This window comes from Netta rufina (assembly GCF_964035555.1).
Source record: "Netta rufina genome assembly, chromosome: 8".
Lineage (NCBI taxonomy): Eukaryota > Metazoa > Chordata > Aves > Anseriformes > Anatidae > Netta > Netta rufina.
The window spans coordinates 26,034,526-26,178,704 of NC_140131.1; the positions used below are offsets into that span (position 1 = coordinate 26,034,526).

At 39.9% G+C, this 144,179-nt stretch overlaps 1 protein-coding gene across 1 annotated transcript; it reads left to right on the top strand.

Annotated features, from left to right (window-relative positions):
* The first annotated feature begins 21,937 nt into the window (after positions 1 to 21,937).
* NR5A2 (nuclear receptor subfamily 5 group A member 2) lies at positions 21,938 to 102,407 on the top strand. Its single transcript, XM_084290735.1, has 7 exons — positions 21,938 to 22,265; positions 23,681 to 23,799; positions 25,070 to 25,211; positions 27,899 to 28,545; positions 63,657 to 63,776; positions 76,120 to 76,267; positions 99,188 to 102,407. The coding sequence occupies exons 1-7, from the start codon at positions 22,184 to 22,186 to the stop codon at positions 99,433 to 99,435; spliced, it is 1,506 nt and encodes a 501-aa protein (XP_084146861.1). The 5' UTR covers positions 21,938 to 22,183; the 3' UTR covers positions 99,436 to 102,407.
* Positions 102,408 to 144,179: the final 41,772 nt, after the last annotated feature.

Consider the following 144,179-nt stretch of genomic DNA (forward strand, 5'->3'; position numbering starts at 1 on the left):
AATATAGGTCAAGCAGCACAATAGTTACAACTGCTGAGAGGGAAGGTACATAAAGACACAGTAAGCAGTTCAGGACCTTATTACAACATGTCTATCAAATGCAGGGGTACAAACAATGTGCCTGATTCATCAGAAAGATAACTTCTGCTGACAGTACACACTGTTCCCTGGAGTCTCTTGCGCATGGCTCAAAAATTAAAATTGGAAGTGTAGTTTACACAGACACATTCTTGCAAATTCGAGTGTTTCAGCACAGTGAGCATTTCTATGCAAAACACCAGATACAGGCAGTGGGATGAATTCAGCTCTCCTTTGCATCACTGAGCACTGAAGAAACTCAGCAAGAGAGTAACTTTACTCTGCACTTTCTCTCATGTAACCAAGGGAAGAATTTGTCCCAGCAGGCCCAAGGACACACATTTTTCACTGTGGGATGCACATACATAATGCCTGAAATAGGAATTACCTTATGCTTTATTCAAGAATATTCAAAAGGACAGACCTCTATGCCTCAGAAAGTTACTATTTCATGAATACTGTCAGTAGGTACTTTTTCCAAAGGTAATAGCACCCTAAAGCTTCACAACATGGATCACTTCTACCCAGTGCCAGTCATTCACTACTTGCCAGTTCAAATGCATGCCATTCCCATTCTGCCTCCCAAGCTCCGTGACCAAAGTTTCCAAATTCAAGTGAATTACTAGATACTGGATAGAGTTGAATTAAGCATTTGTATTGCAAACACAGAACTGACACCAAAACCTAGAAGTCACTGCAAAATCCAGCGTGCATAAGACTTTGTTTCAGACTTCTGTGTTTTTTTCATCAGTAAAAATCAAAGACAGTTTTCATCTGTTTATCTCATTGATATTTTGCATTTCTGTGGTACCTGTTATCTCGTATTTTGATGTTTTATGAACCTTGGACTAGATCTTCAGCAAGCACGAATCAACTCAATACTGACTTAACAAAACTCTTGAATTGCACTACCTGAAGCAATTAACTGGCATTGCACAACCACCTTATGGACAGATTGGACATGGAACAGCCTCATCTGACAGCGGAACACTGATCTCAGGTGTGATGTTTTTGTCTCAAAATATGAGTAGCGTTCTGTGTAATAAGACTTTGAAACGTTGGTTAAAGCTCACCAACAGCATTCTAACCACCTTAAGATAGACAAAGGATTGCGTTGCTTTGTGCATGTTATACATATCTCATCCGAGGTGTTTTTTCCGAGTAAAACAAATCACATCACATAATCAAACACATTTTTGACACTTCAAATGAGTTTCAGTGCATGTTATTTATGCTACATAACAACTCAAATAGACTACTCGGTCTTCTCATTGTATTTATATTGGTAGGGCGGCCCATCAAGACAGCTCGGATAAGATGGCTTGCATCAACACAAATACCAGCATGATAAAGGGATTTTTGTGCATTTATCTAGACATTTTTTCTACTCCATATTACAGGTCCTCTCTAATAGCTTCATATGTTGCACTTTCCTCACTAGGATGAGATGTGCTCCACTTTAGCACAGATGTACAGGAAACTCTACTACAGTATAGTTCCTCCCTATTAACAGAGCTAAATGCTTTTTCTACAGACTGCTGATATTAATGCCCGCAGCATTGCCTCACACTGTTTTTTTCTGAACATCAGTGAAGATCTGATTTCATTTGATTACTACAAATAATAGAAGGTGAACTAAAGTAACAAAAACAAACTGACTACAGAATATGAAGAATAAGAAACTTAAGAGTCCACAGAACACGATGCAATTGCCTGTAAGAACACATGCGCCTCCTGTCTTCTTCCTAAAACGGATAATTAATGGCTTGTACAGACAGTGGGAGGAAGGCTGCTTCCTTAGGTACTCAAGGGATATCTCTGCCCAGTCATTCAAGAAGCATGAGGTAGTGGCGCTCTACTGATGTTCAGATTGCTAAGGTAAGAAGCAAAAGGCTTTCTCCTCACCACCGTTTTGCTCTAACATGTTGTCTGCTGAATTTCAGCTAATGACACTTCGTCCCATTTAAAATGGAGGGAAAAGCCGAGCACTTCAGCCCAGCAGAAACGTAATCAGCCAAACTAGTTCTATTAGTCTCTTTTAAAAATGTTGTTCTGATCCCAAAGATGTGTGTTATAGTTCAGTGAATTTCCCCTTCTGTTGTTATGGTTGTCCTGTTTAAACAGTTACAGGATGGATAAAACTAAAGCTGTGATGATGATAAAGCACTTAGGTAAACGTCGATAAGTCAGTACAACTCAGCATTCAAACGTACTTCCATTGTGTCAGCCAGAATGATAACAATTCACCTTGTTTCTACTAAAATGTCAATAGAAATACATCTGCCAATAATGCTACCATGAATTAACATCATGCCTTCGTGCAAATTTTTGTGAAGACTATTAGGCCATAATAAAACCAATAATGTATCTAGTAAAACCTAGCTCCTTCCTAGCACATCTGTGTTCCCAGTTACGAAGCAGGTGGATGACCCTGGAAATTACACTTGCTGTGAAGGAATGTATACTATTAGTGGTGCCTGATCTAAAGATAGGCTCACACTGTACAGGAGTAACAAGCAGGCTTCATCGCTAAGTTAGGTGGTTGTTAAGGATTTTCTTCTTGCATGGCATGCTTTAAACATGTGATGAACCACTCACAAAACAGCAAGTAGCAAACTCTCCTTTACTACTCTTCAGGAAGCTGGTAGGACAATAGGGCCTTTGTGCTTTGGAGTGACTCTAGGACTGAGTCCTATCATCACAGTGATTCAAAATTCTCTAAATGGCTTCTCAGAACAATGGTATAAGAGCAATTGAGGCTTAAGGAGAAGTACAAAGTACCACACGTTGCAGACAGCTTTCAACACTGTGGGTAACAAAATCAAATAAGATAAATCCACCTGGATGCAATCCTGTGCAATGAGATCTAGGTGACCCTGCTTGGCAGAGGGGTTGGACTAGATGATCTGCAGAAGTCCCTTCCAACCTCAACCATTCTGTGATTCTGCTAAGTGAGGATCATCTCATTTACTATCCAGCCACCTGGGCCTGTCTGCTTTAAAGCTAGTTCTTTCCACTTTCTATAAGGAGAAAGCTGCAGGCTTACAGGTACAACCTGGGGAACTGACAGCTCTCTGAGTTCCCCCGTGCACACAGAGGTCTTGCATCAAAGACTCAGGTTTCATCTCAACATTTTAACTTGCATGTTCTAGTCATCTAAACTCAAAGATGGTTTGGCAGAATCAGACGTGGAAATTCTAGGATGCTTACATTTTGAGTGGGATGGTCATACTGAAGTGGTATCAGTTATTTTTATAGCAATCAAGGTGTAGAAGATGCTTCACATAAGAAATAATACCCTCTCAAAGATCTTTCTTATGGAATTCAACACAACAAATCCCTTCCAAGTACCAAAAATTTGTATTCACTTCTGATGTTACCAAGTTACCTCACATGTACAAGGCAGTCAGACATATTGACATGGCTGCTTGAACTAAAGCTTTTCCTCAAACAATCTTTTGCAACAGGATCAGGATTAGTTTAAAATCCCATAAGAATCTATGATAAAGCAAAGCTTGAGCTTTTTCGTTAGTTTGTTTTGTTTTTCAAACTAGAACAGGGCCTCTATATGTGCGAGAACCACTGAGTTTAGAGCTTCGTGAACTGTTCTGCTCACAGAACCGTTCTCCCTGCAAGATGACCTTCCCTCACGTGGCTGTTTTCAGCATGGAACAGAGCAGGAATGGGGTCCAGGCAGCCCCCAGCATCTCATGTTAGAGGGACTTGGTGACTGAAGCAATACTATGGGTTGCAACCTTCCAGCAGAACAAAACCATGGGAATCCAACCACCAGGCTGCAATTGAGGAAAAGAACACTATCAAAGGCAGTGAAGAAATACCGTGCAAGCTCAAAAGTTAGAATCAATCCTTATTCTTCCAAAGAAGATGATGCAAAGGAGTACAGCTTTAGGCTGTTGTTTTAGTACTGTATATGAAGAATATTTACTGTACCCCATTTTTTATACAAAGGAAGCATTTCTAGCCACAGCAGCACTGCTATTACTGCAAGCAATACAAAGGCCTAACATGGGAAAACGCTAAACAACCTCAACAACTGTATTTCACAAGGTGCTCAGTGTGGGTGCCAAAATAAGATTTCAAAGATATAGGGAAGCTGCAGCCAGAGGAAATATGTCCACAACAGAAGACTGCAGAGGACCAGGCAAAAAGAGAAAAATGGTATCTGAAGCCAAAAGGGAGGAAGGGAATAAGATCAGACAGTAACAGAACAAAGAAGCGAGAGATAAATACATCTGTGTTTGAAGTAACAAAACGTACTTTTATTCTTGTTGTGGAAACATTTTGAGCTACAATTCCAGTTGAATTTTTCTAGTTTAAGTCTAATGATACTATAGGAGACGTGATACAGAAATGTTTGACTTCCTTCCAGAATCCTAGTCTGCTGCAAAATTAGTGTATTCCCCAAACTTTTGAAAGTTCAAAACAATGTCTCAGCTCTTTTCCATTCCCAATATTTTATACAACTAAAATGTCAGTGAGCTCCCTAAAGCAGCTCTCAACAGGGTAAGTTGGGAAAGGATTCTAGTTTATTGTGGTTTTGTTTTTTGTTTTTTAATAAAGAAAGTGATAAAGCTTGTTTGATTTCCACCAGCTGAAGCCAATGCCTCTCTTCATTTGCCTGAACACTGATATGGAGTCAGAAAACTTCCACCCCATTCCATCTCTCTTCTGTCATTCAGTGTTTGTCATTTGTCTCAGTATGCTTTGGGTAAATAATTGATCTAATGCATTTATTTATTTTAAGCTTAATGGATGTTTGCTTCAGGACTGAAATTCATTGCAAATTTTTGTGCGTTTTATAGATTGTGAAACTTTGATGCCTTAATAAGAGAATTCCATACAATTTCTGAACATAAGAAATATAAGGTTGCAGGTAGAAAAAGATGACACTTCATTTACAGCAAAACAGGAATGCCAACAGTGGCATGCTAGCCTCACTAACAGATTCAGAAGTTTCCACACCGTTAATATGAAATGAAAAATCAATAATTATTGTTCAGTCATTACCTCCCATGAACTGATGTACAGGTGCCAAACATGGCAGTAAGTTAATGGTAACCCAAGTTACAGCAGTTATTTTTCAGGAACAGGCTTCAACTGCCCATTTTACATATCCAGACCTTCTCTAACCTCTTACCCAGAGAGGTTCTCTCCCCACCTTCCAGGTGAAGCCTGGAAGTGCTTGCTTCCAGGCAAGCAGCTAAAAAGGCTCACATTGCAACCAGCTGGTGCAAGCTTTTCACAAGAAGGATCTTGAGAAGGTCAGTGGGATTCTGTCCAGATGCCACAGAAGGAAAAGCTACCATTCACCATGAGCTATGAGAGCAAAAGTAGCTTTTTAATTTTACTACGAGGGAAGCAAAACTATACATCAAAAGGCAGAATCCCAAGAGAGACCATCTGACTGCTATTTGAAAAGCCTTCACATTTCAAGTGAAAAGCACACACAAGTCCCACCAAGCTCTAAAAAAGCACAATTCCATGTGTTTCGTTATAGGCAGTTATATGTGTATATGTTATATGTCCACTCCACAAAGGGATGAGGAGAGCTCCTACAAAAGATCTGTGGCAGGAAGAACAGAATGCGGAATAATGAATGCAATCACTGCTGACTTTATTCACAAGACTTATCTGACTGACGTAAAAAAAAAATATATATATATATATATATATATAGAGAGAGAGAGAGAGAGAGAGAGAGAGGGAGAGAGAGAGAGAGTGTAAAGGCCTCTCCAATATGTGAGAGAACTCCATCTGCTGCATAAAAGTAAGATCAATCCTCAGGATGAAGAATGGCTGCACTGATATGATAAAGTTGATAGATAATCTAGAAATTCAAGAAGATACATTTATCTAATATATAGCACTTGCTTCACTGACTTAAGTTCAGCCCTAAACACTGAAACTTTCCCTTAGGGTTTGTGGTTTTTTTTTGTTTGGTTGGTTGTTTTCTCCTTCCTTTCTAAACCAGAACTCCTATTGGGCATTACAGGGAAAGAACAGTAGGGTAGACATTTCTTGCATAAACCGCTATGTTTTTCAACTGGTGAGTCTTAGATAAACTTGAGACAGTAATTTCATGGTACAAAAGCTATCAGGGAGCAACAAAGGACAGCTGCACCCTAAGCAACAGCAAACTAAGCCAAAGGCAGCCACAATATAGACTGGGTAGAGAACTCACCAACAGAGTGCAGTCCCACAGCACAGGAGCTGGTTGAGCAGAGCAGTGGCAAGTCCTACAGAGTCTCCAGCAGTCATCAGATCAAAGCAGAGTAGAATAAGGCAAGGTCTGCAGTCAAAACAGAAAAATACAAATAACTCAGGAACAGGTCCACATCCAGCACAGCTCAGGAAAGATTCTGAGGCCCCAGGCAAGGGCTTAATGGACCTATGGCCCACAAGTGGGGACCCAGGTGAGGCTCATCACAATCTAGGTGAGGGTCATTATGGCCTACTAGTGCACTCCAGGCTCTGACAAAATCTTATTTTTAATCATCCTTCCACTATTATGCTACTATTTTTTTCCTACTGTGTATATAGGTATATATATTTGTTTGTAATACAGTATTTTTCAGAGGTCATGATCAGGTCTCCAACTTATTGTGCATGCTTTTGTCTGCCCCACAGGAAAATACTTCAGTCTAGAGGGAGGATATGCAATGGTAACTAAAGGAAAGCATGAACAACAGTGGTAGCATGAGATTAACGTGAATTTACAGTTTTTAAGGGTGTGGTAGAAGTACCAAGAAGACCCGGGTTAAGATGAAGAATTTGGTCTGAGCATTGTGCAATCAGAGTGACTGAAGAGATTTACATGTATCGTGGCAGCTGCGCTAATGGCCTGAGTTAGAGCTACTCTCTGAAAGGCAGGGCTCCTCAGAAATCCCACCTGCTCCTGTTCTCCCCAGAAACGTAGACACCTACATTCCAGAGTCATTTGCATTTTGTATTGTCATCTAAGCTTCTAAAATAAAATAAGTATAATGTCTAACAAACTCTGGGCACCTTCTATAAAAAGATATAAAAGTATTAATTAATATGTTATACTAATCTATTCTTCAAGTAATTGCACTAGGTCGACTATGTCCTTGAAGGAATGAAGTATTTCTCAGATCCTAAGTCTATTTTTTATGTTTTTCAGGAACTGCTGTATTTATCAAAGTGGTACCTAGATGACTTGGAAGACAATGAAAAAGCTGTGTTTCTGCAGTGCTATATATGCTTGTGAAATATATCTGCTGGACGGAATAGATAGGGTATTTTACTATGAAGCTTACATCTAAAGTAGTTACTGGTGCTCACATTTCAGCATATGCCTCCAGAAAACAACTACCTTAAATTTTCAATTGTCAAGAGAAAGACTAGTGTGCTGTTTAATTATTAGTGCCATAAACCAGAGCAATATTTACCTGGCTATAACAGGGCTTAGGAAAATCCACTTATCTCTCTTGCCAGGTGCTACATTTCTCATAGTTATTAATAAAATGATCAGAAATCGTTACTTCTCAATGGCCTTTGCCCCAGTTTGTTTCTCCTGTCCAGCATACTTCACAATGAAAGTCAGCTTTGAAAATGGAACAACTTCTTCTGCATTTGCTTGTTGGGAAGATAGAAAGAAGTGAGAGCTCTCATCTGCACCCGATCCACACCATCATGCCAGCACCAAGCCCTGATTCCTCCTCCCTCCAGAGCGAGGCTGGCCCATCCAGCATGTGTTAGCATCAGCCCCCAGACATCCTCCAGCTCCTGGTTTCGGCAGGAGACCACCCTCTGCTTAGGCACAAAATGCCACTGACTGGCTAGCTTTTGCTGTCTTTCACTTTCCATTTGCATTCAGCTCAGGCGCACTCCACAGCCCCAAGCAATGCCAGTCAGTGTGAGGTGTAGCACACGTGCAGCTCCTTTCAGAGGTAGAAACCGGTGAGATGCATCAGAGCATTCAGGGTCTGTAGTCACCTGAAGCAAGACTTAAAACTCCCATCCTTCCTCAAGTGAAGATGTTGGGGGTTGTTTTTTTCTGGGGGTGGTGGGGAGGTGAGTTTTGTTTGTTTGTTTGTTTGTTTGTTTGTTTGGGGGAAGGGAACTGTGTCATCCCCACACATATGTACATTATCTTGAAAAAACAGAGAATTTAGATACCAAATTCAAAAGGTTTTAAGTACCACTTGACATCCAGTTTAAGACTTTTCCTCCTCTCCTCCTTCCAAAATAATATATTCCTGATATATTATTAATAATGCTCTAAAGACAAACTGCTTTCTGCTCCTGATTGCTGTGATGGATGTGTTCACAACACCTGTTACTGGTCAGTACATGGAAGTCATTTCCCCCTGCCTGTTTCACAGAAATCTGTTCTTTTCTCACAAAGTCAAATACTCTGCTCCTATTTCTAGTAAATATCTCCTAGATAAGCTTTGAAAAGGTTCTGTAACTAATTAATATCTTTTTTCTTTGTATGCCAATAAGTTAGATTATTGAAGAAAAGGAGGTGGGCAAGAAATTAAAATTGAAGCTGCCTACATAGACAGACAGGCAGACAGACAGATAATACTTGTCTGGATAGCTCTTCTCACACTAAGTAAAAGTTTGATTTTCTCTGATGCAGAGAGCCAGCACTAAATCTGTGCCCCACCGAAACACTAATCCTTCAGTTAAGGCCACAGGAGGACTGCTGTGACCCACAACTGTATGGTTCCTTCTGCACAGAACAGAGTTTTCTTCCCAAGCACTCCTGAAGGCTTCTGGATTGCTCATTTGCACTAAGAAAGTACTTTAAAATGTCTGCATTTACCTCCTCCTCTGGATATTATTTTATTAGCAGAAATATTCACTGAAATAACTTGCTGTAAGTAATTAGCAAGGAAAAATCAGAGGAAGTAATTTTATAATTTCTACAGTTTATTATTCCTCTCTAAATACGGTTTCTACTGCTTTGTGTTCATCCAAGCAGAGAACAGAAGCATATAAGAGACTAAAACATTCAAAGAGATGTAATCAAGGAAAACCCACAAAGAACTTACCATGCTTCTGCTCACCAGAGTTGAATTTGAATATGCTGAAAATCACGCATAGGGTGTAGCACATAGCAAAATGTATTTTAATGCCATTCCATTCTGTTATTGAGGTGATAAGCATAACAGCATTTATATAGAGAGGATAGTATAAGAAATATACTATATTTATATACTACATATAAGAAATGTATATTTATAGTATAGTATAGGAAAATGAAAGAAGCAAGACATTGAATAGTGTAGTCATACCATACAACCAAAGAGTAACCGAGACTCAGTTGGTGGAAATGATTTAATAAATGAGAACTTTTACACTTCAGTACTATAATTAATTCACTGAAAACCCCAGAAGGTGAAGAACAACAGATAGATCAGATTCTCTTAATTTCTTTTACAGAACTACTGGGGAAAAGACATAAGACTATTTTCAATGCCACAGTTTTGCACATGTAAAATAAAATAAAATTCATGAAGGTGGAGAAAATACACTGAAGCATCCAAAATAACTTGGAATGTGATAGATGTGGAAGACTATCAGAATGACTGAAATGAAGAAAAGTTTTTTTGCAGAGCAATAGAATAGTTTGTAAATCCCTTTCCACCTAACCAAAGCTCCAGCTGAAACCAACTGGCCTACTCTCAGGAGCGGATAATGACTGGGGCCTGTAGGCACCGTGCCAGGGTCAATGCCATGTTTTCCCTGGACCTTTACAAGGATTCTGTCCCTCGTTTGATGTGTGCTGTGCTGAAAGTTTAGCTTTGCTGAAAAGTACTGATAATAAAGTTGACAATACTTTGAGGTGCCATAGAAAGGCAAAGAGGAATATACTGGATTCAGAAAAACTACATCCAAAATGTCAAGGAAAGCTGACAGACCTCACCAAACTGACACCAACATGGACAAGCCAGGGATTAACGCTCTTTGAAAAGGTCTCTGTTCATTTGTCAAGCCACTTCCAGAGCTTGTTTCTTGCCATCCTCACATGCCCAGATTAAATGCTATTTATGAAAATGTCCATGAGAGGAGAAATTCCTTCTAATTCCACTTTTGTTGTAAATGGTTGCAAAACAATTTGATGTGCAAGAGTCAAAGGAGGGATTGTTGCCAAGCTTTTGAAATCAGGTACATTTTCTTTGAGGGACATTTGTCTGAGGGACAAACAAGGGACAATTTCATCATACAAGAACAGGCAAAAAAAAAAAAAAAAAAAAAAAAAGACAGTAAATGGTTTTCAATTACCTATCTTCATGAAAAAAACAGAGACACAAAAGCACATGTGAAATAATAACACTACCTTCCAAAAGCCTTGTTTCATCCTTTCCAGATGAAAATAAAAATAGAATAGAATAATTAAAAGTAAGTAATTAAAATGAAATAATTAAAATGAAATACCTGAAAAACACAGATATAAAATGAGTTCATGATGTTGCAGCCCCAGTTAGGAAAAGCTGATCCCAGTAAGACCAGTGGCTTTTTACCAGAGACTTCCACATGAAAAGGCTACAGTTCTCGATTACTGAGCAAGCAAAGTATTCAGCCATAAGCACGAGTACTTTATTTCAGTGCAACAAATATGCCTCATTACATGCATCCTTTTTCAGCTGGAGCCCAAACATATCACTGCTAAATATACATGTACAGAGGTGCTGGATCAGGGGCTGATACAGATTGTCCTGGAGTTTTCCTGTGAGTTTATTTTCCACCACTGGACTAGGTACACAGAGAGGCAAAGAAAGTCTGCCTGGTTGTGCACCTGGCATACACATTCTTCTGTCCATGGAGACAAAGTATCAGAAAGGAAAAAAGGAACGTTTTTAAGTGACCCTGACATTTGATACTGATGCAAGAAAGGAAAGGAATGACAGAATTTGAAGCCAAAAGCATGAAGTTTCTTTATATTTCCTATGATTTAGTATCTTTCTCCCCCACATACGGCAGATTCCTTTATAGAAGCCCTTGTACATGGGCCAGCAGTGCTCCAGCAATGTCTCTGATGCCACAGTAGAAAGTTTCTAGCCTCAGTATCACTTGCAGCTCTGCCTTTCTATTTTATCTCCCATCCTGGAAGACACATGGTTTTGATTGTTTGTTTGTTTCTGATGGAATAAATCATTGTTCGTGTTTTTTATGAATAGGATTTTAAACCTATTTGATGATCAAATGAAATAGAATAGACAGAGAGACAGATTCCTTAGGTTTGTATCAAAGCTGTTGTAAAAGCTGGCTTCCAGCTTTCAGTCAATCTAATTAGATAAAATTATCAGTGACCCTGAAAAAACACTCATAGTATCTGTTTCACCTGATTTGCAATTTATTTTTTCCTGTAATAAATAGGAAGATACACAAGCATTGCATGCTTCTGCTTTTAAAGCATTTCATAAACATTACAAGTCAATAATTCACAGCATTGTTGAGAGGCAGTTGGGTACAGTTTGCTCACTTTACAACTGTAAAAAGGAGGAAGAGAAACCTGACTTCTGGAAGTTTTTGGTGCATAGGTCTGTATGATTTCACTTGCTGCATGTACCATAAACAGTGAATATTTATGACTGGCACTCATTTGAGTGAACAAGTGTGTGAGTAGTACACTCTGGCATGGTAAATAAAGCATACGAAACTCAGGTGCAGTTGTTCAGTAAGAATTTGGAAAATGAGGCCTTCCCTCCACAGCCTGCCACCCTCACCGGGGGGCTATAGAGAGGGCCAGCACTGCACGGACAGACCGCTGGTACTTCAGGGCTCCAGGCCATAATGCCCAAGCTCTGGGGTTTGCCACTTCAACCCCATTATGAGGCCTGCTCAGGCCTAACTGGGAGAAGCCTGAGAGGGTGCTCAGTGTGAGCCCTCAGTAACCCACCTGCCACTTTATCATCAAAGTGTAACCATTGCGAGAAAGCATATGAAAGAGCATATGCTGCTTCGCAGCCCTCCACAAGTTTCAAGAAAAAAAAATCTGCAGATTTCAAGAGGCTTCAGATCCAGCCCACGGTGGGATAACTTCTCTCTTTTTCAACAGACCTGAAATATCTGTTGATATTCGTCTGAGCACTCAGGCACACGCCTGCTCTCGGGAAGTGCCCACAGACTCCAGACTCCAGGCTGCAGCGACCGCTGCGGGCACCACGATGGACCCAGGAGGGGCCCCATGGCCGCGGGGAGCCCCGGAGGGTTGGGGTGCCCCCACAGATCACCTTCCCCTGCGGCCCGGCATGGCCACAGCCGAGCTGAGAACCCAGCGCAGCCGCCCGCCGCTCGCAGAGCAGCCCTTGGCAGCCCTCTGACGTGCTGGGAGTGCGCTTCGTACCTCAGCAGCCTCAGAGGTGAGCACAGTGCTGTCTGTGTATCTTAATCCTGGGGTCTCGGTGTTTAGCCACGCCGTAAAGCTCCTGCTTCGCTGAGAGAACAGCACACGCCTTCAGCTGAACGGCCACAACCTGGGGCTTGTCCCCAGCCCGAGGACGGGGGCAATAAAGTGATTGTGTCTGACAAAGCCGCCAGCAGAGGCTCACGCCTGCTGTCAGTCAGGGCGCTGAATCCCAGGCACATTCTCAAGCCTCCTTTAAGGAATTAATGCTTGCTTGCTTTGCCATCCAAAGAGTGTTTACAGAAGCCAAACCGACCGTGCTTGCTGTCCACTGTGCAAAGAGGTGATGACATCAGGAAGACGGGTCACAAGTCTGAGTTTATAGTCATTACACTTACATTGGTATGGCTTTTCATCCACTCAGTATGATCTTATGACCCTACAACTTTACAACCTTCCACTCTCTGGGCTTCATAGCACCTCTCCATTCCAGGTTAATCATTTCTCTGCCATTATCTGCCAAGAGTTCTTATCTCTTTTGCTGTCACTTTATAACAGGGTCCTCTTATCAAGCTGTACAAAATCACGTGACAGGGCCAAACCTATCACAAGTTCCAATTCTTCTGATTAGAGACTATCATGAAATGGGATACATGGTTTACAGCAGGTCACTAATGCTGGAAAAAGTACAGAGTCCACCGAAAGACACGCTTGTTACTTTCTGAATTCTTGGATAATTTTTTTGTTGTTGTTCATCACGCCGACTTTCACTGAAGGTTATTATAGCCTGGGTCTCAAGGCCAGCAAAGTTTACAGGCTGCACCTCTTCCGTACTCAATGCTGTACACCTTGCACCCAAGGGTACCGTATATTTACACTTAATAATGTCTTCTAGTTCTCACACGGCCATCATACAGGAATCTATAAAACATGGACTTACATCAGTCGGTAAGTAACAGTTTTCTGTTTTGATGACTCTGCGTACATATATTAAACTTGAGGCTGCCCAAACTGAAAAAAAAATCATTATGATTGGGCAAGGAAACAAAACTGACTAATTTACACGTGGTTTTAGGCTAATGAGAACTTTATGATGCAATGTAAAAACGTAAGAAAGCAGCTGATGACTGGGTGAATGATTTTTTTCTCCAGAGATGTGATTATCAAATATATCATTGGATAATAGGTAGCATTTTTAATATATTACAATTGCCAATAACTATGAAATCGTGCGTGTGTGTAAACATTTGTGAAAAGCACAAATTTATCAACAGATTTAAACTGCTCCTTTCCTGACTGTTCTTGTTGAATAAAACCTCAGGAATGCTTTCATGCTTTTTTCTGTAAGCAATACAGATGTTAAATGCAGATGCCTTTTAATATCTAAACCCGCAGGTATATATTCATGCAGTGGGGGTGGGCTGGATAGTGAAAGCTGGTTAATGCTTTAGTGCAGAGAAGAAGCCAATGCTTTCAGCAGCACATGGAAGAGCACCCGCTCTCCGTTGGGAAAGCAGGCGGGTGCGGGTTGCTCCGGTTGCCGGCACGAGGAGCGTTGCACCCCGGGCTGCCAGGGCTGCAGCGGCTGCAGCTGAGCCCCAGCGGCACCGGAGGTGGCGTGCCAAAGGAGACGGCTCCTGCACAGAGCAGGGGGCTCCTCAGCCTGTACAAGCCCGCCCAGCCATGCTGCAGGTCCCATCGCCCGTGGTTTTGCAAGGCTGTGCCTGGCACAGTGGTTTATGGCAAGGATGAAAGAAGGGAGCTTTGGCCCGGGTGTGGGCACCTGGGCTCGCTCTCCTCCTCTTACCCCCGTAGTGCGTCATTGCATGCAGGCGAGGCACTCACCCTGATGCTGGGTGTGATATGGGCACCTCGCCATCAAGGGAGGCTCTGGGGCTGTGGGGATGGAGGGCGCAGCAACAGCTGCAGGAAATAGCCTCAAAGCTAGCTGGAACCAGGTCTTGATCTCCTGGGTGGAGCTGCTGCTTATCCCAAGGAAGGGGAGGGTGTTTGTGGAAGGGCTCCTACCTGGGACCTGGCTGTGCCCCAGACAGCCAGACCCCAGGACCTCCCTTCTCATTCCCTCCTCCTGCCCCACACCTCCTGCACAAGGATTATGCCCAACGCCACAGCGAGCTTTGCTGGGCTGCAACTGAATGGCAGGAGAATAACACCCCATGGACTGCACCACCAGGCCCACAGCCACCCGCCCTCTGGCTGGCAGTGTGCTGGGGTGGGATCCCAGTGCCTCTCCTCGTAGGGAGCCACGTGGTCCCGCTGGCAGTGCCCTCGGGTATCCCATCCACAACACCTGGAGAGGGGAAAATAGGACACTCCTCTCCATCATATTTGACCAGCTAAATGTCATCTTCATAGTCTTCAAAAGACCGGCAGGCCTGGGTTCTCTAAACCATGTGGATGTGAGGGGCAGATTGGTAGAAGACATAAATTATCAGAGCACTGTTGTCATCATACCTCCAAAACACGCTCACACGTGTGCTGTATTGCAGAAATACCAGATCAGGTTCATTAAGCATGGCTCAAGAAAAGCAGGTCTAAAGCCTGTGAAACTCTGGAATTGTGTGTCCTGGGCCTGGGGAGGGTCATGAGGTCATGGTGGCATCCCTGATATCACCCAACTCGGCGTGTGTAACCTGGCCACCACGTACTGCTCAGGGTTAAACGTGACCGGCACCACTCTGTGGGCTTCTACTTGAGGGTAGGGGGACCAGGTAGGAAGGAGCTGGATCCTACTCTTATTTGCTCTTGGAGAGTAAGAAGCTGTCCTCTCAGGGTGTAAGCACAATCTGCACCAGGGCCAGGTGTTCTTAAGGGTAAATCCCACCTCAGACTTTCACTTTTGTCCAGTCCTTCCCAACTCCTCCCTTGTTTTTTCCCCTCCAAGCCGAGGCAGCTCAGGAGGGGCCCTGGCAAGACCTCCATGGCCCCAGCCCCTCGTGGCCAGGCTGGAAGGTGCCTTGGTGGGGGCACCCACAACACCAGCGTGGGGCCGGTGGGTGCACCCAGCTGGCATGACTTGGTGTGCGGTATGAATGAGTGAATGAATGAATCCAGCCCCTGTGAATGCAAACAGGGCTCCTCCACTGAGTAAAACGGGGCTGGAGCTGCCCCTCAGAGAGCAAACACAGCCAGCCCGGAGCTGGAGTGTGAGTGGGCACTAAGCTTTGCCCACACTTGCTTGTAGATTTAGGGTCAAATAGCCAAAAAGGCATCTGGAATCCACACTATCTTAGCAGTACATCCTATCTGCCAGATGTTGATCATCATAGGGACTTATGAAAATGTTGATGGAAGTGCCATGGTTTTTTCCTCTACCAGTTTCCTAGGCAATACAAAGCTACTCGGCTAGTTTTATTTCTCCTCTAATCAGCCTGCTCTTTCAGTGGCTTTAGGGATCCTATGCAACTTTTATAAGCATTAGCTATGATTATTTAACAGAAATAACTGTTTCATCAACTTGAAAAAAAAATAGTTATAGAGCAGGAAAAATAATCTACTTGCAGTTTCTTACTGTGAGGCTTTTCATCTTGTATAATACTTACTGCCATCTTAATTTTAATGTATGTCCTCAGGCAGTTTACAGTATTATGATATAATTAATGCTCTTGAGTTTGGCAAGGTTTATTTTTCTGTATTATTATTACTAGAGTGCATATATAATGCAGTTTCTTATGACTAACAAAGACAGCAAAGATTTCCTTTAAAAGTTTGGATGAGGATTTTGGCCAGCAATGGTGTGGGCAAAGCTTCCCCAGGAGTGATCAGTTTGGGGCTGCCCATGTGAGGGCTGCAAGACCCAGGTCACAGGCAGTTTATGACAGGGACATTTTGATTCTAGTTTTGACTTTTAGGCAATTTTCTTCTCCTTAAACACTTCTCCCATTGTTATACTGCAAACGAGCGATTTACAGAATTTGCAGTATTTACACCCATTTTTTTCCAGTTAGTCTAAATACCCAAATGCATGAGGCATAATATCAAGGATGATGCCTGTGGTCTCCAGAGGAAAACCTCCAATGCTGCCAAAACGCCTCCAGCCACTCGTCCGTGCGGGTAATTTAAAGGTCAGCTCTCAGGCTGCCTTTATATAGGGTGAAAGGGAAGAATTATCTGCAGCAAGAGTTGTGCTCAGCTGCAGTGTGGAGAAAAACATTACGGCTTCCCATGCCACGTGATTATTAATGCACAGAGTTTACTCATATACTATCTGAGTACATGATAGATATTGCATAGTTAATGCATGCAGCATTAGATATTAATATATATTAATAAATTCTTATACATACTGAACAGACGTGCTTACGTGCACAATCCTTATCAAGATTCTCAGTATAAACTATGCTATTTTATCTTTCCATGGTTTGTTTCATGGTTATACACTCATGAGTGGAGAAATCGTGTGATATATATCTATGAGCTGAGATACGTTGTGTGATACATATATATACGAGCCGAGATATGTTCATGATGAAGATCAGCTACTAAATTACTTTTTTTTTTAAATAAAGTTTTCCAAGTTTCAAACCACAATTAATATTTGTGAGAGCGGGGGAAGAAGCAGCCCTAAACATTTTTTTTTCTTTTTTCCACCGGCAGATCAAGGTCAGTTGCCTGAGCAAAAAAAAAAAAAAAAAAAAAAAAAAAATTTCATTTTTAAGCCTGCCTGCGCAGGACAGAAATCAATTATCTCTCCAGGCAGCGGCTGGTGGGGACGCAGCGCAGCGCAGGGGCCGCTCGGGAGGGCAGCGCTGCTCCTCCACCGCCCCGCACCGCCCCGCACCGCCCCGCACCGGGGCTGCGGCTCGGCTCCGGGCGGGTGGGACCCGGCGTGGGTCCCCTGCGAGGTTTTCCCCCCCGCACCGCCAGCGGCAACAGGTCCAGGCAGCGCTGCGCTAGGACGCGCGTTGCCTACGGTGGCAGGCGTGCGGTGGTCGTTAAAAAAAAAGCCAAAATCTGGCAGGCTGTGAATCCCGGGGTGCTTCCTGCCTAAAGGCCGCCGCGTGGCGAAGGCTGCCGGGGCTGCCGGCCCGGGGAAGCCTCCGGCCTCCCTCCGCTGCCCCCCGGCCCCGGGGCAGGCTCCGGGCAGGAGCAAGCAGCGGGGCAGCGGCGGCAGGACGCGGGGAGGGCTCACGCCACCTTCCACCACCTCGGCGGTGAGTCACTGAGCAATAAAAGCAGGGCAATCACGGAGATGCTTTACCACCCACTTGGCCCGACACGCTCCTCGCTCTGGAGTATCCCCGAGCTTTGCATCACCCCTCGGTGCCAGGTGTTTATAAGGCAGCGGCGCATTCCAGCGTGCGGCGGTAAGCTCGGCCGGGCTTTAAAAATAGCTGCTCAGTCAATAATTGACTGTTTGGAAATGTTCTCTGCTCCGGACCAGGGAGGATCGACTTCTCCGTAAGGCAGCAGAGAATGATTCGCAGCAGAAAAAAATTGCAACAGGCTTTGGAAAGTGATCCTCTGTGGTGTGCGTTTTACTACAGAAAGTATTTCAGCCCGAAGCACCCACTCCGTTTCGCTGACAGCGGATCAAAAACATTGCAGAAAAATAAAGTATGTTTTTGTGGGATGTTTTTTCCAGTTCTCTAGAAGGGACAGATTATTTTCTGAAGCCTGAGTCGGAGGCACTAACAACCTCCACCCAAATGAATCCCTAGGAATTAAACACAACATTTCCTCGGCAAAGTCAGGAGAAGTGCCCGTTGGCTATGCGATTTGGAAGGGTTCAAGGAACCCTCCCCTTTGTAGCGCAGGGGTGATCTGTTTGTGACAAGGAAGCAAGGGAGGGTGAAGACACGGGGAGAGAGAGAAATGAGAGAAGAGAAGAGAAGAGGAAGAGAAGAGAAGAGAAGAGAAGAGAAGAGAAGAGAAGAGAAGAGAAGAGAAGAGAAGAGAAGAGAAGAGAAGAGAAGAGAAGAGAAGAGAAGAGAAGAGAAGAGAAGAGAGAGAAGAGAAGAGAAGAGAAGAGAAGAGAAGAGAAGAGAAGAGAGAAGGAAAAAGAAAAGAAAAGAAAAGAAAAGAAAGAAAAGAAAAGAAAAGAAAAGAAAAGAAAAGAAAAGAAAAGAAAAGAAAAGAAAAGAAAAGAAAAGAAAAGAAAAGAAAAGAAAAGAAAAGAAAAGAAAAGAAAAGAAAAGAAAAGCTGAGCTTGTGATAAATGCATATTCCCTGGTACAAACAGTCTCGTAAAGTTGGGCGGAGGGGTGTGTGAGATGCTGCGCACACGCATTACAAACGCCGCAGCTGCAGAGGGCTCCTGCGCACGCCGCCCGCTGTCCCCCGCTGCCTGCTCCGGGGCATTTCCCCGGGGCTGGGCCGGTGTTTGGGGCTGTGTGTGGGGCCGTGGTGTTTGGGGCGGTGTGTGGGGCCGTGTGTGGGGCGGGCGGTGTGCCGGGACAGGTTGGCTGAAGCCACTGGTTTCAGGGAGCGATTGCGCAGCTTGACTCTGGGGCTGCACATGTGAGCGCTCAGTGGGAGAGGACGGGGGAGAGGATGCGGATTTCTCTCCTTAAAGACTTCCCCGTGAGTCTTTTTGATTGGCGTCGCATTTAGACTTCCCAGCAGAAACTTTCCAGTCTTTCATTAATTTCTCTCATTTGTTTCTGCGAAGTTTGTCTTGAACACTCCCGCCAAAAAGCTCTCGCTGGAGTTTGCTTGCTGGGGAGGTAAATGAAACCTTCGGGGCACTTCCCTGCGCGGAGGTAGAAGGGAGCGTGCTGTTTGGTGCTCATCGAGCAGATCCTCAGAGATGGAAATGTCCCCGCTTAGGGGAAAAATTGCCCGGGTTCTGTGGCCTCTTTGAAGCTGTAAGAAATAGGAGCCCGCCTTCAAATAGCATCACACAGAGCCCTCCGCCTTGAAAACAGAGAGGTGGAAGAAGCTTCAGATTATTTAAAATTAGACGGCGTTTTTTTAATGTAAATGTACATACATTTAAATAGGGAAGTATAAAATATTCCAGGTCTTGATCCTTGTACTAATCAAGGCTGCTGGAGGCTCCCCGAGCCATCATCTTTTATAATTATAATTACACGCGTCAATCAAGACCTTCAGGCAAAGTCAGAACAAGGCAGGCAAACTCAGGAGAGAAATCACATTTAAAAAAAAAAAAAAAAAAGTTTGGAGAACTTAGTAAGGAATGGAGAAGAGATTAGAAGAAAGGGTAATTAAGGTTGCTCAAGGCAATCGTGAGAGCTGGAACTCCATGTTAAATTAAATGTAGCCACAAGGGACCAGGTATCATTTATAATGTGTACTGCCCTAAACTGTTACTTCGGAGAAACGTGGATGTGTAATAACCACTCCAAAGTATTTTCATCTATGGCGATAGCTCGCGGAGCAGCTTTGCAATGTACACTTTGAACGGGCTCCAAAGCCTTCCCGGAGGAATGACACTGAGCCCACGGGGGGGAGCGAAGCGCTCGGGGACGGGGGCTAGGGCCGGACCCGAGGGGGTGGCCAGGGAGAGCCCCTCCGCCGGGGCACAGGCGGCCGTCCCGTCCCCTCCCGTCCCGTCCCGTCCCACCCCGGCGGCTCCCTCCTGCCCTGTCCGGGCTCGGGGTTTTCTTCTCCCCCGGCTTTCTCCCGAAACGCGGGTGCCGTTCCCGGAGCAGAAGTCCCGGGGCGCCTCCCCGCAGCGGGGCCGGCAGGGAAAGCAGCTCCTGGTTCCCCGACGGCTCCCCACCGCTGCGCGGCACCCAGGCGTGCCGAGGCCTGCCGGCGAGCCCGCGGGGCCGTGCTCCGACGGCTGCTCTCCCTTGGGGACCCTCAGCCCCCCGGGCTGCCGGGAGTGGGCGCGGGCGGTGCGGCGAGAGCGGGGGTCGCAGCCCGCACAGCCAGGGCCCAGGCGGGGGCTCAGCCCCACCTGCTTCGGCCCGGAGGCGCGGACATCCCCGCTCTCCCTGCGGGCGGCTTGCGGCCTCAGCCCTCAGCCGGCCGGGCCCGCAGCTCGCCACGTCCCCCCGCTAAAACTCGTTGGAGGCGAAAACCGCTAGGATGTGAAATTGTAAGCGGAGAAACAGCCTCGGTACAGAGCGAGGCTGCCCGGCACCGAGGGGAACGGGAGAAGGGAAGGAGCCCGAGAGGTCCCAGCCTCTCTGCGCGTTGGGTCCGTCCCCGAACTGCTAAACCCTGCGCGGAGAGGGAAAAGAATGAGAGAAAATCGATTTCAGCGCTGCCGGGGCAGGGCTGGCTCGGGATGTGCGCTGCTTTAGACGAAGAGCTCTTCTCCCGCTCGGTGGCTGCGGGAGGTTCAAAGCGTGAGGACCGCGGCGCGCCCGGGCCCGTGGCCGCAGGTGGCCGGTCCCCCCCCGCGCCCCATCTTTCGATCGCCCCCGGCGCTCAGCAAGTCCGCACCGGGGGCAGCTTTTACCCAATCCGCCCCAATCGATAGGAAACGAGGCACCCGCGCTGCGGGCAGTGCCGCGCCTCGCCTTGGGTCGGAAGCACCTCTCACCGCCAAAGGTTTTCACCTCGGAGCGCGCACAACGGCGCTGAGCGCACGGAAGCAGCGCGGGCGGCAGAAGGGGCAGGAGCCGCTCAGCCCGCCCCGCTGGGCCCCGGCGGGGGCGGGCGGGGGGTCCGGCCGGGGTCACCGGGCAGCCCGGACCCCCGGCCCCCGCCGTGCCGCGGGGCCCCCCCGGCTCTCACCGCCCAGGCACGAAACGAGCGGTTCGGGACAGCTCTGCAGGCAGTGCCGGCCGGGGAAGGGAGGCACGGCTCCGCCAGGGCACTGGGTTTTGCGCAAACGGTGCAGCGGCACGTTTCGCAAGAAGTTTTAGGGAAGGGAGCCCCGAAAAGCCAGACTAGGTAGGGTGAGCTCAAGCGCGGCTCCTGCCCGCTTATTCCAGGTTCCCGCTGCCCCTCGCCCGCAGGGAAGGCGAGCGCCGGGGGTCCCGCTGCCGCCGCCGGCCCCGGGGAGCCGCCGAGGGGCTGCCCGGTGCAGGGAGGCGCAGCCGGGCTGGTGCCCGGGGGGGGCTCCGCTGGGACTAGGGGGGGGTGACCGCAGCCCCGACCCAACCAGCGGGCGGGGGGCGAGTGGGCTCTGCTCGTGTGTGTGTGTGTGCGCGTGTGAGGGTGTTGCTCATCGCGGCCCTGCCTTCCTGGCTGCGAGGGCGGTGTCAGTGCCCCCCTCCGCCGGAGCCCCCCGCGCCCCGCAGCCCCCGGGCTCTGGGAGCGCCTCCCCGCGGGCCAGGGGCTGGAGGTCCTGACTCGGCACCTCCGCACTTGTGGCGGGGGAAAAGGGGGGGGGGGGAAGAAGGAGGAGGAGGAGGGAGGAAGGGAGGAGGGGGACGGGGGTGGGAACCCTGTCCAGCAGCACCAGCGGCGGCAGAGCGCTCCCGTGCACTGTGCCGCTCCGCATGGATCGGGGCGCCGGGCTGCCGCCGCGCTGAGCCCCGGGCGGAGCCGCTGCGGGCTCCCGGGGTCGCCCCTTCCTCTCCTGCGCTCCCCGACCTTCCTCCTCCTCCTCCTCTCCTCTCCGCCCCCGCCGCCTGCAGCCCGACCACCGCAGCCGCGGGCACCCGGCGGCGCTTCCCGGCGGCCGGGGCCGCTCGGTGCTCCCGCGGCAGCAGGGCAAGGGCTGGCGTGGAGCAGAGGGAGGAAAGAGGAGGAGGAGGAAGAGGAGGAGGAAGAGGCAGCGGCCGCCGAGCGCCCCTTGGTCCAGCTAAATCTGTGCTGCCGTGTCCAGGTGCTGGTGTCGCGGACGGTCACGGAGCCCCCAGCCCGGCCCGCAGCCGCCTTGTCATGCTGCCCAAAGTGGAGACGGAGGCCCTGGGACTCGCCCGGTCGAATGGGGAACAGGGGCAGATGCCGGAAAACATGCAAGGTAAGGGGGGACAGGCACGGCGCTCCCCCTCCGCTCACGCTCGGCTCCCACCCCTCTGGCGAGGCGCCCCTTCGTCCTGCCAAAAAGTTTGGGGCCGCCGGCTCCCGGCGCTGGCCGGGGGGAGCCTTCTCCGGGCCGCCGTGCTCGGGTCCGCCCGGCCAGCGGGGGCTCAGCCCCGGGCCGCCCCAAAAACTCTCGCCAAGTTGGCGGCGGCGGAGCTGCGGGGGGGTCCTGCAGAGGACACCCCGTGAGCCGCCCCCGGGGCCCCGAGCGGCACCGGGCTGTCCCCCGGGCGCAGCGCAGGTGGCGGCGGTGCCAAACTTCGGGGGTGGCAGCGGGATGCCCGGGCTGGGAATGCCACCGGGGGGCAGCGGAGCCCCCGTCCGAGGGCTGCCCCGGGAGGGGGCGGCTGCTCGGTGCCCGGACCCTGCCCGCTCCGCCCTCCCCCGCGGTGGAAACTCCGGTCCCGGCCGCTCTTTCGAAATTCTGCCCTCTCCTCCCGGGACCTGCTGGGAAGCCGGGGCGGGGTGGGCTGGGGGCCGCGGAGGTGCTGGGGGCGGCCAGCCCAGCCCAGCCCTCTCCTCTCCTTCCCTCCCCTCGCCCTCGGAGGAGGCTCGGTGCCAGGGCGCGGCGCTCGGAAACCCCCTGCTTTCCCACTCGGGTTTTCCTGCGAGGAGGGGAACTCGCTCCCAGCGCTCGGGAGCAGAGGGGGGGAACCGTGCCGGGCACTCCTCCTCCGAGTCCTCCCCAGGCTCTGGCAGGCGGCGGGTCGGGCCGGACTGCGGCCGCTCCCCTGCCCCGAGCCGCGCCGCGCCGGAGGCAGCAGCCCGGGGGTGCCGCTCGCCTCGCTCGGGAGCCCCCCGCCGCTGCCGTCCTTGCCCAGCAGGACCCCCAGGGGCGAGCTGCCCCCAGCCCAGCTCGCCCCGAGCTCGCCGCTTCGGCGAGTGGGTACGCGGCGGGGCTGCGGGACGCGCTGGGGCTCAGCAAATATTTGCGGGCTGGCGCTGCGAGAAAAGTCGAAAGGAAACGACCGCGGTTACTGCCCGCCGGCGGCACTTCCAGCTTCGCGTCCCGCCTTTTTAAAGCCCGTCCTCGGCTACTTTCGGATTTGGATGAATTCAGACAGTCGGGGATGCCGCAAGCACGGCGCTGGGTCGCGGGCGCTCGGGAAGTGTGAATATTTAGAGCAGGAAGGCGAGGAGCCGGCGGGGTTGTGTCCCACCTGCCAAGTATCACGCGGGTTTGCAGTTGGGGAAAAGTTGCGCGTTCCCGTGCAAGCTCCGCTTTTAAAAATAAAACTTTTTGCAGTTCGCAGCGGCGTGCTTAAAGAACTTTCCCTCTAGACGAAAACAGTTGCAGAAAAAGTGAGCTATTCACGTAACTCTAATTGAATGTGCTATCTCTCCTTTTCCCAGTGTCTCAGTTTAAAATGGTGAATTACTCTTATGATGAAGACCTTGAGGAACTGTGTCCAGTCTGTGGAGACAAAGTGTCTGGGTACCATTACGGACTTCTCACCTGTGAAAGCTGCAAGGTTCTGTACCAATTTCTTCATACAAACAGAAGTACAGCCCAAAAAAGTTCCAAACAATCAGGAAAAAACAGATCATTTAAAAATATAGATGTGTAATAATTTGGCTTACTTCTGATGTGTTTCTTGTTAGTCACATGAAAAATTAACCACCAAAGCATTTGAGATCTCACCAATCATATTTGTACAGATGGAAAGAAACAACTTGGACTGGTTTGGATTGGAGCTTTATCACTGCTTTTAAGTGTTTTGCTGTTGTAAAATGATGTAGCTAAAAGAACACCTTTCCTTCCTAACTGTCCTAAACATTGATTTTAGTTGATTTATATACATTTAGAGCATTGCTGTTCCCGGAGGATAAAGTGAAAAAGTATCCTCAATACAGAGCAGTTTTGCAAAGTCTAATGCATCTTTCTTAAGATTTTCCATCCTTCAACATTATCATGTAAATTTCTGGGATTGTGATGACCTTGCACTTTTTTATACAAACTATATACTCTCAGAGCTCACTTGACACAGAGTCGAGTAGCTATTGTATAATTAAATTACTAATTCTGAGAATAAAATATTTGTTAATTTGTCTTCAAACATGAGTTGCATTTATCTGAATTATTCTATTATACAAAAGAGTTTAAACAGTTACGAATTTATAGCATGACAAATTTGTCATGTAAAAATGTTTTAAGTTCTTTGCAATTTTTTAAGTAATGCCCTGTAAAGGAACCTCCTTTGCCAGAACAATGCAATTTAAGATATTTAGTGGCATGGGAAAATTAACTTAGCACATTATATTTTCATTAAAAAAAAAAATCAATGAGAAGTGAATAACAAGCACTTATGCCTTTAGCATGCACCATTGGGATGTACATTAGCAGGAGGTATTCTGTATTTCTGTTATCTTTGCCATAGTGTTCCTACTTATTTCATATAGAATTACTTTCCAGGGAACACTTCAGTCATTTTACAATTATTAAGAAATACAAAAAGAGCTGGTCAACCTCTCTACTGCTGCTACCACTGCTAGGGGCACAGGAGACTATAGCCAGTCTTGTTAAGCTTTGACGTAAGTGTATAAAACATAGCCCTAATACAGGAAAACCTCTAGACTCTGGTGGTTTTCTCCTGGGTACGGCTCTCTGTAATTTAAAGTAAACCATAGAACTTCAGAAGTTCTCAAGTGGTGTATGAAAAATACACTACAGTGATTTCTGTAAAATAAAATGCTGAAACACTGTTCAAGCAACAGAGGCTAACTTTTGTGTCTATCATACAGGGATTCTTTAAGCGAACAGTCCAGAATAACAAAAGGTACACATGTATAGAAAATCAGAATTGCCAGATTGACAAAACACAGAGAAAACGATGTCCTTACTGTCGATTTCAAAAATGCCTAAGTGTTGGAATGAAATTGGAAGGTAAGCCCTATAAGTTTTGCTCATATTGTCAACTATAGATTAATTCCTGAAAAATAAGGACTACATATGATACATACTGGTTTATAAAAAATATGCTATGTATTTATCATGTTTTTGAAGTTACAGTAAAAGGTAACTTTGCGAGTTCAATGAAATTGTTGCTCTCTAAAGGAAATCTAATGAGTAAATGGAAAGTCACTAAAGCCTAGTCAAAACCATAAACTCAAATTTCATATACATATATGTTTTGATATTTCAGTACTTTTGAGCTTTTGAATGAAGGGATCTAGATAGTATGGAAATTAGTTTTGCAGCTTTATTTAATGTTTAACCTAAATTTAGTTTTTTTTTTTTTTATAAGAGTCCAGATTTTAAAAAGTCATTGTTACAGACAGTGATCCAATTTTATTTCTATTTTGTCTGTTTTTTTGTTTTTGTTCTTTTTTTTAATAATATCTTCTAATAATGTGGCATAAGTGAGAGAGAAAATGAGTACTTCTCACACTGACCTGCTTTGGGATTAAAGAACAAAATCTCTTAAATTACATCCTATATTTTTTGTGTTGCTACACCTGAGATGTTAGTACTTAAGAAAGAGTAAGAATTTTGAAGTATATTTTTTGACTTCATTTGGCTCTCTCAGGTACAGAGAAGAATTAGTACAATACCCTTTGAGATAATGCAATGCACAATTATCATTCTGATTAAAATGTGAGACTCATATACACAACTTTAACTTTGATATATAGAATACTAAAATTCAGATTTCACAGCAAATGAATGGAATTTCTGCTTGACCAAGGACAAGCTTATAAAATCCTTATTTTTAAAATCATACTGAAATCACATTCACCTGACACTTAAAGGAAGAATCAGACCAGTAAGGGTTACAATAAACCTTTAAAAGAACCATATAGCATAAGCCCCTGTCACCTGAGTTTGGCAACGGAAATCTGTTGATATAACTGAAGATCAACAGAATACTCAGCCTCCTGCAGTCTGATGAATTCAGCACTACTCTAATCGCCCACGAGACTCAGCTAGCACTGATACTGCACTAAACGTTCTGAATCCCACAGTCTTCCAAATTCAAACAGTAAAATAGGACATTTGGAATCCTTTTCTCATTGTTGACATAAAGAATGAGGACAAAATACCTGTAACTACTGCTACTTCTAACACCTCTCAATTGCTGGCAATGATATGGGACCAAATTTTGTGCTTCTGCAATTACAAGCAATACACCCTAATATCTGTAGGAGTTACATGAGAGTATGTGCTAATAGAATTTGGCTTACAGTTGTTAATTCTAGAATACTTGGAAGGATACTGTATATACATATTTAAAGTTAATTACATCTAGCAGCATGGTGATTTAATTATTTTAAATTCCTGCATTCCACTCAATATCAACATTCAGCAGCAATAGTAGAAGCATTTTTACTACAAATGTAAGTAAAGTACATGTATTTTTAAAGATACTTTTAAAATGTACTTTAACTTCCTTAGCTGTACACACACAACTTTTCCTCTATTTAGAAGATCAGAAGAATGTGTACTTCCATAATTGTAAATGTTTGTGACATTTATGTGTATTTCCCTGATAGTGATATATATAGCCTTAAAGTCTAGTTCATAAATTACCATGGACAAAAAAAAAATCATTAAACGTTAAAGTCCTTATGATAATGTACAGTATTATGCGTATCTAGCATTCATAATAAATTTTTAATGTTCTACTAATCCCTAAGATAAAAAGCTCAAGAACTTAACCTCCAGCAATCTCAGCAGTCTCAACATGTCACCAGGTTGTCAAAGGTTCCTCTTTCAATCTAATTGCCGTTGGGCAAGGTGGGCTTGGTGGGAGCTCCTCGCTAGACCGTTACATATATACCATGGTGACAGACACTGCTGTGACAGAGACCACCAGTATGATTCCCAAGGCAGCTGTTGAAGTGGATTTGTTTTAATTATTCCTAATTCCGGAGATATTACAAGCCAGAGCAGCACCAATAGTTTGTGTCACTTCCACCTTCCACATGGAAGGCAGTGAGCTGACAGCTTTCTCTCTGCACATTCCAACGGCAGCTAAACATTTCTGTAAAGCTGTTCAGATATCTAGATTTTTTTTTCCAAGTTCTACACCAATTTGAACAGAATCCTCAAAAGAAAATATTTCCTTTTTTGCCAAGAAAAACATTCCCCTTTGTGACTACTGAACATTTCACAATTTACGTTTCAGATGTTTTGCTGCAGTGGAAGGCAGTAATAGAATGATTATAATGAGACAATGGGGTCCACTGGATACATCTCAGACAAATTTTGGACATCAGCCCTTGTTTCTTAATGGCATAGTAGCTTGACGAAATCAAATATACATTGAGATCTCCACATGATCCTATAGCAGGTGTGAAATTCCTGTAGCCAACCGTTGTGTTTGTCCCTGTCTCCTAATCAATGTAAAGAGCAGTTCTTTCATGTTAGCGACATGCGTGGTATATTTAAATTACCTGAAAAAAGTGACATTTAATAATTTTTTTTTATCTTTAGGAATAAAAGTGCTACTTTGAAATTGAAAAAAAAAAATCATGCAGTTACATTTTTACATTTCTGCTCTGTCTTACTATGTTTCTTTAAAGAATGTTGATTTCAAGTTTTCGTTACGATGTACATCTCTCCCCTGACAGCTGTGCGAGCTGACCGAATGCGTGGCGGTAGAAACAAGTTTGGACCAATGTACAAGAGAGACAGGGCACTGAAGCAGCAGAAGAAAGCTCTTATCCGAGCAAATGGACTTAAACTGGAAGCCATGACTCAGGTGATCCAAGCAATGCCAACTGACCTGACAATATCCTCTGCGATCCAGAACATCCATTCTGCCTCCAAAGGCCTACCTCTGAACCACACTGCCTTGCCTCCTACAGACTATGACAGAAGTCCCTTTGTAACCTCTCCAATTAGTATGACAATGCCACCCCACGGCAGCTTGCAAGGTTACCAAACATATGGCCATTTTCCAAGCCGTGCTATCAAGTCTGAGTACCCTGACCCTTACACTAGCTCACCAGAGTCAATAATGGGATACTCATACATGGATAGTTACCAAACAAGCTCACCAGCAAGTATTCCACATCTGATATTGGAACTCCTCAAATGTGAGCCAGATGAGCCACAAGTCCAAGCTAAGATCATGGCATATCTGCAGCAGGAGCAAGCCAACAGAAGCAAACACGAGAAGCTCAACACATTTGGGCTTATGTGTAAAATGGCTGACCAAACCCTCTTCTCCATTGTCGAGTGGGCGAGGAGTAGCATCTTTTTTAGAGAACTTAAGGTAGGTAACAATCTTATATTCAATTAAGAACAAAAGATAATTTTTACAATGTTGTACTTTGAGCAAGAGAGTATGGTTTGTCTTCTTTTTTCCCTCCAAGCATCTCTAATTTATTTGGCTTTAAGTAGACAGTTTATTATGAGGAGAAATTTGTACCTGTCTTCCACCTGAGCCTGTAATAAGCTGTATCAAAGAAATTCACATTTTAGTTCCTCTCTTCTGTATTTTACTACTTATCACAACTGTTATTAACCTCCATAGGGACTAGCACGAATTTTACTCCTTGTCATCCTTTCTCTCTGACTTGTATTCCGAGCTGTAATCATACCTGTTACACCATTCTACACTCATTTACAAACTTACCATCTCATTTAACACAGAATGGAACCCTATTTCTGCCATCTACGTGGCAGAAATGTGTATGTCCATATTGGAATATTAACTTTCTCACTGGGATATTAGTGTGTGTGCGCGTAGTTAGCCATGAAGGCTAAGTCCTAAGCAGGGTACACACAGAACAGAAAGCAAGGAGGAAGAAAATTACCTTAAGGACTTCTTTTGGTTCTCGTCACTACTGGTACATCGGAGATTCCTGTAATCTACACTAGCTGCAATGACCTTTAGGCTCTTATTTTTATTGGTGCACTAGCAAGTGGGACTACCCAATAAATGCTTATGCACAGCTCTCTGGTGGCCAGAAATTCCCCCATATACATTCAAGATTATTCATTAAGGCAATTTGGTGGTTTGTGGTCAGCTCTGACACAGAAATATTAAGCCAAAAATTTGGAATCAGACAATAGAGATAAACTAGTTTTTAACCACTCTCTCAATGAGGAAGTTAGCTCTAGAATGAATAAAAGATCCACCTAAAAAAAAATCATCACAAATGTAAATTACATCTGAATTTCCCTATTACATTTCCAGTCACTGAATATCCTCCTGCAACAGGGAGATGTTTTTTGCCACAACTATTTGCTGCCGAACTCTGTAAATTTGTGTTTAGTTACTCTTGTGTAACGAAGGGAAAATAATACAATATCCAAATATAAGAGTTACTGTAGAAGTTCACTGAGAAGTGAATCTATACTTATCGAGCACAGAGGGGATCTCATTAAAAATCTGCAGTCAGGATGCTTGCCAAAACAGAATCTCCATCATAACCATAATGACGCAGAGATGAAATAAAGCCCATCATTGCAAGAAAAGCAAGCTGTGTATGTTGTATATACAATGCCAGCTTCTCTCAGACTTTTCCATACAAATAGTTGCAGGAACCATTATAAGCTCAGCATAAATAAAGAGAAACAAGGGACAAAGCTTCCTCAGAAGGGAAAGAGAAGTTGGATTAAAAAGGGGAGAAAGCTGTCACATCTTAGTTTGCTATTTGCTTTTCGTAATTTTTTAGTAAGCTAAGCTGCTCATTTTAAGTAATTTAACAATTAGAATTACAACACATTTCCAAGAGACTATGTCCTAAAAATCAGGGACCAGATCTTTCAACCCATACAGTACTTTAGTCTGGAGTAACCATTTTAAAGATTACCGAGATTTGCAGAAGATACTATTCAGCGTAAGAATTTTTAAGTTAAGATCTGCCTTAAAAATCACAGGTATGATACAAGTGATAATATGAAAAGATACTTAAGCAACATTTACTTTTTATGGTTCTATTGCTTAATCTGTAGGCAGATTTCATATGCATTCAACGTGCTATGCTGGTAACAGTTCTAGAGATGGTCTTTACCTCCAAGCTCAGGCTGGTTGATATTCTTCAACCAATGTGTGCTTACTACTACGGACATAAAAGACACAGAAATGTTTTTCATGAAAGTTTTGATCAACTGCTCCTAACTCCGGTAGAACATGTATACTACCACATAAATACAGACTTCTAGAAATACGTAGGTTCTAGAAATTCACTACACACAAAAATGGCCAGTGAACTTTTTCCACATATTTATGGGAAGCATCAGTTTCATCATATATCCATACCCTTATATATATATATATATATACACACACACACGATTTTTAATTGGACGAGCTCTACTAAACTGCACAGCATTCCAGAACAATGTCAACATATTTGGAAATCCATCATTTAGGGACCAGATAACACAACACTAGGAACCTTAAACTTCTCAACTTCAAAAACATGAGGTTCTCAAAACACATTTAGATTAGACTCTACATTGTTAACAGCACCAGGTAACACCATCTCTTAGCAGCAGAGAATCAGAATTAAACAATTTCCAAACCTTTCTTGAATATGGCCCTCTTCTGTCCATCCATGCTGTCAGCTCCTTCTGATCAATGTAGAAAAAGCAGCTATTTCAGATTGCTCTGGAGGACATGAATACCTGTGGAAATGAAAAAAAAAAATAAATAAACTAAGTAAATGACAGATTTTAAATGAAGAAGGAAGGGAAGAGGCAGTTGTGAGGAAGAAACAGCTAGATTTTCAAATCAGCTAACTTTGTTCCCTACCTACACATGGCTAAGAAGTATGTATTCACTTGAGAAGACACTTTCCTGTTCTTACTTGTCTATACAAAGACTACATCTTCAGATGTCTTCCAGATAAGATAGGTGCATTAGCAGATCTGACACTAAATTTTTAAATGACACAAATAATGAAAGAATAAAAAGGTATACGAAGGTAGGTCATATGAAATTTAGAATGATTTTGTAGTGGCAAATTATTTCCTTGCACAACTGGCTGCGAGTTACCGAACAGTACGTACACAATTCTCTTCTGTATCCTTTCACTTCATTCTGAAGAAAGAAATGTGTAAGACTAGCTTTAATTCATATAAAAGCGCAAACACTTTCCTTTCTCCTAGACACTTAGGCATTTGTAGCTAGCAGAGTTCAGGAGGTATAGAAAGGGATGAGTACATGATGAAAAAATGCTGTCCCAGACTATCAGTGGTTTAAGCCATATTTAGCCTAGATATAACCTAAAAACAAAAAAACAGTGAATTACGGTTTTAAAGCTTTTTCTTTTCTTTCCATTTTTCTGAAAAATGATTTTTTATTATTTTTTAATCTCAAGTGATACTAGATGTTTTAAAACAACTTTGTTTCATGAAGCTTTTATCAGCCTCTGTTTATCACAGTTTTCACACCTGTTGCTCTACAAATTGTCAACACGTCTTTTGGAATGTGTTAGGCATATAGCATGTACAAAGTCAAAATATTTATCAGCCAGAACTAGCTGCAAAGTACTTTTAAAAAAGTACATAATGTAATGCTTATACTTGCTAAAGAGCAGATCCTTCTATATTCATATTGGATATCAGAAATCACCAGAAGTATTAGTGAAGTAAACTAGTGAGAATGAGTACCAATGCCAGAACAAGATCCGAAGCAGACAGCTGCAATCTAGTAACTTTGACTTGAACACCTGCTAAAATCTCAAACATACATCTATCTTGTGAAATCAGGGTGCTCTGTCATTAGAAATCACATGAAAAATTCTCTTTTGACATCACATAATGCTTACTTACTCATCAAGAGAAATGTTTCTGTATAGATCTTTAGACACAGATGAAATAAGAATATAGAAGCAACATGCCAGTAAGATAGCGAAGAAGGCCTTTGTTGGCTATTTTCTGGAGTTGCTGAAAGCTCAGTAAATATAAAAGAAAGATATATCCATCTTATCCTTAGCTATGAAAACTCAGGAATGCCCTGGGGATGCTAGATTTGTGGCCAGCTGTCTTAGTCAGGTGAAAGGTCTTTGTACAAAGCTAAAAAGAAAATATTGCAAGAGTTTCTAGAGTCCAAAGGTTACCTGGCCCCAAGAAAGGATGCAGACAGTTCCAGTGAACTGGTCTTTCCTCATCAGCTCACATCAGGGAAAATTCAACAACTACTTCCAAAGTATTCCTCAACCCATAAAAGAAAGCTGTCTTTGCTTGGTGCAGAAGAAAACAGAACCTGCACTGGAGAACAGTCCTCAGAACATTTTCTTGTGGCAGAGGATCAGAAAATTCACTAAACATTGATAATTACAAAAAAAGGGGCTTAAAGAATCTGCAACTCACCAAAAAGAAAAAATCTACCTTGACTTATTTGGCTATTTTAGTGAGGATGTCATAGGTCAAAGTACTAGGTGAGCACAAGCCCAATTAGTGAATGATTGCAGGAAGAGCCAGCATACTTCACATTGAAGAAGTTCATCCTAAAACTATTCACTGAGTTTGCAAATTGATTCAGGCCATTCACTGATGTCAGACTATCAGTTCTGGGATAGACTCCTTGCAATAAGTACAAATTTGTCTGTGCTTGCATTAGCTGTAAACGTGGCCTTCAAAGAAACAATGGTTTAACCACATATCTCAAAAGAATCCCATCTTGCAGGACTTCTAGTGTACTATGGAAACAGATGTTTTGGCAGCTAAAAAGCAAACACATGCCTAGTTTTGTATTACATATCCCTTGTACGTACAACTACATTAGCAGAGTTTCAAATTGTTACTTAAAGCAGTACAAACTTAATGTGAATAGGGTCAGCAGAACTACTGGTGTCTCTCTCATATGCCTTTAGATATGCCTTTATATAGCTACAGTAATTATAGTCAATACATCACGGTTAATTTCAAACTTCAGTCTTCTTGGAATGAAATGGCAAGAAATGCACAGAAAAAAAAATAAAAATTTACAGGAGAGAAATTGAATTATTAAATCAAATGAATACAGATTAGGGGAAAAAATAGGTGGGTTTTTTTTGTTTTTTGTTTTTTTTTTTTTGAGAACAAGTATCAGTAGTGGAATACCTTAAAAGTTCTTTTTCAGGGTGATGAAAGGTTGATACATTATTTAGACTTAAGTAATCAAAGGCAATTTGATAACTTCAAGTGCTTTTGGACTTTGTAACACACATTTATCAGGACAGGAAGTGTAACTAACGTAGCTGATGAAATAAAACTGTAGTGTTCTTTTAGTCAGGGAAGCAGCCAGAAATTGAGGTTCAAGATTGCCCTTTGTGTCAGTAGTCAGACTAGTGAATATGCTGTCATAAGTAGTTACTGATTTTTGGTCTGGTTTGAATGCGTTTGGATCTGAAAAAAAATATCACCATTTTCTTCAAACATTAAAAAAATGTCGGGGTAAATGGAAAAGTATTCCTCTCACACAGTTAATGTTCTTTGCATTAGAATCATTAATTTAACTAAATATTCTTGGATTGTGAAAGACAAGCATTCATAACAAGTACGTTTTGTCTGAAATGTGGAAAGTAGTTGTAAAACAATCGCTATGGAAAGATGCCTCAGCACAAAAAAACAGTGTTTAATGAAGCACGGGATTATACCTGCCACCCTACTGAACCTTGTAGGGGAACACTCTGGTAGAAGTTAACTTCATGATCATCTTCTTGATCTCTTCTGAACAAAGGATGTGACTAAATGCAGTATTTCAGCATACAGGCATGCCATTTTGTAGCCTGTCTAAACAGCTTGTTCACTGCTAAGCCTCTGGCACTTTTTCTAGGGGCAAGAAGAAAGACAACATTCTCCTATGTCCATTCATGTCAAAGCTATGTACTTTCCTGCTACCGGAGGTGACAACGTGGTGGAGTTAGATTGAATTCAGCCACCCTGGATTTAGTCACTTTTCCATCTGATGTTCAGCATTGGGCTGAGACTATGCAGTCATGCTTCACGCAGGCGTTTTGTTTGTTTGTTTGTTTTAAGACCTACAATTGAGTGGATTTGCCATTACAAGTTACTTTTTTCCCTTCAAAAGTGTAAGTTCCCAATTAGAAGCACAAGACAGCGGTGAGCTGCGCCAGTAGAAAGATTAACTGGGTACACTACCAAATGCATATCGCATTTTTGTAGGGCAGTATGAAGACAATGCTGTTCAGAGCTCACACGCTGTGGTTAGTTCAAGATAATACTAAATTCTAATAATGAAAGTTGTACTGATGTTACTATAGCCTATTGTATTCTCAGAACACTACTTTAAACTGTTATTTTCTGCTATGATGATTTGATATTTTTGCTAAATGCTAGAGAGAATGTTACACATTACAAGCAAAGAAAAAATAACTCCTCTTGGAGTTTCTCTTGGAAAATAATGATGTATTTCAAATTTTGCTCCATACTGTCAGTTTTATTGGTAAAATGACAGACTTTCATTTGCAACGAACTCTTTACCATGTTTCTGCCACAAAAATAATGCTATTTGCATCACCACAACCCCCCTTGAAAATTAAGGCATTTCTTAGAACCAGGCAATAAGTCTTACTGTGGAAAGAACGTGACTCTACTCTGTGGAAGTTGTTCATTCACATCCAATGATTTTGTATGATACATGTATCGCTCTGATACAGCACATGTGTATATTACTCTTATAATATTTCTGAAGGTTTGCCTCTATACCAAGGCTGTTTAGATTTAAGAACATTCGTCTGCTAACCTGTAGACTTCAGGATCACCTGCAGAAAGGATGAAATCCCAGCCATAATGTTGTCACTTACAGACTTCCTATCAATCCTTCTAAAAGCCTATAATATAAAATCATGTTATTTTATAATTTCATGTGTAAAGATAAGCTGCTCCACATCAAGGGATGATCACCTTTATATATACAGTACTGTGGAGTCAATAGCTTTACATAATCCACTCAGCTCTAGGCCTGAAAAATACTGACAAAGTGATAACAAGAGTTGAAAGAAGGGTGATTTATGAAGAAAGATTAAGAGATTCAAGTTTCCACAACTTGATGAAACAACAAATACAGCCATATAACAACCATGTAGAAGCACAACACCTGAACAAAACGGACTTCAGCCAGTGAGGAGCTGCGCTTTACTGGTTGTAGCACTAACAAGATGGCTTCCGCCATATCCAGTCAGACTCATTACTGGAGAAAAGGCCTAAAGCTGAGAGCTATCAGGTTGTACTTTCAGGCTGAATGCACTCCACAACCTTATAGTCACAGAAGCATAATAAACCACTTAACTCTTTTCAATTTCTGATATTAAAATTATTATGAAATTATTGCTTTACAGCTACATATTGAAGCAGTAAAAGTCAAGCCATAGACTGCACTAAGACTTCTTAGTCTGGTATTTCTCAGCTCCAGACTTCATCCAGTGTGCATTAACATGTAGATTTTCAGCTACCTAAAACAGAATAGACTGCTTCCTTCCAAGGAAGTATGTCATTTTATGGTACCCAAAAACATGGCCGTAGAGTTTTTGTTTGGTTGGTTTTGGTCATGTATCAAGCTATTGCAGTTTGCTCAATTTCATAGCCTCAAGTTACAAGTATTTGAATCCATGCCAGACTGCTTTTAAAAGGAAGTAAAGATTAATTTCATGCTCTGCAAATAAAATGTAGTTGCTTATTTTCTTCACTACAAGCAAAGATAGAAAAAAATCAGCCTCAAAAAGGGTGGGTTTTGGTACAGGAGGAAAGCATATTTCAACAATTAATTTAAATCTGAGAGCAATTCAGGAGATAGCCAACTGAATAATAAACCTTTGGCTTGAACATCATTACAGACAATCCAAAGGTAATGACTATGCCCAAAATCTGGTACTCTATTAAACGTGTACAGTACAAAAATTTTATTAAAGTGACATACAAAGCACCTATCTATTTCTGTGCTCCCACTTTTCCCCACAGTTGGATGGGAAGATCAGTTAAAAGAAAACTGAAACATAATATCGTTATCTTTAGAACAGCTTTTAGTAGTCTTCTGTTTGTTTTTTCTTCTAATAAGAATCTTACAAATTACCACATTTCCAACCATTTCAGCACACTAACAGAAAGCAGCTTTATTCAGACTAATTCACAACACACGGCATTTACACTCTATCTTACCCCATCAAAAAATTGACATGAAGCATTTGCATTTTTGCCCGGCGGTGCCAGTGCCATTTTAATACACTAAGCCTGGTACCTACCACATACTTCAAACTGCTGGCTCTCTCCTCCAGGTCTTCAGCTTGGATGAGGGCAGGGGGAAGGCACCACTCTCCACACATGGAAGGCAGCAGGCACTGCCCCTCACAGCCGCTGAGCATGAGCCTGCTGCCCCACGTGCCAACCAGCACAGGCCTCAGAGGGCTGCAAGGTCAAGGGATGAGCCAAAACAAGGAAGCAACTGAAGGAGCACTTAAGGGAAAAACCCCACAAGACAGCCTAAAGGAGAACATGGCCTCGAGTGGAGCTTAAACGGTGCCACAGATTGGGGCCAGGTGGGGCCGTTAGGGCCTGAGGGCCCTCTTGCACCAGGCCGGGGAGCCTGCCCCACCTGCTGGGCATCAGCACCTAACGCCAGGTGCATAAACCTAAAAATACTGTGAGATTAAGGGTCAAAACTCAGCCTCTTCCATACAGCTGTTTTCTCTGCTCTGAGACTCTGTGCCATGTTCCTTTTTTTTTTTTTTTTTTTTCCTCTGAAATGGTTTTTATTTGCTGTTTTGAATTAAGGACTGAAAGTTGTAGCTACTGCCATTACTATAAACATGTTTGTGGAGCAACTACAGCAAATAAAAGGGCAGATTTAAGAGGGTGTTGAGGAAAACTTGGAGAGATAAAGCATGGTTCCAGTAGGAAGATGAAGCTATAATTTCATATGAACACCCTCGATGTCTTTTTTCCATTTCTGTAGATGGTAGATGTTCAGTTCCAGGTGGTTAGGTAAACACCAGGGCAGTCCAGGTAGATAAATATTCAGTATTGTCCTTTGGAAACACCACAGTCATTAAAGCAACCATTACAGACACAAAAATAAATAAATAAATAAACTCAGATACAAAATAATCATATTGCCATGAAAAAAGAAAGAAATTTCATTTAATCTAATTCTGGAATTGTCTGTCATACACATCACTTAGAGATGGAAAGAAACTAAAATCTGTTTTCAGAAATTCAGAAATAGAAAAATGCTTTTTTATATCTAAATACAGCTCTTCATTTGTTGAAAGAAAAGTTACTTTGATATTTGTTGCTAAATAAAATCTTGGATCAAGTAATTTTAATTTAAAAAATTAGTTAAGGCAACAATAAACACAGGAAATATACATGAATAAAGTGTTCTAAAAGTCAGGCAACTCTTTTAAGACTATAAATATAACCTAAGCAAGGCCACTATAATTAGCAAAGGGTGAACAAAAGAAGACATCCAGAAATAGATGGGGAGGGGGGAGGTTGGGAGGGTGAAATGTCTTGGTTAACCTTATTCAAGTGTTCTTTCCACAGCATAGGAAATGGTTCCAGCTAGCTCATGAGTTCTGTTCGTATTAACTGATTTTTAAAAGGACATTTCCATGTTGTCTGTATGCCAAGGAAATTCTTTTACTGGCATGTTTGCTGAATACAGGAAACATCATCCTGACTAAGTGACACTGGATGTGACGAAGAATTGTGTCTTTATTCTGGTGTAATAGTCAGCACCCTCTGTTTGTCTCATCTGGATACCTTTCAGTATTTATTGGGGAATACTTACTGCAGTCTTGCAGTTTGTCCTGAGCAATGAGCAACGTCAGTGACTGGTGGTGCTGAGTCATAATCCCTTGCCACTCTAGAAGTAAGTTGTTGCAGTGCCTTACAGGAGGTAGTGCCTGGGCTGTCCAGTCAGCCCCGAATCCATTTCATCCATCTTAAAAGTGTGGGGAGAGGTGAGTAACAGAGTGCTGGGAACCACATTCCTCTCCACACGGTGCCCAGAATTCCCTGTGCACCTACAATCACTCTCTCTCCTAAACAGAGCTAAGAAGTCAGTCCTGCATATAGTGATTTTCAGCATAAGTCAAGTTGTGTGTATGGGTCCTGTATTGTTTATCGGAAGAAAACTTTACTGCAGATGATGAGAAATTTTTCCAAAGAAGGAGTGCAAATTAAGATATTGAATAGCGTATTTCCAGTTTCACTTACAGCAACTGCAAGTTTCCTGTTTTCTTCTGTAGAGCTGCCTGGGTCAAGTGTTTAAGTTTCATTTGCTACGTGCTATTTCTAAATCCTCTTTTTCTTCTTTATTGTCTCTTCTTTTCCTTTCTCTTTCTTGGGAATTATATTAGTATCACAGTCACTATGCTGGCAGCAGTAACTGCAGTTATTTGTGGCCATGGGCTGCACTGACCCATGGTGAGATCTTCACCAACACTTGGTGTGCTTCAGTGACACTCCCTAGAACTCCTTGTGCATACTTTTAGGAAACTGATCTTTTTTGAGATGAGAGTTCAGAGTAGATAGTTCAGAAAGGCCTGCAGTCTCTGATCCATCTTGCTTTATAGCTCAATAAAAATCACCCCAAAAAAGGCCACAACAGTAGCTAATCCAAACTGTCCTTCAGGTAGCAGTGAAATAATCCAGGGAAAGTAACAAGAGACAATTGCCCAAAGTCTCCAGTTCTGCTCCCACTTGTCTTTGTAGATTTAGGGCATAACAACCATGACATTTGAGAGAATTGCAGGAGATGGTAGGGATGCAGTAGAAAGGCTGCTGGGAGGCATGAAACTAAATTAGGTGGTGGTACAAATTGCCTAGTGTGCAAGTGGAAGCCAAGACTAATGTCGTAGCTGATGCCCATGTCACCCTGGTCTAAAATAGTTTCAGTTTCTTTTGTTACCACTCCACAATCCCTGATGTTCTTTCTGCCTATGCATGGACAGAAAAGGAGGAGACAGAAAGACTCTCAAACAAATACTATTGCAGTATTGTTTTGATTGGTACATATGTACTGATATTACACTTATGAAAAGCAAGATCAGGCAGTTTTCTGCCTGAGACCTAGAATTTCCCAACAGTGTTTTGCATATTGGCCACATTGTTAAGATTCTACACAGACTTCCTAGTCTTTGAAAAATCCAAAATTGCTATAAGGAATAGCATCAAAAAAACTATTTTTCTGATGCAGGACTTGGACTGTTTATAACAAAGGGTAAGTAACAACTGCAACAATAACAACAACAATAACTTTAAGTAGATATATGGATGTGGCAATTATTTTACTTTGTTGAGACCTGCCATTCTTAAGACACATAGGTTCTTATTCTGCAGGTATGGTCAAGGACAAAGCTCCCTTCAGACTAAGAATGAATTTTCAGTGAGAGCATTTGCATCAGGAAGTGTTAGAACTCAAAATGAGTGTTTATATGGCTAGCTCATATGAGGACATTGAAAAGCATTTATTTTTCATTTGCATCCCTCTCCTTTAAGGCACAGTCTTCTCTTCACCAGCGGGAGTTCCACATGTTTTGCCTTTGATTCCCCTGCATGCTAGCCACTCTAATTAATATAAATTTTGGTGGAGTTTCTCTCTTCCTCTTTTTCTGGAAAAGAGAATCCTTTTCAGCACCTTTTTTCTGCACTGGCTGATGTACTTACAGATCAGATGTGAGAGCATTATCAAACTGGCACTTACCACCTATCAGGAGTATATCTTCATTTCTTCTCTGTCCCTGCCAAAGCTGAACTTTCCTCCAAACCGAATAACAATTGTTGACATAACCATGAAAAACATGGCATTGATCATTCTAACAAAGCCACCTCAATTTTGGAAAAAAAAAAATAAAATGCTTAGGTCTTTGTATTTTGCTTTATTTTAACAGTAATAGCTTTAGCTAGCTAACACAGTCTTTCTCTATAAGTTGCTATCATAGTACCTTGGTGGAATAAATGTGAATTAGAAAAGATCAGTTCTTTCTTCAAGACCAACAGTCCCTAGAGCTGCGTTGTGCAACCCATACTAAACCTCAGCCTGCTCTGCCTGAAGTAACCATGCTTTGGATTTCAGGGTACTTCGTATAGGGACACAGACTACCTATTGAGCAAGACTGGCAGAATCTGGTACTTTGTTTGCCCTGCTGCTTGTTTTATTAAAAACAAACATTTGACATTTTGATCTCAGACTTGCATATCTGCATATACTGAGGGATGCAATGAACAGGAGCCACTTTTCTCCTTCTTCGTAAGAACTATCCCATGTGGGTTTCTGTGCTAACATAACCCTCCTTCCAATATTTCAAAAGATATAGAACTTCCCAGCATGATGATAAAGTTTTCCTGTGTTCCAATAATAAAAGTTGAACGTACCAGTAATTTCCAGTTCCTCTGTGGTCGGGCAGCCTGTGAAGACTAACTCAGAAGTACCCAACCTGCAATATCAGTGTGGGAGTCGGAAACAGATGTTCACTGGACAATACAATTTGTTGTCACTGTCGATACTATATGGCACTTTTCCCAACAGAAATTGTTTGTAGCTGGAAAAGAATGTAAGGAATGATTCATGCCCCAAATTACTATGATTATTTTTAAATGTTAAATAGCTCTTGTTTTCTTTTGTTTTAAATGACTAAATGAGGGAGGCATAAGGACTCAAAAATATAATTAGTTGGATTTGTAGAATCTGCGTAGTATTTCAACCAATTAATTTAAGTCTTTTTCATCGGCACGGAACTATTATATTATCAACAAGAACCAGCTTTTCTCCTTTAGATTGAAGGTGCTGTAACCTTCTAAAGTATTTGATGCTCAGTACTTAATTACATAAAAAGCACATGGCAGCAGGTAAATGGGACAATACATTTTATGTGTATCTGAGAATGTTTATTTATAAAGGTTATAATTTATTACATTAATATAATATTTTTCTAAATATAATAACATCTTTAAGTAGCTTCTTTATACCCTGGAAATTCTAGTAGGCCATTTGGGCATTCAGAACTGATCAAACACTCAAATGAGAAAAAACCTCTCAGAGTAAAATATAATGCCTAGTCTTGATTTCCAAATTCATGAATATTACAAAAGTAGATGCACTAGATCATACTCACTGTTAAAGGCAATGGATTAGGCTAGGTGCTCTTTAAATTAAATATTAATTTTTCAGGGATACATCAAATATATGTTATAAAAAAAAGGATGTAGAAGTGAAAATTTGTAAGTGAAAATTTCATAAGTGAAATCAGGCCTCAATACAAATGAATATATTCAGTAGGAGTCTCAATGAGAGCTAAAGATCTGACTGCCAGAACCCTTGGATACATCACCTATATTTTACATCAAAAAGTAACGCTCCAGGTATTTTCAAAAATGAAGACATCTGGGATCTGAATTGGAGTTCACTGAAAGGAGTGGCAGAACTTGCATATAGTTGCTGACTCTTGTATCACTGGCAGGCTTCCTTTAGAGACACAAAAAAATGAAAAGTTGTGCGTAATTACAGGACTCAAATGATTTTAGCACTGCAAAATCAAACAACTGCCTTATTTTTACAAAAAACATGTGGTAACACTTCACAGTAATCTTTTTATAATAATAATTTTACATTTACTATGTTTACTGTTGCAGTGTTCTGCAACAGAGAAGTTTAATGCTCTATATCAGGCTTATGTCAATGACATTTTCAGCAGTACGTTTCTTTTTAACTACTGTAGTGATTTAGCCTCAAGTCCCAGCCATAGTTCAAGTTTTTCATGCCTTTAGATTTAGTGAATTGTGAAATGCTTTAATAGTGGAACCCTATCCCTTCAGATGATTTTACTTGAATTCTATGAAATTTTTCAAAGTCAGCGTGTGATAAGACAATGAAATTAGCTGATCGGGTAGTGTGTAGCACGTGTAAGTACTGTGCTGAATGTTTGTTTGCGCTTGCATATGTGTATTTTTATATATATTCATGGATTAAACTGAGTTTTTCATCAACTAGGTGTTGGCAAGTGACAAAGTGATTTAGGATTAAGATGGGATTTAGGCTGACCTAGCTACAGTTGTATTTCTCATTTCATCATCATGCCTGGGACACTGTGACAGTTGTGTGGTTTTCTTTTAATTTATGAAATAGACAAAATTAAATGTCCATACCAGACATACCATTAGGTTTTGGGGAGTTGAAAGAGAAATACTGCATTAGGTCTTCTTCTTTTGTCTGCACCCAGCAGAGAAGTCCTGAATGTAGAAAACAGCTGGGAAACTTCCTATACAGTACACAGCTTGAAAAATGACTTCAAGATTGAAAAAAAAAAAAAAACAATCTGATTAGGCTTTATTTCAAATGACTGCTATTCTGGTTCTGTAGTATGTCTCTTGGTAAAATATGAATCAATACAGATGTTGTGTTATCTAGGTGCATTACATCATTTTAAATACTAACTCGACTTACATTGTATCTGGCATGACAGTTGAATCCCAGTAAATGGTTTAGACTTCGAAGGCTTCTTATTGCAATACCAGGGAGAGAATGTGCTCATACAAGGTTTTATTACTACTTAGCATTTAAAAACTTACTAGCTTAAAACAGTCCCTTTTGCAAAGGGGACTCACCATTTTTGATGTTACTGATTGCTACATGTTCATTTCGATCTGCTGAATGAATTTTGCTGTCTGCTGTCAATTTACATCTAGCTATCGTTTTGGAAAAGAGCAGCTTCGTGAGGAAACAGATTTTGACGTTTGTGTTGAAGGGAAGATTTGAGTAGAGAGGAGAGCAAACGCGATGGGTTCAATTAGCAGGAGCACGGCCCACCCTCTCGCAGGCAGAGCAGGCAGCGCTGGGAAGGCAGGCGTGCCTGGGCCGCCGCTGCCTGCACCAGAGTTAGTTAGAGCGCTCTGAATCTCATCTTTTGATCTCGGGCGATATTTTTCTCTGTTATGTCACAGAGGTCACCTGGCTCATGTGTGACAAACTGCCTGCATAAGTCACAGTGCCAGTGGCAGAGATTTGTAACCATGTCCCTGGTCCATTGCCTTTGAATTATTTCACAGGCCCTCTGCTTTACATTTACACTCTGTCGGAAGATGAACAGGGGAAGGGAGTAAAATCAAGGGCAGGGTCTCATCCTGAAGGACAAGGGGAAACAGGTGGAAGGTTAATGGCCCTGGAGCGTATCCACAAGCCTCTCAGGCTTGATATATGGGCCTCAGGCCTAAAACGGGCATTGGCTTTCAAAGATATATTATTTCATTTGAGGAGAGACATTCTGGAGTTCCTGCATTTGTCTGCTGATAGATGATCCTCTGTCCACAATTGGTTATGGCGTGTGAGTTTTCCTTGGGCCTGCTCCCGTACATAAAAATTTTGCTGAGCTCTCCAACCTTTCACATGCCTTTAAGAATGGGACGTGTGCAGGCCTTTTGGCAGGCTGCTGGATTTTTGTTGCTGCTATTTTCGTAGTTCCTTTTGAACCACGAGGCAAGTGGGGGATGAAAGACACTTCTGTTCATTCATACATAGCTGGACAGGGGTGGCCTCGCGGGGAGAGCGTGGGGGAGAAGAAGATGTCAGGAATCAATTATGCATACGTGTGTCTACAGCCCAGACGGAAGCCAGCCTGTCTAATCTGCTCTTTTACACTGACACATGCCCATGTAAAGATAAAAGCAGGAAAATCATGTATGTGGTTTTTACAGCCTCTCTTACTATATCTTGTTTTCACAAGGGTTTTCACATGCTTGAGCTCATAGGAAAGAACAAGAGTAGTGATCCCATGCACTTTTATCAAGGTCCTCAACACAGTGGTTACATTAGGCACCCCCAAAAAATTAAATGCTACTGGCTGCTTCATAGCCAAGCTGCTGAGGGCCCAGGGCCAGATAATGCCTTCTCACACACTGAAAATCTGTAACAGGCTGAGACGAGGAAGGTTAGGTGCATAGGTCTGATGCTGCTGGCTGCAGTAGGGCTGTGCTCAGCGCAGGGCGTAACTGGCAGGGATGCGGCACCAGCACGATGTGCCATGCATGGTTCGAGCAGGCAGCCAAGCGTGAGTGGAGCAGCCTGGTGGCAAAGGCCCGGTTCAGAGAGGGAGAGAGTTCTGCATGCACCACCCAGCTGGCATTCCCACAGCATCCTCAGTCCCAGCACAACCACAAGGTGTCACAGAAAATCTGGTTAAAAAAAAAAAAAAAAAAAAAAAACAGAGTTTAAAAAAGAATTAGAAACACTTAACGTACTTTATGGTTTAATGTACCCTACTTAACAGTTTGTTAACCAAGTTGTTCCTTTGATTTTATAAATATACTTGTAATAACTGTTATAGGATTGCATTTCTAAGACCCATTACTTGATGACAGCATGATTTAAGGAAAGTGGGGTGTATATTTTTACTACATATTCATTTAGATTTGTTTTAATAACAAGTAACTGTTCAGTTTCAGTGGATATATTTTGCTTGAAAGAATTCAAGATGAATTATATTTAAATATCTCCTGGTTTTACCTTTTTTATTTTTCCTATAGGCATACCACTAAAAAAAAAAAAAAAAAAAAAAAACAAAGAAAGCACAGTGTAACAAGATTCAATATAGTGTGCTTTGCTTTTCTCATTGTAGAATTTGCACTTACATAAATAAATTGTGTTAGTGGATTTAAATTTAAGCCTACCTCATGTCTCAGTCTGAAATTGTAATTGAAGTGTTGTTTCACTAGCATGTTATTTGAGTAATTAGGTTTTGCTGTCATTGAACCCAACTGCTAAACCCACAGTACCTCAGTGCGAGCAGAATCAGGAGCATGCTGCATTTCAGTCAGTCCCTGTAGAAAATGTCCTGTTGTAATGCAATTATTCTCTCTTCCCTTAGTGTCCTGTGGAGTTTAAGTTAGACAAGTGAGCTAAAGACTTGAGAGACATATTTAGTGTCTACTGCAGCAGTAGGAAGGAAATCTGAGGACTTGTTAAAAGGAAAGATTTAGAAGCAGAAATTCTACTGAGAGAACTGAACAGAGTGTTAGCAGTCAGGAGGATCTGCTTTTCCACTTGTTGCTTTGATAACGGATAAAAGGCTGTCATGAACTGCAGGCTACCAGCTGGGAGCAGATAGAGTAATCCCGGCAGAGGGCTGGCCCCGAACTACACAGGCATTCCTTTAAATCTTAGAGACCGTAGGAAAGTTGTTTTTTTCTCCCTACCAACATCGTCATTATTCATGATGATGTTTTCCATCCCAGTTTAACACTTTGGTCAAGTAAATCTACTTTACAATATTCTCATGATTGAAATATAAGCAAATATCACATAGTCAAAGATATTTCAGCTATTTCACTCAACTGCCTAGAGATAAATTCCAGAGAACTAGATCAGGCATAAAATAGCACTGCTGTAAGAAACTCTGCTGTTTGACTATAAAGGTGTATTGCACCCAACAGGCAGACAATCATGGGGATGATCTGTAGCGTGTCTTCCCTGTAATCAGTTGCTTTCTGTAATAACCACACTTGATAAATGCAATCTAGAGGATGTTACTTGAATAGGAACAGAATGTCACTTGCTAGGAAGTGAGGCAGCATGCCCTCTGCGCGGTACGAACATGCAAACACAGCAACGGGCAGAACCCAGCAAAGCCACGCACGCCTCACTTTACTGGTGTGCACTGGGCCACCAAGGTCATGTTACTGACACGCTGCACATGCAGGATTGGGCTAGTAGCATTTGCTAGTATGTATACAGATGCTTGACTAGAGCCGTGTTGTTTCAGCTTGCATTATTCTAGCAAAGGGGGAAAAATAAACAGAAAGAGTGCTTAAAGCTCTGTTTGTCATTCTATACTGTTCACTTCAATGATACATTGAGGGCCCTAGCTTACTTTGTATTCTTATGTGTAATTACCCGTATCAAAAAAAAAAAAAAAAAAAGGAAAAAAAAAAAAAAAAACACAACACTCATTAGTGTTCTGTTCCACTGACTTAATTATACCCCTTAATTAAATTTTGACTAACTGGGGGTCACTGCAGTGTCAGTGGGATTTGTCACTGTTTGTCAGCAGGTGTCTGGTCACATCTATTTCTGGTTTCCCTGTTGCTGTATTCTGTTTAAGAGTGTGGTCTTTTCTACTTGCAAAGAACAATTATGCATTACCTTATTGTGTTCAGTGCCTCGCAAATTAAATGAAACACTAGTGAATCTGTTCTGTAATACTAGCACCCAGTCTTTACAGGCAGGAGATGGGGAATCAAGCAAATATAAACCTTTTCTAAATAGAGTTTATTACTTCACTTGTGCTCCTTTTCAAAGGCTTATTCTTCCAGCACACAGAGGCCATGGTATTATTAATTTATCAGATAATCTTGTGTTCAACAGGCGTAAAAATATATCGCAAATAGCAATCCAGGGATACTTCTCCTTTCCCCTACCTCCTAAACATGAAATGAATTTGAAACATGACCAGCAAGAACGAGCTAAATCAATATTACATGCATAACAAATACAACGTGGCATGTGCTGCTACTGCCGTGCTGCGCAGAGTGAGAAGACCGAGGCTCCCGGTTCAGTGTTCCCTGAATAATTCAGTGGGAGGTCTGCATGTGCAATAAGGGCATAACAGTGCCAATTCCTTCTATTTCAAATTTGCATGTTTTGGGTTCATTATTTTAGAAAGTTACTTAGGGGAAATATAATTCCCATGTTTACACATATAATAGGCACCTAATGTTCATCTGAATAATTGATTAGTCAAGTCAGGCTTTCATAATTAGTTGTTGGCTTTTCAGTACAAGCCCACAAAACACTTGTCAATCTACAGACATTTTTAATTTATTAATATATATGTTATCAACAGAGCTGCAGTCGTTACCTGGAAAGCATTTATTATTTATTCTGTGGGGGCAAAAGAAGCATTTCCATTCTAGGCATGTATTTTCAATCTATTGTACTTACCCAGAAGATCATCTTTTTTTTTCTTAAAGTTTCATGAATGTTCTCTGCTTGTAGGCACTTGCTTACAGTGGAAATCAGAAAGTGGGGTTTTAAAAAAATCCATTCCTGTGTTACATAGACATATGAGTGAGAAGTTTCATTGATTATAAAATAATGTGTATCACTTATTTGTACACAGATGAAATAACAGCCACCAAAATACATGACACTAACAAGCATCCCTAGTGCAGCCATATATTCCTTCACCAGACACATGCATCTGTTGATAACACATGTGCAGGGGTATTGCAGTTATGAGTTGGGGAGCTATGAGGTAAATGGCAAAACTCTAAGATAAACTGTATTTATCATCAACTTCATGACCTTATTTGAACTCTACCACCAATATATATTTTTATTCTTTATATTCCTGACCAGTTTCATGTAGTTGCCATTAAAGGGTAAAAGCACCCTTCTTACTCCAGAAATGTTATATTTTGTGCCCATGATAAAAAAATCATAAAACAAAATCTTTGATTGTGAAGTCCAGAAAAAACTCATTCATTTGTTACTAGTAGTTAAAAACCTATCTGTCTCATAAAATAACAGGACTAGAAATTGTGTTATTTTACTGGGAAACAAACCACTTTTCCACTGGGATGCAGCATTTACTTCTAGCACTTCTGAGTGTAAGACTGAGTGTTATAAATATATTATTTATGGAAAAAGTATTTTAGTTCTGCGTATGCTATAAGTTTACTTTCCTTTGCTCCTATTCAGAAGAATCACCTTCACTTTAGTGAAAATACGTAAACTTCTACTTCTTATCAGTAAGATCACAACAAATGATTCAAGAAACATGGAAAGTGCTTTCCTCAATCAAATGCCTCCTGAGGCTTGTTCTATTGGATGTGTATTAAGTTCTTTGCTTTACAAGTGGAAAGATGCAAATATAGTACCTGAATTCTAAAAAAAACTTTTAAATCCAAAGCATGTCTAGAATATCCCTTAGTTTATTTGGTGAAAAAAATGATGCAAAAATCCCACCACAGCAGTAGAAAAAATGGTATGCTTATTTTGGTGGTGTGATTTATTTAATTGTGGTTCACCACTGAATTATGTGGTCTTACAAAATTCACACAACAAAGTTCTTGAGCAATACTACAGCATCTTGTATAATATATGCATTAATGTAGTATGCATATACCCTTTCTCAGTGTCTACTTAAAGATGGAAGAAATAGCAGAATCTCTTCAAAGGAATTCAGTTACATGCCTCCCATGGAAGAATGCAAATATATTTCTAAGGGTGGCATTATAAAGTTCCTCCTCTGCAATACATATATCTTGTTCTAATATACATTTTTATTATCTATTTTTACATCTGTTACAAAGTAATCGAAAATGAAACACTATACTGTAAAGAACACAATAAACGTATAGGATTCCAAGCTAAGTTTGCAACTACTGTTTTAATTTTCAGTACAACATTTTGTGTACTGTTAGAATTTCAATCACAGCATTATATTAATAGAAGGATTTTCTACCGGGATATTTTTAAGCACAGTGGTTGCTACCTGGAAAGTATTTATAATTTAGGCTAGTGGGCTAATTAGGGAATCGAGCCATGTGAACAGTTTAATGTCCGCATTCTCACTATTAGTGTAGAAAGTTCTCACCAGTTCCCCTGTCTATTAATCTAAGAGTTCAGAAACATTTCCCATTGGTATTGTATGGCTATCTCGGTTCTTCCATTTAGACATTGAAAGAGCATTGTTTCAAGAAATGTTTTACAATTGGAAATAGATGTATCTGCTAAAGAGATTCATATTTCCATGATTAGACAGGTGATCTGATCACAAGGCGGAAAAGAGTTCATATAAATAAACAATGAATTAGAAACCTGAATAGGATTGCTAAATCTGTTTTTCTAGGTTACAGTTAAATGAGAAGCATTATGTGGGCTTTCAGATAAACTCACAAAGCTCTTATCTATACAAACCTGATAGATCTGCCATTATTCTTAGTGAATAACAGAAGTTATATCATTCAGTTTCATTAAAAATACATTAATCCTTTTTTAGTAACCTTCTTCTAATTCATTGATTCAATTATACATTGTACAATAAAAATGTTCGGTATAATAAAAATACAGTATTAAAATGTGCTTTATACATAAATATTTCATTGCAATGAGATTATTCAGGGCTTTAAAATTATTAACAATATAAATGTCATGTTCTGAGACAGCAAAGTGTAGTTTTGTTCAGCATCTCTGAAACTGTATATCAGAAAGATTAGTCTATATAACAGGATGGCCTGGCATAGTTGCTTAGAGTATTACGTGCAGTCATTTCACGCAGAGACGTCCTGTAAAATTAGTGACACTTACCAGCATGGGTCAATTAAGGGACAGGATGGTGTTGTAGGATGTACACAGGCCTTGTGAAGACAGGTAGAATTCCACCCTCACCTGAGAGATACCTCATGGCATTAGGGCTCCAGTGTAGCTCTGGATCTGGCAGTTCAGCAGTTCAGGTAAACCAGCTATGTAGTCCCAAAGCTGAGGGAAAAAAAAAATAAATAAAAGGAGAAGTTGAAGAAAATAGGGAGGACTGTAGCTTGTGTAGTCTCTCTATAGCTTGTATAGTCTTTTAGCTGAGAAAATAAGGAAACAGAGAGACTCTGTGTGCTTATTGGCACGGCGCACCAGGCACAAACCTACGGACAACAGCTAGAGTAACACACCAAAGACTTGAATCAATTTAGACACAGCTAATGCTTCTTAGGGTTTTGTGTTCAATTTATTATTTTTTTTCGTGGCAGGAGAGCAAGGTGTCAGTGGCTGTATTTCACATGATTTTAAACCAACTGATTTTAGCACAGCACAGTTGAGCAGTTTCTGTGCCAGACAGTTGATGCTGATGGTAGCTGTGAAAAGCTGGCATGATTTCTGCAAGCATTCCAAGACTAGAGAAGAAAGCCCTTCGTATTTTCATTAGTCATCCCTTTTCAGATTTACTTTTAATTCTTTCAGCAAAGCAGATTATTAAAAGCAATGACCTGAGGTCTTCATTCAGATATCAGACTTGCAATCCTGTATAATGCGTGCTGCAGGGCAGAGGTCACACTGACGAGTCTGTTAATGCAGTCACTGTGGGATAAGATCAATCTCCATACTTCACCATATTGATCTAATAACTCATTGGCACTTCCCTCTTTGAATTGATTAGCTCATGTGTGAAAAGAGATTGATGGGTTTCTGACCCTGAGGAGCCCGTCAGGGCACACCCATGGCAGGGGAAGTGGATGTTTTCACTGCTTCATTTGGGTGGCTCATTATGTGGATGACTCACGGGGAATAAGGGTCATAACATTGTTTTATGAATTATTTACAACAAAATATCAGGTTTTCATTTCATTTGATGCTCTACCTGTACTGAATCCTTTATAAACAGAGCATGAAGAAAGAGACATGAACGACGAGTTAAGTGCCAAATATTTGCGTAAAGGGAACTAGCGCATATAAGTGACCTTAAAATACAATTTTACTAATATGAGGTAATCGTAATAGATATGAGGGTAGGAATAGACTTCATGGGTCATCTAGTCCATTCCCCTTATACTATGACAGAATATTGATGATATCTAGAAATGAATTACATTTTAATTGCATATACTGGAGAAGTACTCACAGTGAATCTAGTTCGGACACCTCAGGGAACTTCATATGCGCATTGCACTGGAGAAAGGGGCAATGTGCATGCAACATGTGAGCTAAAAATAAACTACGAACATTTTAGAAGTAACCTAAAAAAAAAAAAAAAAAAAAAAAAAAAAAAAAGGATTCAACTCCATTTATCAAATAGTCATATATTTACAAAATGCATATATTTGACACAGTAGATTGGACTTTGGTGGTGTGTTTGCTCATGCAAGAGGGAATATAAAAGGAGCTGTCGCCAGAAGCTGAATTTGGCTCATGTTAGGTTCTACTTAAAAAAATACATTATCAGTCTTCATAGATATAAAGCAATACAAACTAAGGACCTGCTCCTCGAGTCTTCTATTGAAGCACAGGCATTTTTGTACTTCTATCTGCATATGAATTGTTGAATTAGTCTTAAAGATGTTTATAATAAAATATTTTTTTATATACCATCCAATCTCAGGGTGGTATATGATACCATACCTAGGATGGTGTTGCATAGGGTGTCAGGTTTTAGTTATGCCACAATATAAAAAAATACTGAGGAAAAAGTTCTCATTGTGTTGTTATGCTGATGCTTATATTTATGAAAGAAAATAGTGAACTTGACCAACAATATCTTGTTGCATTGTTTAAATGGAAATTCTGGATTTATTTTGTAGACTGTTTGAAGTCATACAAAATCATATTTACAGAGAAACATCCATGCATGCTTCACACAGTCAGGCAATCCTTTTCTACTATTAGATTTATGGTAACAAACAGGTACTGCATAAAAACATAGGAATAGTCAGTACCTTCCCTAAAGACCCTGTAGTCTAAAAGAAACATATCCTCAGGCAGATTAGTTTTTTAAAAAAATAAAGAAAAGAGTCAAAGAGGGAATTCAGTCCATTAACTGTCAGTGACATGATGCTGAATATTTGTATAATCTTTCATTAATTTAGATTTCTAAATCATTCAAGATATTTTATATACCATGAAAATTGCCCTGATACAGACTTATGGAGCCATGTTAAAAAATAAGTTCTAATGTACCTAGAAATGAGATGTTATAGACAGTGTTACGATCCAATTTCCTTTAATAAATCTGGGATAAATATGTGATTGATGAATGATTCCTGTTTTATTTGGGTATCAAAGTAATATTTTAGTCATGGTAAATCTTCAGAAATTAAACTCAAATTTAATTACAAAACAAAATAACGGGTACACAGACATAGATTAATAGCAGATTGCTAGACGTTTGAACACAAATGGTGTAAAAAATTATTTTTTAAAAGAAAATTATGCCATTTTATTACAAACCCTTGCCCATTGACCAGAGTCTTCCAGTCTGACTGAAACCTCACTTTCATAGTTGTGGTATATGGTGCACTCATGGGTGAATGGGAAGTAATCAGAGCAACCTGATTTTGTTGTTCATCCTCCCAGCTGACATCCAGAAATGAGCTAAGAAAAAGCTAAGAAATTAGATGCTCAGACTTTCTCCCTTTTTCTTAAACTCACCGTTAATCTTTTGCATGCAGATATTTAGGAACCCAGTTTAGAGACTCAGCATTTGGATACCTGGTAAGTGTCCAGCTGTGAAAACAGCTTGCTTAGCTGTGCTTGCCTCCTTCACCAGTCCACAATCATTTTTACCTGTAAAGTTTCTCTTCATTCCACATTCTGTACTGCAAAAACTCCTCTTACCAACATAAGAAGCCCAAATAAAAACAGCTTCTTCGAGGATATCACACAGAACTGTAGGGGGTTGGAAGGGACCTCGAAAGATCATCCATCGGGTCCAACCCCCAACCCCCATATCTTTAAACAAACATTAATATTAATCCTAACTGCAGTGCTAATGTCTGTATGGGACCTGGGCAGAGATGTGACAACCTTATTTTAATGACACTTTAGAGATTTCCAAATTAGAATACAGGAAACAGGAAGTGGGAATAAATGAAACAATGCCAAATAAAGGGATAAATGGAAAAAACATTTTAATACACTATTCCTTGAACATTCATTCAATCAACACTTCCTGTGATTTTAATAGCATGGTTCTTTCTGCTCTTTTACACTTGAATTTTTCAGGAAAAGGAGCTAATTTTCACGTAGATGCTGTTCAGAGTTGAAAGAATTTAGCTAGATGGTAGTAGCTGCATGCCGAGAGCCTCCTGCAATGCTTTTAAGATGTAAAGAGAAGAGAGAAGCACTAAGTCTTTTGGATCACTCCTATATACACTAACTCACTGGTTCTTACTTCTCCACAGCGTGCTTGTATAACTTCAGCTTCCTTTGGCAGTGTTTTTAAGTGACTTTTTCTCTCAAATCGGAAAGGTACTAGTTCAGTACATGACAACCCCCATTCCTAATGCTGAACATTCTGTCACTTTCTCCCTTATCGTTGCATCTTCTTTCTCATTTCATCTCTGCCCCAGTGACTTACTGTTACTGCTGCAGCTCCTGGGATGTAAGACAACCTTTCTGTATTTTTTCTTCATCAGTATAGCATCTCCTTTCACATCTTGTCTGAAGACACTGTTTCTTGTGATTTCTTACTGCTTTCGCTGTTATTTTCTCGGCAGTTTGATTACAAAACAGGAAAACACTGTGAAATACATTTGTGTGGCAAATGCAGTGCTTTACCAGCTTCTGTTGCCAAAGGTGTAATATAGGTGACTTTCTGTCCTGTAATACACTATAGCTCCCTGTCTTGAGACTTCGGATCCATATGTTTCGGTGATTCAAATACGGGCAGAAGGAAGGACTATGAAAAGTAAAATGGAACAACGTATTTTAGTTCCTGAAAAAGATTGAAATGCTGTGTAATCAAATGATAATGAACATTTAAAATATAAAACCAATTCTTCTATACCCAATATAGTGTTATATATATATAAAATAGATTATAAGCAAGCAAACAAATAGTATCAGTGTAACCTTAATGGCGAAGGGATCTCCATAGGAGCTAACATGGTGACATATTTTAATCTAGAAAATATTACCAATATAATAAAAGCAAAATAAAATAAAAATAAAATGTTACTATACACATTAAAAAGACGTTAATTTCAGAACAAAAATTAGTTGTGCCTTCAGATGCAGCATTTTTTAGAAATGGTACGTAAGATCCAATGTATTAGATTTGGCATGGTTTATTCAGTGTTCAGCCCTGGGTATCACTAACACATAAATGGAAATTTTTCCTTCTCTCATTTACACTGCTATAACTTTACAGTAATTGCTTTTTAGGTATGAAGTCAGAAGATGATTTGCATACTCCCATTAGTGTAACTGGGCACATAGTCCAGTGCTGTGCACACAAACCAACATCTGTAGGTGTCACCTTTTAAAAGAGTAAGATTATACTTCTCTTGGCTTGCCCTCTCCCTATAGCCCATACCCCCTTGAAGAGCTGTACTGGAAATAAAGAAATGCAAATGCTATTAAACAAGGGGGGAACCACATAGTGTAATTTAAATGAGAGCCAATTTAAGTAACTCTTGTGTTAATGCATGCAAAAAACAGCGTTATGGGGCATACAGCACTTGAAAGAACATGACCCTGTGTGTTGGGAGACTGCTCTGCCTGCCTGTTACCATATTAAAGGTTCTTTCTGAAATTAGCATGTCTCTCGTGTCACAAGCTAAAAATATTTTTCCATATTATACTTAGCTGATTGAGTTTAAATAGAATATTTATTCTGGAGAAAATAAATTTATTTATTACTATGATTTTAATAATTTACACTATTAATGCACCTCTGTGTGTTGTATTGATCTCTGTCGAGATTTGATGTTGCTGTTTTCTAATAAATTTTACAAATGAGAGTTAATGTAGGAGGTAAAGTTTACATATAAACTATTGGAATAAATGTCAGGTAGAAAAATGGGGTAGCTCTAAGAAAAACGACATGATAATTTATCCAATAAATCATCAAACAGGAAAGGAATATTACATATTAGAAATCCTTTCAGATAATACTATAATATTTGTGACTTGGAGAAGATCATAGAGACTTTAATTGAAGTCTGCTGTACAATAGAGTGAAACTGCTCACTGAATATATTGAAAATAAATTCACCATCCATTCTTTAAAATTTACTAGACTCAGTCTTGTCTTCTCATTCCCCAGAGAACATCATTGCGCATCCTAAAATGCAGATCAGACCCATAACGATAATGATGAATTGAATGGGCCTAATCCTGATTCTGTTTACACAGAAGTCAAAGGACTGGTGTCCATGCAAGTTCAGACTTAAGAATCTGGCCCAGCACATTTTGGAATTTAGTTTGTTGATACCAGAAAACACAGAAGTATTTCTGGAGTAATTCAAGGGAAAAGTTTTACTGTCAAAATTGCTACACAAACTACATAGCATTAAATGATTTATTTTTATTTTTTTAAGTTCTAGACCCAACTATGCACAAACTTATATTGTAATAACACTGGTACAGATACTCACAGGAGTAGGATTTTGAAGATCAGTTCTATGGATCCAGTCATGAAGAAGACATCTCCTTCTTCACCCTGTGAAACAGGTGCTGAGAAGAATAATTTTCCTCTTTACTTAGCTTTGCATTCACTTTGACAGGGAAGAAACATTGCATTGTAAGCAAAATTTTCACTTGGACTAAAAAGAAATCTTTTCCTTATTTTCAGTTTTAAAAAAATGATCCGAAAAAGAACCTGAGAAAAACACATTTATAATTCATCAGAAATAATGCTGACTGCAAAACACTAAGTATCATGCAGTTTGCACAGAGATACACATAGTTTTCAGGAAAAGGAAAAAAAAATTACATTTCATTTGCTGTGCTCTGTATTATATATACACACAAAGTTTATAGTAACAGCCCTTTCATCTGCTGTTTGAAGAACTGAGATTTGCTGTTTACTTTCCCCTTCATAGAGTGGGATAGACTCCAAACAGATTCTGAAGACCTATACAAGAAGAGAGGTCTTATTCTTTAGTAGGATCACCTTTTGCTGCTTGCCCATACTCTCTTCAGCAGTGTGAGCCCCTAGACCCATGTGTGTTGTGTTATATTCCTGCAAGAGTGCTGTGGAATGGTGCTTGAGGCTGTTTCTTTTATGGAAGTAGTTTGACTAGTCAGAAGGTGAACACTGAAACTGGGAAGTGACTGGTCATGGCTGGTGTGATCTCCTTTCACAGTGATCTTAGACAGCTGGCCAGGGGCACGCAAAGAGAGAAGATGTTGCAGAGCCATCACTCTGCCCGTGGGCGTTCGCTAAGCAGGAAACACCCCATGCCGCCCGGAGCGTGGGCACTACCTAGTCACTTCAAGTTGTGGAAGGGTAGAAGCATGGGGATGTTCAAAGATATAATGCTGCTTTATGCTACAAATTCCTTATTTATGCCCTTTAACAAAGTAAAAAGTTGCTTGATATTCCAAATATTAATAGTGCTATGAATAGGGAATTAATGAAACATTTTAGTCCTCTCTGGGTTCTCTGATGTTGCAAAAAGGCCGAGCTTATTAGTCTTTCCTTCAGGGCGGTACTTAGCACTTACTTTCCTCTGTCTGGATACTGGTTCCTGGAAGGCACATAGAAATTTAATGTCTTGGATACATGAACTCTCTGTTGAAATTAGCTGACACTGGTTTGATGGATTCAGAAGTTACTGAAGGCAGAAGTGTACACACACACGCACACACAGGCGCAGGCACATACTGAGTATAATTGCATCTTTATAAGATCCTCTTTATATGCCATAAAGGAGCAGGAAGAGGCACACACTGGAATATTTCTATATTCCTTTCATTTTTAAATCATGAAAAAAATGTAGATTGCTACCAAACTCTAGCATGTTTTATATTCACTTCAAACTAGAGCTAGACAGTCGTCTAACCAGAGCAACAGGACAGCCATCTAATGCAACCAGGGCTTGGAAAGCTCACTCCCCGCTTTCACGTAGAATAGGCAATTTTGTATAACACAGGTTTCTAGTAGAGAGCTGGAACGATCGTAGTTAATGTTGAATCATTTTTTCTTGAACTTTGCAGCATTTATTACTGAGGTTATAGACAGTAATCATGTTTAATTAGGGCATTCACTGATTCTGAAATTTTGTGCATTTTCTTTTAAAACCGCATTGGCTACTATGTGCTGCTTTTGCCAGCAACCTTGCACAGGTTTCCCACTGTTAGCAGCAACCCATCTGCAGAGTCCAAATCCTTTTTTACCCATGTAATGATTTGGAAACCACGTACGCGTTCAGTAGTAAAAATTAGCCTCTGGAATGAACTTGTCATATAAAACTTTGATTTGGGGCGATTTGCTTCACTATAGCATAAGAAAATGAAGTATCGACTCAAGCTGTATGTCTGCAATGGCTTGTCAGTGATCTCCAAAATACATTTGAAAGGAAGTTCAACCATCCCTTGAACTTGTATGCTGTAGGCTGAACAATTCAGACAGATGTTTAATCGCTTCATATTCACTAGGAAATGGCTATTCAATGGCCGTAGAATTTGAAAGTGGCATTGGCACTCCCTTTTAGAAGCATAAGTAAAAACAATTCAGCTGAATCCAACACATTTTTATCACACAAATTTCAATCATCGTATTTTTTGTTTTAATCATTAGATACCCTTTTAAATTTTTAGTAGCAGAAAAGCCCAGAGCTATAGTGCTAGCTGATGCAAATGAAGATGAAAAAGGATTCTCCAACTTCTCAGAGACAGGGGTATAGACTAGGTAAAAGGTGAGAGCATTGTTTAGCAGAACCTGCAGCAATAACTATAGGGAAAATATTTAACTTAAAGCAGCAACAACAACAACAAAAAAAAAAAGCATGACCCTGAAACTTTTAACAGGTAATTCATCAAGTGCCAGGCTGAAAATACCTCTTCAAAACAAAAATTTCAATAAATCTGTGGTTGTTGGTTCCTGTATGCTAAATATTGTGAAACACTTTCCTAAAAGAAAGATACAGTGTGGTTTTGATAAGATTAAGAAGCATTTCAGCAAAGCATACACATTATTCTTCATTTTACCATTTGGCATTTTCAATGTTGTTCTTCAGAGAAAACAAAAGTCTATAATGATTAACATCCCCTGCTGTGGGAAGCATACACTCTACAACAATACTACTCTTGTGTTGCACTGGCCTTCCTCATCTATAACATCAGCACAAATAGTTTTTCAGATGAGTAACCAGCATTTCTGAGATAAGTCCTGCTTTTAACTGCAATTGATAATGTGGGCTTGGGTGCTGCTGTTTCCACAGAGGCCCCGTGAGCCTTCCAGCCTTGCAGTCATTCCCCTAGCGAAAGCTCGGGGCCCAGCTGAGTGGGAGGCCAGCGTTAGCAGGCAAACGCGACCCCCCGGCCACCAGCCCACCTTTCTGTCCCACCACGAGATCGCGTGTCACCGCAGCGCTCAGGATTACAACTTCGCACTTCAAGCTGAGAACCTATTTCCTCCACCCCCGGAAATATCCTACGTGGCTTGTATTGCATTTTATTGTGGAAGATAAATGATGCAAACCAATAGTTGTATCTAAATGTGGTCTAATACGTGCCTGTTTTCTAATCCTTGCCAGCAGAGAACTCAGAACAGTGATTTAAAGTCACCTTGTAACTCCAGCTTGCAGGGAGAACTTGGGCACGCAGAGGGAATCTGTGTTCAGACCTGTGTCTGGACATATAACAGCGTGCAGTTGAGCAATGCTATGCGAGTCTTTCATAGTGGACATGGAAGAGTGTTATAGTGCCACGAGGCCCCATGGTCCTATTAAACCTCAGGGAAAAAGGGTCAGTGGACTTCAGGAAACATCTCTCTCTTTTCAGAAACCTATTAGCTATATTTCCAGTACTCAAGAATCTGGGAGACCCTTTTTGCAGAGCGGACCATGCTGTTACATGAGTTGATCCTGGCTAGCAAGGGAGCTGGCAGGCAGCACAGAGGTGGTTGCGACAACGACCATTTGTCTTCGAGCTTATGACTCATACGCTACGAGTAGGCCAAGCAGCATGAGATACAAGGTTATGAATGACTCCAAATTCTGATATGCTTCTTTGTCCTCGCTGTAAGCACAAGTGAATAGGATTTTCATATAGGAAATAGGATTTACCTACTGCCATGTACAACGCTGTGAGAAAGCTACCCCTTGCTTCACCCATGTATTCCTACTACTTAAAAGACTGGTCAATGCACATGTCCATTTTCATCTCTGCTGGTGACAACTGCCATCCTCTGCTTGTCTGACAAAGTACCTGCTCTTTCTCTACCCCAGCAGCATCATCTACTCTCACACAATCCCATTAAGCCTGCATAATATCCCATCTCATCACCTTCACCTTCAGTGTTTTACCTGACATCCAACTTCCCTTATGTCTTCTCTCACCACACAACCTCCTTGTCCCCTCCTTTAAAACCTCCTCTTAAGCACTCTCTTTGCTTCCCTTGTTATTCAGCCACTGTTTTACAAGTGTAATGCTTTACTCCTTTCATACTCCTAACATTATTACTCTTTCATGCCACCCTGTGTGCTGGAATTGATCCCTTATTTCAAGTCACACACTCTCCCTTTAGCTTCCTTCAAATCTTTCCTTATACACCATTTCATCAGCAACAATTTCCAGTTATATTGTCTCCACTGATAAGAGTCTTCTTTTAATTGCCACAGACCAGACAGGACCTAAATTTAACCATCTGGGCACAGTATTCACTCTCACTTTTGCTTGAGGCTAGATAGTTGTCAAATGGGTATCTCATCTGACAGCTTGCTTAGGTAAGACATTGGTTACATTATCCTTGTGTCAATGGTCTGTTATGGCAGGGAGCAGCTGCAAATCTGGGGAGTATTCTTGTAGTGGACAGTTGTTGGCTATATGATGATCAATTTTTATTTATAATCATTCCCAGTAGTAGGGACAAAGGGTACTCTCAAAGATCTCCACACGCTGAAAAGCCTCAAAGTTTAGCCACCAGTACAAGCTCTGGGGCTTGTTTCTAATTCAATGTTTACCATGATTGAAAATGATGTTGATTATCAAGGAAAATCCCAGACTGAAGCTAAGCTATCATGACGACACAATCTTACCTTTTCTCCTGCTCACCTTGTTAGTGGAGGACTAGAGTGCTCTGGTGTCACACGAGGCTGGAGTCCACAAGGTGCATTTTCCGCATAGTACCTTCCTTTTAAGAATTCACTCACCATTTCAGCATCTTTGCCCCCAGGATCAATTTAAGGCACATACTTGCTATGGCCAAAGGCTGATTTTTTGTTTTGCCAGATAATGCACAGTTACTCATGTGCCATGGAAACACAAGGGTGTTTGTGTTATGGCTGAAGTTACACACCTCGTAAAGTTTGCCAGCTGATTCTAACGTAAGATGTGCTACGTTACCGTGTTTGTTCAGTGATCTACATTGTTTTCTATTTTCCATTTACTAGGCGTTAGCAGAGTTAAGGTATGTGATTTTCCTCATCTACATGCCTTTCAGAAGTAGGCTGTAATTGATCCTCCATTTCAGTAATTCATGACCCTCCTTAAGGTCATCTCTGTTTCTTCCCAGTGAAAACTGGGAAGCATTCTGCTGCCCTGCCAGCTTTCCTGAAATGGCAAAAGCAGCTGGATCTAGTAGTTTTCTGAATCCAATGTTTTGGATGTGTATTTTGCTTTTTATGATACCCATTTTAGAGGCTTTCACTGGCTAAGTTACAGTGAATACAGGGGAGCAGATTTTGTGAACCACTGGCAGATGTTCGCTGTTGCTAGTTTTATGAGTCTTGTAGAACAGCAGGAACAGGCTATGTGCAAAACATATTTTTTTGTGTGATTTTGCCATCTCATACTGTTCTCACAGCACTGGCTCAGTAATGATATGATAAAGCTTGGGAGGTAGGCTTTGATTGCAGACTAGCTGCTGTTGGGGCCTTCAGAAAGCCAGACCTGTAAAGTGCAGTTTGTTTTCAAAAGTTGCTGCCTGTGGCTGAGACAGATGGGTTAGCCAGAAATATGTCATTTATAATATAATCAAACGCTTGACCTCTTATTCAGGTATTAGTTGTTACAACATGGATGTTGAACGTTTAAACTGTCTCACAGCTTGTTTTGTTCAGATGTAAGCTGTGGTAGCTTTGTGTGAAATGCTAATTTTGGATGAAATTATCATGTTGGCATGATTTATTTGATTTTTGTAACACTGTTGCACAGGGAGAAAAAAAAAAAAAAAGGAAAAGCAAGAGTACTAGAACCTGTAAATTTCAAATAATGCCTTCAAATAATGCCTTATTTTAAACATGGACCACATTTTGGGGGCGAGTGTTTCATTGCTGTAATTTATAGCCCTCTCTTGAGCTAACAAGTCACTTGGCTGAAATGTTTTTGTAGACAAATACACATTGTGGGCAGAGGAAGAGAGATCTTTTAATACAGAATCAGCCTTGCTCTGTGATCTGAACAGAAATGAATTATCATGGGTACAGACAGCATAGGGATGGAGCAAGGCTGAGTTTGTGATAGCACTAGCTTTGCACTGACTTAGTAATATATCCATCTACAGAGTTCACACCTCTTTCTATCCTCCACCTCTATTGCCCGTGGATATGTGGCTTACAGGTGTTATCTGAGCTTACATGTATTAACTACAACTGTAGGCGATATTTTAAAAGATTATGCTTAGTACCTCAAAGCCAAAGCATGTGAAACTCTTGAACTATCAGAACCGAGAGTGTTTCACCCAACACCAGTTCAGCCTTTTTGTGTCTGTAATAAACAAAGACAAATGGAAAACAAATTAGGAATGGAACAGACAATCTTAATACAAGCATTAAATAATTCTGCAGTGGTAGATTCTGCAACCTTAAGATGTCATTTTGGCATAGATATTTGATTTCTAGATATAATTTCTGTATCTAGACATTTAGATATAGAAATGATGGATATATTTTTTTAATTTTATTTTTTTTTTAATTTCTGGAAGAACCAACAACAACAAGCAAACAAACAAACAAAAATCCAAACCACAAAACAATGCCATCCTCTAGGCAGACCAGCAGTGGAAGGAATGAGATGTTTCCCAGCATAGATACCTGTTACAGCTGTGGAGTAGGGCCTAGTGAAGGCTATGGGGGAGAAAGGGCTGTACACAGGTACTCCTGCACTGGCTTTACAGTGGCTCACTCCCTTTCTATCCTGATTTCATTTCTTTGCACAGTCCAGCAAGAAGGAATAATTTGATACTGATACCTAAGGGTTATCTGGGACAAGAAGAATTGGGAGAAGATTGTGATGCAGAGAAGAGAAGGCAAATAAGGGAGTCCAAGAAAGAATTGGATGTCTAAGATGTTGAAGTCTGAGCCATATGGCAAGTGACTGGAAACAGGGAGAAATTACCAGGCAGCTTTCATAGATGACACTTGGAAAATCCATCAGTAACAAAAGTTACTTCTTTTTCTACCACACAACAAGAAAACAAGCTGGAAAGGATAAAGCTCAAAAAAATCATTGGATGAATGATGATAACACTTGAAAATACCTATTGCATTATTTATTTAAGCTCATGCAAGATTGCTCCAAAAAATGCAGCTTCCCATCCATCATCAAATGAAGTTCTAAACCAATCCAAATTAGAACTCCTCAAATAATATTTTAATAGTTCTGTCTGGGAAATTTTATGCAGCTGCCCTCTAAAAATATTCTCCTTGCTAATTTATTTTTTATTTCTCCTATTTTATATAATTTTGAATCCGTTCGGCATTTGCTATATACGAAGGCTTTTAGAGTTCTTTGAACTGTATACATACTATTACCACATCCACACCATGCAATTAATTGTAGCAAGGCTAATGTACACACCCCTTAACTCTCCCAGGACTGTCTGAAGTCAAAGACTTCATTTTTTTAGGAAAGAAATCAGTAAGTTCAGTAAGAACAGAGGCAGAGGATATTGATGTTTACCATGACTTAAATTCAAAGTCCTTCCACTAATTTGTGCATTTTTTCCCCATGTCACTGCAAATTTTCATAATTTTTCCATGGATAAAGTGAATAAAACTGAATGCAGTCCAGTTGCAATTACCATCGGTTTAGTGAGAGACCTTGTTATCCTGTAATATGCACATCTCAAATACCAACGCACCAAAACCTCAATGTAGGCTGCTTGTGCTGAGTGCCCAGAACATTCCTGCTATTGCCAAATGCAGTCAGTGATAAGTCTCTTACTGCCTTATGTACATGCCTTTCTTGCCCTGCTGGTGACACCTGAAGATACCCACCTTGTGTCTGTTTTCTTCTTTCTCCATAGTAACACAATCATTCTTAGAGACAATGTTTACCACCTCTTCACTTTTTCCTTTGCAAGGAGCCTACTTCTGACTTGGGCCTGTTGCAGCAATAGTGCTCTTGAACCTGCAGATTCTTCTCTGTTTTCCAAAAGCTGAGATTCAAGGATGGGGTGTACGGGAAAGTTCACGTTAGCATTGTTTCTGCTATTTTTGCTTTTGGCTAAAAATAATGTCCTGTTGCTATGAGTGTTTCGTAATTACCTTATAATACTGGTATTACTTTGCATAACGTTGCCATAGTTCTGATTTCCTAGAATCAACTTCCTGTAATCAACTGCAAATCTTCTATATATCTTACAGATACTGTTTTCAGCAATGCCCTATTTGTTCAGCTGAGAATAGCAGTTTTGTGGACAAATAACTTTTGACAGCATTTCTGTTCACGTGATGCCTGAAGGAAGCGGCATGTTAGCCAGTGTCCATTAGTGACTCCACAGTGTGATGTAAAACATAACTCCCAGCGTAACGCCACCAACGTTCATGTTTGCTTTACAGGTTGATGACCAAATGAAGTTGCTACAGAACTGCTGGAGTGAACTCTTAATTCTAGATCACATTTACCGGCAAGTGGTACATGGGAAAGAAGGCTCCATCCTTCTGGTTACCGGGCAACAAGTGAGTATGTGGGCTCAGAGAAGTATTGATGGCTTTTTAATAATCATTTTCAAAATAGCAGGAGTTTAACTAGGTCAGAAGCACTTCTGTGTTCTCAGAGATTCTCCACAAATAATGTAGATAAAATGACTTGTGCACTCTGTTCCTAGTCTGTTGATTACAGTTAAACTTGTAAAAGCAGATATAATCATAAGAACTTTGCTTTTCAAATATACTTGTATACTTCAGTGATTGAAAAACAGCAGATGAGAAATGTCTCTCAAGAAGTTGTATTTCTTTGGAGCTAAAATGGTTTGTTTCTGACAGCAACAACAACAGACATCCAAAACCCTACACTGTAGGTCTAAGTAATTTATTTTATTTTCCCATCATAATTATGGTTTACTCAAAAAAATCACTAGCTGGGTGAGAATCCTAGATAACTTGCAGCTACTGCCTCAAAAATATCTTGCTTTTAGACAAATATGCACATGTGAAGTACTGGGGAGTTGAGACATTAATCCCAGGAATATTATTCAGTCCGTAAGATATAAATGCAGGTATTGTCTCAGGAGCTGTCTCAGGCTATGTACCCTGCAGTTTCTGCACAGCTTTTCAGTGGCTAATTTTCCTCAGGCATCAGATGTTGAGATTATCCAAAATGCAAGAGCAGTAATGTGGCAAATATTAGGAAAACTCAGAGAAAACCCAAAGAAAGTAGAAGTTTTGACTCACCCATACTTCCCAAAGCACAAAGGACATAAAGAACCTTATTCCCAGAATTCTTATTCTGGCCTCAACAGGAAAAAAAAAAAATCAGTATCAAAGAAAAACAAAGTGCATCTGTACATTATGTTCCTGATTCAAAGTGAAAACAAATGATGGTCCACTGGTATTTAAGCAGCTACAAATTGAACTGTCTTGATTTATACACATGGGAAAGAGTTCCTTTTCCTAACTACAGATGCATCATTTGTGTCAGCATGCTCCAGAATCTGTTTACAGCTTTAGTCACAATTCTAAAAGTCTAGCCAGTTTTTAATGCTAAGAAGAGTTTATAAGAATCAGAAAATGAGGAGAAACAATTGTTTGCATTTGTGATTAAAAGGTGTACAATAGAAGGGAAAAATTATCCACTTGTCCAAGAAAAATAGGAAAATTCAAATTCTATCTACAGAACGACTCCTGCACTTTTGTGTGAAGTCCCTAACCTATGTGAGATGAAGTTGTACTCTCTCATTATATGAGAAAAAAATTAGTTGTATCACTCCTGATGTATATCAGTGCTACTGAGAAAACTACTGATTCCATTTCCATTTCATCATCTGCAAAACGACAACGATTGTACTGGCAACAATTTTATTTACCACAAAAGGTGCTTGTTTTTAAAGGCATGAGTAGATAGACAGCTTTCTCTCCCTGAGAAAACTGTCAAATTAATGTCTCATTTGTTATGTAATTAGCTAGGTTTTTAAGATAGCAAGTGTCTAGGTGCCACTGAAATTGTTAGAGATATATAAATACCTTCAAGTTTTAGCCACTGTCCCCATTTTTCCACAGTAATAGTTCTCAGCTGGATTAGCCACTTTTATCTTTACTTGTAGAAAAAAACAGCTGTACATGTTCTCATGGCAAAGCAGAGCATTTCATCACTGTTGGACAACAGGATGCTAATTAAATGCACTGCTTACAGATCATCAGCTGGTTTTGGATCTTGTATATTTCCAACTAAATTAAAACCTGGCTAAACTGAACTGGTTGCGTCCATTTTTGCCCCAGCTTTGTCAAGTAGGTTTAATACATCCCTCTTTCAACCCAGTTTGGCTTTTCTATGTCAACATTTGTCATTTGAAGCTGGTGCAAGCACCCACAGAGTACCCATCACCTGCTGCTTCACACTTAGGCTGCTTGGAGAGCAGGGAGAGTATTACCAGAACACTACAGCCAGTTCCCTTCCATATTGACTGCAAGTTTTTTCAGCTTATGCCTGCTGCTGGCTCCTCTCCTCCTCCCAGAGCTCTGCTGCAAAGCACAGAGGTCTAGGAGACCTTGTTAGCAAAGAAGGTGCTGAGTACCTCAAACTGGGCTGCGTTTGCTGGTACTAAGTCACCAGCCACGTCCAGCAGCAGTCCCACATTTTTCTGGCTCATCCTATAACTAGTTACTTGACATCCTTGCAAGTCTCAACTCTAGCTGAACACTCGCTGTTTTAACATCATCCCTGAGTACCTGGACAGTTTCTTGTTCTGAGCCATTTCCTGCTTTTACTTTTTTGCACTGCAGCTCAATCATGAGTTACTTGTTTCGCCTATCTGATCCAGTACAGCTGCTCCTTTTCCTATCAGGATGGACCACCCTAGCAGCATCAGCTTGGTCTGTTGTCTTTCTGAGACTAAAGCCTGGCTCAAATATATTTATGAAAGGGGAATTATGACTGTTTGTCTCAGCTATGTAGCTATAAAATAATTCTGGAAAGCCACAGTTCTAGACTAAGGCATTATCAATATTTGCCACTGTACTAAATGCTGCATACTTGCTGGTGGCTGCCCTGATCTTTTCAGTTCCCCCAGTAGGGAAAGGGAAATAATCATGCCACCATCTCATAAAAATTAATTGATTAAGGTGTGGAAAGCACTCCAACACTTCTGATGAAAAATGCTGTATATGTTTTTATTTACTGCTACCAGCAAAGCACTGAGCAAAATTACAGTCAATCACCTTGCTTTCAAAGATATTAACTTTAAACTGAGGACTAGAGCTAGATAGCCTACTTTATTACCTGAGAGATCATGATTATTGTCACAAGTTACCAAATTTAAGACCTCAGAAGCCTTATTCCTTGCTTTCCTTAATACATCCTTCCATAAAAGCTACTCATAAACACAGTCCTTTTTACAATCACAATCAAGGGGGAAGCTGTAAGGGGGAGCTTACTGCCACTTAATTAGAACATACCTGCTCTCTCCACTCAGAGTGCACAGCCTCTGCTCCTCTGATATAAAAGTCAAACTTCATGTAGCTCTCCAGGGCCATACCATTTTCTGTTCTATCGTAGGTATCTAAAATGGGCTAGTAGTTAGAAGCACACTCATAATTTTCGAACACATTGGCTCAAACCTGTTACTCTAGGGCATTCTTATCACATTACCATACATCTGCATTTCCCTCAAGCCATTGGCTTATGAGTTTTTCCCTGTGTCAATCCACTGTTCCCACTTTGATGGGAAAAAAGTGCAGTCAGCAACAAAGAAGTGAATACTGTCCCTTGCACAAAAAGACTGTGTTTTACTTTATTTTGTTATTTATTTGGTTGGAGTTTCATAAATCAAGCTCTTTTGTGTGTATGTGTTTCAGGAAAGCTCTTTTTTCATATCATTACAATTCCTCAGCAATTCCTCAGAAACAAGTTCCTCCCTATGCTGCGCACTTCATTTTCTGCACTAAGTACTGCCCCTCAGCAGTAGTAATTACCATTTCAAAAGGAAATAAAGTAGCACAAATGCATTTTACAACTCTCCAAATTTCATAACAGAAAACAGCTAAGGAGTGATTTGCAACATGGAAGTTAATTGTAAATCATTGCTAAAATTCTCTCCACACGCCAAGTTCCATAGGCTTGCCACGTGGCATGTAATTTTAACAGACAATTTCTAATTATAGAAATTTAATTCCTCCAGCTTGAGCACTTTCCTTTTGTACCTTCTGCACCAACAATACACAGCCAACTTTCAAGATCCAGCACACACAGGGTACATACTAAAGCTCTGTACAGATTATCACTCACTGTTCATACATTTTCAAGCAGTAGTCAACAAACAACACCTGAATTGTAGGTTCAGTTGCCCAGACAAGCTGCTTATTTTGTTCACACCTACAGCACTCATTGCCAAATTTTCTGTCTGTTGAGTTTGGTCAAAATCTTTCTGATTAAAAAGGCAGTCTAAAAATGTGCCACCATCTGAGATTTTTTGAGATTGTTCAAACTACTGATTGATGGGCAATCACACAAATATATCTTTCCACCTAGATTTGTATTCTAAGAGTAGCAGCAGAGAAGAACACGAGGGATAACCAAGATCTCAACAGTGTTGTGTTTTAAAGCAAATCATAACTTAATTTCAATTAAGAAATTTGTGACTTGAACCTTTTGTAGCTCTTTCAACTGTACCTTATTGAAAGGTGTTGATGCATCATGTAGGGGCTTTCCCTGAGGAATTTTCTGTGGTAATGTCATCTTTGTTAGACTTACCCACTTGCAGAGAAGGTTTCTAGTATCCTGATGTAGTTGTATTTGCTGAGGCCTTCAGAGAATCTGCTTGTCTCAGGGACCAACTTGCAAGTTCAGTGACTTACCGCTTTGCTGCTGAAAAGGTTTTCAGGAAGCAGCTTTACTTTCAAACTGCAGTCTGCAGATGACTGTATCACAAAGAAGGATCACCCCTGCAGAAGTATCAATGTTGTACAAAGTTACAAGAGTGTTAGAGGAAGGAGTGTCTCAGAAGGACAGGAGAAAGGAACTGGTGAAAAAGTAGATAAGGAAACACAATATTTTGGTCATCCTATGAAATGAATAAAAATACATATACTAGTCATGGGTATAAGAAGCTAATGGATAGGTAATACAAAGCAATTACTTCATATATTCTCGGGAACTACTCATTTTTATTAGATATATATACGCACACATGCATATGTATGTGTGTACATACGTATAATTTTTTCCATTAGGTTTGTGATTGCAATCATAGTTGTAGTTGGCAAAAAAATAAAAATGATATTGGTATTTGGGAGCCAAATCTACAAGTTCTTGCATACACGGAATTCGATTGAAGGTGGTCAAACCACAATTTGATTGCACGTGGTCAAGCGATCATCATTCTGCTGTTCAGTGTAGTACTTGTTCTCTCATATCCAGGCTTGTACGGTTTCTCACTCTAGTGCTTTCTGCCTAATGGAAAAGAAAACAAGGTTATGGTGGATGTTAGAAGTGTCTCAACATCTTATGAAGATGTTATGCTAGCTGTTTTGGGGGGCTGAACTAGATGTTCTCAATTAAACTAAGCAAAGTGGATCAGAATCCAATCTTTAAAAAGTGTCCAATTCAGGTGTATCCAAAGATACACTAAACTTTGAACCTTTCTTTTGACTAACTATGGCCACACCTGTGAATAACCTGGTCCCAATTCACATTTGCTTTGCTATATTGTCATGAACCCATCATCACATTGTGTTTTTAAGTCTAAAATTCCAATTCCAGTAACACCATCATGAAGAGAGCACCCAACATGATTCCCTGCATGCCAAAACCATTCAATTTCCCACATGCTAACTTTGTCACATTCATAAGAAAAAAAAAATCTTTTGTATTCTGTACATACTGCTCTCATAAAGAGAACAAAATCTATTTGGCTGGAGTCTGCAAGGCTGCTGGTCCTTCATACAAGTCCCATACTACTGAACCTATTTCTCCATATAAATTAATATGAAATTCCACATTTGATTTCAAGATTGTCCATCAGGAGAAAAATTGTTCAGAGTCTCAGTTCAATGAAAAAAGCAATACATCAGTCCATCCCAAACAACTGTAGCCTATTGGAGTACTTACACTGATGGGATCCAAAGTAAATGTATCCAGTCTTACTGATGGGGAATAATTTAATGTAGTAGAGCAGAGGCTTATATAGGAATACATATATGAAAAGGGAAAATGAACTTAACTGAGCTAAAAAGCCCCTGAAGAAACAAACTGAATTAGCACAGTCCTAAGTGCTAATATTTGCAAAATATTAGGCCTAAATATTTGCAAAAAAAATCAGTGACGGTCTGTCTTCTGATGAGGCTTATGGATATTCATATTCAGCAATGATTGCATATCATACATGTATCTTCTCTAAGAAACAAAGTGCATTGCAATGCATAAGGAAAGAAATGTATTCTATTGTGCTCTAGCTTAGTTACATTCTGTATGTTATTTTAACATCAGCATACTAATAATTTGAAGAACCTGGCTGTCATCATTAATAGCGTAGAAAATTAACGCTACTGGTTAAAACAGCACTCTAAATGAAACTTAACTATTTTATCATCATGCATTTTATAACATAAATATATCTACTATAAATTAATCTGTATATGATCAACTACAGGGCACATAATCCAGTCTTGACATACAAGTGTTTTTGAAACTAAGTTAGATAAAATAAATGCAGTACTTTAGAGTGCTACTATTTGCATATTATAGCTAATTAGCAAGCACAATATCATCATCCTAGGGGAAAGGTCCACTGGCAGCTTAATTCATTATCTTCTATTATTGTGTATCATGTTAAAATGACAAGCACCTTACACTGTATAAGTCATCACAATTTTAATTAATATATCCAAAACCGATATAAGCATCTGCTGATTTTGTCTGTGCTCAGTCCTCCTCAATTTTTGTAAGTAGGCATTTCTCCAAAGTGTTTTTTCCACATTCATTTGCTTTGAAATATAATATGAACATTGTTTTAAATGTTTTAAATGAAATTATTAATCATATGGAAAGATCAAAATGAATTTAATAACCACCATCCTTGCGAGTAAAATATATATTCTCTCCTACCTCATGAAACAGTAGAAGAGTAATTATGGTTGTGATAGTAAATTAACTTGCTCGCTATTTATTGTGCGCAACGTTTTCTTCTGGGACAAATGCTCTGCCTGACATGTAGCCACTAGAGCCAACTCTCAGGCTCCCATCTGGGTCTGGACTTCAAGCACAGGACAGACTGTTGAGGGTGAGTCCCCAGGCTATCGCAGTTTTTCATCCGAGGATGGGAGCATTGGCAGAGCCCCCCCCAGCCTGCAGCAGCCTGTGCTGGCCAGAGTTGCATGGAGCAGAGCAGAAAAAGGACGGTTGCTTTGCTGCACCCAGATGTCCTCTGCCTCTCGTCTCTGTGCCCCAACCACACAGTGATCTAACTTACAAATGGTTCTGGCTCACAGTAGTGTCATTCCGGTAGATCAAGTACCTGATAACAGCTATTAGCAAGTAAAAGCATGCTAATACTACAGTCTGTACACTGTTGCAAGCTTGCTGAAACACTGACAAGGGATTCAGTTCAACACAACTTTTCCATAGGACATATGACTCCACTGTCGTATCCTAGAAATCAAATACAATTTAATTTTAGAAGGAAGAAAGGAACCTGACTCCACCATTATACTTTAGGCTTGGTTTTGTGGGCAGAGAGACAAGGACTTTATGCCAGAAGCCACCACCTGACTCCACCAGAGCCATCTGAGCCTAGTGAAACCAGGGATTTGGCTTCAAGACCCATTCATTACTATGACAAATCATTTGCAAAACCAAAAAGTACAAGTGCTCCCTGCATTTCTGGCCTTCAACCTCACCATTTATTTAGCCCAGGGTGTAGTTTCATGTTGTAAAAAGCCTTGTCTTTTGTTCTGCCTCAAACAATACCTCACTATGTTAAATTGGACCTTGATGTGAGAACAAAATCTACAGAATTAGTCACTTCCATCTCTTACTGCTCTGCTTATCAGCTGAGAATTATTTTTTTTATAGCTGACTTTCCAAATGCTACTGAACTCCAGGTACTTTACTACAATATATTGTTTTAAAACAGAATTCTCATAAATGCTTTGCACTGGCCTAACTAGCTTTCACCATCATTAAAGGGATTTGGACTTTTAAGTCACTTTCAACTGTATCAAGAAATGGATTTAGAAAAAAATAGTCATCGTTGCCATGTCTCCCTGAAGTCACATTTAAGTTATGACCTTCTTACTAATACTATCAGCTTTTCTTTTTTTTTTTCCTTTGCTGCTAGTGCCTCTGTATTCCCCTGCCTTCTTTCAGAGCCTGCAGCCTCATCCACTCATCCCTTACCTTTGCAACAAAGGGAGCAGGGAAGACCAGCAAACTAGGGGGTAACTGTAAGAGGTAGCCATCAGAAATGCTGAGAAGTACGTGAATGCTGCCTGTCCAAAGGAGCTAAGTTTTTCTATTTGCAATTTTTCTACTTGCAATTCACAGCTGAAAGTTCTCTCCTAGAGTTAAATACTAAGCAAATCCTTCCTCTCCAAGGTCCCTGCCTTTCTGCCCAATACTCATGATCAGAACACATCCACAGGATGCGTGAGATTTACCTGAGGACACCTGCTATTTCTAACTTTCAAAGAGATGACTAGGCTATAAGTAATTTATTAACTGCCAGGCTATAGTCTGATTTATTTCACACACTCTTTGGACTGGAGATTTGAACTCAGACTTCCCTCATCTCAGTTGACTGCTCCAGTCAGTGGCCCGCTGAAAAATTCCCACTCTGGTATTTTTGATGCCTTAGGTAGATGAAAGCAATTTAGTCCATAAATCTAAAAAGAGTTGTAGCGTGAGCTGGAAACGGTGTCATGACCTGAATAGGCCCGGCCATGCCTAGAGTCAGTTCGGCACCCCAAGAACTAGTGGAAAATGGAGCCATGAGGACTTGAAGCAAAATGTTAGGTGGCAGCAGACTGAAAGTTTCTAGTATCTAGTTTTAGATTTAGGCACTTCAGTTAGCAAATGGTACTACAGCACAGCCTGCAGTACTGCATATATAGTGATACTCACGCTAAGCTTAAACAAGCAAGTTTAAGCACCAGAATGGCAAGAACAAGTGGCAGCATAAATTATGCAGTGCTGTTCTGTCAGCATCGCTTTCGTACCAAGCTAACCCAATTAAGCCCCTACCATTACTTCGTCATTACTACAGTCATCATGCAAGATAGCACTGAATACTGGTTTGCAAGGAATTCACACCTCCAACTGTTTGTGCAGCCGTAACTTCATGCCCATTATTTTACTTCTGAAATAGGTAACGGGAAAAGTGTACTAAAGCATCTACTTTCAAAAATATCAGTCAACATGCCGCCATCCTTAATACCAAAACCAACCTTACTGTACAATGCTATTAATTGGGAAGCTTTTTTTATTTTCATGTATGGATTTGAGTTTACCGAATGAAATTTGTGATGCAATGTGAAATGCTACGATTTTAGTTTGTAAGTCAGCATTTTGCTCAAGACCTAGGCTCTTTTAATCTTTAACTTTTAAAAGCATTTTTAATCATGAGTTGGATGGTGGAGGAATTAGTACACCTTTTAGTATCAGTTTCTGCATACAGGACCAAGCAAGCAGGACAGCATACTCTTTAATGTGACCACTTTTTCAGAATAGACATTAACGGGGGCTTTTTCATGCACAGTTGATTTTGTATAAACTGATTGACACCTTTGGGGGTCGTCTTTCCACTGACTCATAATTTTGCTCACTCTTGAAAAAAGCCTTCTGCACACCCAGTATTCTCTAGTTAAAGCTGAAAATTCAACTCATCATATTTACACAATAAAAAAAAATCCATTCTGCATTGTTTTTAATTGCAAATCCTACTCAAGGGACCAATTCTCCTGCTTAGGAGGCAGCCCTGTGCCTTCTACTAGAGAACCAACTGCAGTCAATTATGGTAATGAAATGTCAATAAATATAAAAATTTAATACAGCCTGCTCTTGGTGAGTGGCAGATGAGGACTTGCCTCCCAGACAAATTTGCTGGTGCTGCAAATATTAAATGCACCTGAAAGAGTAGCAGGTTGCCTGAGAGCTTTCCAGTAGAGGGATGGTGGGAGATCCAGACATCTACTGGGTTTTTCCATTACGGCATAATCGCTGCACTAAGGCCACTGATATTCTTGACATCCAGACATCTTAACTTCTTATTATGAAGAGGAAGGCATATTTCCCCTGCAAACTGGAACCTCAGTGAGGGATTTTGAGCTTTCCCCACACACACATAACAAAGCATTAAAATTACAGAAGGGAAATTAAGCTGAGAATGAGTTGATATTTGTATGTGACCAGTTTCTCAATAGGAAGTAGGTGAATCATGTCACCATATTAAACTGCTCTGCGAATAAAGAGCATTTAAGGGCATGTTACTACCTTTTTTTTCTTATTTATATAAGTACATATCCTTATATATAAAGAAATGGGGGGGGCGGAACCAACAGATGAACTAGAAAGCAGTTTATGAAAGACAGTTTGGCTGGGATTTCCAAAGGCGAGATCCTAATCTTTTGTTACAGATTTCTTTGGCCCTGAATAAGCAATTTAATTTCACTACTTCAGTTTTCCCAGGTGTGACAGACAGCAATAAAACCTATCTCACAGGATACTTAACCATAATCCACTGATTTCATTGAAACATAAGCATAACTTTAAATGCTTTGCAGAGTTAGAGCAGTGTTATTCTTAACATCCATGCAAAAAGTGGAACTTCATTTTTCTTGTACAGTTGCCTTCAATCAATGTCTTGAGAGTGCTAAGTGTACACATAAATAAAATGTCTTATTAAAAGTCAGTAACCTATTGATTATATTAAGGTCATCCCTAGGAGAAGCTATTTTTAGTCCCTTTCAATCATCTATCTTATCTTTCCTGGCTGAAATTTTGACAGGTTTAAAGTCCTCCTTTTTTTTTTTTTTTTTCTTGCTTTCCAACTATTTATACTTGAATTAAATCGATTCAATAGTTTTAACACTGAAAAACATGTTTGAAAATACATGTTCCTTAACAGTTATTAAAAAAAAATAATTTTAAGGGATCAGTGCCTGGAAAAACAAAATTGTCAGTATTGCTCTGTTGCCTCTGGTGGTACCTGTTTCTATATTAATTACTTTATTATGGGAGACCTTAAAGGCTGGATAAGTGCACCAATACCTTTAAACACATCATTAACCCGAAGTGTGCACTTACCATTAGCCGGGCTTCAGCATGTGATTACGTGAAGTATGGCTGCCAATTCTCCTGTTGCTATGGAGGCCCCTAAAAGAGAGAAGCTCTGCTAATACTAAAGCAGCCAGGCAAGTTACCTACATGTTTTGAAAACGCATCAGTAACTTGTTTAGGTCTCAGCCAGTTGATCAGGGACAGCTTACCTTAGGGGCAAGCAACGTGCCCAGGGCCATTTTCACAGGACAGTGGCATTTGCAAAGCAGAGGGATGAGAGCAGGGCTGAGCTGAAGGCACTTCAGCAGAAGCAGTTGCTCGGACAGCCCAACATACCAGATAACATCCACTCCACGCTGCTGGGGCTGAGTGGTCTCACAGCCTCCAGCCTCACCTCAGGCCTAGTGTCAGAGTGACTGTCCCCATCCCCTGCATGCCCCATCCCCTGCTCTGCTTCACCACCAGATCATGGCCTTCCCACTGGCCGCAGAGCCTGGGCACCTCTCAGGGCTCACCATCCCATGACAAGGCCTGCAGAAGCTGGTGGTGGCCATCTTCAGAGTGGCAGAGGCTGGTGTGTCCTTTTGCAAGGACACATCCTCTTAATGTCACTGGCATTTCTAGATAGGTATTTTAGTGTGCAGGCAGTAGGGAGGTTGCCTGAATTCAACAACAGTAATCATTGGGTACGTCAGGTAGGAAGGACTTAAAATATACCTTGCTTGTGAACGTTGCCATTTGTAATATGGCATATTCCAGCATTCTCTTGGACCTCTATATACAAGGGTCACTTAGGACAGCTTGTGGTCCAGTCAGCCTCTCCTGAGAAGGGATGAGCAGCATGACAAGGGCAGCAGACTCCCAGAGCAGTCACATTTCTTACTGTGCTCCAGAGGAAAGTGCTTTGTGTGCTGCAGTAACTGCTCGGGACAATCTCAGTGCAGCTGGCTTGTGCCACACACCTGCCCATTCCTCCTCCCTTCACCGAGGAGGAACTGCCAGAACAAGTCCCTTGGAACCAGCTCCAGCAAGTGCCAGGACTGTGCGTGGCTAAGGAGTAAAGAAACCACCTTCACAATGCCTCTGCTTCCTGTGGGAATACACCGACATTTCTGGGCTTGAATAGATGTTTCTGGCCAAGTTATGGACACCAGACTGTATCCCATGAATACCTTTATGTCCCTCTGGACTAATATGCCCAGCATAGGCGCAAAGCTCCGTTCAATCAGTCTCTCTTCACAGGATTGTACAACTGCAATGAGAACAAGAGACACCGAGTGTATAAAACAAACTGATAAGGGGCACAGCTACCAGTGTCATAAGCAGTAGTCATATATAAAGCCTCTAAAAAAAGCTAATACAGACAAACCGGCATTCACAGTGATGTGACATACCATTAAGATATATGGTTTAATAATACTTCCAATATATACTGTTGTGCTAAAATAGGTTTGTATATAAAATCATCCTGACTCGATAACATCATTAAATTGAGAGTGATTCTTTTATCCAGGAGCATCCTGGTTACATGTGATTGCTTGAAACATTCTAAAGTGGTTCTGTGGGTACAGACAGAAATATAATTCTCTTTTACAGGTGGATTATTCCGTAATAGCGTCGCAAGCTGGAGCCACCCTCAACAACCTTATGAGCCATGCACAAGAACTAGTAGCAAAGCTTCGTTCCCTACAGTTTGATCTACGAGAATTTGTATGTCTCAAATTTCTGGTGCTGTTTAGTTTAGGTAGGTAAATTTTACTCTTCATATTCCTTAATTAACACTGTTGTTTTTCCCACTTAAAATACTAAAAATAGTTTTGTTTTATTATTTTTTTCCCAAAAAGTGAATGAGACTTTAAATATATTTTATGAGGTTCAGAGTAAACTGAAGATTCTTTTCTTTTAATTATCACTTCACAAAGAAAAATTATGTAGGAGAATTAAAAGTGGATTTCTATGCAACTGATTCCTAAAATATAAGGAATTTACTAGAGTATTACAAGCTTACTGTATGTACTTTATGAATATTCCAGAACAAGAATAAAATTCTATTATAAATTCTAAAGAACATAGGAAAATAAAGATTGGTATATTTTTTATAATATTGAATGTGGTTATGTAAAGCAGATGGTGTGGAGATATGGTTGAAATAACCCTCTTTTTTAAGGGCATTTATGGTAAGTATAAACAGTCTTGTTTGCATATGGCTGTCACGTCCTAACACATAAATCAGGAATGCAACTCATAGTTTGTAAAAAGTGAAAGGATCTCTTAAAGTGTAGATTAATGATAATAGCTTTATGGCAAATCTAGCAAGGAAATAACCTTTAAAGTGAAGATTGTTTTGTATTAGCAGAGAGGACACAGAAAGGTAAAGATACCTATGCAAGACAAATTAGTTAAACCAGTGCCCTGCAATGAATCAGCCACAAAATATCACCAATACCAGGAATAAAAAATTATTATAATAATAATAACAATAAATAAATAAATAAATAAATAAATAAATAAATAAAAGAGGACTTAGGGAGATGGATTTCTATTGACTTCATAGGAAAATACTTTTCTTCCTGTCTTCCGTTTCAAGTTTGCATTTTGTTGACTTAATAGAACTGGTCTAAATAAACATTGACCAAGTGATTTTCTTCTTTACTTTAAGGAAGTAGAAAGGAGAGATCTTAAAAAATAAGGTCAGATCCAGACATATATAGATCCCTCCACAGGCAAAATTCTAGTTTTACTCAAAAGTTATTTTGTCTATGAAGAGAGTGAAAAGTTGAGCCAAATATAACAAAGAAAGAAATATCAAAAGTGGTGACATTTAGTAATATTTTTCTTTAATTATAATTTGTTTAAAAATCTTATGTAAAGGAAATAGAATTTTACAGATAAATTATTATAACACAATTGCATTTAAATGAAAAGGAGCAAGATGTTTTGGATACACTGTAAAGTCTCAATTACTCTCTGAAATATGCCCTTCCATGTGGTGTTTATAGAGTTCGTACCTGTTTTGGAAGATTTTAGATGAAGTTCTCTTTAAACATGACGATAAAAAAATCAATACTTCAGAGGTATAGGATGCAGAACATATAGAAAAAAAAAAAAAGAATTAGTTAACGATTGTTATGAATTATGCACATTCTGATTCCTAGGAAAAGAGATGATGGATTTGCTTGGAAGCTATTAATATTTTATATTCAAGACTTTGTCTCTTTCCATGTCAGATTCAGAGATGGAAAAGCAAGCTTTCTATTAATGAAAATTATGGTTTATTATTTAATCTGATGAACAACAAGAATTCAGATTTCCTAATTCCTAATAAGTAGGTTTTACAGTCATTAGACAGTGGTACAGAAATTTCTGAAGAGCCTGTAGCTTTTCTCTAATAAAATATTTAGAGAATTCATCTCAGTTCAGTGGTACTTTAAATTAGCTGAATAAAAGAAGTACATTTGGAAAATGCTCACATTTAGGTGGTCTTTTTGTGTGATCACTTTTGTCAGCTCCTCAAGTACTTTGCATTGATATAGGAATCATTCTTACACCTTCAGCTTTCCTAATTCTGCAAGGCAGCATACTCAACTGCAAAAGCAGATGCGTATAAATACCTAGCATACCTTGCAGGTGTGTAAAGTCGAGTTATCCAGTTTTTCTCTCATTTACGCTACTATATTAGCTACAGAGCTAATTCTGCTCCTAATGGGAGCCTTATAGTCGTATTACTTACATATAGAAATGATGTAGCAAAGAAAGTGTCTGTACCTTTGAAACTGTTAATTCACTATTTAACATACTGCATAACTTGATTTGCTAAAAGTCCAAGCTAGATGTTTTTTGCAAAGAGTAAAATATAAAGATAATGTCACCTGACCCAAAGAACTAAGGCAAATATTTAATGAGAATGAAGACAGAACTCAAATGAAAAACATAGATACCTTTTCCAGCTAAGTAGTACTTAAGTTTGTGCCCAAAATAATGAATGGTCTGACTGAAGTTGATTGAGTCAGGTTTTTTAAGACATTGAAGTGCCTAACAATGCTGGTAGGCATTCAGCAGGACTGTCAAAACTAGTTAAGCATCAAATTCTGCTGAAATAATTGGGAGCAATTATTGTACCTAAGTATCAAGGTGCATTTGACACGTACCTTTGTCTCTTAGGCATCTCAACAGAAAACTGGTCTTAGCATTGAAAACATATTATTAATCAAAAAATATTTCAAAAATCTGAGCAGACTCTTGTTGAAAATCTGTCTCTGCAATATTTAATGTAATAAGAAGCACTTCAAGACATACCAGCTTTTTTCATTTCTAAGGATGCCCTCCCACAGTGTTAAACAATCCAGTAAAGGCTTATACTATTGTTTGTGTGGCAACACAAAGTCAATAATCCACAGAATTAATTTACTGAGAAGAAGCTGTTTTTTTGTTGTTGTTGTTTGTGGTTGGTTGTGTTTGTTTTTTAACCAAACAGTTATGAAGCTGCCTCCTAAAGCTGTTTGTTATTCCTGGCTGTACCGTATTGTCTGTATTTTTACAGGATAGCAATCTCCTTGAGGGCAAATAACATTGTCTCTGTCTTTTTTTCTAACATTTCAGCAGTGATTAGCTTAGTAAAATATCAGTAAAATAATCTTCTAACCCCATAGCACATAATAAGTTTTGAAAACATAATTAAATCATATCAGTCTTGCATGCTAGTTTTTAAATTGTTCATTGTTTACTTGTCAGAGTTTTCAAAGGGTTTAAAGAAGAAAATGCTTTTGATTGCTAGTAGCATGAAAGAAGATGCTATTGAAGCTTAGACAGGTGCATGTTTATTGTAACCTTTGTAGCCAGCAGGACACAACTCTTTCTGCAGCCACTCCAGTGAGTAGTACATGCAAGCACTGGAGTTCTGTTCCTTTCTCCAGCTATCTGTCCCAACTGAACAACCTTGCCAAAGTTGACTCAGTTATAAATCAAGAAGCCAGACTATTTTGGTAACTATTTTTTTAGATAGTGTAGCATCTCCTTGGTGTAGCCCTATCAAGAATTAATATGTGTAGAATTAGGTAACTTACATTTCTTCCATCAGTTATAAAATAAAACACTTTATAGCCAGGCAGTTCTTACTTCTCTGTACATTAAAAAAAAATTCCTTTCAAGCCAACGGATCCTCATACTTCAGTGATTGTCTGTCTGGCCATCAGTGGTTCCTCATGATATTAGCCCAGTCACTGCCAGTGCCTGGAGAGGAACAAGTCCATCACACTTGTTCTCAGCAGATAACCAGTTCATCTGAATCAATCCTTCAGCTTTTGTGTGCCCATAGTTTAAAAGTCAACAGGGAACAAAGCAGTCCTTACAACCAGCACAATCATCACAACCACAGTGGGGATGACTGCCTTGTGCAGGGACTCAACTGTCTTTTAAGTAACAAGAGCCTTGACTCATAACAACACGAAATGTAGAAACACTTTTCTTCACAGCTTCACTGCACCATCAACAGTCAGTTGATTACTCTGTCAGGACACCAGAAGTTTAGACTAAATTTAAATTCAATCACATTACCCTGATCCACTTACACGATTGACAGATCTATTACACCAGTCCAGCAGGGTTCCCTTAAAGAATCACAAACAATCTTTCCGTGAGTCAGTCCTCTGTGGTGCTTCCCCAGCTGCGTACCTCCTCACAAACCTACATTGCTTTCCTCTCTCCCTGTGCACCAGAACAGCATTATGCAAATCAGTCAGTCTGACTGACACCTGAGATCACATTAAAGCAAATAGACACAGGTCTTGGGATCAAAATTGCCCTCAGAAGTTTTGGTTGTGTAGTCTGGTATAAACCACCTTCTAGTCACTTCTTCCCCAAGTTGACTTCTGATGGACACGTTTGAATTCTGTACCAGCGTCCTCCTTTGCTGTAAATGATACGCTGGGTGCTGATTGAATGTTTTATCTGAAGACGAGATGGACTTCAGAAGCCAAAGTATTTTATTGCAAAGGAGCAATCTGTCTACCAGCACGATTTACTTGAAATAAGTCCTCTGTTTAGATGGTCTAGAAATAGCAATATATTTTCTTAATCATTCTCCATTTCATTTATCCTGAGCTGTTAGCTTTCTTGGAACTAAATCAGAACTTCAGTTCTTAGAGCAGTTATCTTTGCACTTTCTTTCATTGAGGTTTACCTATTTGCAAACATGACTGCTTTGTGGGGGCATACATTGCAGAATGGGAGAGGAGGAAGAAACCTTTGGGAAACATGAGTATTAAACCTTTTAGCACTAGTTTTGCAGGCTTTACATGTATGAATTCACATCCAAAATGTAAAAAGAGCACATCTGAGAAAGTTGATGTTCAGATAAGTAAGTTTTCGCTGAATTTCCTACTAAATAACAAACATACCTGGCTTTCTGAAAGATAGCCAACTGACAATGCAATTTCTTTACCATAATCCCAAAGAAATACAACTAATTTTTCTATAAAACATAAACAGTATAGTCCACAGTACACATTATCAAAAAGTAGGTCTAAAACTAAATAAAATTTCCTTTGTCATTAATAATTGCTAGTTTGAATCAAGATACGCTACAGATAGAAAAAGCAATTGTGCCAGTTTATCAGCTTCTTTCATCTTTCATTCATGAATTTGACAGTACTTTGTGAGCTCCTTTCTTACTTTGTCAGAGTTAGAAGAGTTAGAAATTAAAAATTTTAAAATTTAATGTTGAATTCTCTAATTCTGGGAAAGAAATAGATAGCCACGTTCCATTGTAGTGAAATCTTGGCCTCACTAAAATCGAACACAATTTCTCTGATTTTACTGGAGTCAAAATTTGTCTCACTGTTTCTTTGATCTTCTTCCTATCACAGAATAAAGTTCAGATAATTTTTCAGTAATTCCACTTGCTAAATTACTACATTTAAATTATTTTTATTTTTTTTTTAACGAAACATATAACTGTCGCCAGTCAGTCACACTACAGACTGGTCACTGAAATCAGCCATTGCTCTTCACCCAACTTCCTATTTATCCTGCTACTTTTTATTATTCAAATTCAGCAAGGATGATTTGTCAAACCTCCCATCAAGGCAGTTTATAAAGTGAAATGCCAATAGGAAGAAAGTTAGACATCATTTGACTCATGTCCAGGCACGTGTCTGCCTGGAGCTAAATGCTAGAGTAGGCAGCAGCTGACTGGTACTGCTCTCTTATCATTGTCAGGACACAGATAAATGTACTTCATTTAAGAAATGAAGACTTTATCAATGGGCAAATAATTGCAGAGCCACTATTGATCTCACATCTCACTTAACATAAGACAAGAGGGACCTGTAGAAATGGTAAACATTTAATTGCTATGGATGGCAAACAATGGGCTCTTGATTAAAGGGGAAAAAAAATAAAAATGAACTGTTTTCAAATAAACCACAGTGTTACTTACAGGTTCAGCAGAGACCCACCCTGACTAGGCAATAATCCATACCCATTTTACCCATTTCTGTTGGGTAAGAGAAATACTAGCAAATCTTTCCTTGCTTTTAGTCTTCCTAAAGCTCCAGAGCTGAGATTAGAGGAGTAGGCCCCCGTATTGGACTCCACTATAGGCACTTCTGGAAGATAAACATTCCTATTAAGCTTTTCATAGCAATGAAACAGGCTGAAATGAAGCATTTTTGAGACACTCTACCCTTTCTATTCACATGACTATGAGCAGCTTCCTGTGAACATCCAAAAGAAGCAGCAGAAAGTCTGCCTGTGCTTTGTTTCATCTGATTCCATTAACTCACATCAATGCAGTTATGAAAAACTCTGAAGCTGGAAAAAAAAATAAAAAAAATAAATTAAATTAAATTTGCTATTGTATTTTTAATATATTTTATGTATATATGTCTATCAGATTTACAGACTAGCCAGTCTGTACCTCAGTGAGCTTGCAATCTAAATCTACAGAAGAGATAAGTTTAAAAGAAAAAAAAGAAAAAAAAAAAAAAAACAGTAGCAAAAATGGTGAAACACTGGGCTGTACATATTTTCACTTCTACAGCTTTTGCTAAGGTTTTAATTTGGGGTATGATCTCTGCAGATCAAAAAATAAGTGTATAATAAGCATCAATTGGGCATTAAATAACAAGGGATATTGATTAAATGTTGGCAGTATTTATGATGCTTAAGGGCACACAAACAAAAAGAGCAACAGAAAGAAATGAAGTAGTCAGTGCAGCAGGAGGTCTTATCAGGCCAAAACGGCCTGAAGTAGGAAACAGGAAACAAGGGTCTAGAATTAAGACAGGATTATAGACCCTTAGATTTGATACAGATATAAAGGCATAACCTAACAAGTTTTGGCATATTTGGATCTTTTTTGCAGCCTGCCTAGTGATTACACAATACTTTCAACAACTATGGATCTGCCTTTTACACTTCCTGGTTAAAAAGTCTGCACCAGGTCATCAAAGGACAGTCCAGTAAACACATGAACTCACTAAGAAAAGGAATTAGCCAAAAATCAACCTGCCCACCCACCCCGAAATAATTCCAATATTTTAGTATCCAAAAAACTCACAGAAAACAATAATTTGCCTTCACGTAGCACCCTCAGTGCAGGATGTGAGGCAGGTGCTATGAATGTGAAGTGAGCAGTAATGCATAGCAAGGCCTCCCTTGACAAGCCAATGTAAGTCCACAAGGAAGCACTTACTTAGGGACAGACTGGTCACCACAGAGATGTTTTCTTACTTGCTGTGACAGACGGCACTCAAGTCTTGAAGACTGTCTTAAGTCATCAGAGAGCACTGAAGTCCTATTCAAAATAGGTGCTCTAGCAGTTTTTACTTTTGATAATTTCTAAATATACAAATATTTTTATCCTCAAATTTATACATATATTATTGATATCACATACGTATACTTGGGCTGCTATAGGGTGGTTTTATTAAATCCATTGGCAGTTTTGCTATGTTCATCCACACTGTTACCCAAGTGCACTTTTAAGACCGCACCTGATGACCAGTAAGAGAACAGCTGAGGGGTTCTGTACAATTAACATTCAGCCAGGGCTTTCAGGCTTCTCCACATTACATCTGAATTTCAACAAATACGTACTGCACACTTGTCAAGTCCAGGCTCATATCTCAACTCTAACTACAGTAAGCATCTGAGGATAATGCTGGCAAAGAAACATTTCCTAAATTTTATGTAATCATTTGGAATTCAGAAAGGATCGATTAGTATTCAGAAGATGTGGCTGTTCAATATTTATGCCATTGAGAGTTGGCAGAAGCAAATAATGGTACATAAAGCTGATGCTTGTCTTAATTAAATGCAGTATAATGGGTGTTGAGGTTTTTTTCCCTTTAGCAAAGAGAGCAGTTTAGCAGTGACCAGATATAACTCATTCTGAAGTTCAGAGTTTAGAACTAATCAATATGTATTTATAACAAGGGAGGGACTGAATATAATTTATTAGCTGAAAGCTGAATAATAGATAAAGATAAGATTTATTTAAGAACATTTATTCCATGTACTAGTGTCTGACAAAATATTTGCCCCCCTTTGATTCTTGACTACTTTTTTCTGTACTAACAGATTTCAAATAGAAGACTTTTTGGAATGAATTCCCAGCCACAGATAGGCTGGGAATGACACCAGAGAACAAAAATGAGACCTCTAACTAGGAGGATCCTTTCACTATGACAAACTTGTTGTTCAGACTATTAATAGTAACATTTCCTAATTTTCTGATTCAGAATCCTTAATGGCAGGTAGAATTTTAATACATCTATACTCCTTTAAAATTAGCAATCTAAATAGATAATGATCGGTAGGTGTTGACTGGCAGAGGATGGCTGAAGGATGTGAGGCACAATCCCTACAGCCCAGGGTCACCTGTCTTAAATGTCACAACAAAAAGTTTTGCGAGGGGATATGAAGAAAGTAGTTAAAGAGAGCTGGGGAGAGCTCCTATTAAGCATGAGTCAGAGTGGAGAAAACAGAAAGCACATGGTCTGGAAAACTGGTGAGCAGATGATGGAGATGGCATTGTGGGCAAGTCAGAGGCAGGAGGTGACCTTCTGACACTGAATGGTTGATGATAGGTGGTGAAGGAACAGCTATAGGACCTTGAAAGTGAACACAATTCATGTCTGATATAGCAGAGAAAAGGAAGGATGCAAAAAGAAAACAGCATATTAATGAGCTTGTAAGGGTGTCTTGGCCGTGGTGTACACCAAGGGCAAAGGAAGAAATGCTGTGGTAACTGAGATGTGATTATGATGAGGGCCACATGGTATTTGTTAAAAGTTTAATTCAGCAGATAATGGCTGCTGTGTACATCCCATGGAAGTCAATGTGAGAACACATCTGCAGGATCACTGTATTAATTTGGGATTAATTATATTAGAAGTAGTCCAATCTCAAGGCGAAGATCACTGTTTTTTGGAAGAGCCCATCTCTAGATATAATATGGAGGCTCTATTTTTTGAAATCAAGATGACCACTTCTTTAAAGTATTATGATACAAGTCAGTCAAAAGTTCCAAACTTGATGTACAAATTGCTAGATGGAGATCTATGGCTGGCATTGGGCAGAAGGATGAAGGAGGTAATGATGATGATCGTATGGGTTCTTTCTTATCCCTACATCAGTAAATTTCATAGGCAAGATGATTAAATTCATCACGAGTCTCCCAGTTTCACAGTTTTGTTGCATTTGTGCATCAATATGTTGAATTTGAACTTGATTATTTATATAGCCCCTCACTGCTGCATGTTCTGCATTGCCTATGGAAACTAGGGATAATTTTCTCATTTGAGATGATGTGGGTCAAGAGAAGAGTTAAATAGCCAGTCTGATCGTGAAACATTTAACTCTTTTCTGGCTCTCAGGCAAAGCAGTCAAGGTTCTCCACTCTGCTGCTAGAAGAGCTGTTCCACTTTTCTACTTCAATCCTCTGGGAAAGAAAATGTATGAATATGGACAAGAATATAATTTTAGGATTGTCTCATAAGGGACTTTTCCTGTCAGGGAGCCAGCATTGCTCAATACAGAAATAAAACCCTCTTGTCTCTGTTTCTGACTCCACTGCAGACTATGGAGCTTTGAAGTCTTTTATACGTCTGTTTCTCTATCTGGTAAATGAAAAGAATTGTTATTTTTGTAAAAAGAGGTGAAATCCAGAGTATTAAAGATACTGTGTAAGGTACAAACAAATTGAAACATCATTGTTTAAATATCTATAGATACCATTTAAATATCTACAGATACCAAAACAAAGACCATAGTTAAAAGAATCTGATTTAAAATAACCTATAATGCATTTTGAGTAAATTTGATCTCTTTCTTTGTTAATAATTCAACATGACAGGAGATCCTTGCTGTATTTTCATGTTGGTGTCCACAACTTTGCAAAAACTGTGAAAATTCATCTTTTAAGAGATTTTTAGAAGCAAATTGTAGCACTGTGTGCAACATGCAGGACAAAGTGGATTTGCTTTTACCCTGTTCTTTTATATCTGTGGGTTGTTTTGAACTCTTTATAGAGAAACAAAAGCAAAGACATCTTACCTTCACTTTATCTATCAAAACCTGTAGCAAAGCCAAACAATTAAAAAGCAGTCCTTGAAAGTTCTTAGAGATGCTAAATGATGATGTATGGAGCAAAGACTTTGATAAACATTCCTTTGCTCCTGAGAACACTTTTTCACTGAGCTGACAGGTTTTAGTCCAGCCTCCCATGCAGGTTCCATACATTGTGCAGACAGTCTGAAAGAAATCGGGAGAGTGTCTATATTACAGATACCTTTCTTGATGAAACTTCCGATCATTTATTTTTGTGAATAAAATACAGATTACATATATATATTATATACTATTACATACAGAGATTATAAAAAAAAAGTATAACTAAATATACATATATATACTGGGGTTATATGATATAGTTAAGAATTAAACCACTATTTTTAATGCATAAATATACATTCATCTCCGCCCTGGATTTCAGAGCCATAAATGATTAAATTGTTGTAGAATTCCAGAGGTAGCCTTCTGTTTCACGGCTGATGAAGTTTTTTAGATAAACTTCACTAAATTATAGAGAAAAATTAATAAACACTGTTGATTTGTCCTGATTTTGTTTCACAAAATGCAATGAATGTTGCGAACTCATCTCTCCAGTAACTGTTGAATACAATGGTATTATTTGAGGCATGAATTTGATCCAATCTAATCGTCGCTGATTTATGTTGTCTGCTTGTCTGATAGCTGCAAGCCATGGAAAAAAAAAAAAAAAAAAAAAAGACATTAAGCATCTTCAACAAGTACATTTTCTTTTCTTTTTTTTCTAAATGAATATTTTGGAAGGTTTTGAAATAACAATAGGATTAGATGCTTGAGAGAAAATTAGGTCATATATTTGTTAGATACAAATCTCATAAGTAATTAGAAATATGGGTATCAAGCAGTATTTGTATTCTGTACTGCTGCCTTTGTATGCAGACAGCGGGGATTTCAGAATAACCTGGTGCACTCTGCACTTTTTCACTCTCTAATATGTATATAGAATATTAGTAAGGATGGATTTTAAATAGTTTGGGGGGGGGGAATCACCTTCAAATTACTCACATTTACATTTGTCTCTGCTTTGGAAATACTTTTAGCATTTCTGTCCCATTTTTAATATACATAGTAGACGGTCAAGGTGCAAGCTTGAATGTATTTCATATGTAACAAAGGATTATAGAGGTGTTTTTTTGTTTTGTTTTGTTTTTGCTGCTATTGGTAGCAGTGTTTAACATCGGTGGCTGCTTTTGTTAGGCAAGTTTCCTAGCATAATTTGGGAATACATGGTTACATATAAACATATAAATAAATCAGTGAATATACTTAATCTTGAAGCCAGTCAGGCCACCCTGTATTTTTAATTTGGACATACACTTATATGCTTCCCTGAGAGAGGAACATGCTAAAGGAAGGCAATGGCTAAATTCACTTCACCACTGCTGTAACAGATTACTTATTACATTTTTAATACCGGAATGTACAGGCTACAACCTAGGACCTGCTCCTCACTTATTTCTAGTTGAAAACACGCTGCAGAGGCTCCTACCTGAAAGTCTGCGTGTGACTGTCAGCCATGCACTGGAGACACACTGCAGACACAGGCCACGTTCCCCTCTCTCTCTTATCCCCCTGATGCTTGTGCCAGCTTGGACACTGAAAGAGAAAAAATAATGACTGTCTCTCAGGCAGCAAAAATAGAGGGGTGAAATACTGCAAAGAAATGCTGACAAGAAGTAGCAGGAGAAATAAATAGGGAAAGGCCAGGGGAAAGAAGGAATTGCAGGAGTGATGGGAGAGGAGTGGCAGAGAAGAGGATACCTGTGCAGAGCAGGAACCAAGAGTAGGAGGTGAAAACGAGGGACAGCAGCAATTGGACCAGAGAAACAGAACGGGGGGTTGGAGATAGGAAAGGGGTCAAGAAAACAGGGGGAAAAGGACAGGAAGGAAAGAGAAACCACGGAACTGTGATCAAAGCCAAGTGAGAGATGGAGAGGGAGGAAATAGAGGCAAACAGGAAAGAAACAATGAAAGAAAATTCAGAAACAAACTTGACGGCTCAGCCTTGAACACAGCTGGGATCATGAATTGGGAGACAGAACGGGACTGTGCAGAAACACTCGTTCCCAAGCTCACGGCTTGGAGCACGTCCCACTGACTTCTGCTGGCAGGAAAGGGGTGGGGAGTGAAAATTGCAGCTCCTCAGGCCCTGGCAAGGCTGCTACTAAGGCTGGATCAACTCTATAGAGCAGAGGTTCCCTTTACTGCTCTGGGTCTTTGCAGAGCTACTGAGCATGGGGCAAACTGAAATAGATACTTAAGCCCCAAAACAGCCCACATGGCTTGCAAAGGTTTAGCCCACACATGACCATCCTCCTAAAGATATTTTAAGAGTTCACTTTATAAGATTAGTCCAGGATTAATAAGGAAAATCCTACATTTAGAGTTCTCCCCAGTTGATGCATATTATAAACATTTTGCACAACACCTCTGCTTGCCAGGTGAAGGAAAGTGTTGTCTCAAGAGGGAGATAGATTTCAGCATCAGAACAGGAAATTACACTACAACAGCATCTTTCCTCTCTCCCAGCACCAAAAACTGTAAGAGAGATCCGTGAACTGCTCATGATGAGACACGATGCTATCTGGTCTTTCACTGGGGAAAGCCCATAGCCGAGGCAGAATAAATGACACAGACTGTTCTTCAAGCCCAGACTGAGACAGGCTGAGTGCGTGGTGCTTGAGAAAGTTGTTTCCTCTTGTCTAAGTCCATCTTTTCTGGGAGACATTTGGCTTTAGAGAACGGACACCAGCAAGGTTGAAAAGGATGGGTATCAGACTTTCATCCCCTAAAGCAGTGCTGGAAAACAACACTGCTCACTGAAAATATTCTTTCAGAGAGGAACATTGCCAAGAGGCTACTGGGGAAGCAGTGTCCTTTAAACTTCCCACTGTGCTCCAGCTGGCCAGCTAACTCCTACCTGTGGTTCTTCTTCCCTTTCTGTTTTGAGAGAGGGAAATAAGACCCTCACAATTAATTAAAACCATAGATAAGTACAAGAGATGAGCCAGAGAATAAAGAGGGAACAGAGCAATTAAGAACATTCCTGCTAAAACCTCACTAGGCATACTGTAAAATTTTGAGATTACTGTTCCCCCCTCAAAAACATGGCAGAGAGAAGCGGACACTTAAAAGAGCTTTCAATTACTTACGTGCCGTTGGCACCTTTTCAGGATGCTGTGGAGCTGGAAATGGCTGTGGTAAATTTATTTTCTCTGCATTTGCCTTTCTTGACAAAACAGCTCCAATATTTTGATCTCAAGAATAATCAGCTCTTTTGCGTTTCCTTTTCAACTAACTGCAGACTTTTGCAGTTAAAAATTAATGACAACTTCTCTTCCTTTTTTTTTTTTTTTTTTTTTTTTTAAACATAAACCTTCTGTGCTCTTTCCTGAAGGGGGAAGAAAGAAAAAAAAATACTTTTTCGTACAACTTTTACCTATTAATCTAAATTGCATTCCAACCACTCTTTCGCCCTTCTTTTGCAGTAGCACACAAAACGAAATCCACCGCAGCAAAACAACCTGGCCTGTGGAAACCATTATTCTGCAGATGAAACATTGTGTTGTGTCCTTTACCACTATTACGGGCAGTCAGTCTGTTAGAACATATTGGGCGATTATAGGCTAGTCTTTTCAGAGAAAGCCATGGGTTTCAAGTTAGCAGTAACCATCTATCAATTCTTGAGATTATGCCATGATTTACTGTCACAGCATCATGTATTCTCTGATTTTCTGCCTCCTATGAAACATTGTGCTTTCCTTTTCTATTGATGTATCAACTATAATAGTTACAAGCAGCTACAGAAAAATCAATAGCAAACTTTCATTACTGAGCACATAAAGAGTACCATGCTGTGAGAGCACCTAGCTGTTAAATAGTCACCAGCAGTAAGGTGCACTATAAATGTCTGTTATTTTGGTCTAAATGAAGAATGTCTGAATTTGAAACATCAAATATCTAGTATTTTTGACACTGCTGAATTCTATGTCAAGTTTTTCCAGTATGTGATTTTTTATCCAGGTGTCAAGCTTGATTTGTCTTTTCTGTGCTGGGATCTCTATTTTTTTTTTTTTTAAACCTGAAGCCAACCTAGGAAATGAATATCAAAGTATTGCTGGGCTGCGCTTCACTGCAAGATCATTAGATTTGGTTAGACAGAAATGGTAAGAATTGTGTTAATCTTCATTGAACTAGACTACGTCAAGTAAACTGACTTAGATTAAGGTGAACAGACCAATAATCCCTGCGTTAATCACACAGATAAAGTAAAGGTGAAAAAGGTACTTCAGTAAGATGGCAGACTCAGAGGTGCTCCTCGGACTGTGCACTAGGAAAAGTTTTTCAATAGAGTTTGGAAAAAAATGGTGTAATTTTTGGTTTAAATATGTTTGTTTGCCTGTGGGAAGACATTAACTTCCAATTAGCAAATGTAAACCAAGAATGCCAAGAACAAAAGTAAACGTGTGAGCGCATTGCTCCCAACACGTTCAGGCTGTTTGGCATCCTCCAGCACGGAGATCCTGCAGGGCAGGTGGGCAGGCTCTGCTGCAGGAGTCCGTGATTACCTTGGCACTTGGTGACTGTGGTAATTTACAGCTATGAATGCACTGTTTGTTGCTGAATACCTTAGAATTTGAAAGCCTTTGCATTGCTGTGAAACTAGAAGTCGAGGATGCACATGTGTACTTACATGAATTGTGTCCCGCCCAATGTATAGCCGTTGTCTGTCACAGACACAAGGTTAAAGGAAAGCCGGGTTTCTTTGCCTGGACATAACATCCATGAAGATTAACCTTTAAAGTAAGAAATCCAGATTAGTACTACAAAAAATGCAGAAGCAGCTCATATAAGTTTTAGGATAAAATGAAAAATAAAACAGACTTCATTCCAAATGGCAATTCAGTCCTGTCCGCCACAAAAATACCTACAGATGGGGAAACACCCTGCTTCAAAGAGCACATCTAGGCAAGCACACAGGCTGTGTGGTCAGGCCTGGTAATAAACAGATGACTGCCACCTGCAAATATAGAATGGGACTGAGCTCATCCGTGTTTTTCATCTAAGCCTGAAAGTTTTTTGTCCATACTAGCTTGATACGGAATTGAAACAGCATCTCTGACAAAACAGCTTCAACATACCCTCAATGGTCTTGTGAGCTTTTTGCAGTTGTGTTTACAAGGTAAATAGCTGTAAATGTCAACAGTGAAGTCTAGCTCTTCTGAATAGTAAAATTCAAACGTTTGGCTAATTGGAGTCATTTCTACTGCATCTCTGCTGTAGTGCTTTCAGCACTGAGCAATTAACTGAATAACCCTTTGCTTTATATTGTTTCAACAAAAGTATATTAAAAACAGTTCTTTCAGCAATTTCCACTTCCCACATCTTACACGGTCATAAGTGATCATCTTTTTCATGTTCTTTCTAAACTAGAATCTGCTTCCACTAATGCAACATAGTTCAGTGAAAAAAAACCTGTTCAGTTCCAGGCTAGTGCAAATATTGGCAATAAAGCTAGTGAAATCATGTCTTAAAAAAATATCTAAACAGAGAAAAAACATATTTTTTAAAATCAACACATCCATAAATGACGATTGGCTGACTGTATCATACTGAGCCTTGTCTCAAAATAAGGCAGAGGACTTAAAATTCTAAATTATTTGATGATTACACTGACAGTCATGGTACAGTATCGCACCCCTTTGAGCAGCACATCACTAAAACACCTTTGCTTAGCTGTATTTCCTTCTTTTAAAGACAGTACATTGTAATAATCTTTGCTCCTGTGGGACATTGGATGTAAACAGAAAGAAAAGCGCAAAGAAAATTCACCAAGTAATAAAAAAGTGGTATGAAGTTCTGCTCTTATCCATAAACCACTATAACAATATAATTGGCTGGTCTAATATTTTTAACCAAGTTCAAAAAAGTTTGAAATATAATAATTAAATGCAAATACAATCCTGATCCCAAAGACCAGAAGAATGCCTTTAAGCTAGTATTTATAACAAGAACTATTCGACTGAGCTGTCTTGTAAATTTTATCATACCTGAGGCAGTTTTCCTCAGTCGATTAGCTGGAAAGCTGAATATATCCTGAGGCAAACCAGACATCTAGTACAGGCTAAATTCAACTACTGGAGCTTAAATTTGGCTTAATATATCCCCACTTGGATCTGCCTGTTTAATTCTCTTTCATATGATAACGTTGGTTTATTCATAGTCTGGACTTGCCACCTGAACAAACTGTACCTCATATCTTATTCTAATGGAGTAAGAAAACTTTGCAAAAACCACAAAAGTTCCTGACTGAAAATCAAATGCAAATTTGGGATTAAAAACTGTTTTGTAAAGTGACTACAAGATTAGTACAGAGAGATTTTTCCCCTAAGGAGCACTGCTTTTTATGATCATGCATTTTTTATACTCTACAGAGACAGATGGGCTTTATAAAAGGATACAGCCTGCTACTCAAAAGGGTTTCAGTGGCAGCTGCACTTCTGTGTTTTAACCTCAGTAGAAATTTATATAGGATATTTTTCCAGAAAATATTTATATTTCTTGGTTTAGGACTATGTCACTCCTTGGTGCAGTTCCAGTGACAGCAGTAGAAATACCTCTGAGATAAACCTGGTCCATTATTCCTCTTTTAAACAGTACTTGAGTAGAAGGAGAGGGAAAGGATAGCTAGCATCCAAACCCCCCATGAGAGCAAAGATAAATATAAATCCAATAATTCAGAAAAGTTGCAAAGGTCTAAGCATAAGCAAAGCAAATATTTTCTAGAAGGAAGTGAATTTCTAAATTTTTCATTCCCTTTTTTCTGAACATTTAGCTGCTTCTCATCCAAATAATGGACTGTTTGCTGCTCCTCACCATTATACAGCACTGCCTATTATTGCAAGCTGCAAACACCCTTTCTGCCTCAGTTCATAACTTCAAGGATTTTGCATGATGTCCGTATCACCATTCCCAGGAACTTCATAAATATTTATGGTATTTTAAACTATTCACACCCTACAAATTGTAGACACTGGCAGCCAATTCCTTTAAAACACCAACAATCCTGTATTGTTCATGTGTTATTGAAAATTAAAATGATGTTTCAGAAATTAACTAGGCAAACCACGTGGTTCGTTAAATTTCCTGTTTATTCTTATTTTGTTAACTCTTTTATCATAAGTTTAATTTTCTATTTTTATCAAATGCGATACTTCTTTTCTGGTAACAGTGTGATAAAAACTAATGCTAGGGCTGTGGATCTGCCTGCATTTAAACACGTATATATTGAGGCCAGCTGATACCGCGATAATTACCATACTAGTTTTCTTATCTGTGCTTATTCCAACTGAATATTTAGAAGACAAACATTTCTAGCCCAGGCATACACTATGGACCTGGGACTTGGTGAGGAGTTAGGAAAAATTAGTTTTAACTCACGTTCTTTATCAGTTTATCTGTGAGATCTTCCATAAATCACTTCTGCCACAGCTTACTGACAGGTACCTGCATACAAATACAATCATGGCTGCACAGGACAGTTGTTTCAGAACTTGTCCCTGGAAAAGAGAGATTTGGGTCGAGTCCTTTTTTCTGGGACTGATCTGGTTACCTTACGTGGTCACCAGATCAAATGCACAAAGAATCTTGGAAGCAGGAACCTGAAACCCACGTCAGCCCAGGCAGGTTCCCTCACCACCCGCTGGCAATATACAGGTCTCGTTAACCAGCTCTCCCAACTGGCTCTCCACAGCCCGAGCTGTTCCTGTACCCAGCCCTGCTTTTCCCTCACAAGTCTCAGTGAGAAGCACCGGACTTTGCATTTACAGGTGCAGCCAGGGCTGTGGACTTTGGCTCAGGACTTGTGAGCAGCTTTCCTTCCAAAAGAGGCCTGGCAGGATCCTGCTTTATTGTGTTTCAGTGACCACCCTGTCACTGCCTCATTTGAAAGGTATAAGGATGTTGGCTCCTGTAGTGCCAGGATAAGAAGCGGGTGGAGATTTTGTTTGTTTGTTTAACTTTCAAGTCAGTAAACTCTCAGGCTGAGCTGTTGAAAGTTGAGCTGTTTTATTTTCCCAAGTGATGACTCAGTAATTACACCAGTAACAAAGATTTGAGAGGTCAAATTAGGCTTCGCTCTTTGTCTTCACTGGGACTGCAAGAACAGAAAAAAACCTGAAGTTTAGTAAAATAGTTTCTCAGTTGCACAAGAAGAGGAATTCAGCTTTGTAACCCCTAGCTCCCTTTCCATTGTAGGGCAAACAGTGGCAAAAGCAATTATAAAACTGTTAACATAAGTAAATAACACAGTTCTTAATAGAAGTCGGGAACTGATATTCTCAGTAAGAATCTGTCATTTTACAAACTTTTTGGCGTAGACAAATGTGCCTCAATATTTTAAAGACACTAGAAAGAAGCCTGCCACTATAAAACACAACAAAAATATGTTGTAGTTGAGTTCTGAGTTACTCTGAAGCAAAGGTCCTCCAAGACTGAATGCTGAGGGGATGGGATGGGATTCGGACTGAGAATTACAGCTGCTTCTCTAGGCAGCATCTTATTCTTGCTGTGGAAATGCATACCATTTTGCCCAACACTTGTGCATGAATGAAATACATTGCTAGAGAATAATTTAATCAATATTTTCAAAACAACGCACCCATTATCTGACGTTACGTTCAACTGAAGGTGAAAATTACTTTATGACCCTAATAAAGTCAGAGATCAGTCGTTACACTGTTATAGCTTAACCAGTGCCAGAGAAAGAATCCTTCAGAAGACGAGAAAAGTTTTCTACATGTATATATTCATTATGGACTTGTGCAACTTACTAAAACAAAAGTGACTGCTGCTGTTATAATGGAAAGGTTTCTCAAGTTTTGGGACGTGCTGACGATAGCGCCTTACATGTGATTAACAAGTGCATCTATCAAAATTTGTTTCCTATGCCTTTTAAGTACATAATATTCAGTACAACCACACTCTAAGAACATTGAGGGGAATTTTGCACTAACGACCTCATCTTTCCCATAAATCTCCCATCTCCGTAGCATTCTGCCTGTGAAGGAGGCTTAGATACAGCAGGGTGTACAGCCCTGGCAGATATGCTACGCCGGGCTGCTTTTGTTCCCATTAGTTCCCATGGAAGAGAACTGTTGGCAATTTTCAGAGACTGGCAGTTTACCAACCAGAACTATTCTTGCCCTCCAAGATTCCTTTATCGCATGGCAAAATCTACCTACAAAATCTGAATGAGCCTGAAACCACTCGCCCCACCACTTGAGTTTAGAAGCCATCCTATTTTACCCGTGCCCCTTTGACTGCCATTCCTAAGAGCTGCCAGGCATTGGGGGATGTCGGCTATTAATAAAATCCCACATATTCCTTGAAAACGGGCCTTGCACACCCATTCAGGGAGATAAAACTTGACCTTGGGCTCATATCGAGTCTTATTGCCTGGAACACCCATTTTTCCAGCCTTACGGAAGTGAGGAACTTCTATGCACAGAGAAGCCAAAATATAACCTAATTTCATCCTTGCAGTACCAGGACTTGCAAAGGTGCAAAATCCACAGAGGAAGCAGAACTGTGTGCACCTGTTCATCGCTTTACATGGAAAGGGTGTCTGATAAAAGATGCGTGCAGTAAAATATAACCAGCTTTCTTTGGGAAATATTTACGCTGCAGTTACTATTTTTCTAAGCAGTTACTATTTTTCAGATTTAAATCTCTCATTCTCTTTCATTTTGCTTTTCGAAATTCCCAGACCAAGGGAATCTCTCTACAGATTAATGCACCACCAAATTTTCAGTATTTCATGTTTGGAATATGAGAGGGAGAAAATCTCTCTGAAACCTAAATATTTTCCCCCTCTAAAGACCAGACCCATTTTTGGGAAAAAAATATGCAAAAGTGTTCTCTTCAGGCTGAATGTTATATGCAGTTTCAGCTTAAAGCACAGCTTTATAGCAGATGTATAAAACAATCAAAATTTTGGGATTTGTGGGAATACTTGCAGATCTTTACTGTGAGTGCAGAGCAGATCCTGACACACTATAATACTGTTTTTGTCTTAATCGTCAAAAGTAAGCTATAGAGGACAAAAAATTCTTTGTTTGACAGAAAAGCAATTGCTATTTCTTGTAAAACATATAATATATTCCAGAAGACCTAAGGGTTTACTTTCCAATAAGGATAGAAAAAGATGTGCGCCCCACTGTGAGCTCGCAGTAAGGCTGTTTCATGTAAAAAGTTGGTAATTAGTCCCTGAGTGAATAAAGTAGAAGAGATAAGAGACCTATACTTACTGTAAGCAACACAAAACACTTTTTCTAGCTGCTAGGATTTAAAGGGTGTGTGGGTGGGAGGGGGGGGACCTATTCCTACTCATTTAACTTACAAGTGTCTAAACCCTGGAAAATTATTTCTTACATTAAGCTTAAACGTGTACTTCAAATTGTTACTAACCGACGTACAGATGGATAAGAGACATGGCAATTCCAAAAAGCAGACAGGAATGAAAATTTGTATGAAAGCACAGGAGACTGTTGTGTTGTACATCAGTAGCAGATTTCACGCTCGTTGTACGCCACTGACTTCAGCAGAGTTACCCCAGCATTACCTCGTGTTTCACCAGCCTACCGCGTTAGCATTCAAAGGATCCTTACGGAAAAGGAAACACTTGGAAAACTAAACCACGCACCCATGGCCAAATTCATTTAATAAATGTCAGGGAAAAAACAAACCCAAAGCACAACAAAACATCTAGAGGGGAAAAAAAAAAAAAAAAAAAAAAAAAAAACATAACTAACGTTATCCAACACTAGCTGATAGGGACAAAGCGCCAGAAGAGAAAACTGTGCAGCATTCCTTGCTGTACCTGCTGAGCTCAGAGCTACCAGAAGTAACGAGTAACGTAATATTCACAGTGCTCTTAGATTTTTCCTTTGTTGCAATTCATCTGTATTAGAGTTCGGCCATCATTTTTGATTCTCTCTCAAAAATAACTATATAATTTATATTGCAATTGTGTGCTTGGCAAACCTCTCCTTTAAAAAGTTAAAAAATATCCCAAGACCTTGAGACATGTCTATGGAGCTTTGCATGGTGCTCTCTGGTCTGCACAGACCCTTAGACTTCTCTCTTTGTATTCAACCTGCCTGTATTCACTTTACTAGAGCATTTATTGTTACCATACGTGAGATGAGAGCCCTTTGGATAAATGAGTAGCTCAGGAACCTGGCACGGCAGCTTTGAAATTTCCAGTTCTCCTCACTCTGGATACTGAAAATTTCAGATGATTCTTGTTGGACAGTCATCATCATTTAAGTACTGCTAGTAAGTTCCTTAAGGCCAGCTAGCAAAATTCAGGCAGAGGTCATGTCCTGGTTCCCAAGCAAGCAGCACAAATCCGGAGAGGCACTTGCTTCATTTCCACAATGAAAGTGGGACAGGAAAGAGGCAGACATTAATGATCACGGCAGGAAACGCTCACCCCAGCCCATACGAGAGCAACCCTGAAGGGCAGCCCGCGGCCAGCACAGCACGCTGCAGAGGCTCCTGCTCAAAGCCTGGAGGCTGTGCATGCTACCCTGCCCTGCCACTGGGATCCTTGGCATCCCTCCTGTTCTCGTGTCCTGAGGAAAATGTTTGCCTCCTTCAACTGTGTCCCTCATATTCCAGCACACGGTACTTGCGGGAACCAACACTGGTCTATTTAAAGCACTTCTAGGAAAAGGTGCAGTTAGACCCAATTTACATAGCCTCCCAGGCCGCTGTTGGATTGGGGACAAGTGCATGTTCCTGTTTTACAAAGGAAAACACTCATTTCCCCTCCAGTTAAAGGCTGGGATTTACAACGAACCAAATTCTGCCCAATTCCCCATCTCCCTTGCTCAAACACCCATAAAGCGGCAGGTTTGTCTTTATTCAAAGTGAATTAGCAGAGTACTCGTGCTCAGTATTGCTGCTCTTTAGCCTTACGAGAAACTGTATTAGAGTACTCTACTGATGGTATAGATGATCAAACATCAGCAAGAACAAATTCTCCCAGCAAGAGCACTTTGATCACTTCACCCTTTCTTCATTATAGCAACAGTCTAATTTGCAAGCTTTGGAATAACTCCTGTATTCTTCAGACATGTCAAAAGATGCCATCAGAATTAGTTTTATGAAGGGAATCAAGTAGTAAGGAGTTAATATATTGGCATTTATCCCCGAGTGCCATTCCCAGCACTTGAACTTCCTGTATAGGAAGAAGGTAATCAAACAGAGGCAGAATGAGCAAACCCTGCCTGCCTACTGATCTAAGTGCCCCTGTTGTCCAATATCAAAGAAAATTAGCATGTTGGATTTCAGAAAGCATAGTCAGGTTAAAGGGCACCATTCTTATCTGGTATTCCACCCAAAGGACAATGATTTCATTTCATAAAGATCATTAGTCAGTGAAATATATATTTTAGAGAGTTTCTAGTAGGAAGATTATTTTGGCAGTCACTGGAGTGTACCAGATGGTTCATTAACATAGGCTAGACAAGTCAAAGGCTTTCAGAATCATTTAGAAAATGTCAAACAGAAACAAGAACCCTGTCACTTTTTATTAGAATTAACTACATCATACCCTGGACACAGATTTCACCTTGGGTCAGAAAAATTAATACAGAATTATATGAATTGTGTAACATACTAGGTTAAAGATAGGGCTTCCTCTTGGGACTCATTTGCTAGCAATATATTATGGTCTTCTACTTTAGGAATCCTCAACCTTTCTTTTTGTAAGATATGAAAAGAGCTGACCTTGCTCAGACTCCATTGGTGTCTAATTGATTTGAGGTATATGCAGAATTTCAACAAGACATTCCGCTAAAGCTCTTTTGTGATCATTTTCCCAGGAAAGTTGGCAAAAGGGTTCACTGAATATTCAGCAGCTTCTAAAGTATGCTTTTGTCAGGAGGAAAAAAAAATACATGCATTTAGTGAAACACTGCCTTAGTAAACAAGAATTAAAATGCAACTCAATTGTTTTTTGTTTTTGTTTTTTCTAATTATCATTCAGATGTCAAAAACCTAGAGAACTTCCAGCTTGTGGAAGGTGTTCAGGAACAAGTGAATGCTGCTCTGCTGGACTACACAATGTGTAATTACCCACAGCAAACTGACAAATTTGGGCAGCTTCTCCTGCGACTACCAGAAATCCGGGCCATCAGTATGCAGGCTGAAGAATACCTCTACTACAAACACCTGAACGGGGATGTTCCTTGTAATAACCTTCTCATTGAGATGCTGCATGCAAAAAGAGCATAAATTATACCCATTAGAGCTTCTGCTTTCAAGGAAAAAGATATACTCTGAACTGCTCCGAGCAACACTAATTAAAACGTGGTTTTAAGACTTTGAAAAATGGTATAATAATCAAATACTAATAGTAAATAAGTGATGTATCAGGGTATTTGTATTGCAAACTGTGAATCATATGCTACACATCCCCAAAGGAATCTCTACGGGACTTTAGACTGGAGTGAAGCGAACTTAACAAGTGGATACTGTCACCAATGTCAACATGAAAAAGGACAGAATGATTCTTGTATATTTAACTCTGCTGATTGCCAATATGAAGAAATTTAGGAAAAAAAAAAAAAAACTGATCTGTATTATCAAGCTAAGGTAGTGGGGAATTTGAGTGCACTAAATTCCTTCATTGTATAGCAGGACTTCTAAAACAGTTATAATAGATGCAAAGCTGCATCCATAGCATCTTCTACCATCCTTCCAAGGACCCAACACTTACTTCTTCTGTGATAAACGATGTGGCATCCATTCAACAACCTGTAAGAGAGAGCTGGCACAGGCCACATGCAATGTAGTATGGCCACCACATGCTAAGAGGCCAGTTTTGACTGTCTCTCAGGCGTGCAAATAGCTAATATGAAGAGTGTTATCACGTGAGCTTGGCATTCTTACTATGTTCTGAAGTTTGTTTTGTCACGTGTTCATGTTGTTAAATCAGGCAGTATCCCTCTTCTACTACTGTCATTGGCTAGCAACTAAATATCAAAGATAAACATGCCAAAAATACTAGCCAAATCAGCTATACACTTTACTAGTGCAGTGGCTAAAATACGGATCTGCTATATATTCATGGCCATTTTCAAATAAAGGAAACAAAGATATTTTAAGCACCACCAATTACAGCTTTTTTGACAAAAAGTCCTTTCTAAGACACTGAATATTGATGTTAAAAAAAAAAAAAAAGAAAGACGAAGTAAAATGCATTTAGCAATGCAAGAATAGACAAGTAAATTGTCTGAGCTGATGATACCACAGAGCTCGTTAAAAATGGTCTTTAAAAATTGCCAGTAATTAAGATATCAACTCAAACATCCAGTACCTAATGAAACTTTTTTTTTTTTTTGAAGTTAGGTAATACACATCTTTTACGCAAAGAAAGAAGAGTGATACTGCTATGTCTATGTAGGCCAAAGTCTGCTGCAGAACAAATATTAGAGAAGAACAAACAATTCTCTCTCTGTCCAAATGAAGATATCAGTATTAACATGTAGTGCCACAGTTATGAGTCTTGCCTTATTTCATTATCCTTAAAGGTAACTGTGCAGGTGTGGATCAACATGCATTTAAAATAAAGTATTAATCTCTAACATTAACAAAAACATAGTGTTTACATTCTTTAGGTCCTGTGGGAAAAAACTGTGACAAAATTGCAAAGCAGTGATTTCCTTAATATTGCTTTCAAATTGGTAATTATTTTACCAGTACTTAATTACTGTATGTCGTGAGACACTAAAATCAATAGGGGGGGGATTTCAGTTTGACTTTAATTTTTGAGATTATCGGCTGTACAATCACTTGTAGAAACTGTATAAAATCCTAATCCTTTGATTTTTTTTTTCATGAAGATTGCTGGCTTTTGAATAGTTTATTTATATTGTATATGATAGTTTCCACTGTAGACAATTATGATGCTAATTTATTGTTCTTTGGTTTCATCTTTATATAAGATATAGCCAGAATGAAGAAGCCAAATATATGTGTTTACTGTAGCATGTCTTCAAGTTAGTGGAACATAGTTCAGGGACACACAAGGGTCTTCACAAATTAAAATCATTTACTTGATTAAATGTCTGTAAATCTTCATAATCCTAACTGTAGTTTATTTAAATCTATTGTAAATTATGTGAGTTGTAGCTTTTTCTGTTTCATGTGAACTTGAAAAGGTGCATTCTCTTAATTTTTTCCAAACATTCATACATTGTATACCAAAGACTTTAGTTATTACATCTGCATTAGTACAAAACATGTTATTTTAATCGCCTGTATTAATCAGCTATAATATTCTGTCCACGCATAGGGTACAAACACAGCAAAGCCTAATGTCTGCAACTCCTAGATGCCTGCCCTGTACCACAGAACACATGCACTGTCATACTGACCAAAAGCAAACCAAATACACCTCCCATAGTCATCCTACACAGCAGGCATGGCAGCACTATTTAAATAACAGCATTCTCCCTCAGACAAACTAAATTAACCGAAAGTAAGATGCAGGTGGCAATTGACAGTGGCTGGGACATACTTATACCCACATGTATAGTGGGTATAATGATGAGTGCAGTCATTCCTTCCCTTTTTAAAAGAAAAACAAAACATATTTCAAGTGTTCTCATTCTGTATTTTTTTTTTTTCTTATGGAAATGCTACAGTGAATCTCACTGCATATTAAAGAAAAAAAGCTCAAAAAATGTTGCTAACCATATTCACAGCACCATTATCTACATACAGGATGAAATAATTAAAATAGGGATGTAAGAGAAAAGTAGAATTTTTCATACAGTTTAATAGAAACAATTGCTAATGAACTAACATGTGTTTGCCCATATCTGTGGTTCCAAGAATCCCACTAGATTGCCCAAAGTTTGCGAACAAAAAAAAAAAAAAAAGAAAAAAGAAAAAAAGAAAAACACCCTCATGTTAATTGTTAACTACTTTGTAACCAGACATTTACTTCTGACTGCCTTATCGATTACAGGACATATCAGTAAAAGCAGACTAAAATTCAAAGGTTTTGGCTTTGGCTGGTTTATTATAGTTGTTCTGTGTTTGTAAACAGACAATCTGTAAAGTCTGACTGTTTGTATTACAGATGTTCTGCAGCTGCCTTGGATTTAAATCCATGCAACTTTTAGAATGTGCAGTGATTTACTTGTTGAAGTTGAAGTTCTCTTACTGTATCGGTGAAATACATATTGTCACGTCAGTTCTTGCCAGGAGTTTCTCATCACCAATGGATTTTTTTTCTCCAGTATTCCAATAAATATTGATATGCCCATGCTGACTACTTTTAGGTTGTCTTTATGCTAACAACATTCCACTGAAACAAAGCACTGGTCAAAAATCCGTTTCTCAGAAGAACAGAGTAAAATACAAGAAATATAAGAGACGTGAGAGCTCCTAAGAAATCTGATGCAGAGAGGATGATACAAATGTGGAAAGCTGCACCTTCAAAAGCTCAGTGATGCTGAAATTGCATAGTCTGAAGTAAAATAAACCCTGCTATACAGATCAGAAAAGCTGAGTGTCTAGTCAAAAAGGAATTTATCAGTTGAAAAAAATAATACTAATGCATTTCATCTCATTCTGCACACTTGACTTTCACTTTACACATTGTTCGTAAAGGGTTAAGCGGCCAAAGAATTGGAGGGGGAAAATGACAGAACAAAAGAAAATCAGGTAACAGGATCCTGCAGAGCTCAGGATAACCTCTTAGCAATGTAAATACACCACAGGGCCAGGGGCTACTCCAGAGCTTCCAACACAACTGCCAGAGGAGGCTGCCAAGGAGGCAGATGTTACAGCTACTAGAGAAAAATATTCTCCTGAAGTTGCCCTCTGGCTCCTCTGATTGCCATTTCGAGAGCAGGAGGTGAAGTGGTCCAAGAGCTTGTCAGCAGCACCCTACTGTTCTGAGATCAAGTCCACCACTTCCCCTAAACTGTCTGGTAGCTGAAAAGGGGCTGCTCTGCATGGTGCCAAATGTTACCGGTTCAAGGGGAAGAAACAAGTCTATAATTAGTTATTTACAAATACTGTGCTTGAATGAAACAGAGCTGTGTTGGTATCGCAATAAAAACAGCATAAAACAGATAATTTTAACTTTTAGGAATCTTAACTGAAAATCATGATATCATATAATATCCAGGGGAAATTTCAGGGTTAAAATTTTCCCTAAGGATAACTACAATACATGTAATTTGGGGTGATATATTTACTATATACATTACAGACTTAAATTATGAGGGGATTTATTTTTAACTGCATTTGACACTGGTTCTGGAACAATCTCCTCTATGTTTTTATTGGAAACATGGAAAGAGTGAGTTCAATGTAACACAGGTCATCAGTACAATACTTAGCGATCCTGACAATTTCCTGGAATACTGAATAACACTTCTTTTTAACCCCTAATACGAAACCTGTAGTCTAGATACATAATGAAGTTTCTAATGACATTGCTGCCTCCTCTGGTACAGTTGCTGTTACTTTCCAGGGAAGCTGTGTGGAGGTGGATCTGCTGTACCCTGGAGCTAGAAGTGGCAGACAGAGCATTAAACTAACAGCAAGCCAAGAAAGGTAGAGATACATTTTTAGGGGCAGCAGATCTCACAGCTACATAACCCTGTGATGCTGGCATGAGCCCAAATATTTCTGTGCAGGTCCAGCAGTCTCAGTTGCATATAAGCCTTTTGAGGAAAGATTCATCTTCTAAGGGCAGTTTGCCAACAATATGAAAAAAACTTTCTAAATGATAAAGGCAGGAGAGGGCCTGACCCTCAGCTGGAGCAGACAGACATTCCTACCCCGATGTCAGCAGACCTAAGCTGAAGAGGGCATTGCTGGAAGCTACTTCAAGTATTAGTTATAGCCTTGTCCAGCCCACATCAATGGGACAAGACAAGGCTTCCCTCCATTAAACATTTTCCAAACCTCTTATTTTTACTCTTCTGCAGGGCAAAACCCTCTCCAATTATTGGAGTCTGGCATGCAAGCTTGGACTTGCACCAGTAGGTGAGTTTTTGCCATTGCTCCAAGAAGGTCGTCACCCCTATTTCCTGAAACCACTGTAACTTCCTTTAGTCCTAGATTAACTACCAGGCTTATGGCAGCTCCTGCTATCTATGTTCAGTGCACACCCAGGAGGATAATTCAGATTCAAAGTAAAGCAAAATGTTGGTGGAATACAGACTCCTGATGGTGCCTGCGTTAGTTAACGGTGGCTCAAGCTGTAGCACCCTGCTCAGGTCGCTGGAGCCCTACATCAGTACAGACCAGGTTTGAAAACACAGGCTGAAACAAAGCGCAGAGTCACAATTTCTTCCTCTCACTTCTTGCTTTTGCTGTGCTTCAGGATCAGTAAACTCACTGTAAAATGGGGAAATATTTCTCAGTTTGAGGTGCAGGATGCAGGGACACTTCCCCCACCACCAGCTGTTTACCACATGCAGCTGCAGCTACATGAAGCTGGGAGCGTGCCCTGTTGTAGCACCAAGTGCCCTCAACCAAAACCTTCACCGAGCAGGAGCCCCCTTGCGCAGCATTTGTGTCAGTCACTGCTGCTGCTGAATGTTTGCTGGAGACTACCACTGCAGCCTGTCACTTGCAATTATATAGTAAAACAGGGACTCTGCAGCAGAGGGAATAAAGTGTGTTTGCAGTAAGAACCCTGAACAAGTCACTGTATGTACAACAGAAACTGCTGAAGGCCATTCAGTAGCTGCTGGCACGCCTACAGACATGCACATGTGCCACCTACGGGAATTCCTCAAGCACACTCAAAAATCCAGTTCTCTGATTCCTACACAGGACTTTTTGTGAGGCACTGCTCCCCAGGGGGACAGCAGGCTTCAGCCATCCATGCAGGTCGAGTCCAGCTTCGCAGTGCTGTCTTTCCACTCGTGTACACAGAAGCACAGTGGCACAGAATCATACAAGAGAGAGGTCGGCCTTTCCGAGCAGTATGATGGCATGGATTCATATCCTGCCCTACATCATCACAGCCGCGATGCTCTTCCCAATCTGATCTAGACCTAAATGGATCAAAGAAGGGACGTTCTCCAAAGCGCACTGCTTCCTACAGCACAGAGGCACGTTACAGCTTTATGTTACAAGGTCTAGAGGATTGTGTTTGAATTCCGCAGTAAGAAATACCGAGTACTGTGGATGCCTATTATGATCGGTCCTTAAATATAAAAGAGACTGGGGGGGAAGCATACCTCCAAAAGAAAATGTAGTAAAAAGGAAGCACAAATGTGGAACAGACATGATATTTATGTTTCATAAATATTTAATCTAGATTCACTTTTAATCTAAAGGGAAAAAAATAAATAAAATATTCTGGATTTTTATAATTGCTTTGAAGTATTGACAGGGTCTGAATAAATTATCATTTATGTATTTTATATGTATTTTACAGACCTGCCACGGTAAGTGATATTGTTTCTAATTTTCATTTAATAAATGTGGTTTTATTTTACAATTTATATAAATTTCAGATTTAAAAAGGCATGGAATAATTAATTAAATGTATAATTAATTCATTCAACTCCTGCTGTGAAAACTGGAGCTTATTATTGGAGTACATTTTTATTTAAAAAATGTTTTTTTTACTTCACAAATTCAGTTAAAATATTCCACAAAGTCATACTCCTACAGAAGACCTGCCCGTGAGTTCCACAGCACTTGGATTTGCAGCTGCAAACCTCCACCAGGCCTTGCATGTCTTTGGAAACAGAACTTCAGCCACTGAAGCTGAGACAGGCACTGACCCCGACAAGGTAGAGATGGACACGTTTCAGGATTTTTGTTTCGCTGTGTTAGTCTCCCTCCTCTGCTCATTTACCTTACTCAAAACCCAACTTACCCTTCCAGTGATGACACCCTTATTCTTCACATAAGCTCTTACTACCTTTCCACTTTTTCTGTACTGCTCAGATTCACTCATTTAATTTTCCTTCTCTTTGTACCACAAACAGAACTCACAAGCCAACTTTACCCAATGCATTCGTATTTTCAGAAGTCATCTATCAGAAGTCATCTATATTTTTTCAGGGGGTGGGAGGGAGGAGTAAAAAGGGGAGTGTCAAGGACTCTGCTGTAAGTGTCTGCATATTTAGAAGCAGCACAGTGACCAAAAATGTCAAAACAGGAAAACAACTGCTGAACCTGGTCACACCAGGCTAAAGAAAGCCCAGCCAAAAGCAAGACAAGGTCACCAGTCAGCCTGCTATGTCTTGGCTTACAATGACCAGCTTTACAGACCTAAAAAATCAACAGTTCTTACCAAACATTGTTTTCAGAAAGAAAATAGGAAACATACAAGAATTTTAGTTCAAGAACGGCACTAAAATATTAGCAGTGGAATCAAAACAGAGGAGCACTATCGGGGCTAGAATTAAATTATTTTAAGACAGTCTTTTTTCTTTTTTTTTTCCTCCAACAACACATGTAGCAATATTCAACATAACCAAGAAACTGCCTTTGCCAAGAAGAGTAAAGGGAACAACGTTTTTCCTTTTTTTCTTTGTTTATATATCCAACTTTGGCATAACCTTACCCCTTGAGCATCCTGCAGGGAAAAAAATAAAACTAAACAAAAAAGCGCTGTACTTTCCAGGGTGACAGACCTTTTCTCGTCAGAAAAGCTGGCTGGTTCCTCACCTGGTGTGCCAGAGCCCTGAGGAAATCTGGCTGAGCAGCATCAACAGCATCTTGGCAATGTTTTGTTCAAGAAGGAGCAACAACCACAAGCAGGCAACAGAGGTGCTGGCCGAGATGCTGTGGGCGAAGGCAGCACAGCCTGACCGCTGCCCAAGTGGTGATGCAGCACGCTGGTGTCATGGGTGCCAGCCTGGGAACAGAAGCAGAAGGAAGATTTTGTGAGACCATCAGCTGCTCTAGAACTATATTCCCCCATTTGTATATACTTGGAAGTAATTAATAACACAAAATCGTTGTTCATTTATTGAGCTTGGGAGTTGTGAAGAAAACGGGAGTATTTTACCAAAATATTTTTCTAATATTTAGATTGTGATTGATTTGTTAAAGGATCACCCTAGTGATGTCATAGCTTCACCCTGACTTACCTCTCACCTAACTTGTCATATTTACATTTTGGCACTGTTTGGAAGTTGATTTCATGTGAACAACAACACAAAGAAATAATATACACAAAACATGTAAAAAGTTCCAGAAGGGAAGTGATCACTTTAGGGTGATAAAATTGAGGCCAAGGACACTAGAAAAACTCTGCTTTCTTCCTGGTAGTTACTTTGTAGTTGCTCTGCTTTGTTCTAATGTCTTGTCATGAAAGCCATAAGTAATACAATACAAACTAAGGTAGCCAAGAAGAAAACAATAATTTGTATTTTAAAGAATTATTTTAGAAAACAAATGTATGTACGCACGTATTCCAGAACAGAGATGAGAGAGCAAAATTTATCAACCCAACTCTTTATCTTTTTCAAGAAATAAAAAACATATATTACAAAAAAATGTACTATTTCTATAGGTCTGCTAGCCCTGAGGTATGTGAGACCTGGGTTTGTAGCAGAGCTGGTGAGAATGATGCCACCCAGAGATTCAGAGCAGCCAGCCCTGGGCTCCCTAACAGTCTTCGGTCACGGACTCCTCCTGTAATCCTGGCAAATTCCCAGGATGCGCTGCCTTGATTTTCCCATCTGTAACACACAGCCTAGGCTGACCCACAACCTACGCAGTTCCAAAAATGTGATTATTTGTCACAACAACATTTTAAACTGGTAACAAACACAAGAACTAGTTGATAAATACTGTCAGGATGTGAAATGTTACTGGAGGTCACTGGCCACCTCAGGAGCACTACATTTCAATCAAACATAAGCAGGGGCTGCAACACGTTCCTTCTGACAGTATGAGCCTCTCCAACAACTCTTTCAGCCTCTCTCCACTCTGGTTTCCCCAAATGCACGATGTGCATGATGTGCATTTGTCGGCATGCTAAGTTAAGTGTTCCTCCTTTAGGTCATTATTTCCACTCTTTAATTGTTCTTTCAGCCTTCTGTAGTATTATTGTTATCCAGATTGTGTTGGTGCTGCTTTCCAAACACAGATGAGTAACAGTTCCTGCCCTTCAGAGCGTATATTCTCGAAATAAACCTTTCAAATTCTCCACCCAAGACAAAATGCACCAATTGCAGCCAGAACAGTCTTCAAAGATTTTTTTTTGTATATATTCTGCGAATTCCTATTTCCAAATACGTATCTTTTATTAACACAAAGCTAAGTGGAGCCTTTTCCAAGAATCTGAGCTTGTATTGAAAAACTGACCGTGAGGATCTGAACTTCCCCAGAAATAAAGTCTGCAGTTTTAGATCTTGGTCACACCTCATTCCCGTAGGCACTGAGTAACTCAGAAACCACCAAACAACTTCTGTGTCCCGGTCTGGCTGGTTCGTGAGCAGAATTTACGTGGCACGTGTGCAATGGATACAACCGAGACATTGCTGCTGGAAGCCTTCCCCACCTAACTACGAGGTGGTTACACACCCAGTGCACAGGCAAGTGAGAATGGAAAAATTAGAAGATGAGGCTTAATGAGAAGCTATGCAAAGCCACAATACAAATGCAATCAAAGTAATTTTTGCCAATTAGCACAGTAAGAGAAGCCAAAAATGGCTAAGGTTGGTTTATTCTATTTATTGGTCACTTTATTCTATGAGCTTATTTCCATAGCTATTCACATAACATAGTTAATCTGGTTTCCAGTCATTCTAACACACCACAGAATGCAAACTCCATGAAATCATCAGTCCAAGTGTATTTTTCTGCAAGAGCTAGGAGTGAGAAAGACTGCATGGAGTCATTAAAAATGGAAAGAAAAAAGCCCAGGTAGAACTGCGTTTAAGAAAACATTCATTCTTCTCCAAACCTAAAACTCCACAGCTACTTTTAGAAAGAGGTCTCATTCTGCATTTGCTTGTTGAACTTGTGAGCACAGAGATGTGTTCATGGAGATACTGACTCTGAAATACTCAGTTACTCGTTGTAGTGTGTCTGCTCTACTTTTGTTACAAACTTCATTAACCATTATAAACGGATAACAGCTGAGTAATATAATGTGAAAAGTAAAAAGAAAAAAAGGTTTACTTTTCACTTTGTTTATTTAGATGTCGTTATTGCTGTAAAAAAAAAAAAAAAAGCCTGTAAGTCAGATTTTTCCCCCAGAAACCAGTGGGTTACCCGAGCATGGTAGTTTCTAAACTAAGACTGTTTGAGAGGTATGTGTGACACACAGACCACGGGGAGAGAGCAGGGGGACAAGAGCCCAGCAAGGAAAATGCTCAGTAAAACAAGGCAAACCACAGGATATGCAGAGGGAACAACAGGGGTCCCAGAGAAAGGTGTTCTCACCAGTGAATCAAAGTTCTGACTGAAAGACACGAAATTCTTATTGCATTCACACTGTAAAACATCTCTCGAGCACAATGATCTTTGATTATTAAAGATAGGAGAATACTGGCAACAGAGCTAATTTGTTTAATTTCTTCTATGCTATGCTAAAAAAAAAAAAAAAAAAGCCTACATGAGTCAGGGGAGAACATTTTCGCAGCACATGATGCGCAGGAAGTTTTACTGCTGAGCTCTGGGAGGCACTTAGCCCACCATGCGGATACTCAGTCTATTGGGTCGCTGAACTGTAATAAAAGACATCATTAAGGGAAACATTTGATGGAGGTACTTGGCTCATTGGGTCAGTGGTTATAGTTATAAGGATCTCCTTGTGAAGCTAATAGAGAAAAAAATGAGCCCTTCTGATTTCCAAGACCAGCCTCTCTTTTTAAAGAGGGACACAGGGCAGGTTCCAGTAATGCACATAACTTCAGACATTTTCAAGGAGACTACATGCTGCCACTGTCAGAGTTGCAAAAAGGTAAAAGCAAGCAGGCCCAGAGGCCACCAGCCTCTTCCCGCTTCGCCACCTCCCCTGCCCTGAGGCATCCCCTCGGGGACACCACCGGGCTGTCCCTTCCAGCTGGTTGGCACAGGCCCGGAGCTGCTGCCCTGAGCCACGGGTAGGAAGGAAGTCGCCACACAAACATCTCAGCTGGGTCTTTGGGAACAGCAAGCCTGTGAAACCAGGGTGAAAGGCCACTTACTGTCTTACAGTATGAAAGCAGATGTGTTCACAATGTGGTAAGTAAAGCCAGCTGTAGGAAAAGAGACAGAGCCCTGGAACATAACTTCCAACTTTCCTTGGAGAAAGGAGACTGATAAATAAAAGGAGACTCAAAACTCTGCTCCAGACCTCCTAGCTCAGTTCAGCTAGAGGTAAAGGAAGAGTCCTCTTTCTTCTCTGTTAGGTTGGAGGTTGGACTCGATGACCTTGAGGTCTCTTCCAACCTAGAAATTCTGTGATTCTGTGATTCTGTGTGGCTCTGCTGAAGGTTGCCTGAGGAACTGAGCTGTGGGTGATGGGCAAACTACATGATCCCCACAGAGGGGATTGCATGTGCTTTGCTTTCATGGCTTCCTCAGAGAGGAAGCTGAGTTTCAGAGGCAACACCTGACAATTCAAACGTACCAGCATGGAGTGCACTGACCTGTGACTGGTGGTGTGCAATTTAGCTGAGCATATAGCAGCAAAGCATGGCTCTTACAGCTCCAAACTATTTATTTAAAAACCAGTGGATTTCAAACATGCAGCACAGTGAGCTCACACTCCAGCTCTGGTTGATGCAGCACACAGATCATTAAGAGTGAAAAAGCAACATGCAATTGCAAGCCATTTCTTCAAATTTTTCTATCACCTTTCCTTAGCAGCAAGTGTTTTTGTGTTTAGGACACAGAGATTGAGACGTGGCATACACGTCTGCAACAGGGAGGTACTGCCTTCTAATAATATCACTGATAATATATATCTGTATGATAGCTTAAAAAAAATGCATCAAATGTTGTCCATTGTGCAGGAAGCTGGATTTTTAATACCAGCATGACAAAGTTGTGACCTGGCTAAATATCTAGCTACTATCACAACACACATTTGAAAAAGTTTGTTGCTTAATAAAAGATTATCAAATAAGAGAGAGCACTGCTCTCATCTATTTCTTCTACTACCTGAATGAAATGGTTCAGTAGCTACCTGGCCTCTTGTTTTTTCAGGATCTGCTGCTTTCATTCTTATGCCACCTACTTAATTTTAATCAGAAGGAAAAAGAAAAAAAGAAAAAAAAAAAAAAAACACAACCACCAGATAATAACAATAAAACAACAGAACACAAAATACAGTTTTCTGAGAATCCATTTACCCATCTGCTCCAAGTCTGGTGTCATGTCATTAAACCATCATTAAAATAATTATCTCTAATAGCAGCCTATAAATGATTCCCTAATCAAAGACTACAGCTACTTCTATGAAACACACTGCTATATTGGAGGAACACAAGCGCTGCTTCCTAAACAATTCACTATTTATTACATGTAAATTCTTATCTCCTCCTGCCATATCACAAATGGCTTTCACAGCCCTTTTTTTCCACAGCCATCCCAGAAAAAAAGCAGGATCAGTCGGTGGAAGCAAACCTTTCCTCAGCCTAGGGCAGGCACCGAGGTGGCGAGTTCCCACGTCATGCAGGCTGTGGGCTGGGTCCCAGGGGCGTCACTCGATACCAGTCAACATCAAGCTCTGAAACAGAAGTGACACACACACAGCAGCAGACCCTCCCAAACGTGTGCAGCGATCAGAGACCAGCAAGGCAACATCTGCTAGGTCTAGGAACTGCTTCTTGTCACACAACATGCCAAACTGTCAAATTGCCTGTGACCTATCACAGCTACCACTTGCCATACTACTTGAGTTGCCATCAAAGCCAAGAAAGAAGCCACAGTGACTGAAGAAACCATTAGAATAAAAGGGTTTGGGTGTCATTCTTGATTTTTTTTCTCCCTCGCTTTACGCTTCTGTGTCAGTAACAGTGTGCCAAACCTAGCAGTAAAAACCTTTCCTGGGGCCTCCACCAAATGAAATGCTCCCCCAGTATTACACAACTAGAACACCTACTGCTTCCCAAACCAAATACAAACAGCCCTGCTTTTCTGCTACTAAGAAACCTAAAAATAAATTCTGTCTAAGTGAGGGCGTCACGAGGCCCATGTACCAGCCAGAGCATCATCCCAGTCCTGAGACTGGAGAGCACCACTGGCTCCCCAATTTCAAAACATTCAAAATAGCGAGGGAAGGAAAACAAATAAAGTCTACCTTAAATGCACCTTTCCTCATTTTTTTTCCTGAGATTGTACCTGTCTTCCTATTATTTTCTTCAAGCTCTCTGGTAAGGCTTTTAATGAACAAGAGTAACATTTTACAAAAAGCCAAGGTTATACCAGCATTATTAAAAGACAGCAACATGACTTTCCAGACTCAGCTTTCATCACAGAATCACAGAATTTCTAGGTTGGAAGAGACCTCAAGATCATCGAGTCCAACCTCTGACCTAACGCTAGCAGTCCCCACTAAACCATATCCCTAAGCTCTACATCTAAACGTCTTTTGAAGACTTCCAGGGATGGTGACTCCACCACTTCCCTGGGCAGCCTGTTCCAGTGCCTCACAACCCTTTCAGTAAAGAAGTTCTTCCTAACATCTAACCTAAAACTCCCCTGGCTCAACTTAAGCCCATTCTCCCTTGTCCTGTCACCAGGCACATGAGAGAACAGACCAACCCCCACCTCGCTACAGCCTCCCTTGAGGTACCTGTAGAGAGCGATAAGGTCGCCCCTGAGCCTCCTCTTCTCCAGGCTGAACAAGCCCAGCTCCCTCAGCCGCTCCTCGTAGGACTTGTTCTCCAGGCCCCTCACCAGCTTCGTCGCCCTTCTCTGTACCCGCTCAAGCACCTCGATGTCCTTCTTGTAGCGAGGGGCCCAAAACTGAACACAGTACTCGAGGTGCAGCCTCACCAGAGCTGAGTACAGGGGGACGATCACCTCCCTAGCCCTGCTGGTCAAACTGCTTCTTATGCAAGCCAGGATGCCGTTGGCCTTCTTGGCCACCTGAGCACACTGCTGGCTCATATTCAGCCGACTATCCACCATCACTGCCAGGTCCTTCTCTGCCTGGCAGCTCTCCAACCATTCCTCTCCCAGCCTGTAGCTCTGCTTGGGGTTATTGCGCCCCAGGTGCAGGACTTGGCCTTGTTGAACTTCATGCAGTTGACCTCAGCCCATCGGTGCAGCCTATCCAGATCCTCCTGCAGAGCTTTCCTACCCTCAAGCAGATCGACACACGCTTTCATGCTGCAAAACACTTTTCTGTTGGCCTGAAAAAGATGTAAATCTGCATGCACAGATCTCCTTTTAACATCCCTGTTTGGTAACACCAACTGTAATACCTTTTATAGTGAGATGCTCTTGGAATACCGCCTAACTTCATCATTTCTGGTAGTTGTAAGCAAAAGAGGTAACATCACCATAAGTTAACCACAGCAATGACTATCATAGAGATTGTTAGCAAAATACCCAAAGAGAAAAAAGTAAACCACTAAGCACTGTGACTGCAATAGAGTGCAGTAACTAGAAAGTCCAAACCCAGTGCCTTCCCCGATTTATATCTGAGGTTCCTGCGGCTGCAGTCTCAGCTTTCTGCCTGTGCACAGTCAATTGAAAATCATCTGCAAAGTGCAATCTGCCACATAGGAGTACACGACTGGGTCACCTTTCTGCAGCAACTCTGCTGTCAGTGGGGAACTCCTCAAAATTCAGCACTTGGTACAACCTTAGCTCATGGTACTGGAGGATTTACTTGTCTGGTTGTGTTTTTTGAATGGCAGGAAGGAAGATGGTGCGCCATCGAAGGGAGGAGGTTTTAGCGCCGTCCATCTCCTCCCCACTTACCTTAGCAATGTCAATGCCATCTAGTGGTCAGGATAGCGGGATGTAAAAAAATGGGTCCAGTTACACACAATCTTGGCAAATTTCTCTTGGTGTGCAACCTGAGAAATGCAACTTTTTATACTGGATACTTAATAACTCTCGTCATAGAGAACAGAAGAGCAACTTGTACCTGAGACATCGTTTTTCAGTACCAAGAAATGTTCTTGAAAGCCCCTCTTAATAGATTCAGCTAAGAACAGTATTTTAAGGCTATCTCTGTAACATTCTGTTTCTAAATGTGGTAAATAATAATAATAATAGAATCAATATTTGGGAAAATCTTGCACCCAGACCTACGAGTGGCAAAGATTAGATTAATTAAATTAAAAAATTAGATAAACAAAAATAAACACCATTAATTAATTAAACACAATATTTAATTAAATATTTAAATTTATCATTGCAAGACCAGAGCATTTGTGAGATGGATTTTCAATAAAACACAAGCAATGAGTACTGCCCATTCAAGGGCATACATCCAAGTCAATAACATTCGTAACATCCACTGAATTGCACTGCATTTGCAGGAGGCAACAAATAGAAAGATCAGAAGGATAAATGCACACTTAACACCTAAAGAAACCTTTTAGTTAGAAAGGAACGAGCGAGATCACTATTCATCACCATCATTGGTATTTAATGTGTTGTAGAATTAAGATGTTGAAGAAATGGCTGACACATGCAACAACAACAAAACAATATTAATTATAATCCAAGGTAAAAGAGCTTTTATATCTGCATAAATCTTGTCCAGCCTCATTTTTCCAGAAAATACGAGAAAATACAAGGTGTAAGGCAAGTTGCAAAAAGTACCACGCGAAGAATCATGCCAACATATTTCAGGAAAGTGCTGAGTTTATGTATTAGAGAATGTATCACATTACTCCTTGAAAGGGGATAAAAACTTGCTATTTGTTCTATTAAAGGCAGTTTCTCCTCCCCTCACCAAATTTTCTGTACATCTGTCAAACAGAGATTTTGCAAGCATATAGCTCCCACCTCAGTTGTGGTGCCACCCAGCCCCAGTTTTCAGATCTTCTTAGCTTGTTCTTGCACATGCAAGATATTTTTTTCCTTTTCTTTTTCTTTCTTTCTTTTTTTTTTTTTTTAAAAAGTTTCACCTTTCACTTTCAGATACAGAAGTACTTGCTGTCTTCTGCTTCATATACACAGATGCTTGTGCACTAACCCAACCAGTTGGTAGTGTTTTGAGTAATGCATCATAAGAGCAATGGCACCTTAACGATATATTACCTTAATACATCATCAAAGCTATGGCACTCTTATGATATATTAGTTTAATTCATCATAGCAGTGCCGTATCTTGAACAATGTATTATTCCAAAACATAGCAATAGCCAGAAAGCTCTCAAGATAAGTTTAGTGGTTTTTCAACTTATTTACATCATATGAGTTTGGGTTGTTTTTTTGTGGTTTTGTTTGTTTGTTTGTTGTTTTTGTCTTTTTTTTATTTTTTTACTATCTCAGAAATAAGTGTTCAATAGGGACAGAAGACTGTAGTTACCTACTTATGTCAATATTCCCAAGAAGCTGTTTCACAGTCCACCACCTAACACACCCTTACACATGCACACAAAAAAGGGGCTGCAATGAGTAAATTAGCAAAGCCAGTTTCACCTAGTAAAATAACTTTTCCAGTACTTCACCCAAATGTTGTGATTTTTACTGTGACCCTCTGTTAGCTTTACAGCCCCCCACCTCACTCACAAAGTTCACACATATGTAACGCATAGTTTTTCTTGGGAAAAAAAAATTCTTTCACAGCTGCAGGAAAAAATAGTCAGATCACATCTTAGATTATTGTGTTGGTGTATGCACAGCTGTCGCAGCAAAGGCTGGTGTGTGCCTGCTTTCCGCCCTGAGCCCCATGCATGGTGCTGGGGCAGGAACATCGACCATCCACTCATATGGAAATGCGACACCACAACCAGCTCCATCTTAAAACAGCAAGCTTGGTAAAAGGAGGGCTTCCTTAAAGACAATTTTCCTCAAAAAAGGATTTCTAGATAAGAGATGGAACTTATTTTTAAAAAAAAAATCCTCTGCTTTTAAACACTCCGCTTGCATTTGCAGTGATGTATCAAAGAAAACCACCAAAACAGTGAGATGTGTTCTCATCATATTACTTACATGCATCATGCCACCCATCAGTCTCTCCTCTGCTGGCAATCTAGGGAGAACCTTAACAAAATGAAAAAAAATAATCTTTTACTTATTTATTTCATGATAGTGACATAGAACACATAGCTCACTAGTATGGTCTATATGTTAAATTACTAATAGAGATTATTTGTAGAAAGACAGAAAAAAAAAAAAAAATGTCTCAAAAAGAGAGCTCTTTCACCCTGTTTCAGTTTCTTTAAAAAAAAAAAAAAAACTTTCATCTGCACCACATCTTTCCAAGAAATCATGGGACTTTCGCCAGTGCAGGCAATAACACTGATCACCTCACTGATCAGCTGGCAGCACAGGCAACATCTGTATGAATAAATCACTCTTTGGCTTCTCTGATAGCAAAGGATTGCATTCCACTGATCACACAGAATACGTAAGGTGTCCCCTGGATGTTTTATTGAATTAGTGCCAAAACATACCAAGAACAGTTTGACCAATGAGTCTGTATGTCTACAAAGTAAATCAGGGATATTTTGCAAAAGTTCAAAGACAAAAAAAAAAAAAAAAAAAAAAAAAAAAAAAAAAAAAAACCAGAATACACGCTGGAAAATAACAGAAGAGAAAGTAAGAAGTTAAAGCATAAGGAGAAAACAAAATTATCACCTGGAAACAGGGGGGCTGGGGAAAAACAGAAAGAAAAGAAGTCTTCACATAAAAATAAGTTGAAAGAAACTGAGAAAAAAAGTGCCTTCCTCAAAAATCTTCCAGAAAAACTAAATCTAAGCAACATCAACAATGCAAAATTTCAGAGCCAGGATTCTCCTCCACTCCTCCAGCAAGAGCAAAAGCAGGGCCATGAACACGGAGGGGGAGCTCTCAGAGGTACCAGCAGCAGTCAATGTTGCATCTGAAGCTCCCTCTGTCAGATTAGGCCCAAAAGCCCTCAGATATCCTGCAACTTGCTTGCCTCTGTTTTGAGGAACAAGCAAATCCCTCTTTCTCCCTCTCCCTAGCCAGCCTACAAGGCGTGGGGACCGTCACAGGAGGCCACGGCACGGTAGCCCAGGAGCACCTGTGGCAAGGCCAAAGCCCAAAGCCAGCCATGGAAAGGTGTGAGGAGGGCAAGGCGCCTGCTGCTCCATGGATACTGCCCCTCACCCTCACAAGTGACTGGCCAGGTGAATTACACGGCCAAACAGAAACACGAGTTAGAGAACGCTGCCTTGTTGTTCCTTGGGACCACAGGGCCCAACAAAGAGGTGAAAGTTTAAAAGGTCAATCCAAAATTATTTTTATGGCCACAACATAAATCTTTCCTCCTATTATTTATTCATAAATTAGTCGTTCATTTCATTTAAAGCACTTCAAACACAATTACGCTGGTGCTTCAGTTGTTGTGGAAAACCACAGTACCTTGCGTGAAGCCCTCAGCTGCATTCCCCTTCCTCAGGGCTGGGCTGGCAGGGCCCCTCTTTTTTGGGCCCCAGAGGCAGTAGCTTAGACACAAGCACTTTATGTTTAAAGTTACCTCTTTCCTAAGGGCACTGCTCCTCTCCAACAGGAGGCACAAAAAGATTAAATTTTAAAGCATTCAGCTGAAGCTCCCCACCGTGACAGGCATGAGGTAGCGGCGCCTCCATTAGGAGGCTGCATCCCCAGTTCCGAGCTCATGCCTTGGATGAGTCTTGCTGAAGACAAAACCACTCAACCTATACAAAGAAATCCATTTATGTATAAATGAATGCTGACTTGTTTTGTTTTGATTTGTTTTCTGGTCTTCTTTTACACTTCTCAAGTAGCAACGGACATTGTTAGAGATTTAGAGTCTGACATACATTTTGGATAAATTCAGATTACATGAAAACTTTTTTTAATTATAAGATACTGATTATAAGATAACAGCACCTAATCCTTTGCAAGACTGTCTTTCAGAAGTCTAATTATTGACATGAGAGTTTACATAGAAAATGGAAATAACCATTTCACTTGAAATATTAATTCAAAAAAAAAGAACATACATCTCCCTGAAAAAAATATATAATATACAGAAACCACAAATTTAATAGGTGAACAGAAAGATTCAGTTTAGTTTTTAGACTAAAAGATGACCTACAAGGTAAACCTAAACATTCACCTGAATGCAGAAATAAGTTCTGCACATCAAGAGTGAAAGCAGAAAACCTCTGAAGAAGGAGTAATTTATGGCTCCTGCAGAACCCTTCAGCCAGTTTTGGGTTCATACCTGACACTTAGAGTGCATCACTCTGGGACATAGTTGTTGCACTAAAGCAGAGCATAAAGCAAACGGAGAATTGCCTGTTTTTTCATCCATAGGACAATAGTGAAGACAGTAATAGAGAGGAACATATAAAAACTGTGTGCTATACCAGAATAAGTGCAATTCTTACTGGTGACCCTCTGGGACATTTCAGTACATTAAGGAATATTCAGGTGTCTTTGGTGTCAACAGCAAACACTGAGCTAGCTAGAGGACTTTAATGGAGCTATAAAGAAGGTTTGCCAGAGGGTTTTAGATTTATGCACTGAATTCTCCTCTCTCATACTGCCCAGCTAGCAAGGGAACACAAAGCTTATTTTTCAGTGCATTCATTCCATGTGAAAGTTGGCTTTCTTGCTTATCTTCAATATAATATTACCCAACACCACAAAACCTGTGACCAGAATTTATTAATATTCTCAATAAATTGTATTTTATGACTTTGAATTTGAAAGAAAAGTCTACACTTTCTTGTGAAGCCATTTATATAGTACTTATGGCACAAAACCATCAGATAAGAAGACAGTGTACCAGATCCTGTATCTAAATCATTAAGTAATAAGTAAATCCTAGTTTCCACTCTCCCTCCTGTCCCAGGTATAGCCCTCACAACAGGTCCTCAGTGCCTGCAGCAGCAGAACACAGTTGGAAGGCAGAGCTATGCAGCCCGCAGCAGGGAGCTGTGCCCACCCTCGAGGCAGCCCCTGTTCAGTGAGCAGAGTCACTGTACATATAATCAACACGCTGTTCCTCCACAGCCTGCAATCTCAGGGAACAAAGTAAAGCCATGAAAAGGTTTTGCCACACATAGAAAATTCACATCCTGAGGGACAATTCCTCAGTCTGACCTGGCCACTGTTCAGCTGCCTGCAGCCACGAGCACAGCAGCAGCGATGTGCAGCATTGAGGCTTTCCCCAAGGACCAGCACAGGGGAGGGGATGGGATAGGGGACAACCCTCAAGCCCTCAGGGAACTACTGAGGAATTCTGCAGATATACAGACTGCATTGTAACTGATTTATCACTGATTCTGCCTTTCTCCCAGCCGAGTTTTGAATACCATCTAACTCTTATTGTAACCAGCTCAGGGAACGTATTAAGACAGCCATGTCCTGGACTTGTTACACCAATGCTTAAAAGCTGTAGCTTAGCTTGAGCCTCACCTGATATAAATATGTTCATAAAGTGTTAGTAAATTTTAAGGGGAAAATGGGCAAGAAATGCAATAGCTTATCTGTAAAATTGAGGCTTCCTTTTCTGGGGAGTGATTCAAGTATTTCTCTGAGATCCATTACCAAAATCTGGAGGGGCAGACGGACTAAAACAATCATTATGTTGTGCAAGTTACCTGTAAAAATTAGGTGCATGAGGAACAACAGAACAAAAAAGGAGAGCCATGCAGTGTTAGAAAATTTATCATCTGAAATCCAAGGTTCAAATTATTAGCCAAAAAATTCAAGTCCTCTATGTAATTCAACGTGTATTTAAATTCCTCTGGTGTCAGCTCTCCCCACTAAGATTTGTTCAGATCACCACAGGAATTTATTGCAAATTTTGCAAAGCTTTTGACCTGTATCATCTTATTAAACTTTTATGAAAAATCAATGGAGTTCAATCATGTTATGAGCTGTTCTTCACACACGTGTCAGTGGCAAATGGAGAAGTCTATTTCTTCCAAAGTCTGGAGTGAAGATGTTAAATTGGATACAAGTCTCTGACCATATGTCCGTGGTGCTGATGAGCTTAGAATAAAGATGTAAGAAAATAAAATATATGCAATTTTGGTGAAACTATGAGACAGAGAATTTGGAACTGAGGGCTTTTGAAAGGGATGGGAGGTTGGTTACACGTTACGTAAGTGTAAATTATATAATTTTATCCAACAAATGTTTAAAATAGACACCCTAAGGAGCTACACTTAGATTCAAGGAGAAATAGGCAACTTCGTCACACAATTGTATCACCAGCATCATGAGCAGGAAGAGAAAAGAAGATGGAAGCGTACTCTCCCCTTTTCCTCTTTAACTAAGGCCATTTTCAACAGCACTAGCAGGTCTTCAGAGCATACTTGGGTAATGAAGGATTGTTGGTGCCCCTGTGTGGGACACTGCACACAAAGCAAAGTGCTCCCCTGGCATGTGCTGCAGTTCTGTGTGGGAGCAGGAGTGCACAATAGCTCGAGTAAGTCAGGATAGGATAGGAGATTATGAGACCTCGCACACCGAGGGGGCAAATGAGCACATGTCCAGACAACCCAACATCAGCTGTGCCTGCCTGGTGAGTCCCAAAAATGTCAACACCTACAGGGCTACGAGAAAAATAGTTAAACAAAACAACTGCCTCTATAAACTATCACACCTTGAATATGGCTTCAGGGCTACAGGGCTGCTGCTACCAGCTTACTGCTCTTTTACCCATTTTATGGGCACACAGATAGGGCTAGAAACTCAACACTGTCTTTTAATAGCAGACACTGAAACAAACAGAAGCCAAGTTCTGCAGAAACTCTCCTGGGTAAGCTTCAAAACTTAAAGCTCCTGTATATTAAACCAGCATTGCCCAGCATTTTAAGCTTTAACAGAAAAGATAGTGTCTCTTGTTTGTTCTATTTCTTTATTTTTCTTACCTATTGTTTTGTTTTTAATTTCCGTGAGTAAGCAGTATTGGTATCCTGCTGGCTTCCTGCTAGCTACAGGAGAAGGAAGGGGAATTTTTGCAATAATTTAAAAATACACTGAAAGTATGGAAAGGTTAAGAATTTTGAAAAAAAAAAAATAAACTAAACAAAGGCAAAGAAAGGCAACAAAATTAGCTTTTATCAAATAATCAAAGCAGGTGAGAATTCTACAAAGAGCCTGGCAGAACTGGGTCTAATTAAAAATACGGCTATGTGGTGTTTTGTTTTGTTTTTAAGCAAAATCTTCAGTGGCATCCAGCAATCCATCCCAAGGTGCAGAACAATGAGACTACTATTCATATTTCTCAACTATAGGCATAATGCAAATGGAAAAGAATCTTGTGAAACTAATTGCAATGTTTACCATCTTTGCCAAATCCATAGGCTTACTTTTATGTCAGCCATTTTTTTCCAGAAAAAGGCATCTGATGCTTCTCATAGTCAGAGGGTGTTTTGCTACAAATATATATTTTTTTAAAAGGTGACAATCATAAGAGGAAAACAAGTCTTGTGTCTTAAAATTTTCAAAGCTACAAGTATTTCATACCATCTCTTTCACCTCCTAAGTAAAGGAAGGCATCAGGCTCAGGTTGGTATTACATTAAATAAAACACCTGGAAAGGCTATTTACATGCATTCTGCTTTTAATCAGAGCCTGAGACCCTTTGTGCTGCAAGTATACCTTAGCAGAGACCTGCAGGTTTACCCAGTTAGCATGAACTGGGGTCAATAGGCCAGCTTTGACCAGCAACAAGTCTGAACCTAAGGAGCTTTACGCAAAGCACCGCTTTTTTGCTACATTAATCTGCAGTCTCTTACTTCTTACCTTGGGTGTCTTCACTATGGGAAACTGAAGTCACACTATCATGTAATGCAAAAAGGAACTGGTACCAGGCCTTAGTCTTTAACATACGTGCTCATTTTTTTGCTGCATCCTCTGAAGGGAATGCTGTTGTGCTGTCTTCAGCTTTGATTACTGTGGGGAAAAGCCCTAAATGGGATATTCTTTTGGCCTGATAGACAAAACATGTGTGTTGGTGCTTCTCACAATGTGAACAGTCATCAAGGGAATTGTTGCTTAACCATTCTAAAGTTAACCTGGGTATTGCAGTGTGTTTTCATGATGTTATGTGGACTGAAAAGACAATTGAGGAAAAAAAGGTTTAAAATGGTATTTTCTGCAATTTACATCAAGTACTACTATAATTTAAGAAGCAAACAATAAATGATGATAAAAATAGAAAATTATAATCGAACAATACTCACTTTACTCAAGATATAAATATTCTCATCAGCTGTTATTTAGCAAAATTTATCAAGACAACAGGGAATGTCTGGAAAGAGACTCTGACCACCTTTTTGACTTCAAATAACATAGGAAATAAACTTGATTGCATTTAATGATTAGTTTAACATGAATTAAAACCAAATTTCCAAACCCCAGCTCTACACTATCATTAAATATAATCATCCCTTAAGAGAAAAAGAATTCATTCAGTTGTGTATATTAATGATATTTTATGTAATGTCTTTTCCACAGCTCACTAGTGGCTTGGGGTAGTTTGTTTGTGGGGTGGGTTTTTTTATTTTTTTTTTATTTTTTTTTGGCAGAGGGAGGGAAGAAGCTTTGAATAGTAACAAAGTTTAGAACATCAGTGTGAGGTGTGAAATTTGGGTATGTAAGTTTGAGGGATGAGTGCCTGAGCCCACGTCAGAGCTGGGCCTGAAAAAAGGGCTTAAAACGAGTTTCAGGCAGCCAAACTAAATTACACAGATTACTACATAAAGTTGCTCAGTTTCAGCCTGTAAAACGGGAAGAGTGAGATTTTTCTATCATATAGAGGTATTGCTAAATTAAAACCCATTAATCCTTTGCAAGTATTTAGGTACCAAAGCAATACAAGCTATATTCATAAGCAAAAGAGCTCTATTGAATTACCGAGGTTATTCACAAACTAGGATTAAGCGATCAAAGCAAGATCTTGTTTGTTTTCATTAGTAGTGCTTAGATATTTCTGTTAAGATCTCTGTCAGTACCTGACACAATATATTCTTTGCTAGTGTCAATGGCAAGAGGGCCATAAACTTTAAAGCTAGGCCAGTTGACCCCTGAAGATCATGTTGAAACCTGAGCATAATGAAAATATGACTCTTCCTAATTCTGTTAGATTTGAAGAAAAGCTACAGAATGGTCTCTTTTTCATTTTTCCTTCCCTTCCAGTTATGCAGGTTCAACATACTCTAAGTTTTTATTATACTCTTACTCTGCTCATATCATGCATCAGTTATTTTAAGGGAAAACCTACTGCTAGATTAATAAAATCCCTTCCAGCTTCAACCCAGTGCTCTTACAAATCAGTGCAGCATGTGTTAAAAGACTTGATATCTAATTACAGTAAAGCAACAAAAAGGTAGGGGGGGAGGAATATGTAGTTCATTGTCAGTCATTTTATCAAATAGCAATCTCCAAATTAGCGATCTCCTTCCTCACTAACTACTCACCTTTAGCTTTTAAACCAGGCATGTAGGTAAACAATGAAAGTTCCTTGCTATCTGTAAGAAAGGCTATTAAATTTAGTAAATCTTCAGTTTTTAAAGAAAGGCATGAAGTAGATAATGCAGAACTCCAAAATAGGGCTCTGACAGGATTAACCTTACTATTATCAGAACTATTTCTCGTTGTGCTCTGATTTTAGGGGAAACAGCAAAGCACAGTGAACTCTGCCAGGTATGTTTGATTTTCAGTTCACCTTAGTGGACGTGGTGGGGGGAGAGGGGAGGAAATAAAGAAGTCAACTAGAAGCTATACTGCTGAATAGCAAAAACAAATTGTTCATAGAGGAACTTCATAAATATAACAGGCAAACGCCTCAGCTAAGAATATTTAATTCATCTTATGACAGACGGAAAAATGTAAATTTGTAATATCCAAAAGGTTATTTTTAAATTACTAGACCAGGTTTTAATTGCTGATAACCTCAGGTCAGATATACAATAGGCCAGGCCTCTGTGAAGCAGTAAACTTGGCATCAGTTCTCTACATTCATGCAGAGTCTGATCAGATTTTGTTTTGCAACAGTCACTTAATTAGCAGTATCAGTAACTCTTACTACCTTAACATTATCTTCCTTTAGCTAATGATATCATTTTGCATGTGCTAAGTAAAACAGGAATTAACAAAATTCCAATGGCTTACTTAAATGATAAATAACAAGCCATTTTAAGGAAGAAATCTCCTAGGGAGTGCGGAAAAACCTGCAGCTGAAGGCAAGCGAGTCAGGATGTGTAACTCTGCACAGGCATAAACAGGAAACGGAGCAGCTTGCATTTGGATTGACAATCTGGCTCCAAATGGCTCATCTACAGCGGGCACAATGCTTGACCCCTGTCAAACATGAAAACTGTGGTTTTGTAATAGTTTTCTGTCCTGACACCTCTCGGGGCTCCCTTATATAAGTAAAATCTTACCTTCTCTGTCATTTTGTGTGGTCGAGGAAGCTCTTGCTTAGTGAAATACTTAAAATCAACAATGTCACCTTTATCTCAAAACATCTTCTGATGCATCCACTTCCTATGGTTTTCAAATAAAGTCTCTGAAAAATAAACATCAAAGATTAATTTTATTTTATTTTACTTAGAATAATATTAATTTATTTTACTGTCACATTCCAACATAACATAGGAACTAGCTTGACCTTCTAGAAAAGAAGTCTCAAATGTTTACCAGTGCCAGTAGTGTTTAACTCTACTTCTTCTACATATTCCATGTTTCTGATGCACTGACTCCATAATAATTAAACACTATGCAAATTCTCGTTGCAAAAGCTTACACTGGTGTTTCTAGAGCACATGTCCTGCAAGTAAAGTTGACCATAATGCCAGGAGACCACCTCTGTGCAAAGCGGTGCTGTGTACTTTCTAGGTTCAAAGATTAAGGGGACATGAAAAGGAGACGTAGACGTAAACTAAGGACAAAAAGGTGAATCACAGGCCCTTCACAACAAATGTAATAGACCCTCTCCATTACACTCCACAGAAAAGGTGCCTCTAAGAGCCATTTCATCTCTGAAAACAACGTGGGCGTTGCAGACTCAAAGGAAATAAGGAGCAGTAACTTTCTTCCTAAGGATGTGTGCCAAGCCAAGGATTTGGTTGTTGAACAACAGATACAGCTCTAAGGAAAGGGGATTTAACCATGCAGCAAAAAATATAATAGCAAGAAATAATTTTTTTTTATTTTTTTTTAATGGAGTTTACTGTAGTTCTCTGTAATTAGGAGAAAAAAAAAAAAAAAAAAAAAAAAGGCAACATTTTCAAGTTGAGAGCCTATAGTTAAATATTTTGTTAAAGCTCAAAATTAAATGGAACTAACTTGAAAAAGTTATCCATACCTCTGCCAGTTTATTTGGATACCTAAATTTGGACCTGGAAACTTCATATTCAAACTTTCTGAAAACAGGAATTGGTCTTGTATTCAACAGAATGATTATCAGCTAGAACACACCAGGAAAAAAATGCGCTATCTGCAGTATCATCACCTTCACAACTAATAGTAAAACCAGATATTAAAATGTCATGTTTTTATTTTACTGTTGTCAGAAATAAAGATGGATTTGTAAAACAATACATTTTATTACAAGTACCTCTGTTTTGTAAGTTTTTAAAAACCTCAGGATGGACATCTTTCAATTGTTCATTCATCCATTTACAAAGAGGCAGTTAAAATCACAAAGTAACACATCACTTCATATTTCTCAGTACTAAAATAGAAGTCTCTTTATATCCAACCTCTTGTAGTCAACATTGTAATTAACAGGCTTAAAGAATAACAGAGCTACTATTTGTAAGCAAGCAAAAAAAAAAAAAATGTTCTAGCATAAACTACTGCACACGTTATAAAATTACTATTTTTAAAATATTAATGGTTTATTAAAGAAACCTCTTGAATTTATAATAACAATTTTTTCAAGCATTTTGTAAATGCACTAAATTTGAGAATTATAGTACTAGAAAAATCTTCTGTGTGGTATAAACATTTTACAAAGAATATGACTAACACACTCAGCATAGACCATTTCTGTGGCAGCACTGTTTAGAGGTGCAGAGCTGTTCAAAATCTATGAAATGTGACAGGGTTTCTCTCTCAGAAGAAGCATGCATAGCTTTGTTCATCTTGTGAAAGTTCTCATGAAGCAAGAAACTCAATGACACAAGCTTGGATAAATACAAATTGTGTTAGGAAATAATAGTGAAAAACCCAAATTGTATTTGTGTGGTTTAACAATGTTTTTCAGGTGCCATTTTATTATTTGTCCCACTGTAACTGGTATCAATTGCTGGGTGTATGGGACACAAAAGAAAGGTCCTTACCTGAAAAGGCTGCTGGTTCCATTTATCTAAGAGCCGAAAAGCATGATCTTTGTGGGGAGGAAAGAGGGCTGTTTATATTTAGTTTTAAATAAACAGCTGATTTGTATTTTGCAAGCAAGTATTCTGCAGAGGGATAAAAGTTTCGATACAATCTTTCACTCATTAAAAAAAAAATTGATTGTTTAAAAACATGTATTTTTTTAATGACTTCTGGTCAAAATTTAAGTGCTTTAAACAATTCTGGTCATTCTTTTAGGAATAGCATACAATTAACCAGAAACTATACTTGCAAAATACAGCAACACATTGGAAAGATTCTTCCTAGAAGTTTCATTGCAGCTTCATGAAAAATGATACCCAGAGTGAGGCTTGTGTCCTACTAATTAATTTATTTTAGCAAGTAGAAGGCACGGAGGTGGACTTTCAGTAATGTAACTACCAGGAACAAGGGTCAGAGGAAGGAGATGTAAAATGTCCATTTGTCACTTACACACCGTACTCACTAATGAGACAGCCGTAGATGCCTTAGAGCCTTTAAGGAACGAAAGGCTGCCCCATGCACCCATGTCCCCATCGGAAGGACGGCACATGCTAAGGCAGCAAGGGCTCGGGTCAGGTCCAGAGGCAAGGGGTTAGTACCCGGGGGAAGCCAGCACACTGAACGCCTGTGTAGGGGGGGAGGTGCTGGAAGTAGCCCACGCTGGGGGAAAAGCAAGGGGAAATTAGATGGGACAATCAATTACGATATTTGAAAGCATGTGATTAGCATACAATGACCAATTTCCTACCTAAAAAAAAAAAAAAGTTCAGTGGCATGGATTTGAGGTATATTTGCAATGTTATTTTAACACATAAGCAACAATAGTTTAGAAATCCCTGATATGAACTGAGGATGGAGCTAAGCACCCCAGTAGTGACACAATATAAACTTCAGCACATGAAATACTGGAAGTTGATGTAAACAGCTTTTAATAGCAGTGAACATTTGTTCGCTTTGTTTAGACCATCTGGATGTTCCATTGTGTTCGGTTCAACACCGACTGCCATCGGCTGACAGTTGATATATGTTAAGTACAAGCAAAGTGCCTCAGCCCACTCCAGGGACCCCGAGGAGAACTTTTCAGTGTTTTGTGGAATACGCTGTCAGAGCGCAGCGCGGTCGCCTGCATCCTTAATGGCTCCGGGCCAAAGTCCTCCAGCTTTTTTATCAAAGGAGAGTTTTGCTTTTACTGTTTGAAAGGTTAGGAAAACTATGCCAAAGTTCTTCCAGGCAGCTTGGAGAGCATCAGCTGACAGGAATGATTTTCAATATGGAGCAAAGAATAAAGAGAACTACTAATCCTGAGAGATTCCAGGTCTCACTCATTTTACATGCAATGTGGCTAACAGCCTTTCGAGTGCAACAAAAGAAAAAAGTTACTAATAAACATGGTGATGTAATTGTTCTGAGGAAAAAAAAAAAAAAAAGTTGGGAAATCAACAGCTCTGGAGTACACGGATTTTTCCAGGCCTGTCAAGCATGGAACATAGAAACGGACAAATCTGAAAGTCTATTTGGATGCATTCACACAAAAGGAAAAAAATACATTTTTTTGAATTTTAGGGAACAAATTTGGTGTTGTTTGGTTCAGCCTTCCCTTAGGATATTGATAATTTATAGCAAAACTTTGTACATGTATACCACCAGAAGCATTGTTATTTAACAAATCACGATACATCTGAAATGCCAGTGAAAATCTTAACAGTACTCTTTCTTTCCTAAAATCTCCAAAAAAAATGCAACAAAAGTACTCACTAGCATGGAAAAATACACACTACTTACATGCTTACAGCACATAACATTCTCTTCTTTCTCTGTTATACCTGATAGATTATTTAATCTTTTTTGTTATTGGCTTTTTCTTGCAAAGTTTAACTCAAGAGTTTGAATCTTACAAGCTACTGCAGCAATCTATTCATCCACCCAAAAAGTAGCACATAAGCAGCAGCACTCCAAGGTTTCTCATGTTATACCACAGCTCCAACAGGGGCTGAGAGTGCCTGTTAGCTTCCATTCAGCTTCACCTACCAGCCTCTCAGGAAGGCCTTTCCAGGGAGTACCGAGTGGTATTTGATGTTTCAGAGGTACCCATGTCAAACTATCCCATAAGAATCAATCTTGTTTCATACACTTCAAAGCTACCAAGCAAACATTATGTAGATGACAATTTTGGCCTTTTTTTTTTTTTTTTCAGCCTAAACTGAAAGAAATGACAGTCAAGGCATAGAAATATCATCTTCTGAAAAGATGACAAAGAACATCTCCAAATTATCTACGGAAAAATATCCTGCAAATTATATGCATTTGAATGAATGTCATCTTTTTCAAATGTACTCAAAAGAAGTAATGAGTCCTGGTCAAGTCATGAAGTAGTAAATTTGTTAACAAATTAAAGAATGCTTTACATAACTGAAAAATACCCATGTCTTACAGAATCAGGTCATCAAAATCAAGTGATCAACAACACACTCTGCATTGAAGCTCAACGAACACAACCAAATTCAACCACAGATCACTATCACTGTAGAGGTGTCACTTCTCAGGTTGGACTTAATAACCAGCTAGAGATATGAAGAATTATACTTAGGACCAAATCTCCTTTATATTGCTCACCTAAATCAATAGGACAGCTCAAGTCAGTTAGCTAGGTTCCTGCTGGAAGAGACCAACATATCTACATTTCCAACATGCAGGTAACTTCTAAACCTTCTGGTCCATCTTTGTAATGTGCTAGCTTTTGCAATTCTGCAACCATAACAGTTAACACAGGATTGTCTCTTTTCAACATTTCTACGAGTTTGGGGTGGTTTTGGAAAGTATAACACGTGGCCAATTAACCATTTAGAAATGTATATTAGATGTGCCATTTGAATATACATGTATGCTATGATTTCCAACAGTTTTGCAAACATTGAACCAATACTGTGATACTGCCGAACTGCAAGTACTACACAGCACAGTTCAATTTCCAGAGCCAGGCACTGAGAAGGCAACTTAGTCAACATCAAAGGGCACATGACATCTAGCTCTGGCTCTGCAGAAGAGAACATCTATCCCAAATGCTGCTGATGCTTAGGCATTAACTTTTCCAATTATTACTTGAAGTATTAAGAAAAAAAAATAAAATAATCCCTCTTTTCGGTTTAAAACCGTGAAGTCACAACCTGCCAGTTCAGTCAGATGTACCACGCAGCTTTCAGTTAACCACTGACACCTGTGACATTAAAGGAAATTGAAGCTGGTTATTTACAGGCCAAGCAGTTTGTGATCAAATGTTTTGCACATTTCCCTGTGCTGTTCCAAACATATATCCCATCCTTAATCACATTACATCCCTAATTTCCCTAGTTGCTTTAAGCTCCCTTTTTGCCCTTACATCATCTAGTCAGAAGATATGCATATCACAGCAGGCTTCATAAGCAGGGGCAGTCTCCAGCCTGGAACATGCCCTTGTATTGTACGACACAGGTACAATACATGCTAATACAGAGTCATTGTCCTAGCATAATATTAAGGTTTGAAAAAAATGATCCACTGATTAATATTGCATCAAACAAACAAAAAAAAATCTATTGTAAATTAATAAATCATGAAATAATTTGCTCTTTCAAAACCAATATAATCAATAGTTCTCATGCTATTTTATACCATCATGTAGTTAAGCAAAAGAAGAATTAAGACATTATTCAAATGTCTTATTTGGGAAAATATCTAAAGTTTCTGCTTTGCTTTTAAAAGACTGTAGTGCTTATCATCAGTTTACAAACGTTTGCACATAAACCAGCCGAGTACTTAATTTTTTGCATTTGTGTAGCAATGTAATATTTCAAAAGAAATTGAATTTAATCAGTTGCAGTAGAAGTTATTCAATAGCTGATAAATGGATGTACTGTAAAATGTAATGTCACCTAGTTAAAAAAGAAAAGAGAGAGAAGATGCTAATTCTGCTGATGAAGATATTGTTTTTCCCCTCTTGTGCCCTATTCATTATGCAAGGCTGCAGAATATGAAGTGTAGTGTGTGATCCGGGCGATCTAATGATCTCCCACACCTGCTCATCTGGTACAATTTTAATTAACACTCCAAGGAGGTTTGTCAAGAGTAATCAAAAACATTGTCGCTTATAAAGCTGTGGCAAGAAATCAATAGTTTTCATCAGAAAAGGTAAGGTCTGGCATAACTGAACCATTTAATTGCTTCATTCCAATAAACAAAAACTGCACATTTTAATGACTTGATTTTGGAGATCAATATCTAAGCACATATTGCATTAAACAGCAACATGTGGTGAGATATTCACAGTCATTTCAATTCAGAATGAAGCATTCCTCTTTTTTTATTTCATCTCAAATGGCAATAGGTTGCTGAGCCTATGCAGTGCTATGATTTATATCAAATGAGTGACCTCTAGGGCCGTAAGACTAGAACGGGTGACTAGTTCTCAATGGTAAGCTACTGGCACTTGACAAAGTGCCTGAAGCAGAATGAATTTACTTCTCTTTTCCTCAATCATCAACAGGCTCTGCCCTGACCCCCATACTGACTCCTATAACAAGATCTCCTGTCTCTGACTGAAAAATTTACTGTCATGTCTACTTTTCATTGAGCTCAAGTGAGTACTTCTGTCACCTTCAGTGAACTGAGTCTGTAAAAGATTTAACTAAACACCAGTCACAGTTTAAAATCTCAACAAGAACATCTCATACAAAAAAACACTGCTTTTAAGCGGTTCTGTTTCTTAGAAGTCCAGGAGCTATGTCTTTTTATCACGTTTTTGCCCGTGTAAATGTTTGTCATTAAACTGCTAAAAGCTACTGCTCCAGAAAGAAATGAATGAGAGACTCACTGCCTGGTGCAGGTATCGGAACATGGGTAAAATCGAGCCTCACTAGAACACTCCTACTGGATACAAATGCAGCCAAAGTCTAAATGCTCATAAAGTACAAAAGATTCAAGAATGAGAAATTTTACATATGAAGAGAGGGCAGCTATAAATCACCCAGCCATTTGAATTCATGCTATGATTTGTATATGATGTAAAGAATCAACATGCTCAAAATGTCTACAGACAGTAATGCCATTAACCATTTTTTTCTATGCAAGAGATTTCAAATTTTAAAGCAATACTTGTAAATCACTTTTTCTACACTTCCAATAACAACAGTTATGCCGGAATATATGATATCTAGCTACACATGAAAGCATACATAGCATATGTTAATCATTTTAACTAGTATTTTACTAGTATTTTAACTTTATAAAGTAATAAAAACTAATATTGCAAGAACCCTTTCTATCAACAATAAGGTAGTTAAAAGGCTGACACTTGATGGTTTATTCCAACATCTCACTAAAGCCTTACACAAAATTTTCACTCCCTCTTTAATTTTCAATTCTTCTACCCTCCCTGCTTCACAGCTTCTGGCTATTGGCTTTTACAATCTGTCCCTAGAGAGCCAGGAGTTATTACCCCTGTCGATGGAAGAGAAAGGGATGTTATTCCCCTGTCACCCTCTCTGGCTCCAGCAGATTCCTAGCTCTGATCTATAGCCTTCATTGGAGAAAAGCGCCTGACATGCTGTTAGTTCTCAACCCTGTCAGATCCATCTACCCATGCTACTGGCATTACTTACTGGAGCCAGAGTCACAGGAGTCAGACCAAAAATTTTAGAAGCAAACACTATATATGCATTGAATAAATAGAAGAGCAAAATGTCTCCTGCAAAGCGTGCAGGTTTTCAGGGGACACTGTGCCACACACACTCTGAAGCTGGGCTCAGAAACAGCTGAAGCAGTACCTGGAATTATTCACATTTACAGCACTAAAATTTCATAAGCTAGGTAGCACCTGGTAAACCTAAAGGATACAGAACAAAGAAATGGACTTAAAATGTACACTTCTTTCAATACTGTTTTAACAGACTATTGCTTAATTTTTATTGCTTCTTTTTAGTAGGTCACCTGGTTGCTACATAAAATGGGCACCTTCAGTGGTGAGGGTAAGGAAGCATGAGATAGTTGCATGCCACATTACTTATACGCTGTCTTCTCACAATACAAATTGTGCATCAGCATTGTGGATGTGTTATTTTACTGGACTTCCCCATTTAACTAATATTTAATTAGCAAAGAATGGATTTGTTCCCCCTTTACAGTTTTACAAAGCCAACTCCCCCCTTTCTGATACCTTACCCTAAGCAGGGAGGCTGAGTGGGGAAGACGTTGCTGTGCCCCTTCCTTTCTCTCCCTGTACTCAGCTGGAGGTCAGAGCACTTCAGCTCTTTCTGGAGAAGCTACAGGGTCAGAGACAAAAATAACTGTAGGTGGTGCAGGATGAGAGCTGCTGGACATCTACTTTTCCAGGTCAGAATTGATTTTGACCAGTGAAAGCTCCGCATTTGCTTAAGGAAATCAGGAAGGATGGCAAATATTCTGCAAATGCACAGGTAAGAGGTGGAACATAAGTAGACTTCGAGATTCAAAGGAAGCAAGGAAACAGCAGGTAGCAGAATGGGATTTTGATCTTGAATGGGTTTCTGCTGTAATATAAATAATAAAAAGAAGTCTTCCCTTTTGGTGTCCCCCCAAACCCAATCACACGCTACCTACTAGAACTCCTTCAATATTAAGAAGTCACCTCCTGATCCTGTTGGATTGTCTCTCGCCTGCTTTTAAAAAGTTTTCACGTTTTTTCTGATTACGATTCTCCCACAGAAGGAGCAGCACCTGGAGGTCTGCAGAGCATATTTCTCAACTGACAAGCAACATGAACAGCCTGAAATCTCACAAGACAGCCCGGTAAAGTTTTCCGGATAACTAATGGTTTGGACATTTTTATACAACCATACACATTTCTCTCACTTTCCTGAGATACAGACAGAGCTATAACCATAATCAGTTTTATCTGCCAAAGCCAGCAAACAACACCTTAAAATGATTTAAATAGGCACAACAGAAGTTTTAAAGCACAAGTAAATGGGATCTTGCGGAGAAGAAAAAAGGGAGGGAGGCAACAACAGTATTACTTTAAATATTGTGTGTGAGGATATACAGGGTTATGCTTTTTGAGAGTGAGAAGAAATGAGAAATTATTTACTGCATTTAACTAGGAGAAACTAAGAGAAATTGAGAATTACAGAGGAGAAAAAAAGCTAGATACTTTGCTTTTGCACAATGGTAGCTGCTTTTTTTCTTAGAGTTGCTGAGCCCTGTAAGAAAGGATACAGATTGCTTTCTCATGGCAGTTTCACTCAGATTCATTTTTTTTTTCCTCCTGAAAGTTAGTAATGTTCTTCCCACTGTAAGACAATATAACTGTAAAAGATAATTAAATGCCTGCCTCAGATGGGGTGATGAGAAGACATTTAACTCAGGGACTATCCAACAGTTCTAACTATACATGCGTATGTTTGCACACACAAAGATTTTTTTGGCAGATTTTTACACACCTCATCTGGGAAATATTCTATACAGAAAACTGTGTGATATGCATACATGAAAAGATAACACACCAAAGTGTAAATGACCAGCTTCATTTTCTACAAGCATACTTATCAGCATGTTTTCATTCTTTGTTCAATTATTTTTAATACTTAATACTTCAGTGTCCAGCCTTCACAAGCCCATAAAATTTAAAAGAAATGCAAAATAAACAGGCAGAGCTAAAAATTAAATGAAGTACAAGGGAGCTAGGCAATGCAAATGCTAGAAGGTAGCAGTGTTTCAACATTTGTACTAATATATTCCTTCATTGTGATATTTTGTTATTTCCTGTACATACAAAAAACGTGATAGTTTCTATTTCAGAACATATAGGTTGCCCAATTTCAGAACTTCGTTTTCAATTTATAATAGCTTTGCATTCTTCTTATAGCCTCAGCTCTTCAAACAAAATAATTCTAAGAAGTGCTTTGGCATTTCTTCAGTGAAAGCTGATACACCGCGTTTCTACCCTTCACCGGAGAGCAACCACATTTTAAAAAGGTGAGAGGGGGTTGTTTCTAACTTAACCACGTTTGTTGATCCCAGAATAATTAACACATGGCAAAACTTTGCTGTGGACGAGTCCAGTTTTTACATCCTTTACCAGGCAACGTAAACTGCAGCAGGGACTCCACGCACTGCAGGATGACACCAATGATGCCGAAGGGCTCCTAAATAAGCAAGTACATATTGCCAGTACACCAGGGAAGCATTTAGAAGCAAAATATGAGCTTTGCTTTGTTGGTTGGCTGGTTGGTTTGTTTAATTTGTATGCAGTTCAAATAAACGGCATTATAGGAGCAATAAGGGGATGCCAACTACGATGAACAAGCTTTGAAAATGCTCACTGTAAACCTTGGAAAATCAACATAAAGCATTTTAAATTACTGGAAAGAGGTCCCAACATTGCAGACCTCCAGTAAGCTTATTAAACATTCTCTGTTCTATTTATTGATTCATTAATACCAATTCAGATTTATTTATTTTTTAAGTTAGAATTCAAATTGTTACTGAATGTGAGTTATTACGCAGAAGAACCCTTCGGCATCATCTTATCACTTTCCAGTAACAACTTGTAAAGGTGGAAAATTTAATGTTCCAGCTCCTGAGCTGCACAGATAACCCACTACTTACTTAGAACAATGCACCAGATCCTCATCTTTGAACTAATAGGATCTTTTATTCTTTTTCTTTTAAATACTACATAAACCCTTTGATCTAGCCTCCATGGGGTATGCAAACAGCAGAAGAGAAGATGCTCCTAAGGGGACAGAGGAAATAAAGCAATAAGGAAATAAACACATCAGGAAGATGAAGAAAAAACGGGGGACTTTGGGACAACATCAGACAATGCAAAGGACAAGAGTCACGTCACTGATAAGGAAGCTGGAAAGAAAGTGCTCAATGAATCAGACAGGCTTTGGCATATCCTGAGGTAAAGAGTAAGAAAGCAATATTGTTCATAGTATCAAACATGACTGCAGAGACCAAACTAGAAGAAATTTTATTAGGTATGAAAACTAGTTATTAAAGCAAAGGCAGATATGTTATTACAGGAAATTAAACAAGCAGCATGTACAAGAAGAACTGACAAGGTTTGTCCACCAAGATAAAGGAGGAAAGGTTCAAGTGTTGAGATCCCTACCCTAACAACATTATTCTTAATACTGATTATCAGCAAACAGTGACTGAGCTAGAGGTAACCAGATATTCTGAACAAGGAAAGAAAGTCAGAGACGTGTGAGATTTCAGATGTTGAATGTCATCAACATGAAAACCCCGTTTGAGTCTTTAAATGTACAAGTCAGTCACAGAGTAAACTCAGAAATAAGAGATGAGAATTTGGAAAAACTCTTATGGAGAAGACTGAACAGAAACCAGTAACAGTGAAAGCGAAGGAAAATGTGGGAAACGAAAAACAAAGCAAAACAAAACATTGATGAATGCAGAAAAGCATTCATCGAACCCTGGAAGCTCAAGAATGGGGGGAAGGAGGGAAGACCAGGCAGATTTTGCCTTGAAGAATGTGTTAGTGACATTATTCAGGGAACATTTAATTATGGTGAACAGGGAAAGAATCTGACTAGTCACCAAGCAAGAATTAGCAAAGAAGAAAAAGCTACAACAGAGGTGGCATATTTATATTTGAAAGGTGTAGGAAGGAAATGGGAAAAGTATCTGGAAGCATTCATGAGATCAACAGATTTTATTTATTCTTTCAGACAATGCTGAGTATGGTTGGCAGCGCATGGAAGTTCCTATCCCTTAATTTTATTTTCCCTGGAAAACCCTCCAGTATGGCTTTTATTTTCCCTGGAAAATCCACAGGAATAACACTGGAAAGAAAAAAAGAAAAAGCTATCTAAAACAGCAAGATCTCCCTCAGAACGCTAACACTTCAGCCACCCCATGGCAGAAAAAGCTGCATTTCTTCCATCTAGTCTTTTTTTTTTTTTTTCCATCTGATCTTAATTATCATCTCTAGGGTTTCCCTCCTCATTTTAGTTCTTAATCATGAGCTAAAACATCTTTCACACATTCCATGCTATAAACACATTACATCTCAAAATGACAATTTCAGGCCTAATTGGTTAATTTCAACTACTCTAAACACCTTACAAATTACATTTCTCTCTGTTCTGCAGTCACATGGCATAGTGTCCTCGAGAAGATGATCCTAACCAACACCAGCTGTGCCCAGCTGCCATTAACATTACAGCTCCAGAACACTGAAACAATCTAAAGAACTGACAATTTAAAGCTCCCTTTTAAGAGAATATCAAGGTCATAAAATTCAAATCCCATATTCTAAATCCACCCCTCATCAGCCTTTGCAACTCACCCAAAGTCATGTGATCACAGCTGGAATTAAACTGGGGCCTTTTCCTTTAATCCAGCAATAACCACCATATGCTGCTTTATCCCAGAAGCAACAAAGCAAGAGAACGGATGTGTCTCCGGCTCAGCAACACATCACTCAAATCAAGCCAAATGTTTCTTCTTTCATTTAAGGAAAAAAATATATATATATACACAAATGAAAAATGCCATTAATAGGTGGCAAAATCTATTTTCTAAAGTTTGGTTGCTGGGAACATTACTTGTCCCTCAAAGTTCCACGTAAAATTATTTCTATCCTTTCCAGTGCTTCAAAAGAAACAAGTTGATTAAAAAAGCCCTCAGCTTATTTTGTGAGCATCACAAGAGATCACTGGTTCACCACTGGTTTCAAATGTACCCTCCTTGTTCGAGGCCACAGGAGGAGCTTCTCCCTAGGACAGAACCACATCCCACTGCAGAAACAGCTGAGGTAGTTATTACCACGGTGGGTGGAAGAGGGAGATGGACGAAAGAGAAGAGGTGGGAAGGTAGAAATCAGATTGAATATACTGTTTGATATTCAGCAGAATAGTCTGTGGAATTCAGGATAGCTTATTCACTTGGAACCGGGAAGAAAAAGGAAAAGGCTTTTCTGGGGAAAGAAATCTGCTGAATACCAACCAGTTTGGGATGTCTCAGAATGAATTGCAGCTTGCAAGGACTGCCCCATCTGTTACAACCACCAGTATGCCTATGGAGAACATAAATTTAGACCAGGGATGCACCACCCCTGCATCCTACACACCTTAAGAAAACCCCATCCTAACGCACCGCTCTGTAATCTGCAGACACAAAAAAACACGAGTGGTTTCACCGCATTTCAGCTCTTCAGCAACTGTGAGAATTAGGTGGGTGATTTCACATGAAACACACAGCCCTTTGAAAGAAATGGGTCCTTCGTTCCCCTTGAGAAATGTTTATTACCCTTAAATTACAAGGTCTTTGCAATATTACTCCATAAAAGCATAAAATCTGAGTGATAACTTTTCTAATCACCATAAACCTCTGCCTACCACCACAACTTCTGTACACAACACTACTTTGGAAATACTCTTTACATTTGTTATTTTGGAGGACAGGAGATAGGGAAGTTAATCTATACCTTACAGGATGATGATTTTGAACAAATTATAAAATAACCTGTCATTTTTATTACTTCTTGACCAGGTAAATAATATTTAGTACTTCTCTTGTATTTTCCTGTGAGGAAAAATAAAATAGTGTATGATGAAGGTTACATTTAACTTGTATGCCCATGTGAAGAGATATTACTATTGTCTCATAAAGAAGATACATAATTAAGGCTGTGAACTGCATGATCAGTTCTATCGTTAGCAGAAGGGATTTCTCAAATCTATATTGATTTTTGCTTGTGCATCTGCATTAGCCTAATCCTCATATACAAGCACTATGAATCCACGAAGAATTGATTTTTATCCTTTCGTTCACAAAAATCTCGTGGCTGAAATGTTTGAGAGAAAACTAACAGGGATAGGTGTCTTCCATGCATGCACATGCAAAATAGTACAAGTTGTAGGGGAGCTGATTTAAATATACTGACACCTCCTCCAGGGAAATCATGTTTTGCTTTATATTACTTTTAAGGAGATCTCAATATATCTCCATTATAAATAAATATAAATTATAAAAAATAATATAAATAAAAATAAATATATATTTATTGATGATATAATAATTAAATGTAATAAAAATAAATATAATTTATAAGTATCTCCAAAATCTCTCCATTATGAATATGATCGTGTGTTACAAATATTAGATACGGCGTATTACCAAAGATACATATTTTTTAAAAAGCAAGAAAAAACATAAAATATTAATAGGACAAGTTCAACACCTAAATACACTGAGGCAAATGTGTGACAGATTAGCCCAGTCCAGAAACTCTTTCCATGCCCTCATCAGATGCCCTACTGCTCCCAGCTGTTGGCCACATACTGGATTTGAATGCAACACATCACTGAATCAAATGTAGCCACAGCCTGCCACTGGAAGAACCAAACACTTGGAAATCAATCTTTGCGACTTGACATTCATTCCTTAAAAATACAGGCAAGCTCAAAATGGCAGTGAAAATTGCCCTTTAACTAAAAAAGATGCCACAAAGAATTGTAATGCTGACTTTCCAACAGGAGCCTTTGTGCCATACTCAGAATTTGAAATCAGTAACTTCAAAGCCAACATTTTTTAATTGAAAAAAATTACTTTGGACTTCAACTTTTCAAATTATAATATTATAATTTAAAAACCTATCTTGGCATATGTGCACTCCTTCTCTCCTCCCTCCCCCCTCCCCTTTTTTTTTGTTGTTTTGGTTCAGTTTGCTTTGTTTTTGTTTTTAATAAACAGAAGCTGACCTGTAACTACAGAGAACCCAACACATCTGTTAAAAGGTTGACAAAGAAGGGAAGTCAGATGCTGGGATAGCAGTGCATTTTACGGTTCCTTTAGGAATCTAACTCCAAGAGCCAGCATGTGTTATTAAAAACAAACTACTTGCGGTAAAAATCTATTTCTGGGGATTGTTTACTGAAATGAAATGTTTATTCGCTAGGGCAGTATTTAAAGCTCTACAGATAAGTGCAAACAGTTCCTGAAAAGATACAAGATGTAATAAAATGCAAAAGGGAAGTGGTGACAATATTAGCTTTGCACCAACTCATTTACAGTAATTTCAGATTTCATATATGCAAATCAAAGGCAATTTCCAATAACACACTGCTTAACAGCGAAAGGCTTGCTGTAGTATAATTTTTAGCACTTCTAACTTCACAGGCTCGAGATTATTTTCAGGATTATTTTATAACTGAGGCTGCACAGAACGAGGCATGACACTGAAAAATAGACTTAATTACTCCTACAAAAAGATTCTTGGCATGGGTCCACTCCGTATCAGCTTAAAATACCCTGCGCTGCTCTATTGGCAGGACTGGATGTTTACAAGCACTGGATTACAGGAGTAACCACACCTCCAGACTAATTTAAAACAATTTCTGTTAAACAGAAACAGTAGGTCCTGATTTCGTTCATGTGGAAGGGGAGGAAGGGAGGAACGTTGAGCAGGATACTAGGGGAGATGTTGCTGTTATATCTCCCAGCTCATCAGAATACTGCACGATAAAGGGCAAAGGACTTATTTTAATCCTGGTTGACCTCAGCAAAATTAATTAATTCAAGTAACAAAGCTTTTTGTATGTTGACAAAGCACATAAAAATAGACTTGGAGTTGTTATGGAGAAACATCACAGCACACACACTGCTCCCAAAATATTCACAGCAAATGCTGCATGGTACAATTTGTCATGGGATTTTTTTCTCCCCCTAACTAGGTGCACTCCAGCAGTAACAAAGCATTCTCAGGATGGCTGCAAACCCTTTTCCAGAAGCAGTGCAGCCCCCCCAGCACCTGGGCCACCGTGATCTGATCCTCAGCGGGATTAAGATGCTGAAGGAGTGCTGCTACTTAGTCCAGTAGGACTAGACTGTTTGGGGGATTTAAACAACTCATGACATTTGCACATCACTGCCAGAACACTAGTCAGAGAAGCACAACTGCATTTCTAGTATCCAAGGTGGGTGCTTTTGATTCCTTACTACAGGATACTACAGAAATACAGTATAAAGGCAGGCCTTCACACCCATATTCTTGCCATCAGAATCTTAAAATGTTTACAGACTTATTTTAGCCTTTAACACTAGGAAATAAAGTGTTTCCTTTGCCTTGGGGGCTTCTGTGTTTTTGTTTTGCTGTTTAAATAACCCCTATTGACCATTGCACAACTAATTCCTTATGCACCAGAAGGAGAAACGCTGAGGGATGTTTGTCAGCCATACGGTCACAGAAGTCAAAAGCAGATATGTAAGAGAAGAAAGATGATCACATTAGACACAGAAGAAGAAAGATTAACCTATGAGAGCTGTAGAAGCAGAAAGATGAGCGAAAAGTGGGGGACTCGATGGCTCTAGGGGATTGGTAATGGGTTAGACTGCCTTCCTACTCTAGATCACTGGTCATATCCAGCCCACATCAGTAGTAGCTGAGTGTCATTACCACCTGATGGATTTTTGGTGACCTCTGCAAAAAGGAATTGATGGTTTCAGCTCAGCTGAATAAATGTTCCCATCATAACAGGTGCACCAGTGTCTCAGCAGGAAGGGAGCAAATGTGGAGAAGAAAATGTACCTCTATCCCTACAAACCAGTTTAATGCTCAAGGAAGTCTGCTTACTAGAAATGCCATAGATTTATTTAATACTTTCATAAGTATGCTAGAAGATTGCTCTTTTTTGAAGCCTTAGTGTTCACCAGCCCTTCATGTTCCCCATGCCTTTGCTCATGCCTAGCTGCCTGTAACTAAATCAGGGCAGTAGAATAGAAAGTCTCTTCTGAAGGGACAATAGGATTTCAAATTCAGGTTATACACCATTGCTAAATTCCTCCCATACTAAAGCACACTAAGACAATGTAGTTTTAAACATTTCTCTAAAAGAGCTCTATTTAAAAGCTGTATTATATTAGCTTCACAGATCTAAGTGACACTCCCTCCAGCCCAAGTTGCAGGATGCACTCGTTGTCCCTTAACTGATTATCAGAGAATGCGGCTGGGATGACTGGAAAACAGCTGAAATCCACAGGTCACTTCAGGCAGGGGGTTAGCAGGTTCCTCCCAGCCAAGCACACAGGAGCCCAAAGAAACTGCAGAGAGTGCTCGCTCTGTCCCAGGCACGCAATGCAAGCACTCCAAAGTTCAACCCGCTGTCATACTCCCTCCAGCCCCTACAAAACCAGGAATTGAGAATATTAAAAAGAATAGTCACCATTATTCATCACAAGAGAGCAAAAGGCTTGACACATAGTTTTCTTTGTAGTTTATTCAAATGTTAATAAGAATTCTTGCAGCCTCAGTGACCCCATTTCCTTGCTTTGCTCTTTTTTTTTTTTGTTTTTTAACCCAAGGTGAATAAGCCCCCTGGATTTTCCTATCTCATGACTTCTTCAGAGGCAGAAGTTTCTTTTAAAGGCAATAGAAAAATTGTGTAAACTGGCTGAGGGAATTGAAACTATGTTGTGAAAGAATATTTTGCTTTGACGTTCATCATTCAGCTCTGGTATTTCAAATAAGAAATTGAATATTTTAATATGAATTAGAATATGAATACAAATAGAAATTTTAATAACTTTTGTTTTTTTACAACAGATAGCAACTAGCATATTACTGGCTGTGGTAATTACCTGTAGAACTCACACACCTTATTCAAGCCCTGGCAAAGGTAACTCGATACTTTTCCAGCTGCCTGCCTTTCCCATCACAAACAGGACTGCACAGTGATTTGTCTTCTCCAAAAAAGTTGTATGTATAAAGTCTCTGAGTTGTTTCAATTAGCAATCAGAGTATATTAGAGCCAACAACCTTAAAAAAAAAAAAAAAAAAAAAAAAAGAAAAAGAAAAAAGCAAACAAAGAAGAAAAACACCACTATTTCCTGATATTTTTGTTTAAGAGGGAAGAACCTCTCCACTGATCTGAATGAATTGATCAGATACAAGCTGAGAGGTTTAACAGCCAGGCAAAAAAGGATCCTGTGTTTCTCCTGGAGAAATTTTACATTAGTAGGTCTGTATCACAATAAGCACACTCAGGTATGGTCATGGCAAAATCTCCATGAAAAAAAAAATCTTGATTTCGCTATTTTTTCAAAAGCAAGTATTCATTTCTAAACTTCTATCAACACTTCGTATGTGTGTGTGTGTGTGTGTGTACTTGACTCTTCTGATTTCTTTTTCCTAAGATAAAAAGCAGTTTCAAGTGTCAGAAACTTCTCAGACACCGAAGCTTGCTTCTTTAAAGGAGGAGAAAGAAGAAATATTTCCCTATTTTAACAAGTTTAGACAAATACTCTCATATGATGGAATTGCTGTCCTAAGAACTTTTTTTCTTTAATACCACAGAACCAAACAAAAGATACCAACACAGAAAAATCTTAATCCATCTGTACACTTCTGCGCTCTTTGTTTATATGTAGCAAAGAGAAAATCACTAGCATATGTCCTTGCTATGGCAAATTAAAGCTCAACTTTGTCACCCTTACTAAAACCAAAGAGCAATTATTCCTGCAAATAAGTACAATGGTACTATTCATTCAGGTAATACTGTTCCACGTAAGGATTGCAGAATCAAGACCTGCAAGAAAAGCAACACTTTTTAATATGCCTGGTTGGTCTCCGTTTTCAAAGAGAAAATGAAGATCAGTCACTCAACCTGAGGGATAGAGTCGTTATTTGAAATCTGAATACATATTTTCAGATTATCGTAACTGCATTTTTAAAAGAACTTCCCACTAGCAAAATAATATATTTGAGCCTTGTATCTGATTTCCTTATTTGAAGCCTAAGCACCTGATAAATGTGTAAGTGATATACCTTCAGACACAGCAAAATAAGCAATTACTCCTGGGGACCATGAGCAGCTAAGTAGCCTGGCTCAATTGTCTTGTCATACCTTATACTCTCCTCAACTCCTTTGTTCTGGTATCCACAAAGCTTTATTAAAGTAGAGCTCAGTCATTTGTTCACTGCAATTCCAACAAACTGAGCCAAATGAACCATGTTCAGCCATCTGGAACCCCTTCCTCCAGCGCCTGCTCCCTTTGGGCTGCAGAATCGGTCTATTACCCTGGCATGACAAGATCCAGAAACTTGCTACTGCTACAGGACCTCAATTACAATTCCCAGAACGGGTAAAGCTGTCAGGGATTCTGCAATGCAACAGACACTGCATTTGTACCACACTACTGCAAAGCTATTAAAGCCTCTGCGCTTGGAATTCACGGGCAACATTACGGGGGCTAAGGACCAGAGAAGTCTGCACTGGCTTGGCTGGACTTAAAGGTGGCCCAGAGCAGCAGGACGATCAGCAGCTCCACGGGCAGGTGAAGGCAGGGCAGATGGGCAGGGCAGTCCTACCCTCTGCACTGCAGCCACTCTGCAACGAGGCCCTCAGCTGGGCTGAGCAGAGGGAGAGCATCAAGGGCAGAGGCCCATGCAAACCCTCCCAGCAGCACTGGGAAAAGGACAGATCAGTTGGAAAACAAAGAAAGAAAAAAAAAAAAAAGAAAGAAATGCTGGTAACCTGTGCCCTGCTTTTCCCCAAAACACACAAGGGACTTTAAGTGCTGGCAAGTCATTATCTCTT

Coding starts and splice junctions, on each gene's coding strand:
- NR5A2 (XM_084290735.1), top strand. CDS start 22,184: ATGCTGCCCAAAGTGGAGACGGAGGCCCTGGGACTCGCCCGGTCGAAT. Junction 25,212..27,898: donor TGTTGGAATGAAATTGGAAG/GTAAGCCCTATA, acceptor CTCCCCTGACAG/CTGTGCGAGCTGACCGAATG. Junction 76,268..99,187: donor TCTGGTGCTGTTTAGTTTAG/GTAGGTAAATTT, acceptor ATTATCATTCAG/ATGTCAAAAACCTAGAGAAC.